General features: G+C 45.1%; 1 protein-coding gene across 4 annotated transcripts; it reads right to left on the bottom strand.

Moving 5' to 3' along the window:
- Positions 1–21,422: 21,422 nt before the first annotated feature.
- LOC135377640 (obscurin-like) lies at positions 21,423–120,975 on the bottom strand. Of its 4 annotated transcripts, none has more exons than XM_064610209.1 (89): positions 120,727–120,975; positions 105,760–105,821; positions 104,528–105,129; positions 71,458–71,576; positions 71,238–71,378; positions 68,572–68,742; positions 68,398–68,467; positions 68,211–68,303; positions 68,025–68,117; positions 66,711–66,866; positions 66,052–66,127; positions 65,672–65,881; positions 65,189–65,305; positions 64,763–64,999; positions 64,391–64,556; positions 64,100–64,275; positions 61,587–61,677; positions 61,210–61,388; positions 59,320–59,449; positions 58,951–59,126; positions 58,450–58,555; positions 58,182–58,357; positions 57,930–58,035; positions 57,049–57,227; positions 56,865–56,973; positions 56,628–56,806; positions 56,346–56,451; positions 56,109–56,287; positions 55,107–55,212; positions 54,861–55,033; positions 54,690–54,795; positions 54,065–54,237; positions 53,859–53,964; positions 53,594–53,766; positions 53,404–53,524; positions 53,172–53,344; positions 52,967–53,075; positions 52,703–52,881; positions 52,415–52,523; positions 52,157–52,329; positions 51,978–52,089; positions 50,533–50,702; positions 50,324–50,468; positions 49,939–50,108; positions 48,547–48,691; positions 47,603–47,772; positions 47,412–47,538; positions 47,059–47,228; positions 46,786–46,930; positions 46,126–46,295; positions 45,911–46,043; positions 45,640–45,815; positions 44,674–44,791; positions 44,408–44,583; positions 44,225–44,330; positions 43,945–44,123; positions 43,644–43,837; positions 43,406–43,558; positions 43,058–43,296; positions 42,821–42,946; positions 42,542–42,717; positions 37,517–37,579; positions 34,217–36,478; positions 33,831–34,037; positions 33,391–33,521; positions 33,082–33,238; positions 32,647–32,928; positions 31,897–32,002; positions 31,601–31,801; positions 31,196–31,334; positions 30,915–31,087; positions 30,698–30,724; positions 30,421–30,573; positions 29,477–29,522; positions 29,155–29,235; positions 28,819–29,036; positions 28,558–28,702; positions 28,200–28,431; positions 27,969–28,120; positions 27,776–27,908; positions 27,529–27,660; positions 27,097–27,261; positions 26,822–27,008; positions 26,466–26,748; positions 24,630–24,810; positions 24,428–24,503; positions 24,085–24,234; positions 23,687–23,878; positions 21,423–22,394 (listed from the first exon to the last, which is right to left on the bottom strand). In XM_064610209.1, exons 2-89 carry the CDS (start codon positions 105,803–105,805, stop codon positions 22,355–22,357), a joined length of 15,504 nt encoding a protein of 5,167 aa, XP_064466279.1. In that variant the 5' UTR covers positions 105,806–105,821; positions 120,727–120,975; the 3' UTR covers positions 21,423–22,354. The 4 variants fall into 4 exon arrangements, with proteins under 4 accessions (XP_064466279.1, XP_064466280.1, XP_064466282.1 ...); XM_064610210.1 differs by having other exon boundaries at positions 65,189–65,254; positions 120,727–120,974; XM_064610212.1 differs by having other exon boundaries at positions 34,217–34,381; positions 120,727–120,974.
- Positions 120,976–121,467: the final 492 nt, after the last annotated feature.

Consider the following 121,467-nt stretch of genomic DNA (forward strand, 5'->3'; position numbering starts at 1 on the left):
TGTTCAACGGGATCGTCTCTAGCGACTCAAGGTGTGCGTTACAGACTCTGGCTTCCATGTTCACTACGGTATCTCTGGCATCAGCAGTACGGGACATCTTGCACACATAACATGCTGCAGTTTTAAAAGGTCATGACATCCAATTCTAGTGGAACCCTAGTCACTGTGGTATTGCAGGGCAACGAGGCTGCGGACGCTGCTGCACCCCGGGCTCTTCAACTCAGGGACGTCCAGCTGGTGCCCATTTACTTCACCAAGGGTGAGACGGGGCAAATGCTGAGTGAACTCAAGCAGCCGCTGTGCAGCACCTCCTGGCTAACAGGATCTGCTCGGGATTCGCTTATTTACAAAGTCGACCCAAAGTTGCGCTTTCGAGAACCACCTTCCTTCTCGTGACAAACGACGACTGTCCTACATAGGCTACGGCTCAATGCACCGTACAGCGCATGTCTTCTCTTCAAACTGGGCAAGCGTGACTCTTGCCGTGCCGTTGTAGAGGACGCAGAACGCATCCTCCTCAGGTGCCGAAAATACGTTGACAATCGAATGGCTTTAGAAGCGAACTTGTCTCGTGTGGACTCCTGAGCCTTCGACATCGCGAAGCTTTTAGGTCCTCAGTCGTCTGACAAGGCGCTGAGGCACTTAACGTTTTTCTATACGTACAACTGGGCTAATGGACATTTCATGATTTCCTATGTGTGTGCTTTGTGTTCCCCTAGTGATTCCTCTCCTTGTTCGACATTTTACACTCACTCGTTTGAAACTTTTGAACTACACGTTGCACTCCATCACTTTAACTCGTTCACTGTATGTACACCTGTTTGTATTCACAGTGTGTAGGCGTCCTGGGGTAGCCAGTTCGTCTTTGTCGCGACAAACATTTTTTATTACAAAACAACGATGACAAACTTTTTTTTTATCACATCATCTATGCGGTGGGTCGTGTTGATCGTGTCACGTGGCGACGCTGTCTAAATTACCAAAAAAAGCATGTCATGCCAATGATACAGGACGTTTGACCGCCTTAGGCGGTCCCGTGGAGAGTGTGCTACTGCCAGGACATGTAAAACGGACACAGCATCTATACATTCTAAAAACAGAACTTCATCACATATCACGCTCTGCGCAAATCATTGTGGAGAGAGCGGGGCGTACGGCGGTTTCGTTGCAATTAAAATATATCCAGATTCTCACAAAGAGGCGTACGTGTTCCATCTTGAACAAATCAAGAAAGGGGAGGTACTTTCTAAAAGCAGAGTTTCATCACATAGCACGCTCCATGCTTCTTCCTGCTCGCAATCCGAGACTCCTCGCCATCCAGCTTGAAGCTATCACGAGCAACTTACGAGATGCACGAAATGTCTAACGTAATAGAATAGGCGTTATCTGGCTGACATCAAATATTAGCATTGCATATTTTGCTTGACAACTCTGCATTTGACTCATAAAAGAAAAACGTTCCCATACATCTGACACGCAGTAAATATGTTATGTGGTAAGCGTGCGATGTGATGTGTTGACACCTCACTGTGTGTCTTAGAGAGCGTCGACCACGTTGACAATTCATAGGTGTTTCGCTGCCGCTGAACCCCAGTGGTGGCCATCATAAAGCGGCCATGTCGACAAAACCTTCCGTGTAAAATCCGAGCATGGTCCTTAATTTTCTGAGTCGATCCTTTCAAAAGTCGGCCGTTGCAAAATCTGTTACCTGTGCAGACACGCTTCTCGGGGACAATCTCGATGCAGTCTGTGTGGTGATATGTACCAGAAGTTACCTTGTGAGGTCTCCATAAGGAAAGACTCTTTACTTGGCGACGATCGCCATACAGACTCGACGGGGTGTACATCCTGCGAGGAGAAACTGATGATACATGGGGTAACCGATCGACGGCGCTGGTCAGGGTACGCGGCAAGTTTTATTCCGATAATTACCGACACGTGCTGCGAATACTGAACACGGCACTAGAAGATTTCCGCAGCACAAGCCTTGGAAAACTTTCCCTCCCAGTTTAATGATGATACCAAAGCGATATTACTATCGCACTGACGGCCAACTGTGCGCTACTTTATTCGTAATGAGCAACCCAGGACAACGCGACTGGCAATGACGCCACTCCTTCACATGTAGCCCTCGACGTTCCAATGTCTCCCGTGGTACTGGTTAAAGCTACTCCTTATGAGCAACCACAGCACTCCTCCTCTGTTGTCCATTGCACTGAACATATCAAAGTGCCCCTCCATGGCGCATAGTGCTGACCCTAAAGAAAATATGATTGGCATCAAATCAACGACAGCGACACCGCAGCGACATAGCTGTTTATGTGCCCGTAGCGTCTCCGTCGAAGTGAAGCCACATTCTTCTTCGCTTCATCTCGCTGGATTTTCGGCGATGCGACGTACAGGACAGGATGTTCACGAAACTGTGCCCTTTACAGCTTGGATGAAGCCATGTTTTTCTCAACTTACTAGAGCACGGGGTCTGTGTCTTGCTCCTTGATATAGGTTCTGTTCTGGGTGTTTCTCCAATTGTAGCGTCAACAAAACGTCAGCAAAAGTCACTAAGAGCTGCTTGCTGAAAATCCCAACACCTTCCGTTATCGTCTACATTTTTTTTTCATGCGGCCGCTGTTACATATCCTCCTCTTGGTGTCACACCCTCTCTCACTCTGGTGACAGAGCTCTTCCTCAGTGTGTCGTTCGCTGTAAAACAAAAGTGGTGTTATCCCCGCCAAGAAAGTGACATCCTCAGCTATCGTGAATGAATAATGTGCGAGATCCCCAGCAGAACTGTTATTTAACCCCCTCCGCTCGACCAGGGACCTACATTAGCTCAAATTCAGTGGATATGTACCTGTGAGGGGGTGCTGAAACGTTCTCGACACAACAAGGAAGAACATGGCCTAGAGTCATAAACCTTTATAACAATTCGGCATATTCACCTCGAAGTTCAACGCACTTGGCACATCGTTCCTGAAGCTTGTTTAACCCTTGAAAACAGAAATCCGGCGTTTGCGCCCCGAAATATGCTTCAACTGCACCTCCGAGTCCTCCTAGAGTATCTTTCCTTATATATATATATATATATATATATATATATATATATATAGACTACAAGTAATGAAGAGACTTGGGAGGCCGTATAAGGGTTAAAAACACTTGCTACTTTTATTACATTACTAATTAAGGGGGCGCTAGGAATATATTTACAGTTAGGGGTCGACGTTTCGGCAGTCAGCGCTGCCTTCAACAGAACTAAACTTGGAAATAGGTGACAAGGGCTTATATACAAGGGAAAGGGGGAAAATGAGAGGGGAACAGTGTATATATATATATATATATATATATATATATATATAAAAAAGGAAATATATAGATAGGGGAGAAAAGACACCAGAGACTGAAGTAGGGAGTGGGGGAAAGTTATTTATTAAACTGTCATCTAGACTAAGGGTCTGGGGAAGTCTACGTTTCGGCGGAAGCTCCGCCTTCTCTCTCTCTCTATATATATATATGTTTGGAAACAACAAAAAAATAGTCCGATGGGGCAAGATCCGGCGAGTATGGCGGATGTTCGATGCGTTCAAATCGCAAGCCCTTCAAAACCTGCATTCCCTTGCCTGCTTTGTGAGCCTTTGCATTGTCCTATACGAAAGAAGAACGTCTTTCCGTAGCTTGCCCAACTGAGAATCCTTTAACGTGCGCTGAATTTCAGCACACGACACACCGTATTTGAAGTCTCTCACCGGAGACGACCGGTCTGAGCAGCTTGTACCGTGGACTAAGTTGCTGGCGTCCTCTGCCGGTCAGTTACCTGTTACACATTACCACAGAGGGCTGTCAGCAGTGTTAGGCTTACGTGACGAAAGATCACACAACCATGTCCTTGCAACAAAATATCCTGTGATAGAAGTCAGTAGCTGTGATATGAAGGGCTCACTCGCCTTCTGTTTGCCGGTTCGGTGATCACTGGCTATACACTTTCCTCTTTGTGAAGAAGCACCGGGCAATGCTGCATGGCTTAAAGGTACCGCTTTGGTTGCAGAACTTGTTGTCGGACTTCCTAACCGTGGTATATCAGCATATCAGTGATCTCTCGAAGATACCCAATTTCGCACTTTGTCTGTCACCTCCTTCTGTAGGCGTATGTGTGTGTGTGCCTCATCCATCAGCTCGCGTGGCCCAGCGTAGGTCATTCGTAGGTAGTAGGTAGAACTTCGCAACCTTTTAGGCTCAACATATGCGACTAATACCTCCTAAAAGGTGTAAATGCTCCACCCTTTTTTCTAAGAGTATAGGTATAGCTCTCTGGGCTTCACCTGCTGGCCACGATGCCTCCCATAGCACGTCGCACAAGCACGTCTTCGACCGATACTGCGCCTGAGGTGCACGATACTGAGGTGCGCAAATATCGCTGTCTCTCTTCTGCGTTATGGAATGCCCATCAATCTTACAAACATCATATATTCGGGCCTTTCCTAGTTATGACTGTAAAACTTGTACCATATATTTCTTAGAGCAGCTTCGTCTTTGCTAGTGAACTAGTCATTCTAGCGTTAGTTGCATATATGCATCCTTAGCTACGTAGTTAGTCCCTGGGAATCGCACTCTTAAACACAGTTACATGCTCCTGCCCAACTGTCGCTTACCACCCAAGTGAGACATAGCTGGAAGTTTGTTTGAATATAGACCGTTAGCAATTTACATTAAAACTCTAAGGGAAGGAGATAGTTACACAATTCTAGGAGTACAATAAATGTGCACAAATAAGGTATACACAACGACCATTGTGCATATCTACACGTACAGCCAGCTCGCGTGACTGAGCAGTTAGGATAATAGCCTTACGCGCCGAGCCTGGGAGGTGACCCGGCTTCGAATCCTGACACCAGGTGTGCTTACTTGGTGCTGGTCCCGGGATTTCCTCGGGCGTTCGAACGCAAATGTTTGCACATTTCCCTATAAAGTCGGCCTAGGAGGCACATATCCCCATCACCACCGCCGCCACTATGTCTACGCACGAGTGAGCACATCAGAACAGAACTTCACCGCATAGCACGTTGTTCGCCATCCATTGCCACAAATGATAGGGTTACCGCTTCTGATTCCAAGAGTGAGCGGGCGTACGCCTTTTGTAGCAATTTGGATATATGATAATTGCTGCAAAAAAATCGTACGCTCCTCTCTCTCTTCAAATCAGAAGCGATAACCCTACACTCTAAAAACTGAACTTCGCCGCATAGCACGCTCTGCGCCAACCACCATCTCGAATGATATCGTTATCTGCCGTGATTTGTTGAAAACGGGAGGCGTACGCCTTTTCTGTGACACTTATGCTGTTCATAATTGTCACAAAAAGGCGTACGCCTCCCGTTTTCAACAAATCAGGGCAGATAACGGTATCATTAGAGATTATGGTTGGCTAGGCGCGTGCTATGCGGTGAAGTTCATTTCTAAGAGTGCATCGCTACGAATGATAGGATTATCACTTCTGATTCGAAGAGAGAGTGGGCGTACGCCTTTTTGTGTCAATGTGGATACATGATAATTGACGCAAAAAGGCGTACGCCTCCATCTCTCTTCGAATCAGAAGCGACAACACTATCATTCGTGGCAGTGGTTGGCGCATAACGTCCTATGCGGTGAAGCTCTGTTTTTAGAGTGTATAGGGTTATCGCTTCTGATTTGAAGAGAGAGAGGGGCGTACGCTGTTTTGTAGCAATTATCATATATCCAAATTTCTACAAAAAGGCGTACGCCCCTCGCTCTTGGAATAGAGTGTATCATTCGTGGCAGTGGTTGGCGTACAACGTGCTATGCGGTGAAGCTCTGTTCGGAGCGTGCACACATACAATGCAAACGCACGTATATGTGGAAAATAGGGAATACATTCATTTCATCTTTCCTTATTACCAGATCATAATCATAATACACTTATGTGCACAAAACACGGGTCAAAAAGTCAACAGCTCACAGCACGTAGTCAGACACATGTTAAAAGCGGCTCTATTATGCCTCCAAAGAGAGCAAGAGTCATAAGAGATGACTCTGGTCCTACGCCTTTAGTTGTGCCTTTAGTTTCTACACCGAACTGCTTAGAGATTGCACGGGATAAATATAATGAGCCCATATGCTTTGCACTCTGCGCTTCAGCACGTACAAATGGCACTGCCGAAGTTGATTCATAAAACATGCATCAGAATGTTATCGAGACATCCCCAGTGTCCGAGGACAGACAATTTCTTAGATTATGCAGTTCATGGCTCTGACAAGATTTTCTGCGAAATCTCTTTGGGTTCTCGGGAAAAGGCGGAAGACCTGAAGACACGAAAATATGGCAGACATGCTGCGTTACAAGTTGGTTTGGTGCATGTCTCGATGGCAGTTCGCCTTGGAAAAGGAAAGCACAGGGTGCGTGATGTGATGTGATGTGATAAATAAATATAAATAAAAAATGGTGAGTTACGACGAAGTCGAACTGGCTACCCCAGTACGCTTACACACACAAAGTACAAACAGATGAGCGAGTTGAAATGCTGGAGTTCAACATGTGGTTCAACAGGGTGCGTAATCTACAGTATTCTTATTTGTTCAGCGTCACTTAATACACTACAGAAGCTGCCTATGAAGTAACTAGAACAAAAGCGAGAATGCGAACAGCAATTTAACACTAGAGACAGAAGCAGGCGCAGGAAAAAGAAACATATAGGCACCGTTCAACTCTCAGTTTGCACCGTTATTCTTGCGAGAAGTATGGCTCCCGTTCGTTCGCGAGAGCTCGTCAATCTCTTGCTAGTTGACATTTCGGAGCGCTTCCGTCAACCACATATGGCGCACTCGCAAAACTCCAGTGAGTGGACCACTACGGCGTAGCCAATTAGGAGGCAGTATACCTTGGACTAGTGTCCAACGACCCTTGTACAAACTGACAGTTATTTCTACGTCCTCCATCTGTATGTATTTCCGCCCAGAGAGAAAAAAAAAGGTGGTAGGTGTCGAAGCTCCACGCATTCTTAGCGCTTTCGTCCCGAGTGATAAGAATCAAGTCAACCCCGGAGTCCCCCGAGGGCAATCAGACGTCAGATGCCTATCGTTCCCAGGAGCAGCCGCATGCAGTTAATTAGTGAGCACAGCACGGACGGTTTCACTTTTTTGTCGTTCACTTTTCCTTGTTTTTTCTTCGTGCGTGTTCGTTGCCCATACGCTTTAGATCAGATTTCTGATAGACGATACAGCAGTTTCCGAACGTCTCGCGAAGCACGCACAAGTATTAAAAGTGTCGCTGTCACTAATCGGTTGGCGCTGTGTACTTAACACGGGATACAGATTGGTGTCCGGTTCCTTCTTTACGTTCAGGTTGAATGGTTTTAAAACGGGGTGACGAGCTGCGAGACTTCCAGACGGGGGTTGGTTGCTTTGGATGTAAAGGTGTTGGACGGCCCTGTCAATGCCGCAGAACTCTGTCGCCGTCGGTGACGCGTCCTCAATCGCTGAGGCTACAGAACTACACATGGAAGCCAAAGATGCCTTTGATGCATCGCATTTTTCTTTTTTTTTTTTTTATTGTAGAGCGATGAGAGCAGCATAGATATCGTTTTTGCAGTTGAGTTATGCGACCAAGCGGGCATCCTCTCGAAGAGAGTATGTAATTACTAGACTAAAGGCCTAGAATTTATTAATTAACTCATTTAGGGGAGTTGGGGGCAAAAGTGAGATAGCGGAATAATTAGCAAACATCGTTGAAAGCCATTCTGTTTATTAAAAGTCCTGACACGAGCACGTACGTTGAAATATCCATAGCTGAATTTTGCAATGCAAAGGGGCCGAAACGGAAACCGTGCGCCTCAGGAGCGCGGGGAGCACAGCGCTCATTTCACATCAGAGGGTCACGTGCTTTGGAGCGATGGAGATGACTGGAGTAGGTGCTGATCTGCTTGCCAGATCAACCGCTTTGTGGCTGGATAAGCCGACGATGATGAAGGTCATACGCTCCTCACACGTGCGGTTTTGGTATCGGCTCATTTGCGTAGCAATATTCTGCGATGGACATTCCAACGCACATGCTCGTTTTAGGATTAAAAAAAAAAACGAATGGCTTTCAACCAGGATTGTCTCCCATTCTGCATATCACCACGGCCCCTTGATCGCCCGAAAGCTATCAAGGGACCGTGATATCACTTTTGCACAAAAGTGTTTAATCAAAGAGTAAAGTAATTAATTTTAGGTAATTACTCATCTAGTAATTACATACTCTCTTCGAGAGGACGTCCGCCTTGTCCTATAACTCAACTGCAAAAACGGTATCTATGCTGTTTTTCACGTAGCTTTTTATATAAAAAAACCTGGTGCAGCTAAAAAAATACCCTGTACTATACGTCTTATCTCTGTATTCTGCAGCTCATGTATCACTGCGTTAGCGGAAGAGCCTAGCGCAGTACCCGGGAGAAAGGACAAACTGTAGCCGGATTTAAAAGACAACTTCATCAAGGACCTTCTGTTTCTGAATTTAAAGCTCTCAAGACCATATGACTTATCAGGGCCCTTTATGAAGCCAGGAAGTGACATTTAGCATTGCTCGAAACCCTGCTTCGTGACACAGGTTCGAATCCTGTCACCGGCTGTGCTGTCTGAGGTTTTCCCCGGTGTTTTCCGAACTTTCCAGACGAATGTCGGCACAGTTCCCCCTGAAGTCGGCCCAGGACGCATACTAACCCCCCTATCCCCCACTCCTTCCTGCTGTCCTCTCTCAATCTGTCCACGTCTTACGTCGCTCATAGCCACAGTTGCTTCGCGGCGCTTACACGAAAAAAAAAACTGCTTCATTCGCAAAGCAGTCAATCGGGATTCGGGAGCCGCCTTGCACAATACTTTCGCTCGACGCTGTCTCGTCAATGCGTAATTAAATTTACAAAACGCCCTGAAAAAACAACCATGTGCGGTGCTGTGCGGCGCGACCTCGGAGGCCCGGCACGACCTCCTGGGATGACGCAGACAGGTCCGTGTGACGCAGCATCATCGTAGCGAGCAGCCGCGAGGTCTCATTTCCCACTCAAAATTCGTCTGCTACTTATGGGGCGAGGCGCTACTTGCAGTGTGCTCTCCACGTCACGGAGTGAGTCCATTATTACTTTCACTTACGGCCCTCTGAAGGAGGAGACTCTAGATGGTACGCGGATGAAAGAGCTCTCTCTCGCGCTACAGGTCAGCTACGATCATCGTTCTTGCGCAAGAACGCATGTTACTTGTTGCACAATACGCCGTAGCCGAAAGCGAAAACTTTATGGAGAGCTTACATACTCTTGCTTGCACAGGCCTTTCGCACTGCTCCTTTAACTGGCAGAACCATAGCAGTAAAATAGAATTTTTCATTTAATTACTTTATAGCGTAATACCGTACAACTTCCTGATGTGCGCCGTATTTCAGCACTATCTTCCATACCGGGCAGCACGAGTCAGCAGTCCTGCCGACCTTAACTTAAGGCAGACTTGTACGTATCTTGAGTAGGTACTCAAAATATAGTGTTTTAAATACTTTTCCGGTATTTTGGTACGCTACTCAATACTTTTGGCGACAAGTATTTTTAACGTATTTAAAATACTTTTTTTCGGTATTTGCTACTCAGTACTCGAAATACTTTCCTTCCTCGTCAAGCACACTTCCCGCTGTTTTCCATATTTCAGCTCACTCGTACTTAAACCTCTTTTTTTCTTTTTTCGGGAATTCGGGAATCTGTCATTTATCCTCCTGTACAATAGGGCTGTTGCAGTGAAGTTTGCACAGCGCCATTTCGGGCCCAAACGGCCACAGATCCCAACAGTAGGTCGCTTCATCAGCGTGTTTTGCATGGTGTTTCAAACGGTATGGTGCCAAGGAAGCTACAAAACCTGTAGGAAATCCACAGAAAAAGCGGTGCTTCTTGAAAAGTGCGAACAACTCGAGACTGTGTATTTGAAAGTGCCGCGTCGTCTGCTAAACGACCGCGTGTTGCACAATTTGGGGCGCTGACGTTGCTGCTCACTCGCGCCACCTGCCCAGAGAAACAGGTCTATAGGCTTGGCCTTGTTGTCAATAGCCAACCTCGTCAGAAAACTGTTCCTATTCATATTGCCAGGTGAATACTCATGGGATTAGGTACAAGAGAATCCCGGCATTTATTTCCTTGGTCACCAAAGCAATAAACACGCGCCAGAGGTTGAATGACCCGAGCTGACACCCACCAGGGATTACGAAGTTTCGGGTCAGAAAATATCAAAAAAGCTTACTTGGATACACAAAAGTTTACCAAACATTACTTGACACGAAGACCTCGCAAATGAAAGACATGCTTAAGCATGGCAGGTGAAGTTTATTCCAAACCGGCCAAGTTCAGAATACGCCTTTCATTTACTGCAAATACTAAAATACTAAAGTACTTTAAAGGGTATCTTCAATACTTCTTAAAGTATTTAGTACTCTACTGAAATTACTTTCTGTTTTGAGTATTTTGTACTCCATTTTAAATACTTTTTACGTGAAGTATCTTATTTTAAATACTTTTGCGCAGTATTTTGTACAAGTCTGATTTAAGGTCCGGCGGCTTAGACATCTTGCGAAAAAGGCTTGCTCAAGGAAGCGCTGGCCGTTCAGTCATCTGGTTATCGTATTAATGAGGCATCGATGACAGCTCACCCTTCTTTGGAGCGCCTCTTTGTCTCGAGTTTGTATCTTCTTTTGCCTTCTTTGTGTATCTGGCGTCTTTTGTTTTTTTTAGTTCTCCGTTTCCCACTGAGCTCTTTCATATAATATTTTTTGTTTAGTAAGCTTATCTGCTGGTTTGAGCTCTCTTTGTGTCGTTTTTCACCTACGCACAATCTGCTCCTCACGGAGCCCAGGCAACTGTCTGGCAACTCAGCTCAATCGGGACTGGAATCTAACGAGTGCCTTCTATTCATGGACTCCGTCGGTATAGAACTGTCTGTATTTCGTTCACCCTCTCTTAACATGTTATTTCTGTTTTATTTAATTCCTCAAAGAGTATACTTTATGCATCCACGTGAACTACTTCATCGGTAACAGTTTCGTCTTCGTAGCACTTCAAGCGCATTTTAAAACTCGGCGAGTTATGCGCGCAGCAGCTCGTTTATTTAGAACGCGAGAACCTAAAAAACAAAGGAACGCAGAAACTGCTAGTAGACAGCGTTGCAACCAGAAATTAGCTTTCCTGAGGTTTCTTTGTAGATCCTGAGAAATTCCTGACAAGCGAGTGCTTAAAGCCAGCATATTTCGGGAGACTGCTCGCTGTCTACACTTCATTCATAGCAGCTATGATCCTCATTAGTTCGCTCTTTGCAGGTCAGGCGCCACTGAGTGGGACATAACAGCATGGGAGGCAAGCGCTTGTCAGACGAGCGACATGTTTAAAGGAGGCGCCGTTTATTTTGGGACCCCACCCCGAGTGACACGTAGCCGCCGACGAAGAGACAGCGGTGTCAACTCGTCAGATCGTTTCGTTAAGTCATTAGAATGGTCACTAACTGTGACTCCACACACAGAAATACTGACGAGATCAAGCCACTCAGATAATGGGGTACTCCCAATGCGGAACGCTCCCCCAATATACCACCGCCGCTGGTTCTTCCACTTTGTTCCTTCGCCGATTGAAGCAATTGCTGGCAACAACGGTTTCAGAACGTGCACTCTTTTGCTGTCACACTGCTGACTTCATTTGGTGGGATCACTAACTTCGTAACGGAAAAACCGCGGAACGGAAAGTATGGAAAATCGTTAACCTCAATGTTTTGAATAAGTTTCTCGAGTCAAAATTAAAGGGATGATGATGAACGGGGTTTGAAATTAAAGGGGTCGTGGCACTTTGATATGTGTGATTGGATTACATTATGCACACATTGTACTGCTCTCTATAGAATATCGAGGAAAAAGAATTATATTGCTACGTGTCGTAAAGTAAACAACAGCAACTTTATTTTTATTATGATGAATTGATGATTGAGGGATTTCATCGGTTGAGGGGATATTCTACCCCCATTGCTCCCAGTAATACGTGGCGAGATAGAAACTCTGACGAGATACAAAGGCTGATATCAGAGGACGGAGAGCTATGACCATTCCCATCGGTAGTCGTAAGTATACGTGACCTCTCCCGCGCTGCCTCACTGGCAGAGAGGTCTGCAGTGACGTCTGAGCCTGATGAGTTTCGGTATTCACTATGCCAATTTTCTACGCATCTATTACTCCCTTTGCTGTAAAACTTGAAATGCAGGCTCATATCGATACAGATAATTGTCGTTCACATTCATTTTAACTTGGGACAAAGTGTCGCAACCCCTTTACCGTCGTTGTTCTTAAAAAGCGGCGCAATACTAGATGAAAACACGTGGGCTAAAAAGAACGAAAACCGACGAGCGGAAGGGGGGCCTTTAACCATGCCAAGAAGTCACCGTGGACATGGTGTGTGGGTATTGGCAATCGTACCACATGATTGTCTACAGTGCGCGCACTTGCTGTCTTCCTCAGAAAAAATAAATAAATAAATAACACATTGCTCGTTAATATTCGGTAAAGGGTACCACGTTGTTTTTGACATGTACTTTGCCAATAAGGCGACAACACAGGATATCGACAACACACACACACACATAAATGGGATGATGATATGGTGGGTCATTCACCGGCGTTATATGGCGGTACACATCGACAAGTTAATAACTAGACCCCGGATTTCTAGGCAAATGCCCATTCTTTTCTTTTCTTCTTCTTTTTTTTTTTTTGTGTGTGTGTAGTCCTAATAGTGCCCTTTTAGTGGAAGAAGTTTAGTACAAGTAGTTTTGGGGTGTTGGGAAACCCAGCAGTATTGATTTTATTGTGCTTATAAATGCCTATTTCGCTGTTAGTGCCTATTTTGGGGCATGTGCCTAAAGCGCCGTTTTCGCTCCGAAAATTGCGTAAAATTGAATTTTAGTAGGAGAGCAGACTATGGAACGCCTTTGGTATGCCTTTGGAACGGATAAAGTCATACCCTATAGGTGTGATTCCATTTCATAGAACATGGTGCCGAGAGGCTATATGCCTTTTGAGCTTGTAAGTCCAGATGTCGAAACAGAGTATTAGCTGCTGATCAAGCACTATAGCGAATGATCCTCACTCTATTGCATATTGCACCTCACAACGCTGCACAATAAGCACTGGCGAATCCATAGGAATCGTTAAAGCTGTCATGATCGACTCCAGCACCACTCGTTATGTTGTGAATCGACATCTTTTTCCGTCCACCATTAATTTTCATTAGAATTAGGATGTTGCCTTATCTCATCACAGCTACAATGATTGCGCTGTCTACAAGTGTGATGTGAACAAGCTATAGAAACACCGGCACGACAGATGCTATAGTACCTATTGAAAATGGGCATTGTTTGTCGCCTGCAAAACCTCTTTATTTTTGCACATACACATCTTGATTTACGAGGGACACGTCGGCACGAATTATTCAACTGAAGTAACACGACAAATGGTTGGTTGGTTGGTTGGTTGGTTGGTTGGTTGGTTGGTTGGAGGCGTGTGACCGCTTTTGTTTTTTCTTACGTCAGAACCGTTCTCGACACGTTTGGGTACTTAAATCAATGTTCTTCACTGATGTGCGCGATTTGTTCATCCATAAGTGTCCCCAGAATGTCAGCAGGTGTTCGTACCTGGATAGAGAAACTATCATTACCTTACGATTACTTTAGATTGAAAATTTCAGTCCGAAAATCGGTGGTCAAGATCACCCGATTCTTGAAGATGATTCTGCGTGAGTTACTTTTTTCCTCGATACTACTTTTGCATCGAGTGGTCGACTGTCAGCTACGAAAGTAATATTGGCCTTGAACTTCGTCGACTTACAGATACAGTGTCATCATGTTGCCCCCCCCCCCCCCCCTCCACCCACCCACCCCAAAAAAGAAAAAAGAAAAACAGAGACAGTGCACTCGCACTTTCAGTGCATTGTGCTGCTTGGGTTGTTGCCATCCTGCTGTGCCCTGCCTGGTTGTTGTTTCGCAACCAAATCTTCTGTGGCTTCTTTTATTTATTTATTTATTTATTTTCATGGTGACATCACGAACCGGACGCACTTCACAGACTAATACGTATGGATAATGTTTGTGGCTCGCGTATTCAAAGTAATTCAGTACAAACTTGGGCTGCAGGGTTAGGTAGTTTTGAAAGGTGAGTTATGTGCTTCATGGTTTTCTACTGTACTGTGCGTTACCTGCATCGACTAGATGTTTAGTTAGACTTATCTGGACGTCTTGCTTGATTTAAAGAAAAATTAAGCAAATCTTACCCGGAAGGTGCAGGCTTGGCCTGCTGGATTTTCAAATCCGCGCGCACTCTGTATTCTCTGATCGCAAACTGAACTGTACCGCGCAATTCGAAGATCATAACAAAGGTATACCTCGAAAGCTGTAAATAATGATGCCTACTTTAGAAGGGAGACAGTGAGGGGCGAGTGCATTGCCACCTGTCAGTTTCCATCAACAGCACACGAAGCCATGTCTACGACTGAACGGTTTTCACTAGCAGCCCTTATGGGGGTCGGAACATCAACAACACCAGTCGGAAACGCATGTTGTCCTCTGCAGTTACACTTAACTGATGTGCATCATTTTGAGGACGTTTGAGAGCTAGACATCATGTTGGGGTCTAGAAGAACGGTTGCAGAGCAAGATAAAATTATTTGTTTAATGTGCTTAAACCGTATGGAAGACCATGCATAAATGAAATCCTTGCTTTCTTGCTCGCTTCCTTGCTTCCTTCCGTGCTCTATTCTCCAGACTCCAACATCTCCGAAATTGTATAACAATGACGCTCAACTAACATACTCACAGTCAATGGCTATCTTCAGGACTTTTGGCAATGGGCCTTTCTTTCAAATGGAGCCAAAGCTGTATATCAATTTTTGTCGGTATGTAGTGGAGCACCTACATGTGAAATAACAAAATGCTTCCTCTTTGGTGACTGTATGAAATTTGTACTTTGTAGCGAATGTTTTAAAATAATGTTTAATTCGACGCGGACGAAAACTAGGTCGACATAAGTTCGGGTCATGTCCTGAGTGTTTTTGCAAGCTTCGGCACCTCTCCAAGGACGAATTCTCATCGGACGATGCAGAACGTGAAGCCATTTCTAGCTTTCAGAAGCTGAAGTTTTGCAGCATCTTGAATGACAATTCCTTTTATCACGATCCCCTCAAAGCCAAATAGACCTTCTAACAAAAGCGATACATCTATTTCCAAAATAGGGCTGGGAAAAAAAGTCTCCCCTCCCTTCAGCGAGCATGCACCTTAATTGCCTCTCTTGCATGGCGTGCCATCCGTCAATGTCAATTTCATGCTACCTAGGAAACGGATTTGAATCCATGTATGGGAACCAACTGCCATTATCACGCTGTTTCCAGATTGTTCTGTAATGCCGTGCTCACAACTTGCTGGTTCATTCTGACGACATCTCTATTGGAGGCGATTATAGGCAAACCGTAGTCTTTGTTATCATGAAAAGGCGTGCTGTCTTCTTTTTACAGCTGCCACAGTTAATTATGATGTACAATTTTCTGTGAAAGCCTTCATTTCACGCTTTGCGTTTCTTTTGTCGAGGGTTGATGTCGAGGTATTCTTCAAGAAGGATCATTAGCCACCGAGTTCACTCATGTGAATTAGGAGATTCATTGGGAGAACGGCCTCGAAATTGTGGAAGCCGCCAGCTGCGTCTGGTGTCTGTTCTGCACAACGTAGCAGCTCTTGTTCTCGCTCGCATTCAGGGGCAAGGAAGAAAGCGCGTTTCTGGCGGAGCGACAAAAATTACCTTCAAATTTGCGCGGGGGCCATCTTGCTCGCGCTACAAAGGTCGTTCAGCGTTGACCGCGAGAAATATCGATGAATAATTGTAGCACGAGGAAACTTCAAATTTCTTGAGAAGAAGAACGTCAAAGCAACTGAGATTTTGAGAAGGTTGCAAGCACAGCATGGGGAAGAAACGATGCAGGGTCAAGAGTGTACGAATGGTGTCAACAGTTTGGCGAAGGGCGTCAGCTAGTGACAGTGAATCGCATGTACACACTTCGTCCGACTGCAGTCACGCCAATGAACATCGCAAGTGTTCAGCAAGCCATCCTTGATAACCAGAGAGTAACAGTGCGGGGCATTGCTGCCGAGGTGAATATCGGTGTCGGCAGTGTTGAGGCAATCATTCACGATCGCTTACTGTTCCGCGAAGTCTGTGCAAGATGGGTTCCTTGACAGCCGACATGTGACCAGAAATGGACACGCATGACGATATGAGAACAGCTCCTGAATTGGCTTCGACCCGAAGGTGATGACTTTTTGCAATCAGTCATCACGTGTGATGAATCATGGATGCACCATTTCACCCCAGAGACCAATAGAAGCAGCATGGAGTGGCGGCATAAGGTTTCCCAATCGCCCATGAAAAGCAAAACGCAGCCGTCTGCCGGTAACACCATGGAAACTGTCTTCTGGGACATGCAAGGTGTTATCCGTGTGGATTGTTTTTTTTTTTCTTTTTAAGAATGGGGCCACAATTAATGCCCACTATTACTGCACATTGACGCAGGCCATTCGCAAGAAAAGACCTGGGATGTTGTCTGGAGATATAATTCTTCTCCCTGGCCCCACACCGCCAATTTGACAGTTAGCAACCCTGACCGAAATGCGCTGGGAAAATTCGCCCCATGCTCCTTAGTCCTTAGAGACCGGACTTAGCCCCCAGTGATTATCACCTGTTCGGGAGCCATCTGGGAGGGAAGAAATTCAAGACAGATGAAGCTCTGTACAAAGATGTTCTGCAGATCCTTTTCCTGAGAACCGCAACGACGTCAGTGTACCAAAAGGAACACATGTCACTGCGCTGAACTTCTATTCGTAATTAAAGAGTTCACTAGTCAAAATTAATGAGGAGAACGCCTCAAAGGTTGTTAATGCGGCCATAACGTGGCCCACTTGACTTAGAATATAACGCCATTTATTGCAATTGAGAAAAAAAATGTATGTTTTCTAAAATTCTGTCTTGGTTGATGCGTATACCCTCTGTCGTTTAAGCATCTGTCATTTAGTGTATGCTGGGCATTTCCACAGAGCAAAGAGCCCCGTTCAAGCAGTTCGAGTAACTTTCTCCACGGCGACAAAATGTACTGTGATAACTACTTCAACCCAATGCTCAACCGCTCACTCCAGCGCGTCAGCATGTGTACTACGTGAGATCGTTTACACTCGTATACATAAGAGTGCATACGCTCTCAGGTATACGGGGTACGTAAGAAAGTATGTGTATGTAAGTACACATACCTACACAGAAGGCAAGCAATGTCTTTGTACCAACTGTAAATATTTTCCAATACCAACAGTGCTCCTCCTCCCTTGGGGAGGTACCTGGGGTGTACTAAAGAAATATTGTGTAGTTGCAGGAGATGTCGTCCATACACGCGTACTGAGTCACGATTAACCCCTCCAGATCCCCTACGAACGCCGTCTTCAAGCTATTTCAGCGAGTCACGGCGTTGATACCACATTCAGGTCCGGGGCTCACACAAACAGCCCCGCGAGAGACAGCCAGAGACAGCCAGAGAAATATTTAGTTTGATTGGTAACCTCTAGTTGAAGAGCGGTTATTGACGGAATATTCTGCTCCGAATGTTCCGCCGCCCCGGGCGACGGAATTGCTTCAGTACAACATGCGTTTCAGCCATGTCAATTTTCTCTTGAGACTGATTTTGAGAGAAAAAGACACAAATCTTTGTCAGCGAGCAATAAGTTCTTGTCTGTCTGACCAAGAGTTGACTTGGAATGCACAGACTCTTATTCCAACTAAATGTGTTATGGTGGCTAAACGTAGAAGCCGAGACAAGGAAACCTGTTTCCTTGTCTCGGGATCTACGTTTAGTTACTATGTACCAGCTCGCCTGTGCTTTAGCCCTTCGTCCCTTGGTGTTTTGATGAGTCGCCCGTAGAATGCACGGTCGTAATCAAGTAGAATGAAGGTGCTGAAACATCGTGGTCTTGTTTTCGAAGCTCTGCACGTCCGCATTCATCTTGTCGAGTTGATACAAATGTTGATACAAAGATACACCGTGGCTTACCGTCTTGGAACTCGTCATTACCAGTTGCACTCACAATACTGAAAAAGTGGTCAGTCTGACTCTTCCACGTGCATGTATGTTATCTTCTCTAAGAATACGTCATCTTATGGGTCACGTCCCATTACGCCTATTCTCATTTCGCAAATGCGATTTTCAGGATTAAGTGTGCGAGAGGTGTGGCCGTCATTAGGGGAAATGGGACTGTCAACAAGTGAGCGTTAATATCACTGACTGACGTCAGCAGGGAATGGCTTCGCCCCTTTGTGCAGTCTGGACGCCTTACAAAGTTCTAATCAAGTGTATTACAAAGTTATAATTAAGCGAAAAAAGCAGGGTGTCCAGGGGGACTGAGTGATGCGGTTCTGTACCAGGGTGGGACCGCGGTGCCTGTAGCCTGTATTTTCCGAGTCAGTACTTCAAATTAATATGTCGAATATGTCGAAATGTCACTTGCCTTCCTATAGTGGAGCCAACCTCTGGATAGCCTTTTCGCGCAACTTGGCGGAGGTTATAAATTTTAAGTGGTCTGTAAGTTGGGGGGGGGGGGGGGGTTGCCCCTCCTGGACCCCGGACAATTGCTCACTGGACATTTGGTCACTCCCCCAAAAGTCTCAATGGGGACAGATTATCACAAGCCCTGTCATTCAACTGTTATGTTGTCACTATATTTCTCATACTTCGTGGCATATATAGCACCGCAATTATTTTCATATATTCCGTTATTGCAAATGAACTCAACTTAAAAAACCTAAGTGCATCTGATGAGGAGCTTGATTCTTGAAGTGTCATCTTTTATTGTTTCACATATGCATACTGATGATTTTTGTTTGTTTCAATGCATATCATGCATACTTCAGTAATGGACGGTGAGAAGCATATTTGCGTAGCCTTACGCGATGATTTCATAGCTTATTTATAGGGGAAGTGGAAATGCCCTTGGAGCTTGAATCTGAGAAAGGCCGTTTTGGGGTTCATGTCTCCAGGACATCAATGAATGAGAGAAAATTTTTTCACAACGCGGCGAGGATGGAAGCAACTTGAAGTCGGCGAACGAAGGCTGACCTCATACGTAGATGCTGTCGGACATTTAAAACATTTCGTTGAACTATGCTCGTTACCCTTTAAAAATATGTTTGGCTCCTTCGGGCTTGGTGTATGCCTATGTATACGAAGAGCTTCGCGAATGAAAACTTTGAAGGTAAAATACAACCGCCTTGTTAAACACGGGGAATCTGTTTTGGTGTTTATTTGTGGGTGAGGCATTTTGCTTATAATGCGATATTCAATAATGATCAAGCACAGGCTGCAACGGAAAAAGGAGGACCGCCTTCTTCCTTCACGCGACACGCCTCAGTAGGCGAAATGGGACCCCGCGCATTTCCGGGTGAGGGAACATTGCGGATAGGGAGATAATCTGATAAAAAGCATTAGGCGAAATGTGAATAGGCGCAGTGGGGAGACACGATCCTATGTCGCGTCCGTTGCAGCTGTTTAAGCATTCCATCTACTCTTTCAATTTTCTATTGTGTTCCCAGGGCATGTCATGTTATAACCTCGCGCCGCCTTTTACAAGAAAGTAAGATATATCATCTGACATCTAAGAAATACAAAATTTGGCAAACCAGGCACAAATCAAAGTCATGATAACCAGAACACTTGCAAACTCCCGGATCAGGTTCATAATCTACACTTCTTAGCCTGTGGTCCTTAAAACCACTACTGCGAGAGTAAAGGGATGCGTGGCCTGCACCCGGCCATTTTTGTAACCATTCTCGAGTGGTCGCTTGTGGCAAAATCACCATCTTGTCCTGGTCACACGTCATAGGTAACATTATTTTGGGGTCCTGTTTACATCCTGTTTTGGCCTTTGCCTACTTTCCTTACCAGCGCAAAACGATTAGATGAGCTGCGGTAAATTATATGGTGCTTTTTACTCGACATAGTAGCGCTTGATATGCATGTACACTGCATATGGGTGATTCCGTTTCAACTCAAGCATGGTCTTCCGGACATCATCACCGATTTTTGTTTAAAAAAAATATATACAGGGTGTTTATTTTTATCCTTTACATATTTTTTATAAAAAGCTATGAGAGCAGCCATCTTGTAGCTATACATACTCTCTCCCAGAGGATGTCCGCCTGGCCTTGTAACTGAAATGCAAAAATGACATCTATGCTGCTCGCATAGCTTTTTTTATAAAAATTATGTAAAGATAAAAATAAGCACCACGTATGTTGTAGCCTATCACCGACAGAGAATGGAAGGCAAATATTTTGCCTGTGGCTGCCGTAGTACTCGAGAGAGAGACAGAGAGAAAAAAAGCACATGAGGTAGAATGACTCCGCCTTCGAGAGGCGCCGAATTTTCCAACACTGCGATTTTAAGCTTTTATTTCTCGTTAGCGTTAGGTTGCGTGCAGCGCTCTGACTTTTTGAATATGTCACCTATAGTGGCTTTAGAGTAGACACACAGAAGCGTGGAATGTATTTTCATTGCTTATTTAAGAATTTGCAAAGTTAGGGGTGCCAGGCACCGTCCCATCGTTGTCCATGAAGTGCAAAGATCGATCAGAAACTGACATCGGAAAGAGCATAACCAACGCGCATGTATATAGTGTTACAAAGTCACACGCTTCCAAAGACCTGACAGCCTATAGTACCCGTACTGCGCTCCCACGTATTTGCACTCTGATTTGTGTTGTGCATGAGCAACAAAAAAACGTGGACGCATATACAGATGAAGACCCTAACTGTGGCCACATAGCAACCAAATAGAAACAAAATCGAAGGTGGGCTGGCTTTTCTAGTACAAGAGTTTAAGACACGCGGTTTTGTATACATTGTGCATATTTGACGCCTCTATGACAGACGTACATTTACGGATATACAGGCTCGGTACCCGGTAGTGTAGAACTCTCCGTTCTCTACACGTTGATACCGTTCTCGTTCTCCTAGCTTGTACAGGAAACCCACAGTGGAGAGCGGAATGCGCACGAATTCCGTCGTGGACGCCAAGTTTTCAAATTTTAAAATAAACTACGAAAATACATTCCAAGCTTCTGTGCTTTCCACTTTAGAAATCACCATATAGTTGACATCTTGGAGAATGATTTTCATGAGGTTGCTCGCACCTGCTGACGAAAAACGAAAGCTTAAGACCTGCGTGTCGGAAAACTCAACGGTCAAAACTAAAGCATGCATGATGGCGCAGTTTTTATGCGGTCAATACTGTTTACATTAAAGTCTATGCTTCCACGCTCTGGTATCGTACTGAAGTGAAGAGACATAGGCCACATCCAAATATATCTTTATTGGATCAACGAAAAAAAAAACATGCTGCAGGTAGAAAAGGGAACCTGCAGGAGTCACTCTGCCATTAAAAATGTAACGTTTGTCTAGCATATTGGCTAACGCTCCCATGAAGTCAGGCTGCGATTCGGTGGCCGTCTCCCTCAGTTCATAACGTATATACGTGTCGACGAGGCAGACCAGCTTCGTTCAATGGGTTTAATGAGTCAACAGACACAGCGCAATATTAATTCATGAGTTGCCTTCTATTTTGATTTTCTGAAGTATACGTTATGTTGAAACATGTAGCGAGGTAGTTATATACTCCACTGGAAAGCAACTGCCAAAGAAACGTCAGCAGAGAGGGAGCTTCTGCCAAAGAGATAGACAGTAAAAAGAAAGACACAAGAATGAAATGCATTCGTTGTTTTGTCTTCTTCCTTGCACTCGCTAAACCACAAAACAAATCCATAGATCACAAACTTGTAACGTTCCGGGGTAGTATATACGAGTAATTGCCACCGAAAGTAGTGTAAAAACTCCACAGTGTGCGTTTCATTCTGCTGCAAATGCGTTACGTTGTAAGCAAGCTATTAAATGCAAAGTATGTCACAGAGTGTGCTTTTACGGCATCGGCGAATAAAATAAACGTATACCGCTGACCTGAGAGCTATACAGAGCACAGATCAGCCGTCATGCTGCAAACTATAAACGTCATTACGAAATGTTAAGGCTAAACAAATTTGACGTGAAACAATGTCATAGTAGATGAAGAAGAAGAAGAAAAAGGAAGAGATCGTACGCCTCTATGAGTCTGCGAAACGCCGAGTCCAACCTGTGTAGGACAATCTATAACATGAACAAGTGACGTGTCCTACAGCCAAGGTCTAACTCAGATGGAGTTATTTCTTCCTTTGGCCCTTCTTCTGCCTGCAGCATTTAGTATTCTTCTATTACATCCGTATCCAAGGACACCGATCTGGAAATAAAAAAAAAGACACGTTCTGAAACACTCCAAGAAATGGAAGAAGTTGAGAGAAACCAAAACATTTGCTATGAGTATTCACAAGCCGGCAAGTTTGCTGGTGCACTTTGATATCGAGTGTAGGCATTAGAATCCATAGTTGAATAAAAAGAACACGAAAAGGAGAAACAAACAACACAACACGTGTCCATGACCGTTTTTGCTTTGATGCTCTTTTTGTTTATCTATTGGCTCCAACCGACTTGCCCCGTCCTTCCACACTTTGTAGGCAGTAGAATTTCAGGATTAATGATCCTTTCTACTTCGTACAAGTCTATATTGTACAATTAGACAGGCAGCGTGTTCAAGTAGACTGTTAACGCACGCTGTGGCACTCATTTCTGCCTCTTTGGTTATAAACATAAATGCAGCACTTATGCAAGTGAGCCTCGCTCCTGCAGAATTTACGGGGCAAGTTTTCGTGGATGTGCTGTAGCACGGCTGATAGGAAGGGGGCGCCAAGCGAACTCGACATTAACGGTGAAACCAGTGATTTCCCCAGAAATTCATTGCTGGGGGGGTGCCGAGCTTTCAATGGGGGGGGGGGGGGGGTATGCTTGGTCAAGGTTCCGCTTACGGAATTTTTCTTAGACACGGAAAGAATCGTGGCACAATGGTGACATCTGCACAGCTTTCCCGTTTTATTTGTACATGTTAGAACACAGTACATTAGAATACAGATTCACGACCGACAAAGAAAAAAGACTAGCACCTTGTCTCACGAAGCTCAATGAATACCTAGCAACCAACGGTGAAAACCTTAGACGAAAAAAGCAGTATACCTCGCTTGATTGAGTTGGGCGCAAATGGTTCTTCATGATCCACATTGAGTTTGCGGGCCTGCACGCATTTTTGCTCGTATATGCGCGCAATATATGCATATTGAACAGTCACTTTCAAATGATTTTAGAGAAATGCATGCTACGATCATCTGCATGGCTGTGGTCCTACAGCCCAAGTTTGACAGTACATGATGCAATTCGCTGCGCCGGACTCACTACCAGCTAGAACGTGCTGGTGGCCGAGTTGGTTGGGGTCACCTGAGAAATTTCAGGGGGGGGGGGTGTTGCAAAAATGCAGGGAGGGTGTACACCCCCCCTGAGGGGAGTGTAGGGAAATCCCTGGGCGTAACTGTATTCCTAATGCTATTCATTCAGACAGCTCAAAGGTCGCCGTCATTTCTCACAAATCAGTCATTAGCTAAAACCGTCAGTGCGAATTGCAATAGTGGAACTTCCGACATTTACCTCGAGAACGACGTTCCTAGCAACTTGACTAGTTTTTCCCTCGTGTCGGCTTTCGTTTTCTTCGAATGGAATTCTGCTGCGAATTCCTGAAGGCGGCTTGACGTAAACACGGAGTGTTCCCGTTTCCTCAGCATGAATTCACTAGGCAGTAGCCACTTGTTTTCGAGGCACTCAGCAACCGTGGGACGTTTCCTGAAACACGAAAGTATGGACATCCTTTCTGTTGAGCGGGGTCGTACGCTGCAAAATTGTTGAATACATAAAGGAATCTTGCAATATTCACGTTACCAACAAAACCCGTCACGCTTTCAAAACATACTTCGGTTATGCGGAACTGTTGGAGATGAGGTTCACAGGGGCATAATAACAGTGTAAAAGATTTGTTAAACGTTGCATACTCAGGCCTCCTCTTGAAGAGCATCATCAAGAACCTCGTCACCTCCGTGGATGCTTCTTTGTACAGCTTGTCGAAATGATAACGAACGTATAGAATGTTGTTTCTCGTGTCTTCGTCATCCGCTCCAAGGAACGGTGAGCAGCCACTGACTCTATGGGTAGCGAGACAAGATTGTTAAAACCGGAAAGCAAAATAAAAAAGCAACGTTCTGGCATATAGTATATCTCCACGTGCTAATCTAAAAGAATTCCATGTCTAACAGTGCTATTTAGCTACAGGGTTCTTAACAAAATATAACTCTCTCCTCACTAAAATGGCTCGACCCATAATGCTGGTTTACTTACAGAATGTACAAGAGAACTCCTACGCCCCAAATGTCTGTAGCCGGAGAGAGTTCCTGGTCTTTCAAAACCTCGGGGGCTACACGAAAAGGGAATATGTATATATATTAATAATATTATATAGGTCGCACTCATCTGGAATGCCCTGGAACGTATTCACTTATTACACTCCGTATTGCGGTTGCAAATACACGATGCCACTTACGTAGGTACTCCAGGCTTCCAGCTTGCGGTCGTTCGCAGACGGGTCTTGAAATGAATTGGGCGGACCCGAAATCGACGAGTTTGACGTTGCATGTGTGTTCATCCGTCATTACAACGTTGTCGGGCTGGAGTTCGACGTAACACATGCCACGGAAATGCAGGTATTCCACGGCATCAAGGACCTGGAACAAAGTTGTACGTCTTCAGCAGATCACAGCGTTGTTGCAACGAGTGCAGTCCAGATCATGCACTAAAAGATGTGATGAAATAGCATAAATGCAGGCAAGCTGGGGGATGAGATCAAGTGTATAGAAAAAGCCTGAACTTGGGCAAGGGAGCGAACAGAAAGGACGACACTGCTTGTGTCGTGTCGTCCTTTCTGTCCGTTCCCTTGCCAAAGCTCAGGCTTTTTCTATACAATAAAAGATGTGAAGCAGACAGTGTTTACTGGATCCTTTCAGGTCTAAGTTGAGGTAGAATCGGCGAGCCTCTCGAAACCAGTGTTGTACCCGTTACCGAATTATGGTATCGCGATACCGATACTCGTTACTTGAGTAAAAATATCGAAATACCGATATCGATACTTCTTTTTTGAAGTAATTGAGTACCGCTACCGTTACCAAAAAAAAGTAACGCGATACTTTGCCCGGTATTTTTGTTGGAAATAAGAAGTAGATGCAACATTGAAATCTCGCTTACGCGAACACCCCATTTGTATAATAGCAAATTCGGAAAGGCAGGTTTGCAGTGAAAAGACAGCATATTTATTATGTAGCTCGGACACTTTGCTTGACTTTCATCAGTAGCTGGTTCTCAAAGTCGTCTTCTGCCATCCTAGCAGGCCGTGGTCTCTCCGTCAGCTGACAGACGCCAATATGACAATTATGTTAGTGTCGCACCCACACATACCGTGGAGTCCAATGATCAAGGAAACCTATCCGAAGTTACACTACCACAGTATAGCGTGACTCAGTGTGACACGGCAGCTTAGCAGTGGAATCCAGAGCGACCTCTGGCCTCTTGACCTCTGTTCGTTGACCTCTATTCTGTTGTTGAGTGCAGCGTGGTTATCTCATCCAGGTTCGAAGAAAAAAAAAAGTGAACATGTGTTTGGTATAATTCCCGTTGTCGAGCGCTATAGGCGAACCAGTGACAATGAATAAGAGTAAGAAATATGGTCGGTGAAGAAAGGGTGAGGCACTAAAAAAGTATCGATAACGGTAAAGTAACGGAGAGCGCGTTACCGTAAATTTGTAACGGAAATACTTTTCCGATACCGATTTAAAAAGGTATCGCGATCCGCACTCCGATACCGAAAAAAGTATCGATTACTGTAATGGCGTTACGTACAACACTGCTCGAAACCCAATCCCTCTCACGTTGCACTCTAAAAACAGCTTCACAACACGAAGGTAGAGTAAACAAGCTTGCTGGTGTGAAGTCTCCATAGCGAATAGTCCTTAACACTGAGGAGTGAAGTTGGACGACACATAACACGAATCAGAACCAGCCGTCATTCAGAATGATTCATTATCTTTCCTGATTTGTTGAAAATGGGAAGCGTACACCTTTTTGTGGCATTTTGGATATGTGTTAGTTGCCACAAAAGGCCCCTTGTAGCAAGAAAACAAGACATGAAATAGAAGTGCACGTAAAATGCTGCTACAAGCAACGTAAATTGCAGAGGCTGACGCCTTCTAGTTCAGGCCACTACAAGCGTTGACGACCGACGCTGTGCCTTGAAAGTAACATGAGGGAGGATCACAAGACTACATACTCGACTAGGAGGATCACTAGCACAAACACTTTCTGAGCTATTGCACTGTAGCATCCTTACCTGCTTGATTATGCGTGCCACAGTATCTTCATTGTACTGATGACGGAGGGTGAGGTATGTCAAGATATCAACTCCTGGGAGTCTCTCCAAGCCCAATATGACGAGGCCGTCGTGGAAGCTGGCCGTCATCAAGGACACGACGCGCTCGTGGGATAGAGATTTTAAGATTTCATACTCCCTCTTCGCAGATGATTCGATGTCGGAGCTGGCGATAACAGCCTTTAGAGATGCTGAGCATTTTTGTTCCTTCGCCCATCCGTTTACTACGCCGCCATAGCGTCCACTGGGAATGTTGAAGAATTAGCAGAATGAGCACCACAGCGTAGGCTGGAAAACGCATACGCATATGTACTTACACGTAGACTTCAGAAACAAAATTGTAAAGCTCCTGCACGCCGCCTGTAGCAAGTTGCACAGGGTTATCTTCTCGGCTGTAATCTATCGCCGTGCCGTTTTCTGCGCCTACACCGGCTTCCTGCCCTCTTTCAGCCATGTCTTGCTGGAATTTGTGTGCTCTAGAAATTTTGATCTTTTGAGTAGAACCTATGGAATAGGTCAGTGAAACCCACACATGTTGAGAACGATTTCATAGAGAGTACTACTTCGATAATAACATAAAATTCAGACGTACCTTCGGGTTCGGTCGTGCAGGGATCGGACGGTATGCTAACCTCACTCCAGCCGAATTGATTCTTGGCGCTTACACGAAATTCGTACGACGTCGATGGCTTCAAATCATGCACGACCCAGAATTCGTGAGTAATGTTCTCCGACACCTTGGTCCACTCTGTTGCACCTGATGACGTAAAATTGCAAAGAATAAATTGGAAATTCTAGACGTATTCGGGAGTGGGGGAGGGTATGTTTAATGGTTGAAAAAAAAAAACAAAGGGAAAGGTTAGTCATACTAGGGGTCCAGATTAACTCCAGTGATTTACGCACTTAGGAAGCCAGGATAGTCAAGCATCCCATGTCCTAAAACTCACTGCGTATCCACGAACCCGAACCCACAGCCCAAAAGAAACCTTACTTTCATCAGAGCTTAATTGAAAGTAGCACTTACCCGTCTCTCTCATTTCGAGACAGAAATAAAGGGTTCTTGAATTTCCTTCGTATTTTGGATTACACCAGTGAACATAGATTTGATTCGAAGAGCACTGTTCGCAGACAGGGTGCTCTGGACGACCAGGCCGACCTATGGTAAAATGTGCGTATAGTTGAAATGTACCCAATAGCACACCTCGTTGTAACCCAGAATATCAAAGATGCAAAATGGTGGTGATTTCTATTTTGTTCTCGCTGTGGCTTACCCCCAACTCTCAATCTTGCATGACATACTGTAGTACCGCGAGCATTTCTGGCAACGCACTTAAAGACCCCTACATCGTACGCTTTGCCGGGATTGAGGTGGAGTTCAATTCTGCCATCTGGGCTCTTCTTAAACTGGAATATGAGAGCATTCCTTCAGAACTGATCACCGTTCTTCAACTTGTTAGACTGTACCTGTATCCTGCTGCTTTCTATGAGTAGGCCATCATTCCTGAACCAACTGTACTGTGGGGGTGGATTACCGACAGCGAAACACTTGAACACTGCCTCATCGTTTTCTCGAATGACGCAGTCTTGTATCTTTTCCCGGAAGTAAGGTGCCGTTTCTGACGAGAAACGTCATGAGTAGTCATGGGTACTGCGCTTGTTTGAGGGAGTACTATTGAAGACGGACAGGCAAGTTACCTGTTGTCATTTCAACTGGCCGCTTGCCCTTCATCGCCTCTTGCTTGAGATGTTCGAGTTGTTGATGCGTGTATCCCAAGCTCCCCACTTCTCGCTGAAGCCTTAAGGGCATAGTTCGAGTGGACAATCCCTTCTTCTCGTCGTCAATTTCTTCGTCCATGACATCGACGAACTTCCTGCGCTCCCGCACAACTACCTGTGGGTAGGTGTTCCTCTCCGAGTGTTCAAACGCCTGAAAAGTTGATATAGAGAGGAAAGCGAGTTCATTACGGGCACCGTACATTATTACTCGCACTTTTGCTCAAAAGTTTTAATCTTTTTTTTCTCTCTCTCTCTAATTTAACGGCTCCGGTCGTACCTGGAAACCACCCCAGTGCTTTTCACGCAGATTTGCAGCCAAGCTAGGACTACGCTTGGCTCCAACCCTCAGATATTCGCGAAGTCGAAGTGGGAAGTCCACATCGCGGAGCTGTAGCAGATAGGTGTCTGGACCGCCTTGGTAGCTGTAGTACAGAAATTAGTGCATGTCGAAATGCCTTCGTCTGCATCGCAGGTGTCAAATCCGGGTTTGGTCCCGGTACGGAGAACTGCAGTAAGCTGCGCTAGTGCGCGTACTTACTTGCTTTCAGAGCGAATGTCAATTGGCTCTCGGGTGACTTTCTCGGCATAAGTCTCGTCGAACTGCGAAGGCTTCACCTTGGTGCGACCTATCTCACGTGCAGGGCTTTCTGGTGGAGTGTACACCTCATCTGGCGGGTAGATCATCCTGCTTGGATGTGTAAAGCAGGATTCAAGCGGTCGACGTCTGTAGCAGCGACGACAGGAGGCGTTGGCATACTAAACGACATAAGTAGCGAAAATATTGCTCGTGTATCCTCTACCACCCCTTACAGAAGGCAAATGGAGCAATGTATGATTCCAAGCCATAATGCGACGACTTGCACGATGAACTCACCCAACTCTTCCACTTCTTGTGGTAGTCTCTAAGCCTGTCAATATTTGACAAACTGTCTCCCTTATCAGGAACTTCAGCGATCTGACAAAAATGAAGAAAGAAAGAAAGCTTATTTTAACTTTTCTCTCTCTACGTGTTCAGTCATGGTCAAGGGATGAACCTTCAAGGAAAAGAGGAAGGAAACCGTTGACAGGAAAAGGTAAATATTATTTTGTTTCTGTGATTCCTCAGTGATTTCCACATATTCCCGGCGCTGGTATCCCTTCTTACTTATTTCCTCCTTCCTTGGCAGATGGCATTATGCTCCAAACGAAAAGATTACCTTTAGCCAGGGATGGTCGAGGGCGGCCTTGACATTAAGTCTTTCACTGAAAGGGAGAACGAAGCTTCACGGTTTAGAGGGGTCGGATGAATATTAAAAGAAAAACATGGATAAACTCATGGATAGAGAACACGCATTAACAGAATCATTCCCATATACGATTCAAGAGCATGCATTTCATTACAAATTTTAAATACGTCTAATACCTCCCCCCCCCCCCCCCCACACACACACACGGCAAATTGAATGTCATTCCCAGCAAATGACATTCGCTCCGTGTCACACGGTGAAACCAAATTGCAGTACATGCGAATGAGTTCGGGGAACTCATTCGCTTTTCCCTCTCGCCCCGACTGCGTATCCCCGCAGTAGAGATGCAACAAAAACAACAACAATAAACCGTTTGAAGAATTCAAACACGAATGAAAAGTTGTAATCCAATATTTTATCACGAATTTAATAACTTTTCACGAATTTAATAACTTTTCACACGAAGGAAGGATTTTTCGATGAACTACCCTCGTTCCCAGTCGCCATGTTGCCAAGTGTGATGCAGATAGGCTTCACTTGTCTTTGCTTGTGATACTTAGCCAACGGAGCGTCGCCCAAAACATAAAAATTTTGTGAAATAATCTAATGCTTCGCTAAAAAGAAGTAAAAATAGAACTAATGTACCTGTATAATATGCGTCATATGTTCGGCCCTGATGTCCTAATTATGGACGGCATTATTTGCGAATGACATTCGGTTCCTTCGTGTAGCTCGATGCAATACAAAGGAATGACATTCGGTGCGACTGTCATTCGCTGGGAATGCCATTCAGTTTGCCGTGTAACAGGGGTACAACTTTGTCCACCAACAGAAGGAAATTGGTCGGCTCGCTGCACTTGCGTTTACACATCCTGGTATGTAACTAAAGTGGCTTGTATTGCACATGATCTTACCTAGGCTCGAACACGAGTAACTTCCCAATAAAGTCGCGGGCATCGTCCGAAACTTCAGCGAAACTGTCATCTAGGAAATTGATTTTTCCATTCTGTACGTTCTTGAGCGTTTCTCGGTCATTCTGACCGAGGAATGGGGAAATGCCACTGAGCCTGTGGATAAAGAAGAAATAAATACATACACCCGGTGTCGCAGTTCTTAGCGTGCACTTCAGTTTCCTGCTGGTTTTCATGTCACTCGGTTTGCAGCGACATTCAAGGATAGGTTAACACTTACAAGATGTACGTCATCACGCCGACGCTCCTGTAAAGAAAAATACTGGCTTGTAAAAGTTCTGTAACATGTAAGGAAGTTGAATTTACTGAGACATCGGCAGTTCCATATTCATAACAGCTTCGCAAAAGAGAGGGAGAGGTCTTATTGCGTTTGTCCAGCATTAAGCCACCAAATTACAAAGTACACAAAACATTTAAAGCGAAATACAAATACATACCACATATCAGATGACAAAGTCGCTGGGCGCTTGTGGGCGATCTCAGGCGCCACAAATTCAGGATGACCGTACTCTTGAATGAAATCCTTGTTTTTATGTAGACGAGTTGCAAGCGAGAAGTCTCCAATCTTGATAGTATCGCCGTTGATGTGCGTTACCAAAACATCTCCAAGCTGCATAGTAAGAGTTATCATGAAATAGGCACATTGTGTATGGTGGATGAAAAGAGCGATCACTACGCGCCCTATAGTAAACGTACACACCGGATTAAATATACATACCGTAAGTCCAAGATGAGCAATATTCTGGGAATGCATGTGGTTCAATCCTTCGAGAACCTGACGAATGTAGTTTGCTATTTCATGTTCAGAGAGCTTATCGCGACTGGTGATGTTGTCCAGGAGTTCTCCACCACCGCATCTGTTTATCAGAATGTCAAAGGTTTGCGTATGATAGTTGAAGCATGGCTCAGTTGGGCGGAACCCATTTAGAGTTTCATCGGATGTTAGCATCAGTGACTACGAAATATGCTAACACAGAGGCACACTGTTCCTCCGATAAATGCTACACTTAGAACCGCTCCTTGGTTCACTGAAAGAGGTTGTGTAAAGCCGACACTTGTGGACTGCCTATACCCTGGCAAGCGTGAAATGATATCACTCTTAGTGTTTTATCTCCAAGGATACAAATCTGTAATGAGGGACATGGACTGCTTCGTTTCGAAGGCATCCCAGAGGCGAAGCAATTTTGGGTGGCACAGTTGTCCCATCATGTCGAGCTCGTGCCGCATCCAATCTTTGAATCGTCCTGTGCCGTGCATTGCTTTGACCCCATAACTCTTGCCGCTTTCACGTTCCACGGCATGGTACGTGATACCCTGCGTTCCCCTGAAAAGAGTTATCGCAGCCAGTTATACTTCTTCAAAATTAGTGCCGATGTATACTTGAGTAAAGTGACTGCGAAAAGGAATCCCAAGGCATACCTGCCAAGCTCGTCGCCAATATCGTAGTACTCTTCGAAAAGTTTGGAACGGGGTTTCACCACTCGCGGCTGCCGGTAAGTCTTGAATGCAAACTCATCCTCTGATTCTGCAAAAGAGGAAGCACAGTTGCCGTATGCTCGACTTGCATGACTAACACTTTAACAGCAGTGTGCAAAATGTCCGTTTCAAGTTTATTGGCGTACTTTTGTGCGTTTTCCGAAGGGCTTTGCCAGTGCTAGGTGAGGACAATATTTTTGCTGCCCTCATTCAAACACCGAATCGTCTGAGATAACATGCCATCGGACTTGCAATAAATAAATTCTCAAAATTCCCACTCAACCAGCACGCTAAAAATACCACAGTGAAACAGACTCTGTGGAGTCGGACACGTCCGCTGATATTGTGTTATACAGAGTTTTAGTATACCGTTACCGGGAGCCTGGTCGGCTATACCGCGTCTACCGCACCCAATCAACAGATACGATTCTGAGTCACGCACGCTGTCATTGGTCACGGTATAGGTACGGTAACTTGACGGTGACGTTACCAACGGTGTACTAAAACTCGCTATTAGGACCCCTGTTATTGCGTACCTACTTCGCAACTGTAATGAACAGTTTAAACAGCTCCAAAACCGTAGCTAATTCTAATTTTTCAACACCTGTCACCTTTCTTGTACGAAAATAGAGATTCTCGAAAAACAGGTATAGCAAACTGGTCTATCCGTCAGATGAGAATACGCGTACATACCTTCGATTGTGAGAGTAGCGGAGCAAGAGGCTGTGCCAGCAATGTTACTGGCTGAACAGGAATACAAGCCAGCGTCACGACTGATCGACTCATTCAGGGTCATTGTGCACACATCGGGTGCTTCCCAAATGATGTTGGTTCTGCTGGAATCGGCGATGGGGTGCCAGTCTTTGTACCACTTGATCTTGGGGTACGGTTTACCAATGACGCGGCACTGGAGCTGACCCCCACGGTGAACCATAATGGTAGTTGGCTCAAGGCGTTTTGTGAACACAGGTTCCTCTGGAGAAAAAAAAAGACGGGATGGTAAAACATTGTTAAGAGCTGTTATATTGAGATAGAGCGTTATACACACTAAAGAACTGAACTTTACCGCATAACACGCTGTGCAGTAAAGTTCTGTTTTTCGAGTGTGCACTATCGGATGTCACCTACCGGCTAGGTCCAGATAAATACTCTTCATTGCCTCTCCGTGCTCATTGACAGCGCAGCAGGTGTAACTGCCGACGTTTTCCTCAGTCATGCGAGTGATAAACAGCGTCACTTGACCGTTGCGATCTTGCAAGGAATCGTATCGACCTCCTTTCTCCAGCTGAAATTTATACAGATTACTTTGATTGCCTCAGTTGGTGTAAAACAAAAGTTGCTACGGGAAGTTAGTGAAGCAATCAATCTTGAACCCAAGGATTGAGAGGGCTGTCCTAACCTAAGCATCACTTAATATATATTTTTAAAGGAGCTCACTTTTGTATCTTTAAAATGCCACGTGACATCTGGTTGAGGGTGTCCATAGACCCAGAATTCAATGCTGACCGGGTGGCCACGAATGCCATATATGACATCTTCCTCACGGCGCAAGAATCGTGGAGGAGAACCTGCGATGCATATTTTGAAGCAAATGTATTGTTAAAAAAAAAAACAGGGCGGCTACAAAGTAAGAAAACAAATAAATAAACGAGCTGCTGATAATAAATGGGAAGAAAGATTTTAAAAAAAATTACGACAATTTTTGTTATCTGTATTCGACTCATGGCCTTATGTATACCATCAAAAATAGGTGTACCATACATGGCACTCCGAAACATAATAACAGAAGAAACAGATCCTCCTGTTTGGTGCTCTATGCTTCTCGTGATGGCAAATGTAATGGGCTGAAACGAGAAACTGGAAACTGGGGTACTAACCGTGCTTGTCAAGCGGCGGGTGTTCAATCTCGTAGTCCTTTGGTTTGAAATCTTTGGGCACAGGTGGTTCGCCTCTGAGTTGACTACGGTGGGCGACTACATGAGGAGATGGAGCACTCACGCCGTGCTTGTTGGCTACCTTCACACGGAAGCGATAGTCCTTGAAAGGCTCCAGACCCCTGACATCGAGCTGCGTGTCCTTGATGCCTGTGCCAAGCGTCATAATTCAAGGATCAAGTGTTCACTGAGGGTATACTTGCACTGTACAAAGAACCTTATCGTGATTGCTCAAAACTACAACACATTTGTTCTTAAACATAACGTTGAGTTTACAGGGAGTGCCCTTACAAGCTGAACTGGTCTTAAAAGACAAAGGAGGCACTTACCCGTTTGGTATGGATGCCATTCACCGTCTGGATGGGAAGCCATTTCCAGTATGTACGTGACAGGTACTCGCGGCGCACGTGGTATGGAAGGCGTCCATCCAATGGTCACATGGCGATCACTCATGCGACGTATATGTGGAGTATCCGAGAGGGGAGAGGGTACACCTGTATAATACGGCTCATATTCACAGATATGGCGTGGCCTTTCATAGGTCGGCGGTTCAAATTCACTAATGGGAGGGTGTCCACGGTACGGCATAGAGACATCAGGGCGGTCAAATGGCTTGAAGGTTGGTAATGGGGTATAGTCGCCGCCATGAACGGGGGGTATATCTGAGTGCATGTGAGGTACCGGACGATGGTACCTGTCATGGTCAGACGGTCTATCAGCAGGCTGGTAATCGTTTGCATAGTCGTGGGGCCTGTCACGAGGTTCGTATAGGTCTCTATGATCCTCGGGTCTGTCGAAAGGTTTGTACGACGGGATATCTGTTGGTTCTCTGTCATAGGGACGATCATATGGTTTGTGCGGTGGGCGTTTATATCTATCATCGCGGTGTGGAGTGGGCTGTGGGACCCAGCCTTGACCTTCGGGTTTTTCGTACGGCCTGCCTACGTCCGGGAATGTGCGATAGTCGTAGGGTTCAGTTTCACGAGCATAAGGTTCGGATCCTGGAATACCGTTACGTTCGTCGTGTCGGTCATCGGGTTTGCGATCGTCAGGTCTGCGGTCAAGGTGCGGTCCGCCTACATCCGTCTTTTCGTACTGCGGGCGCGATGGAGCCTCGTAAGCATCGGGACGATCGTATGGCTTTCTAGACGGGGCTTCTGATGGAACAGTTTTGTGGTGATCCACATCTGGTCTGCTGGAAGGTACGTCCGATGGACGCTCATAACGATCGCGTTGGTCGTCTGGCGCCTCATAAGGCGAGCGAGAAGGTTCCGATATACCATCACGGTCTCCTGGTCGCCCGTAAGGTTTACTAGTGTAAGGTTCGCGATCAGTTTTGTCAGGTCGCTCATACTGCGGTACGCGAGAAGCATCAGGAGCACCCTTTGCGCGTTCTTCTGGCTTATCATAAGGGGTACGAGATGGAACATTTGTGACACGATCTGTATCACCTGGTGTGCGGTAAGGCCTGCTTGGCGAGGGTTCTTTCCTACTAAGTTCAACAGGCTTGTCATATGGTTTTCCTGTAGCGAACTCCGGAACTGCATCACGCTCGCGGGGTTTCTCATATGGGGACCGGGGTGCTTCTTTACTACCTTCATAGGGTTCCTCGTACCTAGGACGAGGTCCTTGATCTCCGCGCTCAGAAGGTCTGTCGTAAGGTGTCCGCGGTGGTTGCTCGGCATCGCGATCGCGTGGTTTCTCGTATGGGGACCGAGGTGCTTCTTCATCACGCTCATAAGGTTTCTCGTACCCAAGGCGAGGTCCTTGATCTCCGCGCTCAGACGGCCTGTCGTAAGGGGTCCGCGGTGGCTGGTCGGATAAAACATCGCGATCGCGTGGTTTCTCGTATGGGGACCGAGGTGCTTCTTCATCACGCTCATAGGGTTTCTCGTACCCAGGACGAGGTCCTTGATCTCCGCGCTCAGAAGGTCTGTCGTAAGGTGTCCGCGGTGGTTGCTCGGCATCGCGATCGCGTGGTTTCTCGTATGGGGACCGAGGTGCTTCTTCATCACGCTCATAGGGTTTCTCGTACCCAAGGTGAGGTCTTTGATCTCCGCGCTCAGAAGGTCTGTCGTAAGGTGCCCGCGGTGGCTGCTCGGCATCGCGATCGCGTGGTTTCTCGTATTGGGACCGAGGTGCTTCTTCATCACGCTCATAGGGTTTGTCGTAGACAGGACGAGTTGCTTGGTCATCACGACCATATGGTTTCTCGTGAGGAGCACGCGGTGCTTCCTCACGTTCATATGGTTCATCGTAAGGTGAGCTTGGCGCTTTTGCATCAAGGCTCCTGGGTCTTTCGCGTATTAAGTGTGCCGGTGGATAGTCTCGATCACGAGGTCTTTCATCGGGCTTCTGCGGGTATAACTCGGGAAGATCACCACGATCATGGGGTTCTACAGGTTTGTAGGCCGAGGGTTGAGTTACATCACCAGGCTCATGCATCCTCTCTACGGGCTCATACGGCGAGGGTTGAGGAAGGTCACGACGATCATGGGGGCTACTGGGAGGTTCATGCGTGTAACGACCTCCTGGATAGGGTTCATAACCATTCAGCTCAGGTGGCTTTGACTCTAAAGGACTACTGGGTTCTGCAAAAAGAAGTAAATAATTCACATATATTACTAACTATATATTAACAGAATGACACTGCACCTCAGCAGACAAGCAGTGCGAGCATTGAAATATGCATTCATGTTGACTATGCTACAACCACACTATTTTCTATATTAGTTACTTTGTGTGAAACTACACTGAACTGTGCAGCATGTCATATATTCACCAGAGATCTGTTGCCGTTAGATACTGCCGAGATAAACAATGGACTTTTTTCACAACGGCCTATGCGCGTGCGCATGACCTTGAGGCGCCGGAGAGGGATATTTCTGTCTTCACTAGATGGCGCAGTATGGGGACGACAGAAGTGGGGACCAGTGGGGAGACCGCACAAAAGGCGCCAGCTCGTCGGTCTACCTCCGGACCGGTTTTGGTCCTTTGTGCTACCCACGTGGATTTGTTTTGACGCGTTCCGAGCGTGGTTCGCTGGAGAGCCGCTAGGATACCACGCGTATGTGAAAAAGGTCCATTGAGATGTGAGGACATGCACACGAGGGAAATACTGGACACCGTTGAATGGATAAACACAGCACCTAACTACCAATACGGGGTAAAGAATGGATGTACATCGACTTTGCAGATCTCTGGGACATTTTTTTTTCTTTTTTTACATGTGCATGCATAAGTCTTCTCATTCAAGTGCTTTAAACGGTCTAGTCTAATCTACATGACATCTAGGAAACATGCAGATTGGAGTGAACAAACAGGGGTGGTACATTTCCCAAACAGAACCTGGACGTGATCTGCTGTCCAAAGGCGGTTGTTTCTCACGGATGGAGCAGTTGCGCTTGGAAAATGACGCATAAGACTACGGTATGCGAACTTCCATGACCGGCGCTCGTGCGGCACGCATAGACCTCGAGTTTGCACTGAATCCAGCGTGGAAAATGCATCGTAGGTATTTAACGTGATATTTAAACATGCTCTGCAAACGGCAACCGGAAGCAAGGTAATCCCTCGATAAGCTTTGAAAGCGTAATGCATAAAGGTTGCGCTGGGACAGAGCATCTCACCTGGTTTTTCGTAACTTGGGTACCTGTCTGCCGTAGGACGTTGTTTCCTTCTGCCAACAGGAACTGCAAAAGTATAAGATTCTGCATTCGAACTATCTATCGAGTGCCTCTCTTTAATTGACTACAGAAAGATAAATGCGGAAGTCTCAGTAGGCAGACGTCCTTATAGGCCACTAATGGAAAACAGAGTACTATGAGATGGGAGCAGTATCAAGACGCAATCGAATGCTTATTCCCGCTTAGAAAGCTTGCGTCTCTCGTGCCTCTTATGATTTGCATGACGTGCTATTGCGCACGGCGCAAGTTAGCACCAGATATGGAAAGTTGATTTCCGCGCGCGTCCCCAAGCAGCCCAATGTACTGAAAGTCGAGTGCAATGGGGGTGGCCTGTATGTGTCTTATCAATGTTCTTTAGTTTCACGAGTTCGTTCAAGGCCTTCCACCTACCCGTCCACCCCTATTGCACTCGACTTTCAGTACATTGTGCTGCTTGGGTCTTGTTGACGATTGATAGATACTCGACAGAGCGATAGATAGATAGATAAATGCTGGGTCAAAGTGCTAAGAGCCATTGCCGCTCGGGATGTCACTGAAATAAGAATTTCGGAAGCATGTTTACCACTCGTTACAGCATTTTTAGTCCGAAAGATTATCAAAGCATGGGAGGCCGCATCATTTCAGGGTTCAAGGAAATATTGCACGATGTAACCCTTTTACACTATTGTAGGGTGCCGACGGGTCGGAAGAAGAGGAAGAAGAAGAAGCGAAGAATAAGTTAGTCCGAACTCGGGCAAGGGCCTTGAATAAAACTAAGGTTCTTGTGTTGGGCATATTACAACTATAGTTGGCATATAGGGCATATTACAACTTTGAAAAGTAACAGGCACAAAATCGTCTTTCCGCATTTCGAGAAAAAAGAAATGTGAACGTACGATTTTATGTGAACTTAGTGCAGTTTCTCGATCGCTCGGCAGATCGCGTAACGTGAAACGGCGTGGACGCAAAGCTGCGTATAAACTTTTGAAATCCTGTTATTGGTTTTACACAGTTATGTTACTTTACAAATGTTTGTTGCGAACAAGTTTTAAAAACGGACGTAAGTAAAACTGGACATTCACTATAAGTTGGAATTGAACAGCTGTTCCAGTTCGCCCCGTTGTGGCGTTATCCAGTCCATGTTCCATTCAAGGCATTGTTCGCTTCAACTGATGACATCCTGCTTTATGCATGTGCCTCTGCAAGGCAAACTTTCGTCTGCGTTCTGTTGCAGTTGCAGCTACTGTTTTCTGCATTATGTAGAATATCCGAAGCATTTCGGGTATCCCCGCATTTCTCTTAAGACACGAACGAGACTATACGAAGCAAAAGTGTTTCGCCTGTCTGATGGCGGGATTGCCAGGAACCTCTGAGCTCTGGACGTACGACATACACGCGCAAAAACGAAAAATTCCCAACATTCCTGGTCATTTGCCGAATCGTATTTTGTACCGAGCAATTTTCACAAGCTGTACCCCTTTTTTAGATTCTTGCTCACTGTCGCCAATGACCACGGGTGAAGAAAAATGTAGGACGACCACCGTCAGCACCCGAGACTCTTTTACGTGGCCATGACATCAAACCGGCAACATATTCTGTTGAATTAGCACGTTGACGAAAAAAGTCCTCAGTATTATTCTCAGTATATATATATATATATATATAGTTCTCAGTATTATCGGTGTGTAGAAATACAGGTGATAACATCTTCCTCGACACACAAATTACAAATGTAGGACAGCTTTAGCGTGCTAAAGCTGTCCTAGTCTCAGTCCTAGCTGTGTCACTCATGTCAGTATGGCCATGCGTCTGACATCGATGTTTAAGCACCATCGTCGCCACGCAATATGAGACTCGTCATTAGTCGATGCCGCAACAGTGACCGACCGAAAGGAACTTTTCCGGGGGTTGTTTCCTGAATTTGCGTTTCCTGAATGTACCCAGTGTGGCATTTCGTACGTGATATCAGAGAAAATCGCTCAAGAATTTCTAGTTCAGCTCTGAACAACAATAGACATAGACAACACAACCACGTAGACATACAGTGATGTGCTCGTCGTCACAGTACACTTCCTCCCCAAACATAGGCATGCCCAGCTCGACTATTTAAACTGTTAATTCATACTATTCTTTGTAGATTTGATGAGCTATTAATATGGATATCTTTTCGAATGTGTCTGCACGTAAGCTTGAGACGAATGACGCGCTTCGGTGGCGGTCCATTTCTAGTGGGTGAGAGTTTTAAGGATTTGGTGCTGAGAGTTCCCATTGCCCAATGAAAGAGTGATTAAGTGAATAAGCCACAAACAAGCATTCGTATGGTATGTCAACTTTAATGGCAGCAAGTACTGAAAAATGTACATTCTAGAATAAAATCGCGGTTGTTGCGTGTCTACATGCAAAAGCACACACGGTGGCATTACTAGTGGCTGCCTCTTGAGCATGGCGATATTTTCCTTCATTGTTGTGTATATAATTCTACGTGTCCATATTGAGAATTTCTAGGGGGGTTCTGGTCGTGAACTCTCAGTCTAGTCGTGCCCGTACTGCTGATGCAAACCCAACCTTATTTTACGTAAAGACTTTCTGCGGCACTAAGTGGGAATTGTAGGGACCACAAGCTAATAAAATGTAAACCCAAACGAATTTGAGAAGAAATCCTCTTCGGGAATCACAATCATCATAGGCACCATACTAAAACACGATTTGTCCTGCGAATTTTAAGCCTAAAGCAAATTTATTTCGCACTGAAACCTTGCAAGTGAGATGCCGCAGAACATTTACCTATTGAGCTTCTTAATTTTCTCATTTCATGGCTTAACACTTTGTGCCCATAGCCCTTCAAATGGTGTCTATTTCTCTCTCTTTCGGTATCTTTTGAGAAACATTTCAATTTCAATCGGGAAGAGTTCGTTTTTTCATCACCTAAAATATTTTATCGAAAGAGATCACTTTTGATTGTTCTTAATTAGTACGTCCCTTTGCGTTAGATAACTACGAAGAATATTACACATCTATCGATGGCGTTTCCTATAAAGATATATCAGTAAGACTCCTCCTGGGGCTTTTACATGTCATTGGAATTTGGCTTGAAAATATTTGTTCGCAGTTCTCGTCATGACTACATGAATCATTTTGGATACCAATAGCTACGTAGGGTTACGACACGAATTTTTATTACCAGTGTATATTCGATTTTAGGCACAATTGCTCGCGATCATTCTAGATATTCTATGATCATATTCATAATTATGAAACTATCAAAAGTGGTTCATACTACATGACGGCCACAGCATAAATTTATGACACCATTGTTCACCATTTCTTGTTCTTCTTTGGTTCAGTTGTGTTGGACAGCTGCCATTTGAAAGCATAGTGTTCAAGGAAAATATCGGACACATTTTTACGGAGAAAAATATGGTAATATCGAAAATATAGAAATGGAAAGTATAGAGGACCTGGTTAGTTTCTATGACTTCTGTAGCCTTTTCGGCGTTCGCAGCGAAAGTTCCGTGAGCTGTGCGTTTGAATGAAACTACAGTATAATAGATCCCGTGGCATGTTGTTTCGAAGTTTTGGAATGAAAATGACGTTGTTATGATTAGCAGAACGACGGTTCCGGTTACGGATCTCAAAAACTGTCTCCTCTCTGTTCTTGAATGCGGTGCTGTTAATTTATACAGCAGAAAATAAATATTACCTGAGCGCTGGTTTTCTTAGTATTCTCGTGTACTCAGTGCGGTATGATGTATCGTAATGAAAGTTGTCATGCAACAGTAACTTGTACGAAAGCCATTCCCCGCTGTCCTGTTATGCCAAATAAATTTATGCCTGCTCGTGTATCGCCACCATGCGCGCAACCATACATACGCTGATGACAGAACACACTATTTACACATGCGCGTAGTTTATCGGTGCCTAAATCATCGCACAAAAGATATGAACTTTACAATCCTATCCAACGATGCATTTCTTTAGCACAATATATTTCTACAGAGGGCATTCCCGCAGGACGATAACAGCGGGTGAAAAACCAGCTATAGAGTTCTACGGCGACGTTCACTGTCGCACTTCATTGTCACACTCGCATGGTACGATAAAGAGCTGACTTTTTACGACATTTTGAGGCATATCCTGGTAGATCTATGCAGCATGGTAACAACTGGTTATTTGTAACGTACGTTTCAAATCCGTTATACTTTATGCACGTCATACACGCTATACAGGTATTTACACCTTCTATATACATATTAATTTATGATCTACCAGCGTCATTTGAACATTTGTGAAGTCCTCCCAATTATTTTAACATCTGATATATTCAAATGCGACTAATTGCTCCCGTACACAGTAACATTCTGAATTTGAAACGAAATATGTTGTGCACACGAATGATTCAGTATAGATGCTCTGGATAATGTCATTAGTCAGAACGATACTCACTATGAGCGAATATGTAACAGTAAAATCGTACTTGAATAAAAGTGAAACATGCTGGAAACATAGCTTATAAGCTATGCCGTTGCTATATATTGCTATACATTGCTATACATATATATATTGCTATATATTCTATACATTGCTATACATATATATATTGCTATATATTCTATACATTGCTTATAAGCTATCCCACTTGAAGTGGCATATACTCAGTGGAGGCTAACGGCACTAAGCGGACCAACGCTGAAACTCGTACAGCATTTTCTTGCGCAATATGAATGGGAGGAATGCTATAGCGTGGAATCGACTATGCGGGATAGAACATCAAATACTTTGATAACTAAGCTTACATGTCGCATGTTCTTTTGAAACAAGTGAACACGAACTGCTCCAAGTTGTCAAATACGGGAGGACTCTCGCAAGACGTATCAACCTTCCCTTGAGAAAGTAAAGTCAGAAGCATGGCCATGACTAGACTGAGAGCTACTACACATCCTGCGACGGGATGCAGCGGAAGCGGTGAATGCCGTAAAAGGGGTTCCTTACTCTCGAGACGCAGGCTGCCGATTGAAGAGTCGCTTCCATGAGGATTGTAGATGGAAGCTCGGTACTCGCCCGCGTCTTCTGGACGTACATCACGAATGATCAGTCTCAGAAGTCCGTTGGGCTCCACCTCCACGCGATGTCGGTTGGTTAGCGGCAGTTCTTCGCCATCTTTAAACCTGCGGAAGCACGCAACAAATAGGATTGCGTTCGCGTACCAAGTCATGTGTGATGTGACGACGTTGACAGGACAGGAGGTAAAGTGGCGACGTCCGAACTCACCATTTTACTTCAGGGAACGGCGTTCCCGCAATACAGGCTGTGAACTTCGCCGTGCTGCCTTCAGGTGTATCCAGGTTGTTAAGCCGCTTCACGAAGGATGGAGGCTCACCTCTCTCAGCTTTGTCCCTGTAAAGAAGGGAGAGATAATTGAGTATATGATCTTACGTCTAGAAGCAAGATTCAGCACTAACTGACAGACACTGAGGGCATTGTTCAAATCAGCTTTCGTTAACGCACCTTACAGAAACCTTGGCATCGCACCAATCTTCCCCAAGAGGGTTTTTTGCCCGGCACTTGTATACACCACTATCCTTGTCACGAGGCCAAGGAATGGTCAATCCGCAAAGGTCGCCGTCTCTGGTCATACTGTACTTCAAGCCAGGTTCGATTGGTTTTTCGTTATAATACCAGGTAACCTCGGGTTCAGGATGACCAGTAACTCGGCACTGCAGCTGAAGAGGTTGATTGTGCGGCGCCTGCGAAATGTTTCGTCCATGATTAACTAATGGAAACGAGAATGTGCTCTAGAGCATTGGGATGAAAGCGAGCTCTCAATTCCTAGAACGTTCCCCTAGTAGTAGTTACCTCCATGTCAGACAGTCGTTTGGTAAACTTTGGCTTGGACATTCCAGTAACGGATGCTGTTCCGCAAGAAGATGCTTTACCAACAGGATTCATTGCCCTACATTCAAACACGCCAGCGTGGCTCGGATGAGACTTCTTGACAGACAGTCGAGCCTACGGGTAATCCAGGGAGTCACGTAGGTAGATTTCATTTGCACTACTTGTTTTGTCACTTGTAACAGAAAAGAACGTGACCTACCTTCCGACCGTCGAAGGTGGCGTGTATGTTGTCTGACGGTAAGACAGGCTGGTCGTCTAGGTACCATTTGACTTCTGGCAGGGGAGTGCCTGTGACTTTGGATTCAAATGCGAAAGGTTCACCCTCCAAGACGTTAACATCGTCCAGAGGAGACACTTTGGGCTTTTCTTCGGGTTGTCCGGTCGTATCAGCTCCTATAATGATTTACCTCGCCATTCAGAACGACATCGCAACGACATCGCAACGACATCGCAACAATGCACGGCTCCTATCTGTGCATTTGATAACGAATTCAACCTACCTACAACCTTAAGTGGCGCTTTTGTTTCTGTATCTCCGAAAGGATTCTTCGCCTTGCAGGAATATGTTCCAGAATCTTCCGGTCGAGCCTTTGGAATAACAAGGGCAACATCTCCCTCGGGTGTTTTTGTTTCGACAACCTTGTCACCATCAGGGATTAAAGGCTCTCCGTCTTTCTTCCTAACAAAGAGAAAATAAATAAAAGGCAAAAGCAAGAAATTATTTACTATAATACTATCGGCAGTCGCGTGAATAGTGAAGAACAAGACCCTGTGCGTTACCATTCAGTATCTGGTACAGGCTCTCCCGTCAACTTCGTGTCTAACCTGGCAGGATAACCTTCCACCACTTCAACGGGCTCCAGTGGTTTTTTAAAGATTGGTGGCTCTGGAAATAAACCGGTTACATTTGTAAACGAATTTGATATCAGTACGCTAGAAGAAAAGGTAGAGCTTCATACTTACGGTTCACAACGACCGGAGCTGTGGTTCTGCATTCTCCCTGGTCATTGGCAGCAACAAGAGAGTACTTTCCAGCATCATCAGGCTTAACAGGGTCAATAGAGAGTACCACGTCTCCACCCGGCGATGTTGTTGAGCGGATACGGCCGTCATCTGGCAGTTCGTGGCCGTCTTTAATCCTGAAAGCAGAAGGTATGGCAAAAATGATCAAAACAAGAAAGAACATTAGCCCCATGTACATAGGATGCCGGACACTACCACGTGCTCACCATTTGACATCGGGGAGTGGTTCGCCTGTAACCTTAGCTTCTAGTTTTCCTGGTTCACCTTCTTTGAATGCTGCGGGTTTCAACTCGTCTACTATCTCCGGTTTGCTCTTGGGCAGTTCTAGGATGTACAGCAAAGAGAAATGTCAATTCCAGTAGTCGGCCAAAATTAGGGTGGGGGGATGTGTTTATTATATAAAAAAGGAGGGAATTATGTTTTCCTTATGAGGTTCTGTGGTTTCGTGACTTTAGTCTCGCTGAGACAAATTCGACGGCAAAAGGTCGCGACCAGCTCCTCTAATCTTTCTGGCTGGTAGTACGTGATACACGCGTCACTCAAGAGCATTACGCGAAGTTACAGGAGAACGAAATGAGGGCTTTATACTGGTGCGTTATCTCCAGTGAAATCAGATACCAGGAAGCTTGCTTGGAGACCAAGAGAAGCAGAGCATCTTTGTATTTCAAAACCATCAACGGTGTTGCCACGGAACATTCATGCGGTTGAATCTTCTTCAAAGGGTCTGCGGTGCGCTTTCTTTGACAGGTGGTGCATTTTACGTGCTCGTAATGCATTACCGTGTCGATGACTCCATTGCACTATAGCGATTTCTCTATTGCAAGGAATGCGATCGGTTCATCAGTTCGTCAACGTGCTAGGGACCTTGTGATCCTATCTATTGAGGTCAGACCATGTCAAAATGTTGCGCTATGTCGGTATGAGATGATCTGCAAGTGCTCATGCGTTGAAACCGTATCAGAACAACCATTTCTTCATTACCTACCGCTCGAGGCTTGCTCGAGTCATCGATAAATAAGACCGCTTCATGTTCTTTACCGAATCGTGCAAATGCACTCATCAACAGGAATTTCCTGGGATATTCTTCCCGGGGAACAACTATATACGAGCTGCAGTAGCAGAGTCCCTTTGTAAGCGGTACATGTGAATTTGAAGAAATGTCTTGTACGCACCCGCAACTTCTACCACTCCGGCGGACCTTGTCCTTCCTTCGGGGTTAGTGGCAACACAGACGTACTTTCCAGAGTCATCTGGATGAACATGCTCTATTGAGAGAACGACTGTTCCGTCCGGTTCTTGGGTCACGCTAATCCTGTCGGAAGGAGTAAGCTCTTCGCCGTCTTTTAGCCTGTGAAATCGAATCGTTTGTACATTTGAAAAAAAAAAAAAGAAGAAAGAAACGCTTTGATATTCGATTAAAATCGAGAGCAAAAATTGGCTAACCATTTCACTGTAAACGGTGTGTCACTCTTAACCTTGCCGACAAGGTTCAGAGGCTGGCCTTCCAGAAGATTAGCGCCCTTCACTTCTAAAGTGAACTCTGGCTTCATTCCGGAGAGGCTCACGGCGGGAGTCACTAAAGGGTTTGGACCAGACAGAACATTTGTACGTATAGCCAGCAATTCATATTCCAGTAGTCGGTTTGTACAGTGTCTTACCAAGAGCCTTTCCTTCTGTGTTTGCCTCTCCCGCCTCATTTGTAGCCAGCGCGGCGTACCTGCCTGCGTCAGACGGCACGGCATTATCTATGATCAAAGCAGACGTTCCATCAGGACCTGCTTCGATCTTGATATGCTGGCTGGGTTCGACTGGAATACCGTCCTTTGTCCTGAAATGTATAACTGCCGTTCTAATATTCGTCGTGGTATAGGGCAAAAAGAAAAAAAGTTCAGTAGAAACGGACGAACGGGACGAAACCTCTCATAAGTCCTTGTTCCGTACTCCATATTCCATAACATTCTCAAAGTGTTGCTTTTCTACTGTGACAATTGTATGTGTGTGCCATTCACAAGCAGAAATCATTGGGGCCCGATGTGGACCAGACAGGGCCTCCTGGACAATCTCGTAAGACCATCCCGCGCCATCCCCTGCGTTACTAATGGCGCCCGTGCCCACGACAGGATGATCGGATCTACCCCCATATCGCCGGCCGTGGTTGATGGGATACGCACGAAAAAATCGTACTTGTTTCGCCCAGACACCACAAGCTGATAAGAAGATTGCAACTTGAAAATTGTGCTGGTTTTCTCCGCTACTAACGCAACATGGGACGTACAGAGGGTGAGAGTGGTAAAGGTTTGTCAGTCGAAGTAACGTACCACTGGATATTGATCGGTTGGCTGCCGATACATTCAACCTGCAGCTTGGCTGGTTTCCCTTCTGTGAACATCGTAGGTGAAATGCCTTGAGTGAACTTGGGCTTCACTAAGCCTGGCTTGGGCTTGGATAGTTCCTCGGGGTGAACTATGACAGGAAAATGTTCCGTGCTAAATGAAATGTTCCCACGGCACGAATGCGCAAAAGCACAAGCTGCTGTACCAAAACACATCCAGATGGTGTTTCAATAGTCTCTTTCGGGTTTAATTCCGTACCTGCTACATCTCCACCTGTAGCTGTTTCGCCATCTTCGTTGGCAACCACAAGCTGGTATGAACCGGCGTCTTCAGGCTTGGCATCTTCGATGACGAGAATCACTGTTCCATCCGGAGTTTGTTCACATCTTGTACGACCGTCTGGAGTAATGGGTTTGCCGTTCTTGAGCCTATTACAAATATGTGATAGAACGCAGTCAACATGGCACAGTCAGGCAATGCCCTCGAGCAGTATTTGCCGAGTGTGATGGTGTGGCCCCATTTAGAATAAGTTATGTTAATGCACCAGTAAAAAAGAAAATGAGCCCCAATAAAGTAACACAGTACAATTTGCCTCTCCTCTGGGTACGAACCACTTAGGTGTGAATGGAGTGTCACTCTGAACTTTGGCAGCCAAGCGCAGGGGCTCTCCTTCCTTCACATCGGTATCTTGCAGACCAGACAGGAACTTAGGTCCCTCTTTTGCAGGTGCTGGGGCAGCTTTTGGAGCGAAAGGACACAAATGAGCTATTCCAATTATTAAGAGTTGTCGCTGAGCGTTTACCCTTCACATCCCCTTCTGTTTTGGCGTCTCCAGCGTCATTCTTGGCAACAGCAGCGTACTTTCCAACATCGGACGGCCTTGCGTCATCAACGCGCAAGACGGATGTTCCGTCCGGACCCTTTTGAATCTTCACGTGCTCATCCGGAGTAACAGGTACGCCGTCCTTCAACCTAAAAAATCGTTTTAGACCTAATCAACAGCGTATTCAATCTACAGACTTTAATAATAATTGGGGGTTTACGTCGCGAGACAACTGAGATCATGAGCGACTACAGCACGGCGCAGCAGATAAGCGCGGGGTACAGACTTTGAACTGGTGAAAGTTCCCACCCGCTTCTACTGACCGGGTGTGCTAAACATGTACTGGAAGAAATACTACTGGGAAATGTACAAAGCAAGAGTACTGGAGATACTCTTCACCTGTTTTTGGATGCACTCTTCGCATTGTTAGCAACCTTGGACCTGAGCCATTAGCAATATGATCTAAGTAATATCTTTGGATCCGAGTAATAACCATGCAGAAATGCACATTCACGTATGAAGGAACTTGCTCTGCGATGACACGGAAGTGTATGCTCTGCCAAAACACGAGTTTCGTCGTGCGGCTCAAAGATGTCGTCACTGCAAAATGCATCGCGACCCTCGAAACGGTGGCGGGATGTTTTAGCGGTTACTCTGGTATGCAGAACAATGCGCACATTGCGCCACTAAAATGTGAGCCCTCGCACTGTACCTACCCCTTCCCCTACGCCTATAACCATTCACAGTACACCATATAAAACAACTGATAGAATAGGGGGCTCAAAAACTACAGGAAAATAAAAGAAAAACGTGAACATATAACACGTCAAGCACGTAAAACTAGCAGCCTTCATAATAATAATAATAAAGAGACTAGGCGGTTTACCGGCAGGTCTGCAATAAACACTTGGAATTGCACGTACCATTCGATTTCTAGCGGTTCATCTCCCGTGGCCTTGACTGCCAGCTTGAATGGTTTTCCTTCCTCAATCACAGTAGGTTTCACACCTTCAGTAAAGCTTGGTTTTACCGGTGCTGCTTTCTGCTTAGCAGCTTCTTCTGGAATTACTGCAAGTGGCAATGACACCCTGAATGTCTGTCCTCATAAGATGCAAGCCAATAAATATGATATGGCTAAGTGCAAAGTGGGAATCGCTCTTCTTTTTCGAAATTTATGATGATGAGATGATACCGTTACGAAAGGGAGCTCTCCGGTTTTGTAATTCTGGTTTTAGCGAATGCCAGTTTAGAAATAATATGAGCGATCTTCTCTGTGCAAAATCATTCGCTTTTAAACGACTTGCCTGCAACATTATCTGGATTACATTTATTTCAAAATACTAAGCATTAAATCACTGGTTGAATGTAACTCGCGCGAGAAGGCCTTGTTGCGATACTGAAGGTGCAGTACTTATTATTGAATTCTTGAATGACACTAATGGTCTCACCCATAACATCTGCATTCTCGTGAAGATGTTGTAAGCGGAGTTACACACGAAAAATCACAGCTGATTGTGGTGGTGCTGGGAGGGGATATGACGTTTGCTGTATGGCCGGGGGCGGTTGTTCGGCGAGGTTCGGCATAAGGCTTTTGAACAGGCCTTGATGTCTCAGTTTGTTTCCACAAGAACAGCGTTCCACTTTAATAAACATGGGCCTCACAATGATCAACTAATCGTAGATACTTTGCAGGATCAACGCTGAGCAGCAGTGTTATACTATTGTACGTATGTACACAATGCTAATACCACGGAATACCTAAGATGAGCCATGCATAAATACACATATGGCACCATGCGGCGCGTACAATCACCACGCTCATAATACGTGTACTGACATTACTCTTTCAAGTCCTCTCTAAATTTCAGCCTGCTTCACGCCTTCTTTCACTCAAAATTTCACGACACGCTGTACTATGCACGTGCCAACAGACTAGCACGAAATCTTGAATAACCATCTCTTGCTTGGCCCTATACACTCTAAAAACAGGGCTTCACCGCATATCCCGTAGCCTCCATTTTCAACAAACCAGGAAAGAGAACGATATTATTCTGAATGACAGTTGGTTTTGAGTGTGTTATGCAGTGAAGTTCTGTCTTTATAGCGTATAGATATGAGAGCCGCCGCGCAGGTGATAGCAGACATTTGCGTCTCCACAAAACACGCACTTCATATTCGCGTCTGAGTAACAAAACTGCGTTTGCATCCATTCTTAATCCTATGAAACGAATGGTTCAGGTTTCGCTTGGCCACTAGTTTTCTTCAACCGTTTCTCACTCTTTGTTTTTATTGTTTTCAATCGCTGAGTTTCTCACCTTTCACGTCTCCATCTGTTGTGGCGTCTCCAGCGTCATTCTTCGCTACTGCTTCGTATTTTCCAGCATCAGATGGCCTTGCTTCATCAACGGACAGGACAGACTTCCCGTCAGGACACTTCTGAATCTTTACGTGCTCATCCGGTGTAACGGGTAAGCCATCCTTCAACCTGGGGGGGAAATCACAGCTGCAGTGTCTTCAACGCTGGGAAACGACACTTACGTCTTCTATTGATTGGCTTTAAAAATGCATAGCAAATAAAACAATATAAACGTATCCTTCTTGTGACTCCAGAAAAGTAGAAAAGATTTACACGAGCAGAACGGCATATATAGTTTACTGACAGGTTACCATTTGCGCGCGGCTGCAACAAATATTACGCACCATTCAATTTCCAATGGTTCGTCACCAGCAGCTTTGACTTCTAGCTTGAAAGGTTTTCCTTCCTCAACTTTAGCGGGTGTTATGCCTTCGGCAAAGCTGGGTTTCACTGGGGCTGCTCTTGGTGTGATGGCTTCTTCAGGAGTTACTGGAAGTGCAATTATTCAATGATGAGCTGTAAATTTGACACTTGAAAGTAAAATTTAAGGTACCTGCGACATCTGAGGCAGAACCTGCATCGCCCTTCTCATTGGTTGCGACGAGACTGTATTTGCCCGCATCCTCGGGTTTAGCGTTCTCAATCATTAGTGCGACATTTCCATCTGGGCTCTGTTCTAATTTGATGTGTTCGTCGGGTACTACTGGCTTTCCGTCCTTGAGCCTGTAGAACAAACGTATCACATGCTGTATTTATCATAATATTACCACACTGACGAGGGCAATACATACATGTACCCCCATGTTTAAGGAATAGACACGATCAAAGAAACGAAAACTACACGAAACGGAAGACTATATAGTCCAGCCCTTGTACTGTTCGTTTCTTCCTTCTGTCTTATTGTACGTTCTCCAAACTCAGTGATATGCTGCCCTCATCCACCTCAACATCAGTTCAAACATCCTCTGTTCAATGATCGGCTACATATTTACATTATGATATTGACTGTACGGCTCGCGTCAAAGTTATCTTGAACACCGCTCCAGCCTGCGAAGCGGGAAGACAAACATCCTGGCAGAGCCTAGCAGAAAACAACGTCTTTATAACGAGAGTCACCTCTCTAACTGTAAACAGATGACCAAAACAGCCTCCGCCGTTATTTCTACTAAGCACCACGAGGTTCCGCAGGCCTTGTTAATAATAGGAGGTCCTGAGACTAGTTTTTAACTATAGGACCTCCATCTGTACATTAAATGTATGCATATTACTTGGTCAACAATAACCTCTATTTGATTGATAGAGATACTTTGCATAGATACGTAATACGCACAGATACGTAAAGATGGCGTTCAAGTTAAATCTGATGCTAGCTGTACATCAGTTTCATCGTACATGTTAATACGGTGTGGATTCCGTTGTTAAGTTCTGCACTTAGATAGTTCGCATGTCATACTGCTAAAACGCATAGACAAGAGAAAGTCGTGTAGGGACTTGCGCCACCTCTTCATTACACCTATTCATTATATTGGTATACATAGGTCGTGGTAGTACGACTGCTGTTCGACCAGCATTGGGCAGCCGTCTGTTTACGAGTGCGCTTTGCCCTGGACTCACCCTCCTTCGTGCGCACTGGCGTGCACTATGCAGTATTCTCCTTCGTAAAAAAGAAAAAAGAAATCCGTTAACAAATATTGTTGCGCTAGCATCCCATCTTCCAGATCTTCGAGTGCTAGATGTAAAACCGTTTTCTTTTAGGGGATGACGCTCAAAGGCGCATAATATGGAGTAACTTGGACCCTTTCATGTTAGGAATGTCCCAGGGGAAGTGTAGTAATGCGCAGAGCAGTGAAATATCAACAGAATGGAACATTTGAAGCATATATTGGAGCTGGTTCGTAAGATAGCATGTAGAAGCGACCAGAAGCAATAAGAGAAACACAAAGGAAGTCGCAGGAGCATATTTCAGATCCCTTATTGTCCCAAACTGGGCGTACTTACCACTTGACGTCAGGGAGTGGTTCACCGCCGACCTTAGACTCGAGCTTCAGAGGTTCACCCTCCGTCACGTCCACGTGACTTGGGAGTTCCTTTTGAATCACTGGCGAGGTTACTGGAGATACAGCTCAATTAACTACGTAAAATGACTATACTATCTTGTCGTTGTTCGCGGAATATACCTTCCAGCGATAGAGTTGCCTCTGATGATGCCTGCCCAGCAGAATTCTTTGCCTTGCAGATCACGGTGCCAACGGTTGATGCATCCACGCCACGGATCTTCAGGGTGTATAGTTCTCCCTTGCAAGCGATTTCCACATTCTCGGAGTCCACAATTTCTTTTTCATTAAGTATCCTGCCATGCGAGATGAAACATGGTGCAAGCAGCCATTTGTGCCACATACCACTAAGCAGGCTAGTTTTATTCGCAATTTACTTACCATGTCGCAGTTGGTGTCGGGTATCCTTTGATACGCGCTGAAAATGTGGCGTCGTCACCCTTACTGACCTTAGCGTCAGTCAGTTCCTTTACGAATGTGGGGGCTTCACCTTCAGATGAGAAGAGTATGCATCTTCAGGCAAACGGACGTAGGCAGTTCGCTTACAAAGGAATTCAGGGAACGCTACAGCAGTGCAAAACTGCTGGTATCAGCTAAACTTGCCTCGGTGACATTGTAGACACGAAAATGCCTGGTATTGTCACCAGTTCTTTCTGTATCTTTGCTTACCCTTCATATTCAGTTGAGCATCTGCCTCAGCGGATCCGGCGCTGTTTGTTGCGCGGCACGTGTATTTCCCAAAATCGTCCTCCCCAGTTCGGCGAATGACAAGAGTGTGCGAACCACTCTCGGTGTCCGACGACAAGACAACGTTGTCGGAACCTTTAACTTTCACACCGTCTTTCAACCTGTAGGAGTACGTTGAAACAGAGCAATTTTTTAAACATACACTTTTTGAGTCGCTTTTTTAACGCAAGAGAGGATGGTGCCTACCATTCGACTTCAGGAGCGGGAAGGCCCGTGACAATCGCCTCAAACTTGGCCACCAATCCAATGCTAACGGTTTCATCTGAGAGGCCGTCGATAGATGGAGCAACGGGTTCTGCAGTAAATGACGTCGAAATAGTTCTAATATGCTAGCAATTACCGCGCGAAATTAAAACCCTGCTGGTATGCGAGACATATAGATATCTCTTACCTTTTACGGTTAGGGCTGCACTGTCTTCAGCCTCACCCTTCTCGTTGACGGCTGTGCACGAATACTTGGCCTCATCCTCGGCCACAACGTCGTCTAACGTGATGCTGTGAGTGTCGTCGTCCTCTCTAATTTTGATGCGCCTGCTTTCAGTAACTTCTTCGCCATCTTTATACCTAGAGTTGAAGAAAGGTCGTTCATCGGCATATCGGCAAAACGATATGGAGACTTGTACCATGTGACCGTAGGCTTTGGCTTCCCAGCTACTCTTACTTCCAAGCGTGCCTTGTCTCCAATAACTGCCAGAGTATCCGTCATACGGCGAATGAACGTTGGCGCTTCTGAGTCTTCGGCACCTACAAAGGAAACGGTGTGTTCTACGTACACGAGTCCGTATTAATGTATCAAGGAATAGCACCACTTACACTTGACTTTGAGATCGGCCTGACACGACGCTGAGCCAACGTCATTTTTGGCTGTGCAAGTGTACGTCGAAGCGTCGCTAAGCTTGCATCCTTTAACGACAAGTCGGTAGACGTCCTTATGAGAAGTTGCCTTCACGCGGTCGTCGTAAGAAATCGGTTGTCCGTCCTTCAGCCTACGAAATCGACGTGTATTTCAGGTACATCTTCTACGTGCTTCCATTCTGTGCAAGAACGCGAACAGTCTATTGCATTTCTGAAGTCTTACCACTGGACGTCGGGTGTTGGCACTCCGGAGACAACTGCTTCAAACACACACTCTTCCCCAGTGTACACCACGGTGTCTTCCGGTCGCTTTTCAAACTTAGGCTTGTCTGCAATACATACGTGACGATGTGTTCAGTTTCGTTACAAGCTCATCCGGTGTTGTAGTTATTCGTATACCACGGACAGCCAGTCACGCCTGCTACTCACATTTCACAGTTAACTTTCCTGCAGTTGATGCTTCGCCGTAAATGTTGGTGGCCACGCATTCGTAATCGCCGGCGAGGGTTATAGTAAGACCATCAAAAGCCAACGTGTACGCTGGTGCGTCCTCGGTAATTTTTACTGTAGCATCCACTGTCACTTCTTCCCCATTATGATTCCTGAGAAAATATACCTCGCAGTCATCTGGAAGTGCCAGTAAGATCCTGCACTCGCAGCGCTTAGTGTACACAAGGTAATCCAAAAGAATGAGACTCGAACACCGAGTACAAAATTAGGAGACCCGCTTGAACCGTTGAACGCCCCGTGAACTATTTATACGAAACAAAAATTATTCTCCGGGATAAAGTGTCTCGCTGAGCGCACGGCTGGGAAGTACTATCTTGACTTCATTTAGAAAGACATCAGCTTTCATAACCAGCCAAAATTCGTCAGATTCTTGTTTATTTTTTGTACATATAAGTAATTCACACGACAAATGTTTATGTTTTATAATGGCTTATCACGATGCACGCTGTTCTACGTATCGGATCGCACTCGCAACCGTATAGCCCCCATCTTCCTGCACAAACGGAGCTACACAGTGATATATACGTCCCGCTTAATGCCTTACCAAACAACCTCAGGTGCTGGAGAGCCAGATACTTTTACTGTAAACGAAACGGTTTCGCCGACTTCGCCTTCGATATCCTTCATGCCCTCGATAATCTCTGGTTTGCCTGGAAGTGAAAGGTTTCCGTAAGTTAGGGCAATTCTCGTTATTGAAGGATGATGTCCGCCTTACAATGAACAGCCAACTTTGCAGAGCTAGACTCTTTCCCACACTTGTTTTCTGCTACGCAAGTATATTCTCCGGCAAGACTTCTCTGGGGGTTCTTGACCTTGAGCATATAGTTCTCCTCATCGATAAACATCTCGTAATATTCATTTTCGTGTATTTCTTTCCCCTTGTGAAGCCTACGTCATCAGAAATGACACGATAATTAATTTTCCAATAAAAAAAAAGACGCGTGAAGATGTATCCGTTTACCATTTAACTGTTGGTGTAGGAGAGCCCACCACCTCAGCTGAGAACGTAGCAACTTGCTCTTCCGAAACTTCTTCGTCGACGAGAGTCTCTAAAAATTTCGGCTTGCCTATAGAAATGAGTTGAATGAGCTACATAACCAAAGACCACGTCTCCCTACGCTGATCACAATTTACTTATTTTCCCGCACCTAAAGATGTGACGGTGTATTAAAACTGTGTCACAGAACGTACGAATAGAGATACCAACACCTACCACCTAACATGCTCAAGACCAACTACTGTACGAAATGATACCATTATCGCTTCTGTTTTGAGGCTTCATGCCTGTATGCTAACCGCATAGCTTGCACTATAGTCTGTGACCAATGTTGTACCGCTTTTGTCTACGGCCAGTGGAGTCTCCATTCAAATACCCGTGTATGCCGAATTATTTCATCGTGTTTTATTGTATAGCTCATTTCTTACAGCTTTTTTTAAATTTCATTTCAGTTTCATTAAAGCTCAATTCTAACGCTGTTCGCGCGCACGGCATGGTTAATCACGCCGTTCCTGGTCGCGCACATGAACTTCTCCGATTGACCGCCAACTTCTCCGATTGAGCACGCACGCCTGCTGTTGTATTGTTCTCCTCACTGTTGTGGTTAGCCACTGAAGCGGCAGTTTTTAACACTTCTGTCTCAGCAGCTACACGGGAAACTGGCGAGCCGTCGCCGATTTGCTGCCGAAAGAGCGCTTCATGCGGTTGGCTTTATAACAAAATGTCTTCCACAGTACAAACAATACTACGCAGAATTAGTACTATAGTTATCGACGCCGATATTGCTGTTCCTGAGCATTTCTTGTTTACAAGCACATAAGTTGGAACAAAGTACAACTACCGGGGCACGCGAACACATTCACAGATTCTCCAACTTCATGTATGCCAGTCGTGTAAGGTGCGATTTGATCAACAACAACGCCTGTGTTTGCGTATCAATATTTTGGAGCCCCTTCGCAAACTCACTCATTGTGCCCAAGCGTCCAGTGCTGCTATCTTCTCCATATTTGTTCTTTGCGACACAGCCATATTTTCCCGCGTCTTCTGGTCTGACGTCTTTGATGCGCAGGGTAAATGAAGCATCAGCCTCGCTTTTTACGTAGAGATGGTCGCCGTCAATGGTGAGCTCATCGCCGTCTTTTAACCTGGGAACAGCCCACATGAAATCCCATACAGGTGACATCCGAGGAGGCACAAACTTACCAGCTAACATTAACATCCTTTGCGTCAGCGAGTTTAACAGAGAACGTGGCATCTTGACCAACCTCAACATCCACGTCTTCCAAGCCCTTTATGATTTTCGGTTTTGCTACAAGTTTAGTAACAGAAACATTAGAACATTAAGAAGACATAAAGCTTGCCCAATGGATGCTATCTGTCCCACCTGTTGGTATTCAATATTATATATTATTGTGCGTAATATATGTATACGTGTGTATTGTATTCTGTTACATAATATTTTGTGAAAAACGATTATGAGCTCACATTTGACAGAAACGCTGCCACTGCATGCATCTTTCCCAGAGGGATTTTTTGCTTCGCACGTAACTTTTCCAGCTAGTTCCGGTTTTGCCTTTTTAATGACCAACGTGTGCTCGCCGCTCTCCTCTACGGACTGGAAACTGTAGTCCTTATTTTCGCTTATCTCTTCGTCATTGAACAACCTGCAATGCAAATTAATGCGTCCCTTTCGGAAGTCGAGACTATGTACAGTAACGCTACCATTTGATTTTTGGAGCAGGTGCACCCTCAACAACAACAGTCAGCTTGATGTTGAGGTCACCGTCCTCGCACTCGACGTCAGACAGCTTCTTCGTGAACTTAGGCTTCTCTGCAAAGGACAAAGTAGGGGAATCAGTTTTCGGGTACACACAACGACCTCCCGATTAACGGCACTCAAACTCACGTATAATGGTTAATGAGGCGCTGTCTTCAACTGTCCCGTAGTCATTCGCAATCCGCACGGTGTACTCTCCGACATCTTCCTTTTGCGTATCCTCTATCACCAGGGTACAGACGTTGGCTTCTTCTTCCTGTACTTTGTGCTTTCTCCCATCCACAGTCACCTTTTCGCCATCTTTGAGCCTGTTCGAAATAATCGCAGACGTCTCTCTAAATTGTCCGACTTTAGTTGTACCAAAGCAGCACACGAGCGTATACTGCCAGTCGTCACTATAGCAGCCGCAGTACGACCACAGATACGCGCCTACTTCGGGAAGAAGCGGACGGAGGTTCGAACTGTAGCTCGATTTTTTTTCCCGATATATCGTGCATCCTATAGATACGCATGGAGCACATTTGGACGGGAGTAGGAAGATACGATTAGGGTAAGTAAGGTGTTAATAAATTAATAAAGTTAATTGAGGGAATAATTTTATGCTAATTACGATACTGTACAATCAATAAAGGTTTGAAATGTTGTATATAGTATTCGGCTCATATTTCCTTGTGCAAAAAGTTATTTAAATATGTAACGGCAATAAAGATACATTATAAAGCCTTACCTCAGTACCAGATATACCGTTCTTATGTTGATTGATTGATTGATTGATTGGTAAAAGAAAAAGAAAGGTTGAACACGACTATAATACATTCATTTCTGCGCAGCGCATAGTGGGCATTCAGTGTGTCATAGATCTATGAGACCGTTGTCTAACTTGATCCCTTTTTCAGATACCCGTAAAACTAAAAAGAACTGTTCTGCATATTTCTCACTATTCCGTTGCACCATTGAAGTGGTTACGACTGAGGAGAATAAAGGTTTATATGGGCTATCGCTTAACTCACCAACAAACATCAGGCTTTGGGTTGCCAGAGAACTTCGTTGTAAATGAAACTGTTTCCGTTTGACATGCCTCGTAGTTTTCGAGTTTCTTGAGTATCTTGGGTGCAGCTGAGGTTAAAGGAACGCAACATTTTCATTTCCACTTATTTAAAACGATGATTACAGCTACAAGCAATAACAATAATAGAAGAAATGGGCATAACATAAGAGTAAAGTGTCAGAGATACGTTTCTCTGCTCAACAGTACCACTAACCATTCACAGAGACCGCTGAAAATCCTGTTTGCGTGCCAGTGGAGTTCTTAATGACGCACGAATAATTGCCAGAGTCTTCTGCTTGGGCACGATCAATGACTAATTCGTGTTTATCTTCAGTCGGGTGCAATATTTTTACCCTTCCATTGTCAGATAGGGCTTGGCCATCCTTGTACCTATGAGTTGGACAACGACAGGAGTTTCATAAAGTACAAATACGAGAAAAGCAGACCCTTATGAAACAGGAAGATTAACGCTTCAGGCCTACCATTTGACATCTGGGGACGGAGTGCCTTGAACTTCGACGTCCAGTTTTAAGGGCTGATCAGTCATAACTGAGACGTCCTTTAGCTCTTTCTTGAAGGCAGCAGGTGCTAAAATGTAAATTATCCCCCAATGTCATTCGGCGCAGAAAAAGAAAGAAAAGGAAACTAAGGCTGGTTTCCAGTACTGTAGCTGACGTGAATGACAGTGCTGTTGGCGTTCAGATAATATGATAATGGAGGCATGCTACATTTCACCGTGTAAAATCTATCTCGATATAGTTATCCTAGCTATCTGCCTGCCAGACGGTGTCTTTCGTGCGGAGCGTTATAGAATATAGGCGGAATTCGTTTATTAGCTCTCTTACTGTTGTACATTCGGATATATACGGAATTATGCGGTTGGAACCACTGTCGTTATGTGTTATCCTCTATTGGAACTATTTTCAACCCAAGTACGAGGGCGATGAAGCTGTAAGCACGTACACGTCACGTTACGCACTTACAGTGAACAATCAACTTGCACTTGGTGTCGGCGCTTCCCAACTCGTTCTTGGCAGTGACGCTGTATGTTCCGGCGTCACTCTTCTGAACGTTTTTGATCACAAGAGTTATGGTCTCCTCATCTTCGTACAAGAAACGGTACCTTCCACCTGCTTCAATTACCTCCCCGTCATGCTTCCTGAAACGAAAATTACAGCCACGTCAATTATTGTATACTGCAAATCGTGTGTACCATTATATCGTGCATCAGGCGAATTTTCGGGAGAGCTTTAGGTTGCTAGAGGCTGTTTTCATTGAAAGTTACCGTAACAACTAGCTCACCTAGCGTCGTCACTTGTACTAACCAGATACATCGAGTAAAATGGACTTACCAAAGGATCTCAGGCTTTGGATAGCCCGCAACCTTCAGTTCCAGCATCGCGGATGACCCCTCATTGGCTTCAACATCGGTGAGAGTAGCGGTAATGGTAGGAGCCTCAGGTGCCTTTTTAATTATGGAGCCTGTCGAGATTTATGACATCTCAGAGACATAGCGTCCACTGACACTTTCGCGTCTTTGGCTACGTTCATTACAGTATGGTAAATGTGCAACGTTTGTACACACTGTTATAATCGTCATTCTACCTACTTCTTCTTGCTTCTTTGTTGTTGTTGTTTTTCTTTTTTTGCTTTTTTTGCTTTTTCAATGCTAGGTACACATTGGCTCTGAATGCCATTTCTGTAGTCATTCCAATTACGCCGTTAACTAAACTGAAAGCTGAAAAGCCGTTCAATTAAACTGAGTTAAGCTAAACTAATCAAGAACTCAAGTATACGAGTCCCTAGCATTGTGAGATTCCGCTCTTCTATATCCAAGGAAATGTCTAGCATTGTGTAAACTGTTGTGGCACCTGAGGTACACGAGGCCCACCTGATTCTGATGGTTCTATAGCACTTCACTAACACATATTATTGCGGCCCAGCCGACGACACTAGCTTTAAGATCATTCAGCGGCCACAAATATTGCTGCTGGTACCATAACTTAATACCAGTGATTTTTCTGCAGGTATAGATCACAACACTTCCACATACTGCATCATGATGACAAAGTTACAAATCGCAAATATGATAATGGCCAGTTTCTTTAATGCTGGGTGCAGCATATCTTAAAGTATAACTGCTGTAGCAACGTGTAAAAAATAGGGCAAAAGCCATTATTAGTCTATTTAGCAAGGCGTACTCCTTTCTATCTGCCATCCTTTTGTTTTTTGGGGCTTTTAAAAAGCATCTTATTAATATTGTTTTCTTTCATTTGACAAAACTCTTGGGTATAATGTGATTTTGAGATTGATCAGACGAACGTATTGTTCGCCTATGTGCGTCATCTTCACTGCAGGCATTGCACAGAAGGCAGGAGCACAGACTAAAAACATTACTACGCAAAGCTATTATACACAACGGATAAAAGTTTAACGAACTAAAAATGCTGTCCGTCTCTCTAAACCATGCGGCCATCCTGCTTATTTTCTCGTTTTCGTTGTGCACCTGGAAGAGACGGCACATTATCTTCAATGGAGGATAGATGTTTAGACCCAATGGTGAGCAAGTCATCCCTCCTGTAATGTTGACGATGTGGTATAGATGCTGTGTTCCTGCGCATGGCTTTCTAATATATTGCTTGTGTGTGTGCTGCATTAGAATGAAGACACACTTGCGTTAAAAGCAGTCTGCGCTGCACATGCCAAGAAACCACGAGCCCCAAAAACAAGTGCTCGAGGTTGCCATACCACCATCAGCGCGATTCCCAAAATTGCAATCCACTGCAATTCTCAAGCCATGCACGCGCCATGCTAGAGCATTATGGCGACAAGCTTGGCATTCACAAGCGCAGCAGTCTTCGCAGAAGCATTAGGAGTTATTTTCGTATTGTGGAGTAAAAGGTCCTGCAAAGGAATTGTTGGGGGAATTTGCAAGGCCGTGTGCGAATTGCACTTCAGTGCTGTACACTTGTTCCCTGAGCTAAGAATCAGCACATTCATTATATAAGCATAATAATAGTTTCCGCAAGTACCGCAAGTAGTTTACCGTGTGTAATTAAAAAGGTACAATGGTACAGTGCTGAAGCGCAAGGCATGATCCCTTCTTCCAGCAAGTTTGACGGTTCTCACCTTTCGGGATATATGACACACCGCAAGATTTGTAACCCTTTGCAATTCTCAGCCGGAAGTGAGAAAATTACACCGTATACAGAAGGCGCCAGAAAGTTGAAAAAATATCAAACCTTGCACGGTCAGCTCAGCACTACAGGAAATTTTGCCACTTGATGTGCTAGCCACACAAGTGTAAAGTCCTGCATCTTCGGGAGTGACGTGCTGGAAAACCAGGGATAAGGTGTCCTCAGCGTCATCGAACGCCACTTGGAACCTTTCGCTGGCTTCAAATTCGTGACCATCCTTGAACCTAAAGAAGTGTAAAAACCATGCTTCAGTTGCATTGTTCATAGTTGTACAAGTCTTGGTGGACGGATTTCAGTTCCAGTTTTGGTCTACGCATTGGTCTGACGTTATTTCGCATTCACGGTGCCGTTTCCTGTATCATGACTTGTCCAACGCTTTCTGTGTTAGTCGTAACTATAAGAAGGTTATGTATAAAGCTTACCAACGGAAAGCCGGAGATTTCGGCGGTGGTGACATTGCCGATAGTTCTTCCAGCTCATCATCACCGAGGCCTTGAAATAATATCTTGTCTTCTGTAGAGGTTAAAAGGCGCATCAACGCATGCAAAAGCAGTTCCGGTGCATTCACGACTCAAGTCGAGGGCGTAACCGCCTCCAAAACTTTGCATGCGATCTGATGGGAAAGAGCAAATATTTCATTTCCACAACGACTGAAATTGTTATGGTTTGGAGATAATAATTTGTTACTTGCTTCCATTCCGTGGCATTCTAGCATCAATGACACAGGTAGAATGAATCTTATTTTGCAAGTAAAGGCTTTCGCGTTTCGTCACAGAATATTCATATACATATTTGTTTGAATGTATGTTAATATCCCCTCGAAATCTGATCGGCGTCCTGTTCTATCATGCCTTATCTTTGTCCATACTTGAGACTGGAAGGGATGGCGATTGAGTTCGGATGTTACTACTTTCTCTTCGTGATACATACCTTATTTTTTGCGAAAAGAGACTGCGCACGTCTTGTGTTCAGCGCCTTGGACCTCGTGCTAGCTCTGACAGCGCATTGCGTACTCGCACGATGCTCTGGGTGTCGAACCCGACTGAATCCGAAAGCCGTAAAAAGAAGCAACAGTTTGTTGCCGCGTGTGACATATTTAAAAATCGGCTCTAGATTCACTCGTCGCGAGATATTTTTCTTCGAAGAAAGGTGCGCACTTGTCACAATCTTCTTCTGAGAACCTTGGTTGTGACATCGTCCAAATCCTTATCCGTAGCATGCACTTGCCTTTCTACTATTAGGCAGTTTTAAGATAATTAAGGTACCCAACCGCTTTATGGCCCCAAGGAAATAAGGGGTCGTCTCTGCGCATGCCAAGAGCCAAAAAAATATTTTGCGCAATGCGCAGAGACTACTTCTTCAGCAATTTTAAAATGGGGTACCCAAGAACTTTGGGGCCCCGAAATAAATATGGTAACGTCACTGCGCATTGCGCAAAACATTGTGTGGGCTCATGGCATGCGCTCTAATGCCCTTTATTCCTTTGGGGGGGGGGGGGGGGCAAAAGCCCTTGGGTACCCTCGTCTAGAACTGCCTCTTTCATCACCATCAGTGTTTGTCTCCAATAGCTTGATGACATCCTATTGCTCAGCTCAGTTGTCTAGCACTGATTCCTTCGCCCCGAAGCCCAAATTTTAGTATTTTTGTTTCACACAGTTGGTGAAAAGCTCTCAACTTTGCTGCCCTAATATTTTGAGCTTTGATGAATATAAACGTATAATCCTCCTTTGGCAATTTTGCATTATTTTTAAACATACGAGGTTTGAACAGATTCGAACCGGAATTATCCGCCATTCTTCTACTTGTGGAAATAAAGTCTTCGTTCGACACCCTTGGACAGACGTTAGTTTAAAATCCCACAGCACACAGATGTTACTATTTCTCAGGTCTCCATGCAAGCATACCCTGTGTTGAACGAAAACGGGGAACGAGTGCTTCAATGCGGTATAGTTCAAAAGTAGTCTTTCTCGGCAATAACACGCCACCAACCAACCAACCATCGTGCTTATTGTTGGTGACGACGATAAAGCGTGCACTGATTATCTACACTCTTAAGACAGAGCTTCACCGCGTAACACGGTCCTTGTCGGCCATCATCTCGAATGATATCGTTCTCTCCTCTGATTCGTTCAAAATGAGAGGCGTACCCGTATTTGTGACTCTTATGCAATTTTGTTAATTGTCACAAAGCGGCGCACTCCTAGTGATGTCCGGAAGTCAGGTGTGATAATGGTATCATTCTGTGCAACGCATTCTAAAAACAGAACTTCACCGCATAGCACGCTCTGCGCCAACCATTGCCACGAATGATAGGGTTATCGCTTCCGATTCGAGGAGAGAGGGAGGCGTACGCCTTTTTGTGTCAATTATCATATATCCAAATTGACATAAAAAGGCGTACGCCCCCCCCCCTCTCTCTTTCTCTCTCTCTCTCTTCGAATCAGAAGCGATTACCCTATCATTCGTGGCAATGGTTGGCGCAGAGCGTGCTATGCGGTGAAGTTCAGTGTTTAGAGTGCGGTTGGCCTTTATCGTGTTAAATAGTAAAATCCTGTCTTAAGAGTGTATGATGCAGTGTGCGTGTCATGTATAATGTTTCCTTTTTTTTTCTTTTTTTTATGGTATCGGTCCGATGTGGAGTACCTTTCATCTTATATTTATTGGCATATCTGCAGTGTCTTCGAAGAAATCTGTAGAAGAAATTTCGAGATTCATGGCGACTTTCCTGAGTGGAACTTATGGAACTTCACTGACGTCAGCACCATTTGCGCACGCGCGAACGCGCACGGTGCATAACTGCTTCCTAAGGAAGGCGAACTTCCATCGTCAGCCAACTGACTACTTATGAATTTCTTTCGCGCAGCTATAACAAAGTGGCTCATTTAGAGTGAAATGGCACACATTAATAATACCATCATCGTAAAATAATCCTCACTTGTAACCGTAATGCGACCGGTCGTCTCATCTCTGCCTTCACTGTTGACGGCGACGCAAGAGTATTCGCCAGCATCCTGGAAGTCAATGTGGTCGATGACGATTTCGAACACTTCTTTGTTCTCGAAGACGACTTTGACCCGATCGTCATCCTTCAAAATTTTGCCATTTTTGTAGCTGAAGAACAAGCCAGAGAAATGCTGCTGTTAACGTTATTCCGTCATATTTTGTTAGCTATTTCTCGTGCGTTGCAATAACAGCGATCTTATCCTCGGGGGTCCATTCTACTTACACTGTCACCTCTGGCTCCGGGCAACCTCGCACGACGAGTTCGAATCGCACCGACGTTCCCTGCAGTAACTCGGTGTCTTTTAGCTTTACCTTGAAGACAGGGGCATGAGGAAGCACGGTGCCACCAGGACTGGTGGGCCTCGAGTCGCCCTTAGAAACGGTGAGACCTAAAAGATATAAACGGCGAACACATGTATTGGGAAATCAGGAATGGCAACAAAAATTCATTTAGTTAATCATGAAAGCTAACATGAATCGCATTGTACAGCCCCTTGCTCATCAATGTTGATCCAAGGGACACGAAATGATCAATGTTTCGTTGCACTGCCGTTTAAACCAGGTACTTAATCTACGAAGATGGTTGAAAACATACCTGTCTTGACGTAAACTGGAGCACTGCATGATGCTGTCCCTGTAGAGTTGGACGCTAGAACAGTATACATTCCAGAGTCCTCCACGGTGATGCCATTTATCACGAGAGAATATTTTCCGCCATCACTTTTCTGCTGTATATGTGGACTGTCCGCAAGATTCGTGTTGTCTTTCAGCCACGTCACTTTTGGAGTCTCTGTCGATGCTATTTCACACTCGAGCGTTACGTCGTCTCTCTCTGTTTTTTTCGAAAACAAGCACCAATGAGCACTCTGTCTCATACATAAAAGTCTCATGCAAATTATCCATGCAAGCCTTGTGAGGAATGGCCAGGGATAACTTAACAAATGTACCATTTGGACGACTTGCACTCTTAATACTTCATTTTCATGGGTGAGTGTGTTACCGCGAATGGTGAACAACTGACCTGCACACGTAAGGCCGCGAACTGACTTGAGGAACTTGGGCTTCTCTGAGCTATCCTTCGCAGACGCTGTTAAATAAACAGATTCGTCTTCAGGAATAGAACTCAGTGACATTATTTCTGAAAAGCACCAGAACATTACGATCTTGTTTAAGTACCAATTGACTTTATTAGTAGTGACGACATTAGTTCTACTCTAATTCTCGAAGCTGCTACTCTATAGTAATATATTGTGAGCATCCAAAGGCAATATGATAAGGCCATTTTTTCGCTAAAGAGTCGCCTTATCCGGAACGTCTGTAAGAAAGGTAACACGGTTCTTCAAACATTGGCTTTTTCTGTTTCGTGCTTGCATCGTCATGCCTTGCGCGTCTTTTTACGATGCCAATTATTCCCGCTTTATGGATTCAGCGGTGAAAAGAAAACATACGCATTTTCATCTACTGACGTGCATGGTTATTGCTTCGTCTGGGATGTCATTCTCACCATCAAGGGACGTCATGGATGTTGAACGAAGACTGTCAGCAATAGCACTGGTCGCGGTTGTGGCCTCTTGGTAAGCTTCAAACCCTTCAACGATGTCCACCTTCGCCGTTGTTTCGCTGCTCTTAGAAGATTCAGCGGATTTGCTTTCAGTGCGTTCATGGCGGACTTCTTTCGTCGAAGATGCCTCAGCAACTGTAGTTTCTTCAATGCCTGGTTTAGATAAGTCCGTAAGTGCAATTGTATTTAATGAATCTTCCTTTCTTTGTTTTTCTGTACAGCAGTTTCTAGTACTATTCTTTCTCTCTCTGGCTTTTTTTTTGTGTGTGTTTTTTGGATTTCAGGCTCGATACAAAAATAATTTTACTCTCGTGTTAACTTACAGCTGCTCACGGCTTTGGATGTTTTCAGTTCTTCAGACAGCGATTCCTTTTGTTCACGTATTTCCATCTCGCCAGTCTGAAATCAATAATCAGAGGTCTTAATCTAAATGGACACCAAGTTATAACATAACGGACATGTATGGAATACGGGTCTCCACTGTTTCTTCAACCCTATTCTCGTCAAGTGGCGGTATTTTGCAATGACTGACTTGTCTCAAGGAATTCGTAATATTTTAATATTTCGAGGTAGAATTCATTAAATTTTTAGCGCCTGAAAGAAAATTTAACACAAAATATCTAATCTCTAATTTCAATCTAATTATTTAATTTCAACTATCTAATTTCTATCTAATTTCAACTTTCACACAATTTTTTACACGCGTTGTAGAACATTTACAAAATTTCGCGAAATGTCTGCGTGGGCTTTTTGTAATAGAGAGTGCCAGCCTTTATATTTATATCTGGCTGTCTGGGTCTATGTGAACTTTGGAGCGCTTTAGAATAAACGCTTACTAGATTACCGTAATATTTTGTAATTAACTTAGATTTAACTCCATCGTGCGGCTTCTTTCCTGGGAATTCACTTGGGAGCTCACACTGAATGTGAGCGCTCACCAAGTTCGAGGAAAGCCATATTTATTCCGATAAGCTATGCTTACATCTTTCAAAACTCTGCTCCACTTAGGAGTGCTGGGCTCCTGTGCCAGAGTCTGCTGCAGGTCGTGCGCTCTTTGTGGAATCGCCTGCATGAAATCTAATGCTCTCTGCAAATCTGAAGCGTCCTCCTTTAAGCGCTGTGTGTATTTGATGAGTTCCTAAAAGAAAGAATGGCATGTGAGTGGCTAATCCTCACGCTGTACGACCCATAATGAGTATAGCGCCAGAATAGACACAGTCTCGATCCAAATATTTGATTCAAATCAGTGTAGAAAGTGAAAGCCGTTTGCTCGTGACTGCTGAAATCAATAGTGCTTATCACGAACATCAATAACCTTGAAGATAAGAAGAGGAGGTAAGCAAGGTGGTGTATACGATTGAACGGTAACATCTCCTTGAGTCTGAGGAACAACGTGGGGACGAAAACAGGATGAGCACAGGACGGGACAAGAACCGACGGCGACGACGACTCAAACTGACTTGAGCCGTCGTCGTCGTCGGTTCTTGTCCCGTCCTATGCTGTTTTCGTCGCCACGTTGCTCCTCAGACACAAGGAGGTGTTACCGTTCAATCAATAACCTATAAAAGAAAACAGTTACCATTCACTAAATTCCAGAATTCACCAGCGAGGTTATTAAATTATGACGGCTAGATAACAACTATGAACTAGTAAAGTTAACGAAGAACAAAAATTTGTTGTTATATTCACTTCTGCGAAGGATGTCCAGCTCCTATTCGGCGCGTACACCCCACTGCGGGTGACCGCATATCAAGCGTGCCCGTCGAACGCCTTCTAAACTAGATGGGGCCTCATCGCTACTAAACGTGACGTAATCCTTAGGAGTCCCTCCAATTACAATCCCGTTTCTAGCGACCCTGCCCATAGAAACGAGCCACTTCGAGTCACAGCCACTTGTAGCCACAGGCTTTCCGTGTTCGAAACCGTCTGCGGCGATTGGCTGACACCGTGACTTTGCATCTCTCTACGGCAAGCTCTTCACACCATCACCAACGTAGGACTTTGGTGATCACAGTGAGGCTTATAAGCTAAATTACCGCGAGCAGCGGCGTGGAGTATCGTCTCTGGCGATGAAACACCCCAATAATCATCGCCAAACTAAAGTAGTAGTTGTTCACACCATCACCACGTCCTACATATGCCTACGTAGCGAAGCAAGGTGAGGAGGCCTTTTGGTCACGGGCTTCTAATCTCTTTCTTTTTTTCTTTTTCTTTTTTTTTAGCGAACTGTTTAGGACGGTACGTATAATCTAGGCAAATTAATCAGCCACACATATGTACAGAAGAGCACGAATACCTTTAGTAAAAGCTGGTAGTCGTTAATCCTTTGAATGGGAAGCTTGAGATGATCGGACAAGGATTTGTCGTCACTCACACGCTTGCTAAACTCCTGTAAGAGAAATGCACATTTCCGTTTAAGAAGAGGCAGCGAACAGATAAAAACGGATAGATCACAGTAGCACTGTATTGCGGAACAACTTACGTCGAAATATTCTTTCAGAGGGCCACTTGCCAAGAGATCCTGTGCGCGTGGAGCTTCGGCACAATATTTTACGTGTTTGTCAAAGTCTCTTTCCTATTAGAATAAAAAAAATCAATTATAAAAGTAGCGCACGAGGATAACGCTCGATCATTTACTGAAGTTGTAGTATTTCGATAAACGCAATTACCAAGCGCAAGAACGTGACACCCAGCTTTGCAGGCTCGCTTGCATTGTACTGTACGCCCTTTATTAATTCTCTGAAATGCAATGAATACGGAGTAAAACATTAGCTTTCTAAAATTTGAGGCCACTTCACGTCGCGTGAATACCATGCACCAGTTTAGGAACGGTAGGATCTCACGTGTTGTGGAAATCCGATATGTCTTTGAAGTTGCTGAAAAGGACGTCTTTTTGCTCCTTAAGTTCCTTGGGCATGCTGGGGTTCTCCATTTCTTTCAGATAGTTATTCACAACGTACTGCATATCTCTCGAGAAGTCTTCCTCTGTCTCTACGAGTTCTTTCACCACGGCTCTATCAAAAAGACATTTCAATGTTACTTGAACAATAGCTATAAAGTTTTTTGTTTTTGTTTTTGCATCAACTATGCGGAACCGCATACGGAACTGCATATAAGTAAAGCACTTATGTTACCGGTACTTTATACCCTAGCAAACTTAATGCATTAAACGGAATGACATTTACTTCACCTCCTAACCAACCCACGACCTACTTAATAAGAGAGCGACCAGGTCACTTTCCCAAATCCCTATGGAGCGGCTGTCCGCGGAACCTCCTCGCAATTTCCTCCTCTCACAGGTGAAACGCCCGCTTGGCGCGCTGCCCACATTCCCTAAACAGGGGGACTCCGCATGGGACATGTGACGAGATGGTGTTCGTATTGACTCGTGTACATCTTTTCGACGTCCATATTGATTTGTAGTTTACAACATCGACTCCTGTGCTCGTTTTATCGAGGTATACTTTACATGGACGCCGTTTATTTTGTTTTCTTGTGCGATGACATATTGGTACACAGCACAAGGTACTTCATTTGATACCACGCCGTCCTTGAAAAGCAAGTTCCCCCATATCTGGGAGAACTTGGGAGGTACCCGGGTTCGAGTCCCGGAGCTGGATGTGCAGTGTGAATTTTTTCGTGGGTTTTCATCAGACACTTTTAGACATATCTCCGCACAATTCCCTTGAAGTTGCCCCAGGACGCGTTTTCCTCCAGGGCTTTAGTCGTGACGTTGTCCACATCTGTGAGGCAGACAACAGTGAGCCCTTTCACCACCCCCACCCCCATATCGCTGTAAAAAAAAACTATCAACTCATTGGCGATCCAGCAGTGGAGACAATCATGCTCTGGCACGTGGAAGTGCGCGCAGGGACTGAAACCGGGGCGAAACCGAAGACGACTTGGAACCCAAATTTCTTCCATATCCACATCTGCAATCCACCATTCGCAACTAACCAAAGCTGCAACCTGAACCGAATTATGTGATTTCGGTTACCGGTTCATAAGAATATGCTCACGCGTGAACGCGATCAGCTTGGGATGCGATATATATTTCTTTACAACTCTGATTAGTGGCGTTGAACGTGCTTCTGCGACATCCACGCAGCCAGCAGATACATCCTAGAGAAAACCGAAAAAGTACCGGTTCAACTGCTTGGTTACCGGTAACCACAAGCATTAAAACGGCGAGCCTCCTACCTGTTACCGCTTTCAGAGTTCTGACACTGAACCGTAACCAAACGGATATCCGCTTCGGTTCCAGTCCTTCAGTGATAGACTAAGTCCCGGTTTCACCATCACCAATTAGCATTTGAACCGAGAACAACTTTCCCTTAACTTGGATTTAACGCTTAACTGTGCTACACTAAAGGAAGTTACTGTCACTGGAATATTCATCAGATCACGCAACGCTGGATCTTAGTCCAAAGTTAACCACTGTTGGTAAAAAAGGGCCATAGGTTAAGAGCAGTTCCTGCTGCTCTTCCTGTGGCGATACGCTCCTGTATGCCGTTATTTAAATTTAAGATTAGTTTAAAGTTGGTGCCATCACGCACTGAACGTCTGTATGTACACACTCGGTATCTCCAAAGTGAATTGTTGTAGGAAATCTCTTCTACATGCTCAAAAAGAAAAGGAAGAAATGTTAGTAATATGTTAAGGGGCAAAGTAAAAGTGACCGCAGCTGAATTGCAAGGTTTTGGAGAAATATCTCAGATGGATGACAGCACACTTTTTCGCTTTTCACGCGAGGAAGCATCTTGCCTTGCAAAAAGGCTCTACGGAATAAACCATGCTCATGTGAACTGAGGTCTTCGTGGCGGTTTGGTGCGTAAAGATTACGATATGTTTGGCAAAAAAAAAAAAAGAAGACACAAATATCTGACGCGGATGCGAAGAAGTCCGTAGAAAGCTACCGCATAAGCACTACAACACCCATTGAAGTAGGGAATGTCGGCAGCGCCACCAATGCTCCTGCGGCAAACATGTGAAACAAAAAAGCCGGCGCTGGAAGGGGGGTCAAGTGAACTGGTCGTTCTCTTATTAAGTAGGTCGTGAACCAACCATCATCTCGAATGACATCTTTCTCTCCCCAGGGGGCTTAATCGCTTCATCGTTGTTATTGTCGTTACGAGCTAACGAGTAGAGCCTTTTTTGTGACAATTATGCGGAACATAATTGCAACAGAAAAGCCATACGCCACCTGTTTTCAACAAATCAGGGGAGAGAACGATGTCATTCGAGATGAAGGAGGTGAAGTAAATGCCATTCCGTTTAACGCATTAAGTTTGCCGTGTGGCTAGGGTATTAGATTGAGTAGAAATTTGTGTGATGCAAAAGTGTTAGTATGGGTCTTTTCTACCTGGGAGATGGGTTGAAACGTATCCTAAATTAGATGCAACTTTACTTACATAAGGAGTCACACTCAAGTCTTAATGAGCTTTGAGCAATCTTATGGACACAGTGTTCGATCATTGCCTAATATATTGTATTTTCTGACGTTACTCACTCCCTCTTAGCCAACGACTCCTTGTCTTTGGGGCTGAGTGCTTGCTCAACAGTAGCGCCTTCTTTTTTCTCGAGGTAGCAGGAGGGAACACAGCCTTCCACAGTCACCCCTGTATGGGTGGACTTCGTTCGTATTCGCCATCTGAGGGATAACGTAAATGATGTCCAGATCCATTCAGAGCCTGTCGTGTCCAGGATTCTACCCCCACAATAGTTCTTACTTTCTTGGCATCGACGTGTCGAGTACTTCAACTTCTTGCCCTTCCTTCAGAGGCACGCCTTCTTCGTCCCCCGATAATGGCTTGTAAGCCATGATGGCTTCGTAGACTTCGCCAACAGCCTAAAGGAAAAGAGCACATTGAGTTTGGGTCGGCGTTAGATATATGCATACAAGTGAGAAATGCTGAGATGTTTCACATATCTACCAAAAGACACAGCACTATGTGTATTCATCCTCGTAGAAGATGCACACAAAGGACGTTAAGCTTTATATAACCTAATCATATACGTACGTGCATAACTGATCAAAGAACGAGAAATGCGATTGACCCCCATCCCCATCAGTTACGACGCACCCGCGTGTGTGATATTTCATTTGCGTGTGTCATGTATCCGTGCGAGTGTGTATGTCTCATCTTTTTCATCCTCATCCCACTCATATATTAACCCACATACACTGAGGTATCGTATCGCAGTTGTTGCAGTGAATCAACTCATCCCATCGTCATTCATGTAGTTGTTGTTGCGATTGATATTCTTGTTATTTATTTATTTTTATTTTATTTTTTTGCAAGTGCTTTTTTCACTAGTATGGGCTTAGGAGTGCGTTTGATAGTGCGTTCTTTTCAGCGTAAATGGTGCTGCCCCATTTTACACTTTTTACCAAGGGTGCAACAGGAGTGACGAAAAGGTGCCTGATTGGCGCAGCCACCCGTCGGCCTGAAAAGAATGTGAGAGTGCAGATGGTGGACGCGGTCTGCCGTGTCGTCTGCATTGGGCCCGGTTGAATTTCAGTTCATCGTTTTTTATTTTATTATTGATTATTTTTCCTTTTTTTGTGTGTGTGTGGTCCCTATGACGTCATGTGCCACAGTTGTCATGCTATCGCTCTCTAATTTCGATTGAGAAGATGCAACGTTGTCTATCGTTGAAGAAGCAACAGCAGTTACACTTACAGCACATTGTGCACGGATGCGGCACCGAAGTCACGATCGGTGCCATCCGTTTCGTTTGCCATCTTGCCTCATGAACCAATTTTCAACGATGTCTGAGCATGCATAAAACCGCCGCCAAGCACTTTGTGCAATTAGGAACTGCACCAACTACGAACCACGCGAGGGAGATCGATTAGCTAAAAAGGATTTCATTTGAAATGCCCCAGGCACCTTGAGGCTTGGGTTTTTGTTTGACCCTTTGTATGGCCTCAGAACAATTACTTTCCATCAGGCTTTCATTGCTTTGCGACACGATACATACACGTTGTAAGACATCTTCGTCATTCTCGACAACACCCCAAATATGCGTACGTTTCCGACAGCCATGATGCTATGTCTCTCGTCTGCTTGTCTTGCCTTGTACCCTTGCACCTATTAAATCGACAGTGCGACTGTTTCTCAGTTTGGTGTAGAAATGGAGCAAGTAACACAAAGGGATGCGAAGGTGCAGGGGTGCCGATTGCACCCTCCGAAAAGAATGCAAAGGTGCTTCCCTCTTGACTCTGGGTGCAAGGAGTGCAGGCGAAAAGAACGCAGCCAGTGTCACCATTGTAGACCGCCATTGCGGCTGTGAATGGTCCATCGCATAGGTGGGGAGTAACGCGTTACAAAGTAGTGCGTTACCGGTAACGCGTTGCATTCGAGTAGTGAAATATGGTAACGCGTTACATTTGGGAGAAAAGTAACGAGTAACGTAACGTCACTACATTTTTGCTAACTAACGGCGTTATGCGTTACTGCGTGTTCGGGAACATTGGTTCATCGTCTAAACTTGAAAGCTTGAGCGAGGATATAGTGCCTGCAAAATACGGGAAAATCCCCGATTTTTTCTATTCATCTTCAACAATGAGAAGAAGGTCACACCGGCACCCACGAAGAACGCAAAAGAAAGGCTATTGACCTACACTGCTTGAGATGTCACCTTTTTTTTATCAACTCTGTTTTGTTTTGTTCACCTATGTTTACCACACTCCCTCTGGTATTTTTCGGACGAATGGGGCAAAAGCGACAGAAAAATAGCCACTGCCCTCTGAACAAGTAACAAAGTACCAAGGAATTGGCTATTTCGATTTTTACTATGGGAGATAAAAGGTCACCATCTCTATCAACCTTCACAAGGAGCACCACTGTTCATTAGGCGTCCTCTCAGACAAACGGGCGAAGCTCTATTTTGAACATCAACTACTTCTGCGTTGCAATAAATCGGACATGTAAGTTGTGTTCATGCGTGACTTTTGGTTGTGCGCAACATTTCTTGTATTGGTTTGCGGAATGCACTTATGTAACTCAACCAAAATGGTACTTATTATAACGACAACTGGTGAAGTAATGCAAAAGTAACGGCATTACTTATTAGAAGTAACGGCGTTAGTAACGTGTTAACTACTATCGCAACAGTAACGAATAACGTAACGCGTTACTTTTTGAAAATGTAGTGAGTAACGGTAGTGCACTACAAAATAAAAGTAACTTCCCCACCTATGGTCCATCGCCTCATCATCCTCCCACGAGGGCGTGCTGAAAAGTTATCGGCCCAACCCACCTCCAGGTATGCGAGTGCGATCCCGTCATTTGACGGTCATAGTATATAGACTATAGACACAAAGGGCGAGACGAAGACGAAGCGAAATTGTTGGTTCTGTATAACGCGAAGCGTTCCTTCATGCTCGGGCTATCAGCAGAGCCATGTCTACTACAAGCGTGAAATTTTCAAAGGATGAACTTCGGGCTATCACGAAGTTCCTATTCATGCAAAAGAGAACTCCAATGGAAATCTATGAGTGCATGATGCAAACATTAAGTGACGAGTGTCCATCATACTCAACCGTGAAGAAGTTGTATGCCAACTTTCAGCGTTGGGATTTTGGCACCGAAGACGCCGGAAGGACACGGAGACATGGAACGGTGTCAACACTCGAAGTTGTTGGTTGTGTCCATGACCTCATTTTGGCAGATAAGCGAATGTCGGCTTTGAAAAATTGCCGAGATCTTAGGCACATCCAGAGAACGCATTGGGTTTGCAATACACCACTTCAGAAAACCCCAGAGTGCTTAGCGCCACTTTGAGCTGTGGGAAATTGTGTTATCGGAAAGGAGCAGAAGGTCCCCAAATTGTTTCGATTTCTCCTCTCTCATCCCATTGTCCATGACGTGTCAAGGTCAGTGAAAACGAAACGTGAAGGGTCATTCTCTCTTCCTTCATGACAGTAAGCGCCCAGGATGCAACGCGTGCGCAAGGAACGTTGGGATCTCCTGAAATTGTCTATTCACGAAGAGATGGGTATGCGGAAGCTGCCAGCCAAGTGGGTGCCCAGAGTGTTTGAATGCCGATGAGAACGCAGAATGGATGCCTCCAAGTTGATTTTGCAGCAATTTGAGCATTCTGGTGACACTTTTCCTGAGCGACCTGTTACATATACATACACAGGGTTATCGCTTCTGATTCGAAGAGAGAGGGGGGCGTACGCCTTTTTGTGCCAATTTGGATATATGATAATTGACACAAAAAGGCGTATGCCTCCCTCTCTCCACGAATCAGAAGCGACAACTCTATCATTCGTGGCAATGGTTGGCGCAGAGCGTGCTATGCGGTGAAGTTCTGTTTTTAGAGTGTAAGACAAAATAACACTCAATGAAATGAAGGCACTCGGGTTCTCCGATGCCGAAGAAATTCAAGACTCATCGATCAGCGGGAAAGATCATGGTCACGGTTTTCTGAGACAAGGAATGTGTTTCGATGACTGACTATCCCCAGAAAGGTGAAACAGTTAATACAGCACACTACTGTAGCTTGCTCTGTGGGTTAAAGGAGGCTTTGAAAGAAAAACGGCGCAGGGAGCTACGAGAAGGCGTTCTCGTTTTGCAGGACAATGCACCGGCTCACAAGGCAGGCAAGACAATGCAAGTTCTGACTTCTAAAGGACTTGTGATTTGAATGCATTGAACATCCGCCGTACTCGCGGGATCTTTCCCTCATCGGACTATATTTTATTTCCAAATCGGAAGACAAAAGTTTGAAAGGAAAGAGACTCTCGGACATGCCCAAGAATTAGGGACAAAACGTAAAGCAGGCTTCACCTAAAACGGCTCCCATAGAGCCTGTGTATTCTGGAACGAAAAGCGCGTGCTACATATTCTGCTGGCAGCGCTTTGCATTCGTTCTCTAATGGCATTTTGCCTCTGCCAAGACGAAACTTTTGAGAATTTTTTTTGGCATCAATAGTGGCATCTTCAAGGTTCCATTCGAGTTCCAAATTTTGAACATGTAAAGGAGCCTTCAATCGCCGCAAGAACGCGTAGCGGCGAAGCCTACGTTCAGGGCCACGCGCAACCACAGGTTTGGGAAATGGCTCGCCGCAGAAGAGACTACAACAGATAAAGAAGACAAACAAGAAATAACAATAGGAGGAGCAAAGATTTGTGTGTTACTTCACGTCGTAAGGGTATAGGATATAAAAAGCTAAAAACTTGACAGCTGTTAGGAGAACTAACATCGTTGTGTGTACATTATGGCTGTTACGAAGTCTGTTGGTATCTGCTAAACTGTGAGAAATCAAACAAAACATAAAATAAAGGTGTGGTCGGAGTGAACGGCACAACAAAAACAACAATAAATGATGACAATGAGATGGAGTGTTTCACCGCGGAGGTGCGCACCCTACCCCACTACACGTGGAGCATTATGTGAACATGATGAAGGAAGGATGAAAACACAAGAAAGAACTAAAATGGACAGCAGAAAATGGACCAACGACAGCTTAAGACGACATGTACTACTTTGCACAGGAAAATGTGATATCTGAGGTTCTACAATGTGCTAGGGTTGTCAAACCAAGTTTATCGAGGATAGGTTCATAATTATAGACACCAATGTGTCGGTCATAGAGAATGTCAATGACTCCAAGGGATTCAATGTTGTCATTCGGTCAATCTCTTATCTTTGAAAATTAGTGAAGCTAATTAAGTATACCATTTTAGTTAGCCATCGAACACTGATGAGACGGGCTAGGAAAGGTATCCGAGAAGCCAGGCATGTTAGGCGCCCAAACGGCACGTCCGGGGCTCTCATAAATTTTTAATAACAACTGTGGCACCTAACAAAGGACAACCTGTATATCCTCATGTGTTTCCATACTGACTCCCGGAAGAATTCGAGGCTCCTCCGAGTAGACCGAATGTACAATCGTATTTATGATATAGCGCACAAAAAAAGGAAACTAAAAAATGACATGGTTGCAAAATTTGAGACATACACAACTAAAACATCTGACTAAAATTCACTAACTAACCAACATTCAGTTTGATTGTAGAAACAAGGTATTCTTAGGCACGATAGGTCTATAGGTTGAGTGAATGTTGGCGTGGATATGTCGCGGTGACGTAGATGGTGTCGTCTAGACGAAAAAATGCTGGAGGCTTGAAGGCTCGGCAGTGCAGAGAACCTACGGATACGCATGTAAGATGAGGGAAGTAGGACAACCATGCACGCACACGCATGACGCTGAACTATAAAACCGATCTATATATTCCGAAACTCCGTGTGGCTGAACACACCGTTTGTATAGACTGCCGGTTTCGTTTCTTCTTTCTCGCTCTCTCCTTTTCCCCTTTTCTTTTCTTTTTTTTTGTGTGTGGGGAGGGGGGGGGGGGCTTATTAATACCTGAAGACAATTTATGATACAGCTATAGGATGTCAGGCTTCCTCGCGAACGCAGGAGCCTCTCTCTAGGGAGGAAAGCGCAATTGTAAAAGGCGGTCACGTGTTCCGTTTGTATTATAACACATTACTCTGCTCTCTTTTGATCACAATAATGCTCGTTGCCTTGTGAATGTCATCTGCATTTTTTAGATACTGGAGATATGTCGTTCACCTCGAAACTGCAAAAAAAGTTTAGAAGTCACGACTTCTGTTGTTTGAGTTTCATTTGCGATTTTGTTGCGAGTTTCTGTTCTATCTATCAAAGTATGTCAAAATAAGCACAATTTCAGACAGCGAAAAAAAAAATAGCAAAGTAAAGAAAATATATCGTTCTGCTTTCCTGCCTTTTATTTTCCATACTTAATACAGCCAAACCCGTAGTGGCTCAAATGTATCCCTACTGCAGCCTAATGCCGCGTGCTTTTCGACAGCCGTACTCCTTGCTTTTCTTTTCGTCAGTGGAGAGGGTTCTAGATGTCTTATCAGCGTAGTTCTTCTGAAGATTTACAATCTTGATCCAGACGTACATGCTCGCGCTTTCAGCAGACTGCTTGGGACTCTGTTGTTCGCTATCGCGTCTTTTTTCATTCGATCTTCCTTGTTTCTGTAGGTGTGAAGAAAAGTTTATTGACCGGTTGATAAGCAACTGCGTGCACCACGTAAAAGTCAGTTGTGTAGCATCGATTGCTTGTACGTATGAGTTGAATAAATATGAATGAAGCACGCTGAACATTTGATTTACACATAAGAGTTAGTGACGTCTTCATGTTGGGAAAAACTTCGCATGGTTGCATATGCGATCACAATGTCCTCCTTTTAACGTTGAAGCCGAAATAATCGGGGGCACTTCAAACCACGTTACTCAAGCTGTGACGCAACATTTGCCTCAGCTTGCCGTCGTCTGGATCTTTGGACGTCGTTCCCGATTTCCGTTCTTAGCTCACCTCGCGTCATAGAGTCCACATCTAACATGCGTGACACGCGCTGGTTGGGTTCGACACATAAACCTGGCCTCTTTCCTCTTGGGTGCCACCTTCTTCTCAGTACGTGACGTCACGTTTCTGATATCTCCTAGCCTGTAGCGCAGACTAATTTTCTTCCAACTTTAACATATTTTAGCCCATCCCATGCTGCGTCCCATTTGTTTGTTCGCCGATGATGTAGGTTCTCTAAGACACAATTTACCATTTCTAGTCCTTGGCTAGAAGGCCATCCTAGTCAGCGCTGCTGCACGTGGTTCATGGCGGCGTGATGCGAAAAAACATGTATATACGGGGTCACGCTCTACTGTCCGTACCACTTGCATTTGTTTCCCAGATCTAGAAACATAGTTAGGACGTTTAACGTCTCCTGACGCAGCTCTTTCCCTGCAGTATCTTGCTCAATTCTTTTACCACACCTCTGAAAAGACCCCATAACTGTGTTAGTTCACCTCTGGTGTCCGAGGGCAGGGCTGGGGTCGCAAGGCGTGGTAGACTCTCAAGAAGTAAATCGTCATTCTTCCCTGTTAATGATGTGAATTTAGCAACTTCCGTTTTGCTGTCAATGAGCAGTCTGACGTTCGCATCAGATCCCTTTATAATCTCTGCCAGCTTTCTCACGGACGTGTAATATATTCCTTGTATATTCCCATACAGATTATCGAATACCCTTTTAGCAATTATTCGTTCTATGGCGTACAGGCAGTCTGAAGACATATAGGAAGGCCCATCTGTTCGTACTCCCGTCGCAGACTCCCAGAATTCTCAGCCGCAGAAAATAGGGGCACAAAAGCTCTTGCATACAGGAACAATAGCAAGAACGCGCGCAGAGCGAATAAGCTTTGGCAACGTCCTAGCATACTTCCTACTCAAGACAAGACCGCAGTGCTATCAGGTCCAGTAGATATCTTGATGAACAAGGAATGATTTCACTAGATGAAGTATGGAAGGGGAAAAAAAGTAACTAAAATCAAAGAAAACAATAAGTCGGTCGTTACTTTTGTGCACGGGTTTCGTTGATAGCTGCTGTAATCGCCCTCGCCTTTCTGTCTGTCGTGTGGTTAATGCAGAAGTCGTGATGAAGCGGGCAACTCAACAAAATACAGATAAAATAATAATTCCGCGCTTGATGCCCCGGTACGAGTACATCATGAGCCGTGCAGCAGTGGCCGGTCTGCAGCCGCTGTAAGAAAAAAAGAAAATAAAAAAAAACGAAGAGAGAGAGAGAAACTTCAGTAGTCGAGTGGCAGCGGCGAGTCCCGCAAAAGAAGCTGATTATCGCTCTTATCTCTTATCGCTCTCAAAGCATGTACGCGGAAGGTGGACGGTTGTATTGCTGTGAGACCTACAGACTCATGTATTTATTTCCCCTGTTGGCCATGGAGGCAATACAAACGGGAGGTTAGCATTTCGTAGCATAATGTTAACATAGCAGCATACAACCACATGAAAAAAATGTGCAGATACGTGGAGGTAAATAAACAACATGAAACATTTTGGTCAACCGGAGCAAACAATGACAACACGTACAAAATGGAAATTGAAAAACGGCAATGCAGCGCAATGGTCATGTCAGCCAGACGCGTGAGCCTTCCTCCTTCATCTCCCCCTCTTCATCCCTTCCCCCAGCAAAGTGCCGCCAGTGTAGGCATGCAGATCGCTCCAATTTCCACGTCACCCCTCCGCCCGCAATGGTCGCATAAGCATTTCTTAAATTGTTTGGCATCGGTAATGGAATGCATATAAGCTCTTGAATTAACGATCCTCTTAGGTATTATTATGATAATCAATTTTGTGAAACAAACACTCACAAGTTATTATTCGGCCAGTGGAAAGCAGACGCAGATGTACGGCAACATGAAAAACTCAGTGCGGCACCCCCCATTGTTCTCTATAGAACCCCGCTTCATTGTCTCTGATGTTTTGCACATGAAGATACGAATAGTCGAGCAGCTTCTTGAAAACCTACTCTGGAAATGCAGGACGTAGACACTGCTAATAGAGTGCGCGATCCAGAAGGAAAAGACACGTCCGTGAGAAAGCTGGCAGAGATTATAAAGGGATCTGGTGCGAACGTCAGACTGCTCACACAACACGGAAGTTGCTAAATTCACATCATTAACAGGAAAGGATGTCGATTTACTTCTTGATAATCTAGCACGCCTTGTGACTCCAGTTCTTTCCTCAGACACCAGAGATGAACTAGTACACTTATGTGATCTTTTTAGACGTGTGGTAAGAGAATTCGAGCAAGATACTGCAGGGAAAGATCTGCGTCAGGGGACGTTAAACGTCCTAATCATGTTTCCAGATCTGGGAAACAAATGCAAGGGGTACGGACAGTAGAGCGTGACCCCGTATATACATGTTTTTTCGCGTCACGCCGCGATGAGCCACATGCAGCAGCGCTGACTAGGATGGCCTTCTAGCCAAGGACTAAAAAAGAAAAATTGTGTCCTAGAGAACCTACATCATCGGCGAACAAACAAATTGGACGCAGCATGGGATGGGCTAAAATATGTTAAAGTATAGAAGAAAATTCGTCTGCGCTACAGGCTAGGAGATATCAGAAACGTGACGTCATGTACTGGGAAGAAGATGACATCCAAGAGGAAAGAGGCCACGTATAAGTGTCGAACTCAACCAGCGCGTGTCACGCATGTTAGATGTGGACTCTATGACGCGAGGTGAGGTAAGAACGGAAATCGGGAACGACGTCCAAAGATCCAGACGAGCTGAGGCAAATGTTGCGTCACAGCTTGAGTAACGTGGCTTGGAGTGTCCCCGATTATTTTGGATTCAACGTTAAAAGGATGACATTGTGATCGCATATGCAGCCATGCGAAGTTTTTCCCAACATGAAGACGTCACTAACTCTTATGTGTAAATCAAGTGTTCGTCGTGCTTCATTCGTATTTGTTCAACTCATATGTATTAGCAATCGATGCCACACAACTGACTTTTACGTGGTGCACGCAGTTGCTTATCAACCGGTCAATAAACTTTTCTTCACACCTACAGAAACAAGGAAGATCGAATGAAAAAAGACGCGATAGCGAACAACAGAGTCCCAAGCAGTCTGCTGAAAGCGCGAGCATGTACGTCTGGATCAAGATTGTAAATCTTCAGAAGAACTACGCTGATAAGACATCTAGAACCCTCTCCACTGACGAAAAGAAAAGCAAGGAGTACGGCTGTCGAAAAGCACGCGGCATTAGGCTGCAGTAGGGATACATTTGAGCCACTACGGGTTTGGCTGTATTAAGTATGGAAAATAAAAGGCAGGAAAGCAGAACGATATATTTTCTTTACGTTTCTATTTTTTTTTTCGTTGTCTGAAATTGTGCTTATTTTGAGAGATTTTCAGTTCAGAGATGACGACAACAGAAAGTCGCCAGATAATCGCAAATCAAACAAAAACAGCAGAAAGTCGTGATTTCTTAACTTTTTTGTAGTTTCGAGGTGAACGACATATCTACAGTGCCTAAAAAATGCAGATGACATTGACAAGGCAACTAGCAATATTGTGGTCAAAAGAGAGCAGAGTAATGTGTTGTAACACAAACCGACCACGTGACCGCCTTTGCGCTTTCCTCGCTAGAGAGGCTCCTGCGTTAGCGAGCACCCTGACATCCTATAGCTGTATCATAAATTGTCTTCAGGCATTAATAAGCCCCCCCCCCCAAAAAAAAAAGAAAATAAAAAGTAAAAAGGAGAGAGCGAGAAAGAAGAAACCAAACCGGCAGTCTATACAAACGGTGTGTTCAGCCACTCGGAGTTTCGGAATATATAGATCGGTTTTATAGTTCAGCGTCATGCGTGTGCGTGCATGGTTGTCCTACTTCCCTCATCTTACATGCGTATCTGTAGGTTCTCTGCACTGCCGAGCCTTCAGCCTTCAGCATTTTTTTCGTCTAGACGACACCATCTACGTCACCGCGACATATCCACGCCAACATTCACTCAACTTATAGATCTATCGTGCCTCAGAATACCTTGTTTCTACAATCAAACTGAATGTTGGTTAGTTAGTCAATTTTAGTCAGATGTTTTATTTGTGTATGTCTCAAATTTTGCAACCATGTCATTTTTTTAGTTTCCTTTTTTTGTGCGCTATATCATAAATACGATTGTACATTCGGTCTACTCGGAGGAGCCTCGAATTCTTCCGGGAGTCAGTATGGAAACACATGAGGATATACAGGTTGTCCTTTGTTAGGTGCCACAGTTGTTATTAAAAATTTATGAGAGCCCCGGACGTGCCGTTTGGGCGCCTAACATGCCTGGCCTCTCGGATACCTTTCCTAGCCCGTCTCATCAGTGTTCGATGGCTAACTAAAATGGTATACTTAATTAGCTTCACTAATTTTCAAAGATAAGAGATTGACCGAATGACAACATTGAATCCCTTGGAGTCATTGACATTCTCTATGACCGACACATTGGTGTCTATAATTATGAACCTATCCTCGATAAACTTGGTTTGACAACCCTAGCACATTGTAGAACCTCAGATATCACATTTTCCTGTGCAAAGTAGTACATGTCGTCTTAAGCTGTCGTTGGTCCATTTTCTGCTGTCCATTTTAGTTCTTTCTTGTGTTTTCATCCTTCCTTCATCATGTTCACATAATGCTCCACGTGTAGTGGGGTAGGGTGCGCACCTCCGCGGTGAAACACTCCATCTCATTGTCATCATTTATTGTTGTTTTTGTTGTGCCGTTCACTCCGACCACACCTTTATTTTATGTTTTGTTTGATTTCTCACAGTTTAGCAGATACCAACAGACTTCGTAACAGCCATTATGTACACACGTTTGCTCAACGATGTTAGTTCTCCTAACAGCTGTCAAGTTTTCAGCTTTTTATACCCATTACCTTTACCACGTGAAGTAACACACAAATCTTTGTTCCTCGTACTGTTATTTCTTGTTTGTCTTCTTTATCTGTTGTAGTCTCTTCTGCGGCGAGCCATTTCCCAAACCTGTGGTTGCGCGTGGCCTTGAACGTAGGCTTCGCCGCTACGCGTTCGTGCGGCGATTGAAGGCTCCTTTACATGTTCAAAATTTGGAACCCGAATGGAACCTTGAAGATGCCACTATTCATGCCCAAAAAATGCTCAAAAGTTTTGTCTTGGCAGAGGCAACATGCCATTAGAGAACGAATGCAAAGCGCTGCCAGCAGAATATGTAGCACGCGCTTTTCGTTCCAAAATACACAGGCTCTATGGGAGGCGTTTTAGGTGAAGCCTGCTTTACGTTTTGTCCCTAATTCTTGGGCATGGAGGACTTGGGGGGTGAGCATTTCGGAGAGCAGACGTTGGATTTCTTTTTTTCGAGGGTTAAAGAAGCTTCAGGAACGCTGTGCCAAGTGCGTTGAACTTCGAGGTGAATATGTCAAATTGTAATAAAGGTTTATGATTCTAGGCCACATTCTTCCTTGTCGGGCCGAGAGCTTTTCAAGACCGCCTTGTATATGTGTGTTTCACCGTTGCTACCATAGATGGAAGCGAATTGGCTAGACAACTAACGTCGTTTAGGAACTTTCTAATTCACTTCTAGACAAGCTGTAGAGCATAGGCGGGGAGTAACGCGTTACAAAGTAGTGCGTTACCGGTAACGCGTTACATTGGAGCAGTGAAATATAGTAACGCATTACACACTCTTAAAAATGAGTTTCACCGCATAGCACGCTCCTAGCCAACCATCATCTCGAATGATATTGTTATCGGCCCTGATTTGTTGAAAACGGGAGGCGTACGCCTTTTTTGTGACACTTATGCTGGTCATAATTGTCACAAAAAAGGCGTACGCCCCCCGTTTTCAGCGAATCAGGTCAGATAACGAAATCATTCGAGATAATGGTTGGCTAGGAGCGTGCTATGCGGTGAAGTTCATTTTTAAGAGTGCATTTGGGAGAAAAGTAATGAGTAACGTAACGTCATTACATTTTTAGCAACTAACGCGTAACGGCGTTATGCGTTACTGCGTGTTCGGGAACTTGAAAGCTTGAGCGAGGACCGTGCCTGCAGAATCCGGGAAAATCCCCGATTTTTTCTATTCATCTTCAACAATGACAAGAAGGTCACATCGACACCCACGAAGACCGCAAAAGAAGGGTTGTTGACCTACCCTGGTTGAGGTGTCACCTTTGTTTACCACCTCTGTTTTTCACTCCCTCTGGTATTTTTCGGACGAATGGGGCAAAAGCGGCAGAAAAATAGCCTCTACCCTCTGAACAAGTAACAAAGTACCAAGGAATTGGCTGTTTGGATTTGTACTGTATGAGATAAAAGGTCACAGTCTCTATCAACCTTGACAAGGAGCACTCACTGGTCATTAGGCGTCCTCTCAGCCCAACGAGCGATGCTCACCGATGAAAATTTTGAACATCACCGGCTTCTGCGTTGCAATAAATCGTACATGTAAGTTGCGTTCATGCGTGACCCTTGTTTGTGCCCAATATTGCTTGTATTGGTTTGCGGAATGCACTTATGTGACTCAACCAAAAATGGTACATATTATAAGGAAAACTGGTGAAATAATGCAAAAGTAACGGCATTACTTATCAGAAGTAACGGCGTTAGTAACGCGTTACCTACTACCGCAACAGTAACGAATAACGTAACGCGTTACTTTTCGAAAAAGTAGTGAGTAACGGTAGTGCACTACAAAATAAAAGTAACTTCCCCACCTATGCTGTAGAGGCAGACGTGCATCGTCACACTGAACTTTCATTAACGGATGAATTTCAAAGGAGTTAACGCCTTCATTATTCAAAAGTGAATGACAAAACACTATTTACGTGCATGTTGCAATGAGGGCCGCCATTTTCACACTACTTTTGCGCCGTAACATTGCGTTCCTGCACTCACTGCCACCTGTAGGCACCTCTTCATTCCACGTGCATTCATCCAGTTAGATCCAGTTAATATAGGACAGTCGACCGTGTTTTCGAGTTTTTATTGCACGTTTAAAGTTTTTATTAGGCTCTCCTTCGTAGTAGTTACGAAATTGTCTCCCCTGGCGCCTATAGTGAAGGTAAATGCAAGGTCCTTAACTTGAGGACACCTACTGACCTCTTTGTACTTGGCACAGGCTTGAGTAGGGCGTACCTTCTTAGAAAGAAACGGGCAAACACAAATTAGGCGCATCATTTTCTAATTTCTTTCCATTGAAACACTATTTGCTCGCTAATATGTGCAACTCTTCGTCGCCGCTGCTATAGTGTGCTTGGAAGGACGTCAGATACACTGGTTTGCTTACGAACAGCTCTGTTTGCAATGTTTCATTTTAAATGCAATACACGTTAACTAAGAGCGAAGAGAAGATACGGGCGTCACTGCGCATCGTTTATTGAAAGAGCACCATGTCTACACACAAGGAGAATCACACAACAGCAGTACACAGCGCTGCTCGCCGTGTTGGAGCGAATAAGTCATAGTACACCCATGTCCAAAAGGGCAACCAATAACACACAAGAGCGAAAGAAAAAAATTTTTGCTTTGATATGAAGATATTCTTGTAGTGTTTTGAGACCACAGAGTGTTTCTCAATTTTGGTAACATGAATATCCACGTTATTTCACACCTGGTCCCTTGAACATCGTTCAATCGTGATTCCACTTCTGGTATGGAGCTTAGATTAGATACAAGCCCTGTTCCTGCTTATGCAAATCGCTCTCTCTCTCTTCACATGAGGGAGTGGCCACTTTGGGTAGACGAGCGGTCGGCCTACCTAGACTGACGGCAAGTGCACGTTGCTAAGGGAGAGAAACGACAGAGGGGAAAGGGGAAAGGCCCGTTAACTCATTTGCTTATTAACAGCACGGTCTCATAGTCGCCCCGTATGGTCGACGGCCTCCAAGAAGCTCATCAGAGCTCTCTGGACGAGCTTCTGACGGTGGTAGTTGCCCCAGTGATATGGACTATCTCCTCGAGTAGGGGTTCGGACGCGCCGGTAGGCTGCACTTGAAGAGAATTGAAAACACAAGAAAGGATACGAGAGAAGGCGCTATTCGAAGTCCTATAACACTGACGGCAGTATTCTTAAGCGGCCCTCGACTCAACACCAGAGAATGGAGGAAAGAAGCGCTCTTCCAATTGAGAAGCCATTGGGCTCCAAGGAAACTCGAGGAAGGCGCGAAGGATTTCCTCCGCTCGGTGGGGTTTCGAATCAAGGTCGATTTTTGAGATACAAAACCTGTCTCGAGGAGCAGCTCGAGTGGAGGGTCGAGTCAAGGATCGTTGAAGAATAAGACCCTGAGTATCTACACTCTAAAAACAGAACTTCACCCCATAGCACGCTCTGCACCAACCATTGCCACGAATGATAGGGTTATCGCTTCTGATTCGAAAGAGAGGCTGGGGCGCACGCCTTTTTGTGTCAATTTGGATATATGATAATGATATAGAGGCGTACGCCTCCCTGTCTCTTCGAATCAGAAGCGATAACCCTATCATTCGTAGCAATAGTTGGCGCAGAGCGTGCTATGGGGTGAAGTTCTGAAGTGTACGGTTGTCTCCTATTGTGTCGATATTATCTCCTGCAGATCGAGAGCCCATTGGAGTTAAGACTCACAATATCACTCGGTCGGTCAGACAGATTCATCTTCGCTCTGCACATTTGAAGTCCAACTCCTTTCTGTGAAGCTTATCTGTCTACACACAACAACAACTACGGCCTCTACCCAAAACTAACACCTTCGTTTAGTATGCTAGTTTTACTTTTCTTCTTCTAGATTTATGAGGAATGTAAGCTTTGAACAGCTATAAGCTATCGGTCACATGGAAATCCGTTTGCTGGCATCCATCCATCAGCAGCATGCAGCATCAATGAGTCATCTGGAATCTCACGACCGGCCAAGTGATGCTATCGAGACATGCTGTGCCACGAAATCAGTAGCTATTTTTAGAGGATCAGTTCAGGAACCTTAATTGGTTCACGTGCATGCTTGCTCTCTAGAATCGCTGAGACGTTCACTTCATATAAATGGCGTAGAACAAATACACGATCAAAAAGTTCAAAGTTAGTCCCGTATAAATATTCTTACTTCCATTTTGGAAGACTTTAACGTGTCAAGAAACAGCAGTTTGCAAGCACTACCACCTGATTGTCTTATGCGCTCTACAAACAAATTTACAACGTCTTACTCGGGATGATAGGGCACACAGAAAATGCATCACGGTGCAACAATTAAAATGACCTCTTTGTGGAATCAAAACAAGTCACTTAATACAGCGTTTGAGGTATTAGGACAGAGGCTGTATACTTAGTCATGTTTTGAAGTTGTCGATTTCCTTACGTTCACTTTTTGACTTCATGTAGTATTATCGATAAGCTTTGTTGGCTTTCGTATCCATCCCTTGCCACACTCACGCCTGTTGTCAGAGTAGTGTCCGAAATAAATCACATTCTTTCTCCGCCAGCTTGCTGGAAGGTTAGTCTCTGGGCTTGACAAGCGCTGGCATGTCCCCTTCTGGCGATGCTGGCACATCGAATACGTCGCCATTTGGCACCTCGCAGAGCAAAACAGCATTCGATGGAGCACCTGCTTCGCTGGCCTTTCTCGAAGATGCCTCGCTGCCACTTTCGGGGGTATGTGCACTGGCCGTCGTTTCCCACTCGTTCCAGTCGAATGGTTCGTCGTCTTTAAACTCCCTCCAGTCGGCCATATCAATGAAACGGTTCTTTCTGTATCTTACTTGGTCGTAGTAAGCAGCCATGTCGAATTCCGGCACCGGAGTGAACAAAATGCCGAATGATTCCATCTTCTCTAAAATCTCTTCTTCGCTCTCTGTGATACCCAGGAGGTCCCGGATGCGTTTCACGTTAGGAATTTCGAGGCCTTGGATGAATTGCTGAATAACGTGGTCGCTGGTCGTCGATTCTGCATCCAGTTCCGGAGCCGCGAAGTTTGAGTTCATCTGCCGAGCTTGAAGTTTTTGTTCGAGCTGCCGAATTTCTTTGTTAATTATCGTTTTGAGAGCTCCGGGAAACACATCTCCTTTCTTTCCAATCACAAACAGTCCCATTCTTTTGGAGTTGGTGCGAATTGTATCGATGCCACCAGGGATCATCATTTCGACTTCAGGCAGCAGTAAGACATTGAGAAATTTCTTGTCGCTTCGATCCAATTCGCAAAGTTCGTCCTTTTCCACTTTTATATCGGTGCCAAGCACGGGATACAGGTACATGTCTCCTAAGAGAGCCTTGTACTTACGGGCCATTTTCTGGTGAAAGTCGTATTCCGTAAGTAGAATTGTAGATCCATCCTTGTCAATGTAAGGGTAGATGTGCTTGTAATCTGAGAAAGGTGCGTTGCTAGCAGTGATTCTGCATGCGCTCCCGGTCGACACTTTCCGCTTGGGGATGAACGGCACATAGTGGTGAGAGGACAAGTCAACTCCAGAGACCTTCCTCTGAGCGCCGCTCAGTTTTCGCTTTATGCCGTCCTCTGGAGGGTTTTCTGTAGACATCACGACTTGCAGCTATATGCAGTTTCCAGGATGCACAGGCAGAAGAGCCAAGGAAACCGAAGACGTAAAGGTCCGCAAATGCTGATCACCGATGACAGTCTTCAATATGAACCGCAAAGTTGCTCATACACGTGTGAGGCACAAACGGGTATTCATGTGCAAAACGCCAACAACTCAGAGTCCTATCGAGGATTTACGGTGGGCTAGGGAAAGCAGACTCATATAGAGCGCGAGCCCCGGCAAAAGCTGTAGTGACGTGGAGCTGAACAGCCAACCAGAGCACAGGGACCCCTATGGTAAGGGAGAACACTCTCCTGTAGGGCCACGACGGAATGTTGGCTGGAAGTCCCTAGCATCCCTCTCCCTAGGGTACATCTTATTTGGTGCAACAAGTTGCCTCGCTGTATTGGCGCTTGGGGGCCAGATTAAATTTAGCATCGGCGTCGCCGCGCTGGCAGAATAACAACGACAAATTGGCGCTTACAGCTTAGTCACCGGGGGACAAACACAGTCGGATCACAAGGCAAATCTCATTCCTCCAAATTTAACTGTCCTCCAAGGTGCGCCTTTCGCAGCGATGTCTGGCACGCGTACTCCGAGGCCGTTTGTAATCGTCACCACATCAGCCTTGAAAGGTTGCTAGAGGCATTCCACGGGTTATTCGCTGCTGTGAGAATATCTAGAAATAACTGACCGACGCCTTGCTGCCTCAACTCAACTTACAAATATACGGTGCGCTAATTTGACAGATACAAACATCATGCACTACACATGCGCTGCCACCCCCCGCATAAAGAGTCATATATGAGATTCCAGACTGCCCTTTTTATGTCACCCACCCATGATTCTTAAACTTGCGTTATATTGGAAATCTTCATGTGCATTCTACGCAGATATTACCGACAGCAATGAAGTACTTAATATCGCGCCCGGCGTTGAAACTCCCTTATCATCATCATTAAATTAAACTTGTTGCTCTATGCAGACAGTGCAAGATCGAGATTACACTTTCATCATCCAGTGGATCGCAGGACAGTGCGGAATGTCCGTTAACGACGAGGTTGTGGCTGCGGCTGCTCATCAGCAGCACACCTCTGTCCCGATCTTTACTTTCGAGAGGAGACAGGAGATCATTTCTCCGCCGCTCAACAGCGGAGACGTGACATCCCAACCCAGTCGGTCCTGCATTCTGCGAGCCCGACGCTATTGTATAGATCCTGCCCACAAATCTCCCTCGCACTGTGAAGTCCGATACACAGGCTACGAGTTAGTGTCTGCCGGCGAAGCACCCGTGAGCACTCACGTTTACATCTTTCTGATGTAACACACAATGCAGTTTACATGATGATAGCAATGTACACAACTGCATTGCTCACCACGCAACACGTTGAAGACCAACCATTGCACAGAATGATGCTATTTTATACTTTACGGTAACGATTACGTTATTTGTGGAAAGCGTGTGGCCTTCTTCTTACAAACATGACTGCATAAGTGTCACACATCCCATTTTCAGCAAATCAGGAAAGAGAACGACATCAATCTGAATGACGGGTTGGTTCTGAGCATGTTATGCAGCGAAATTATGTTTTTAAAATGTATCACGGTACACAGCGCGGTGCAGAGCAGTGCATGTGTGCAAAAAGAAGCTGCACACTAAGATCCGCGAAATCATAGCCTGTCTTAGAAAATAGTGCTGGTGGTTGCCATTATGCAAGATATTAAAATGAGAGGGACTGGCAGTAATTGACTTCTTGTACACCTGTTGCATCGCCCAACATGGGTGCCGCCGCACCATTGTTTTCTCGCACGCTGTGCAGCGACCCTGAGTAGGCATACGACCTCCTCGGGTTAGCAACTTGGTACAGTTAAACCAAGTCGTAGTGGAGGCCAAGCTTGCGCAATGACTATCATTAGCACCACACTCCTAAAACTGAACTTCACCGCATAACGCGCTCCAAGCAAACCATCATCCCGAATGACATCGTTCTCTCTCCTGATTCGTTGAAAACGTGAGGCTTTTTTGTGACACCTGTGCTGTTATAGTAAAAAGGTACACGCCCCGCGCCTTCTACAAATCAGTAGCTATAACGGTATCATTCTACGCATTGGTAGGCCTTGAGCGTGTTATGTGGTGAAGTTCTGTTTGTAGAGTGCATGCCAGTGGTCGTTTAGAATAGTTGTTTCCCAACAAAGGGAGGCAGTAGATCTCATGTGCTTCCGTCAAGCGATGGTTGTGGAGTCTTACATTTATAATATTGTCTTTAATTATTATTAATCAGCTGGAAACGTGCACTCTTAAAGCAAAGCTTCACCACATAGCACGCTGAAGGCCAACCATTGTACAAAGTGATATCTCTATCACTCTTGAATGATTTGTGATCGTGATGATTCACGATTACTGGTGACTTCACCAATACGTCATGATTTGTGGAAAGCGTGGGGCGTACGCCTTTTTGTGACAATTAACATTTCTGCACAAGTGTCACAAAAAGGCGTACGCCTCCCGTTTTCAACAAATCAGGGGAGAGAACGATGTCACTCAGGATTATGGTTGGCTAGGAGCGTGCTATGGGGTGAAGTTCATTTTTAAGATTGCGTATGAACATACTTTTCCCAAAACGTACACTCTTAAACCCGAACTTCACCGCATAGCACGCTCCTGGCCAACCGTTATCCTGAATGACATCGTTCTCTCCCCCTGATTTGGTGAAAACGAGGGGCGTACGCCTTTTTGTGACACTTATGCAGTTATGATAATTGTCAAAAAAAGCGTACGCCCTGTGCTTTCCAGGAATCAGGAGTGATAACATTATCATCCTGCGCAGTGATTGGCCTTGAGCGTGCTATGCGGTGAAGTTTTGTTTTGAGAGTGTAGAGCATGACGAAACGCAGTTAGGTATTTTGCTCTTTAAAAACAGAACTTCCCGCGTAGCACGCTGTGCGCCAACCATTGCCACGAATGATAGGGTCATCGCTTCTAATTCGAAGAGAGAGGGGGCGTACGCCCTTTTCTGACAATTGGGATATATGATAAATGCCTCAAAGAAGGCGTACGGCCCCATCTCTCTTCTAATCAGAAGCGATTACCCTATCATTCGTAGCAATGGTTGGCGCAGGGCGTGCAGAGCCGAAGTTCTGCCATTACCACTCTTCCCCCCCCCCCCTCCCACCTCTGTTTTTAGAGTGTACACTCTTAAAATTGAACTTCACCGCATAGAACGCTCCTATCCAACCATCATCTCGAATGATATCGTTATTTGCCCTGATTTGTTTGCGGTCACACACACACGCAAAAAAAAAAAATGAACAGAACACCCTCAAGCCCAATCACCGCACAGAAAAATACCGTTATCAGTTTGATCTGAATTGAAGAGACAGCGGAACGTACGACTGTGTATCACCATAAACATCAATGCAAAGCGTCCCAAACAGGCGCCCACCTCCCATTGTAGGAGCGTGTTATGTGTTGAAGCTGCTTTTAGAGTGTATAGTATATAACGTACGCGTCAGCTCGTCGCGAGTGCAATATTATCGTGATTTGTAAGTGTTGTCATGCCAATAATACCATTATTATTTAATAAGCGAAAATCATAGTTAATTATATTTCCACCAAGCAACGATAACAACAACAAATACACTGATGGTGACGAATGGACGTATGTGTGTTGTTTCTGAAGCTGTAACACAGGAACATGTCGCGTATATGAGAGGACTATCCTAAAAGTGCGCAGTTGGAATTATTTTTGTGACAGGTATCTAAATGAATACCTTCTAGTCGTATTTAAAGGCTAGAGCAGATGTCAGGAGTTCAGCGGTCCGGGAGATATCAAAATACAAATCCGTCGACTTGGTGACATGCCAGGACGGAATGTTCCTAGCAGTGGACTCCCTAACAGCACCGTGCATGGTAGCATGCATAATTCAAGACCTTCAGCACATGGAACGCTGTTGAAGCTATAGGTTCAAAATTCCGTGTTTTTTATATATTTATTTATTTCTGAAGCGCAACATTGCAACCCGTTGTTGCTAACCGATAGGCGTCTTCATGTCCCCTGCACCGTTGCCAAAGGTGTCGCAGCACCTCTAGGACGCGTAAACAACTCGCAGCACGCCTTAACGTGCGACACCAATATCTTTTTCTGACCAAGGTCCCCCGAATATTCCTCATGTTTACGCCGTCTCATATATTTAGAATATACATGAAAGCTGCAGTGTCATTTGCGGCTCCAACTCGACGGGTAAAATGCGGCGTTAGTGCCAGACCGGAGGTTCCATATTTGCCAGTTGCATCATCACGATAAGTACTTCTGGTTCATTGCTGTAGGACCAGCAGAGTGAAGCGAACAGATGGTAGCGAAGCGAAGATTAATTAACCGTCTGCCCTTCGTGACCGCGCGAAACCTTGGCAATGAACAACTTGGACCCCAATCTGCACGTGAGCCAAGTTCAACACAAAAAGCGACGCGAATGTAGCTGGCCTGCGAAACAAATAAATTCGCTTCAGACGAGCTCATGATGAGGTAATTTGGACCAGCACCTGTCGCGCATGTGTCTTCACTTGTCCGAGTCCGTCGACGCAAATGCCTCTGTGTTCCAAGTTCTTTTGTGTTTCGTCCTTCATTCTGGTACTCTTCACGTGTATTTAAATGCGTGTGACGTCATCTGGGAGACGGCAGAAAACGCTTGACATGCCGATTACAGCACAGCCTAAAGAGACGCTTGCGTGTATCATCAGCGCTTCACAAGACTTCGACTGGAACTTGCAGAGTTCGCGCTATGTGCGCGATCTATAGTTCAAATGAGTGGTTAGATTATTCTTATATGCGAGATACCCCAGTGAATTTTATGGTTGGCACTATTATCGTTGTCCGTGTTTGCGTTTCCGTTCAGTAACCGTTATGTGCCAGATGTCACCAGTACAGTGAAATAGGAATTAAATACGATTGATAGCGTCTCCGTCGAACTACCGGGTCTTTCAGCTTAACATCTTTTTGGTGCTCATGAAAGCTCGTTATCATCCGCCCTGTTGTGGTGATATCGGTGTTGGAGTGCGCAGGGGGAGAGATCTATTTATTTTGACAGAAAAAGTCAAGAAAGACAGAGATGCGAAGGGTGTAGGAGCGAGAGCTGCGTTTGATATTTTCTTCCTGTGACCTATCTGCTGATCGTATTTATTTAACTAGACTACGACTATCGAAGTGGCCATACGTGAACGCGTTGGGACAAATGTCTCAATGCTACAGGAGGAACTTTGCACTCTGAAGCCGCCTCTGATAACGCCTCGTGCAGAGCGCTTCTCGCGCCGCCCTGCGTCAAGCACGGAAAGTTTTTCCGGGGCTCCGTCCGTAGCGCGCAGCGTCCAGCATGTTGATATTGTGTGTTTGCTGCACGTCGTATTGCGCTGAAGAAGTCGAAAAACAATTGTTGCGTGGTGAATTGTGCATTAACCTATAGAAGTGCACCGCCTGGAACGAAATTTTATTCGTTTCTTGGGAAGCCTCGTGAAAAGGAGAGAAGTGCATCGCAGTGAAACGTGTTCGCTTTGAGTGGTGTTATCCACTGTCGGGAAGCTAAGCGAACTTCGTTCATTGTTTCTTTTAGTAAAGATAGCTCGCCGTGGATGTCCACCAACAACACTGTAATATGTAATCACAATTTTGCGGACGGTGCTAAGTCAAATGATCCAAGTACGATCTTTTCGTTGTTCCGTCTATTTTTCTTTCCGTTTACAAGGGAAGTCCGCTCCTTCAAGCTCAAGCTCCTTGCAAAAGCCAATAATTAAGACCAACCATTCTCACTCTACACTTACTCACTAAGAACAAAACACCGTGTGGGCGAGGTCTCAGAAGTTGACATAAGCTGTCTTACATTACCAACATAAGCATGCTCTTCATTTGATGTACCATCAGGGTTGCGTGATTTGTATCATACTGATTTTAATCGCGATTTAAACCACTAGTGCTAATCGTGATTTAAATAATTTTATTGCCTTGTACCAAATAACTTTCATTGGAAAGAAAATTGCTTTGTGAGATTGAAGAGAACTCCACAATGTATAGCGTAAAATCTCAGCTTGTATTTCAACGTCGTTCCAAAAACACTAAGGCCAATAGTTGCATGGGCCAAGCCCCGTTGTTTACCTCATGACAGTATACATCATTACGGAAACCAACGTGTCATGGGGTATAAATTTAATGCTATGAATCACTACGAATTATTAAGACATTGTCGTACTTCACGATTATGAGGAAAATGGTCAGTTAAGAGGGAGTTGATTAAATCAAATGAATCCGATTTATATGATTTTTTAAATCGCGATTTTTTGCAACCCTGTGTACCATGGAGTCATATTACACTCTTGAATAAAGTTAGGAACCTTGCATCAGATTTTTTAATTCCTACAATATAAAATAAGTACTAAACACGTAATTATTAACTCCAAAACTGTTGGAACGGAAGTTCCATGGTCTTCAGATCATTACATTGTGTCACAAAGCAAACTTGCACCGTGTATATAAAATGCAACAAGCACTTTTAAAAACACAGCATAGTCTTAGTTACATAGCGGCTTTGCTAAGGATGTGTACAAAGCGCGTGATATAAAACTCTTCAATCAATCAATCAATCTTCAAATCGGGGAACAGCTTCACAAAGAGACCTGTCATCTCGCAAGACTTCAATACAGCCTTGTTGTTTTGTCTAATACACATAAATACAGCATTTCTCGAGCCCAAGCACATATACTGAAAGCTGCACCTGCGTGAAGTGCAGTACTCCTTTAACATTGCATTTTGGGCCCCGGCAAAAGCTAGGTAAGGAATATATAATGCCCTTCTATTGTCGTCAACGATGTCCATTCTTGCACGTGAGTGTGGACACTCCAGCTCTACATGTAGAAGTCGTACCTCATTGTCTTTCACGATAACACCATCTGGCGTGTAACACAGCCATGGCTGGTGCAGTAATATTATACACGTGCTACATCTCTGCGCTCTGCGGTCGTAGTTTTTCTCGAACTGGATAGCTTACTGCTTTTGTGTTCGGAATATCGAGGTGCTTACGGTAAACATGATGCAGCAGGCCGTATAGCGGCAACACCGCGGAGTGTGCTGCGAGCCCCGGGAAAAGTGTCCGCTCCTCCCGCTAGGGGATTCGCTTGTGGCGCCCCTACAGGCGCTGCACGGGGCGTCTCACCACACACTCTTGGAACGGAAATTCATCACGTAACACGCTCAAGACCAAATAGTTATAGCAAATGACAGTTCTGGATGCCGGCTGTTTAATATGTCATGTCACAACTATTAATTTTGATACAAAAGCTAAAATGATCACTACGTTGCTTTCTCTTGCTTCCGCATGGTCCCACCCGAACAGCGCACGCAACAAGTGGGGCTTCGGAAGCCTGGCAAGTGTCCAGGTGATCCGTGTGATAAGCACGCGGTAAAATAAGAATGAAGACGAACAGGTCATACCTCCCCACTTTGCTGGTGTTCACGAAAAGAGGTGCTTTGTTGTCTGGCAACCTGTTGGGCGCTCTACTTAGAGACGACATGGCGCCACCATGACACCGAGTGTCTACCCGAACGCCGTCAACCATGGTAACTTCTTTACAGCTACTCCTCAGCCAACGCGGGACACTAAAAATCTCCGTTTTACATCCCACTTGGTAAGCACCTTTGGAACAGGCAAGCGCACATGCATTTGTTCCTTGTTCTTGATACTTGCATAGCGTGCGGAAGATAGACGATATTTAGCACGGAGCCATACACTCTAAAAACAGAACTTCACCTCATAAAACGCTCTCAGCCAACCATCGCGCCGAGTGAAACAGTTATCGCTTGTGATTTGAGGAGAGAGCAGTGCGTACGCCTTTTTGCGGCTATCCAAATTGCCGCAAAAAAGGCGTACGCCCTTCGTCACGTCGCGTAGCGTGTACACTGATGACTACACTCTTAAAAATGAACTTGACCGCATAGCACGCTCCCAGCCAACCATCATCTCGAATGATATCGTTATCTGCCCTGATTTGTTGAAAACGGGAGGCGTACGCCTTTTCTGTGACAATTATGAACAGCATAAGTGTCACAAAAAAGGCGTACGCCTCCCGTTTTCAACAAATCACGGCAGATAACGATATCATTCGAGATTATGGTTGGCTAGGAGCGTGCTATGCGGTGACGTTCACTTCTAAGAGTGTACGGCAAGAGGAGGAAGTGTTCCCGCCCTTATTTTACCTTTCTTCCCCCGCGTTGACCTTGATGCTGGTGACAACCGTCTTATCACAAGGAAGGCAAAACAAATGAAGGCGGGGACACTTCCTCCTCTAGACATACATTTCGCGCGCGCCTCTTTGCGAAAATCAAGCAGGCGGGGCTAAAGCGTAATTTTTACCAATTTTTGTTTACTATTTCTGTTGCGATACTGTGCATAGTTTTTGTTGGGTCTACGCTTATCCGTGGAGGACTTCATATTTCTGTAAAAAATATAAAAAAATGAGGTTCGCTTGACAATTTTCGAAGTTCAATTGAAAAATAAATTTCCCGCAATTAAAAATTGTTCAAAGCCTTCCTCAATGGTGGCAAAAGTTTCCAGAAGATAATTGCCGAAAGTCCCACAATCCTCCGGCGAGTACGTCACCAGTTACAATTTTTTATCACTTTAGGTGAAACACCCTGTATATTCTTCCTTCGTATTCTTATAAAGGCGTAGTCCCACGTTATAAATCGTGTTAAATATATTTCCGTTGTAGATAAATATGATTAACTAACATATATGTATACTTCAGGTAGTTGATACATAACTGAACAGTGCTGAAACGCCAGTTACTGTTACGCACTTCCAACGTGATGAAGTTATCTAATTAATGTAATGATGAAAGTAATGAATGTCAGTGGGCGTAGATAGAGCCAGAGCTGATGAAAGTGTTTTAGTCGGGCAACGGCTCGAAGTATTTACCGACGTCCACGCCGCGGCGTTCTTTTAAAAATATTCGGCTCGCGCCATGTGACGTAGCGCAGGAGCGCAGGCGGAGCTAATAGTCGTCAACGTTGTCTACGTCCGGAGTCTGCTGCTACAGGAGACGCTCTTGCGAATGCGACAGGGCAGGAGGAGACTCGGTCGAAGAAGGGTCCATGTGGGGTAGACCAGTGTCTTGGGTGTCAACAGAGGAAACCGAGGTTCCCACAAACGCAGGTTTCAACTCGTCACTGCTGACACTGTCCTTGATGGTAATGCAAAAGATTTTCCGAGACCGCTGGAGGACGGGATGTGGGCCAGGGTAGGGGGCACAGTGGCTTCCTGACGGCGTCCGTGCGCAGGAAGACGTGGGAGGCCGTGCTGAGGCCCTGGGGAACATGCGGGTGGCGGCTCGGACATGGAGGTACGCTCAATTATGGAAGACTTGAGACGGGCGTAAGGATCTTCCGCAAGAGGAGATTGAAGAACATCAGACACCTCCATAGCGATGTCTGGCGGAAGAGCTGCAACTATGTTGCGGTACATGGTCAGCTAAGATGAGATGCCGGCCAGCTGGAATTGCGTCTCCACTTGAATGAGCAATGAGAAATTATGTTTGGGCTCCGAGGCCAAAAGTGAGGGACGGATGGCGACATGGCCCATGGAGTACTGCGGTTCATGCGGTGGCAGGGAGTGAGAAGGTAGTCCTGCCTGTCGCCGATCATCTTGGACTTCCCAAGGTTCGGGTCGCCAATGTGGCGTAGACACAGCCAGAGCTGAGGAAAGTGTTTTAATTGGGCAACGCCTCGAAGTATCTATACCGACGTCCAATCGCGACGTTCGTTTAAAAACATTACGCTCGCGTCTTGTGACGAAACGCATGGGCGCAGGTAGAGCTAATAGTCGTCAACGTCGTCGACGTCCGGAGTCTGCTGCTACAAATGTTACAATTACTGTCACCAGGGGCGGATTTAGGGGGGGGGGGGGAGTCCGGCGACCTGAACCCCCTCAACTTCAGTCATTACATAGAGTATCAATTGACCTTGGTAGCATAATAGCATGCTTTCCAAGGCAGGACCCCCCCCCCCCCCTCCCCTTCCAGAAAAATCCTGGATCCGCCCCGTACTGTCCCACACTATTAAAGCAGAACTATACCGACGTACTCATCGGAGGATTGTAGGACTTTCGGGAATTACTTTCTGGACACTTTTGCCGCCATTTAGGAAGGCTTTGGACAATTTTTAATTGAGGAAAATTAATTTTTCCAATCGAACTTTGAAAATTGCCAAGCGAACCTCACTTTTTTTACAGAAGTATGAAGTTCCCCACGGATAAGCGCAGACACAACGAAAACTATGCACAGTATAGCAACAAAAATAGTCGAAAAAAATAGTAAAAGTGCTGCTATAGCCCCGCCTGCTTGATTGTCGCAAAAATGCGCGCGCGGAAGGTGCGGCAAGAGGAGGAAGTGTTCCCCCTCTTGTTTACCTTTTACCTTTTGTTTACCTTTCTTTCCCCCGGTTTGACCTTAATGATGGTGACGACCGTCTTATCACAAAGAAAGGAAAACAAATGAAGGCGGGGACACTTTCTCCTCTAGTCGCGCATGTCGCGCGTGCATTTTTGCGACAATAAAGCAGGCGGGGCTATAGCAGCACTTTTACTAGTTTTGTTCGACTGTTGCTATAGTGTGCATAATTTTTGTTGGGTCTGCGGTTATGCGTGGAGCACTTCATATTTCTGTAAAAAAGTGAGGTTCGCTTGGCAATTTTAAAGTTCGGTTGAAAAAATAAATTTTCCTCAATTAAAAATTGTCCAAAGCCTTCCTAAATGGCGGCAAAAGATGCCAGAAGATAACTGCCGAACGCCCCACAATCCTGCGGCGAATACACTCTTAAAAATGAACTTCACCACATAGCACGTTCCTAGCCAACTATCATCTCGAATGATGTCGTTTTCAGCAAATCAGTGCAGAAAACGATATCATCCGAGATTATGGTTGGCTAGGAACGTGCTATGCGGTTAAGTTCATTTTTAAGAGTGTACGCCGCCAGTTCGAATTTTTTATCACTTTAGGTGAAACACTCTGTATTCTCGCAATGCGTGTGCTTATACCACACTCTTAAAAATGAACTTCACCACATAGCACGCTCCTAGCCAACCATCATGCCGAGTGATTGAAAACGGGGGCGTACGCCATTCTTGTGGTATTATGCGGTTAATAATTGCCACAAAAATGGCGTGCGCCCCTCGTTTTCATCAAATCAAAGGGGACAACGTTATTATTCAGGATGATGGTTGACTAGGAGCGTGCTACGCGGTGAAGCTCGGTTTTTAGAGTGACATCCACACCGTGTAAACAATGATCCAAACACACATTTTATGTAAGTTCTACCGAAAGCATTCATAATTTATTTGCTGGAGATCTCAAAACGCTACATCACTCACCGGTTTGTTGTCGGCTATCGAGAAAAGACGTTGAGACACTTCCTTCATGCACGCTGTAGAGCCTTGGGTCGATCTCGCACTATCGTACGTCCAGCGAAGGGCCACAACCGCAAGCGCATCAAACCCAGTGAAAGCCGCGTTTTCCACAGTGCCCATCTCACCGGTGTGTGAGAAACTTGTATCGTTTTTTTCTTTCCTTTCTTTTTTTTTTTTTTTTTTTTTTTTTGTCGTGGCGTTACTATTCGACACCGCCAGCCACGCCGAAGTTTGGGACGACTGCCACGCACACCTTATATTCATTGGAGACATAAGGAAGTAAAAAGCAAACTGGGGATCAGTTTGAGTATAAGTGGCACTACAGAAAACTGGCGGCTCGTCGTCTGCGGAATAGATACCAGCGGCGTGGCTAAGTTGATACCTTGGTAGTACTAGTACCTTGGAAGTACCACGTTGGTGGTACCTCCATGGTCATGCGAAAGCCTGGAAGGATCGAATCGGGCTGTAGTGTTTCAGGTTTTCCCTGAGTTTTTCTTTCTCTGGACTATCCACACTTTTAAAACAGAACTTCATCACACAGCACGCTGAAGGCCACCAACCATTGCACAGAATGATACCGCTATCACACCTGATTTGTGGAAAGCGCGGAACGTACCCTTTGGTGACAACTGTCATCACTTCATAAAGGCTGATTCACACTGCTGCGTTAACGGTTGCACTTGCGTGTTACGTTAGTAATGTTAGCAATGTGAATCAACCGTAAAGGCTGATTCACATTACTGCGTTTACGGCTGCGTACACCATCTTACGCGTACCTTCGTTCCATCCGGAAGGACGTTCCGTTGCAATGAGTTGCTGTCAGCGGACGTAACACGCAAGCGCAACCGTTAACGCCGCAGTGTGAATCAGCCTTAAGTGTCACAAAAAGGCGTACGCCTCTCGTTTTCAACAAATCAGGGGATACTAGGGGACGATGTCATTCGGTATAACGGTTGGTTAGGAGCGTGCTATGCGATGAAGTTCTGTTTTAAGAGTGCAAAAGGACGTTGGCACAGTTCTCCCGAAGTCGGTCCAGGACGCATAGCAGCCCTATCCCTAACTTGCGTTCTTATGCTGTCCTCTCTCCATTCGTCCACACCTGTACACCGCTCACGGCTACAGTTCCTTCGCGGTGCTAAAGAACCAAAATAAGATAGAAAGTTCATGTTTGCAGAACCCTAGCCGTACTTCGCATGTTTCGATTACACCGGTCGAACCTTGCATTTTTTTTTTTTTTTCTTTCCCATAAGAAAGGCCTTCAACCTTCCTCTCCTCGCACTAATAAAAAGCCGAGACGTGATTTTTGAGGTCGCTCCTCAGCTGTACAGACGAAAGCAATCCTTTCTGCAGACTGCATGTAAACGTAAGAGCATTATGCTATAGTGACACGTAGTGAGCTGTGACGCGCTACTTCTGTCTGCAAGAAAAATGTACCCTCGTCTTGACCCCCTTGACTTTCGTCTAACTGTCTATCGCTCAACTAATTTGACTAGCGGCATGGCCGAGTGGATCCTTGGAAGTCATTGGAAGTCACTTGGGCAATTTTGGAAGTCATTGGTGAGGCGTGTTAGCTTAGTTCAGTTGGTAGAGCCCTGGACCGGCAATCCAGAAGATGTGGGTTCGAGTCTTGCAGCTGGCTAACCTTTTCAGTGACTTCCTTCTTTGTTCATCAGTTGTTCTTAGGCACTTGAGGCTTGTGTGTTTGTCCTTTCTTCTGTGTTCCATCCTCAGAACATCAATTTCCATCGGGATAAAAGCGTCCGCTCCTCGGTGGTAGCCATGCGAGGTCGTGCTGAAGACTGGGAGGTGGCGGGTTAGAATCGTACCATCGGTTGTGCTGTCTGAGGTTTTCCTTGGGTTTTCCGACAGACTTTGCAGACGAATGTCGGTACAGTTCCCCCTGAAGTGGGCCCAGGACGCACACTAACCTCCTATCCCCCACTCCTTCCTCCTGTCCTCTGTCCATCTGTCCACGTCTGTACGCCGCTCATTGCCACAGTTGCTTCGCGGCGCTAACAGGGAATCAAAAAATAATAATTCTATTCGTAAGGATAACCCAGAGGAAATTCACGTTGCACCGAACGCAGCTCATATGTGAGCAGGTGAAGTTTCGTCTTCTTGCTCATAAGAAGTATGTAACATGTGGATGCGGTTAAGATGATCGCTTTCCACGCCGAGACTGGGAGGTGACACGGGTTCGAATCCTGTCACCGGCTGTGCTGTCTGAGGTTTTCCCTGGGTTTTCCGAAGACTTTCCAGACGAATGTCGGCACAGTTCCCCTTGAAGTTGGCCCAGGACGCACACTAACCCCCCTGTCCCCCACTCCTTCCTACTGTTCTCTCTCCATCTGTCCACGTCTGTACGCCGCTCATAGCCACAGTTGCTTCGCGGCGCTAACACGAAATTAAAAAAAAAAAAAACATGTGGATGCTTCTCCTGTGCCGCGCACGTGCTGCAGGCAAAGCACGCTTCACAGGAACCGGTCGCGTTCAACCGTTTTGTGACGACTAAAAGGATACAACGAAAGAGTGACTCGATTGACGTATGGGAGCACGCAATGTCTCCATAATCATTGAAGTTGGTCTTCATTGGATACCACATACACCAAAGGTTTTCAGTCGTGTTCTTTCGCGGATATGCGAAAAATAGGCTTTTGGTACGTAAAAGTTTTGGTACAGCCGACCAAGTTCATTTGTAATAAAAGTGAATTAATGTAATGTAATGTAAGCGACAACGATGAAGTAATTTTTGGGATGAAATCCAGACCGAGCAGCTTTCCATTAAAATAACATGTCAGTCGCGTATTAGACACGCGTTTACGTTACGGCTGCCCATGATAACAAATTGTTGACGCTCCGCGCTAGTGACTTTTCAACGACAAAATTGCTTCCCATGCCCTCATATTATTCACACCGTACCCTCACACATTCACACATTACCCTCATATTGTTCACACATTATGAGGGTAATTCGCAGATAACACTTGTTCGATTTACGGAACGTGGGGAACGGAACCAATAAGCCCCCCTTCCCCCCCCCCCCCCCCAGAAGTAAGTAGCAGCTCATGATCAGTTATCACTTATCAGTATCGAGAAGCATCACATCAAAACTGAGGTACGGGGTCAATCGTCAAACTTTTAAAAAAAAATAAAAATAAAAGAAACGTCAAAATGAGAATCTAGAAGTAGGTCAGCTACGTAACAGAGTGAACTTCTTGGAGGGATAGGATCAACAGCTGGACGGAGGCCAACAAACCTCCATTAGTGCCAAAGAGAGCGGAGCCCCACCTGCCAACGCCAGAAGCAACCAAATGTCTGTGCGTGGCCATGACCATGAAAGCATGCCAGGACTCGCTCAACAGATGGCGCTACGGAGCACAGAGTTGCCCCAACTCGCGAGAAGAGAACTGATGTCCTGTCAATAGCAATGCTCCAGGAACATTCATGTAGAAAATGACAAATTGGGCACGACGATTTTCATCTTGTTGCTGAAACACTTTATTGGTGTCAACCATTATGTGATGTTAAGAAGCCACTAGGGCTGCCATTTCCGAAATTCTTCGCGCAGTGTCCCCATAGACTTAACCCATAGCACAGTGTTCCCGTACCTCTGCACTCTCTATAACAAACAAAAATAAGCGTATTTCATGTTGCAGTGAACCATACGACGATCACTCAGCTGCAAAAGCTGAACGAAGGTCCATGTAAGGGGCGGTCATTTGTGGACTACTTGGCAGTCCGTCTGTACCTCGGGCAGACCTCTCCTCCTGAGTTGCTCCGGGGAACACTACGCCAGTTCTCCCAACCCATAGTTTGGGAACCACAGAACCCGCGTAACGAGTCAAGGGTACACACTAAAAACAGAACTTTAATACATAGCACTCAAGGCCAACCATCGGACAAATTGATACCGTTATCTCTTTTCATGTGATCGGAGTTCACCCATTTCTGTAACCATTACCGCAAATGTAACGAAAAGTCATATGCCTCCCATTTTCAGATAATTACATTGTTATATGTTGCATTATACTTTTAAATGTATTCGTTTCGTCCTTTAGTAGAGGGAATCTGTGTGACAGATCACATGATTAGCAGCACGCCCACCTATGGTGATATTAATGAATAAGAAGGATCAAAGCGACGTAGTGGGGATACATTACAAGATGCGCGAATGCTCTTATAACGAAATTAGTGTAGCTCTTCCAAAACAACTGCAACACATTAGCGTCCGAGCACCCCTCAGATACCTCCATCGGGAGATCTCACTGTAGCACGATGATCGCAAAGAAACTTTGTGAAGATTGCGTGCCTTTTCTTTTTTTCTCTTGTACTTACGTGGTATGATGGCCTTTTGTGTGTGTGTGCTCCCGAAATACATTATCGCTGAATTTCCGCGTTTCTATGTTCCTGTTTTCCGTAGTGTACTCCTGGCTTTTAAAAATATTTATTCCCGCAAGAAAAATAAGCAATCCTACTCACGGACACTTCGGGCCTGGTTTCCGACGCACCAGAATCGCTGTACGTAAACTTTGACGCTTTGAGATAGGAGCTCGATCCAAGCTCGCTGGATTCCATGGAACCAGATATTCTCCTGCTCGAGTACGACATGGTAGAGTGAGAGCCACTGATGTCGCTCGAAGACGTCCTCGACGAGAGTTTGGACCTCTTGCTTGTGTACTCTTCAGCGTCTTCATCTTTGAGCCTTCGGAGAGCCCTCGAAGACGAAGTGTCATGGGACGATTCAGTCAAGGACGAGATTGAGGACTTTCGCGTATCACTCGTCCCAGTGTAAGAGCGACGGCTGATAGAAGACGTGATACCGAGGTCGTCATCGTCTCGAGAAAGCAATCTCGCTGTGCGCCCGCTGCGCACGCTCGTGCCGAAGTCATCGTCATCGAATGTGGACGATCCAAGTCGTGAGCTACGACGGACAGTGGTCGTGGGGTAAGAAGAATCATCGGTTCCGTATGAGGTGGTGCGTGCCGCGCGGCGGGAAGCTGACATGCTGCTGCTGAATTCCGAGTCCAAACTACTGGCCGTTCTTCCCGATGACCTTGTGTAAGAGGAGTCATCCGACAGTCCTACAAAATATGATCATGATGAGTTGGTGTTTAATGGCGCATAAACAACTATGGACAGTCCTACAAAAGTGCAGCACCGAATTTCACTGTCAGCTAATGTATTACAATCCATATGCATCTTAACTAACGAAGTGTAATGCCCCTTGGCCCCTTAAGGTGTAAATAAATGAGTATATCGATCAAAAGCCTTTGTGTGACATCCTTGCGTGAACGCTGCAAAATCCAATACCTTAACGTATATTTTTGCCTAACTGATGGTCATTTCGTACAAAACTGACTATTATTCAAAAATTGCACGTGACTACCCGCCCGTGCGCTTGGATTGTAGCGCTTTTAAGCGTGCTCTGAAGGAACGAATTCCACGCCTTCATTCCACCTCTATAGGGTCACCGAGCAAGGCTAGGAGCGGACTCTGTTTGTTTAGAGCGCCACAATCCAGGCGCGCGCCGGTAACTTCTGCCGGATGTCTGCGGATGTAACTGGGACACAGCAGAAGCCAGCACAAGGTGTAGAACCTGGCCGGAACACATTCAAATTTAGGTACACTACTTTGCGCGTTTGTTTATGACGCACTTGTTTCCAGTTTCATTTTACTCACAGATTATGTTAATCGAGCAAAGTTTTGCTCACCTTCACTGTACCGGCTGGACCGGTACGTAGATCTCAAGTAGGACATATTGGACCGCTAATCTCTGCAACGAAATGGAAGAAATGACCACTTGTCACATACATGGAAGTTGTGCAGCAAGAGAACCGGCGCGTACATCTGACGCTCCCCATAGTTTGTTTCCCTTTGTTATCCATTTGCAGATTTCTACTAGAATCTCCCAATGGCTCTTAGAAACTCCTTAACGGAACAATACGCGTGCTTTCTCTTGTAATGAAGATGATTGGAAGGAGATTTCCATAGTTAAAGGTACTGCAAAGCAGCAGACAGACAGATTTGCGTTGACGGCGTAGAAAAACAGCTTGTTGCTTGTAAACCCAGCACAACAAGTTATACATGTGGCAGAGAACACCTAATATTTTTAATGTGCTATCAAAACTGCGGTAAAACAGCTCGGTGCGACGCCTGGTGGGAAATAATGCCCGATTCGTCAAGCAACACTTGTGACTATGGCTGCGTTCCAATACCTCGCGCCCGCGAAACCGCCTGACTAGGCAGCTGAGTAGACCCCTTTGCGTGTCACTATTGGAACAGGCTTGCCTAGCCGAGGCGCCTGTGGCGCCATCTCGTTGCTCACGCAAGAAATGCGTACGGCGCAAGCGCAGCAGGTACTAGCGTTTCCCGCTGTCAGCCATCCCGGCTGTCAGATGGTCAGGCGTATAACTAGACTGCATCGATGCGCACTAGGCGGTAGCCGACTGAATAGCGGACTTGGCGAGATTTGGAACGAGACTTAACATGGCGGCACTTCCGGTTAGACCGCTAGGCAGTCGACTAACCGGGGTATTGGAACGCAGCGTATGTTTCTGACTGATTTGCTGCTCCCGATGGCTACGTAGCCAACTTACTTTGTTTTAGACCCAGTGTTGCCCGCATGCAATGTCGTACTTGACGAGCAATGCGCAGTTGTGTCCACTTCGACACAGTATTGCCCGTAATTTTCAATTTTAATTTTCTCAAAAACTATAAGCGCGATTGGGCACGAAAATTGTGAGGAGTACTGAGGGCTCAGGCTGTCCAATAGATAAGGTATTCCGAATAGATAGGTATTCCGAGATTGCACCTCTTCTACTTTACAGTACCTTTAAAGTTCGTGGAGTATGAGACACCTTTCTGTGAGTCGTGTTATGGTATTCCGTGCTGTCGCCAATATTTCGGAAGTTAGCAAAATATTACGGAGATCGATGCCCCGCACCTCCACCAAATGTTCAGTATGAAATAATTGGAGTAAGAGAGGTTGCGAGATGTGTTCTATGGCTTCGAGAGTGGGGACAGCGAAATCACCCTTATCAGGAGATCGAATGCGTGCGACCTGAGCATGATGATGATGATTCGCTCTCACAATACCTTTATTAAAGGGCAATATTCGCGCCTTTTTTTCTTTTCTTTTCTTTTCTTTTTTGGGGACACATTTTTCGGTAAGGACTATACAGGTTGTTCATTTTTATCCATTACAAATTTTTTTAGATAAAAAGCTATGAAAGCTACACATGTGCCGTTTTCGCAGGTGGGTTCTACGGCCATGCGGACACTTCTTGTGAGACTTCGTGCAACTGCAAGACGATTAATTAGCTAAAAACAGTTAATTAACTTTTTAATTATATACTTATTCAGAAAATTAAAATTGCAGATTTTGAGCCAGTTGCAATTGAAAGTCAACTCATGCAACAGAATGGGGCTGAAATAAACACATGTGTGGAATTACCAGGGGCCAAAATTCGCGGTGACGGTACCGAAACTCAGATGAAAGTGGCATGAAAGAGCGCAGGAAGTGCAGCCTCCCTTTACGCCAGAAGGTCACGTCCGATGACGACATTTGCGTCATGATTGGATAATCACGTGCCGAATCAGCCTACTGCCGTGTGGCGTTGCACTACTTCCCTCTGGCCAGATAAGCAGACACTACTGCCACCGTACTTCTATTGCACTGTTCTTCCTTTTGATATTCTTTTTATTTATGTTTCGTGCATCCGAGCGCTGCGCGCCTTCTGTTCACTGTTGTACTGCACAGCTTTGCGGCGGCGGCCTAGCCAAGAGTGGTTGTGGCATGCGCTGAAGCAAACGGGAACTCCAGGAATGCGATTTCTTATCAGTTATTTTCTAGGCATATTTCAGTAGGATCCGCTGTATACTGTTTTGTGTATTGTGCAGTGTTTTCTGCAAATTACCCTACCACACGCTGCCGAGAGCGAGACTTGTTTAATATGCCAAAAAAGAAATGGAAAGCCTTGCGATCTTGCAAAGTTGTAAATAGATAATAACACACGTTAGACAATTCAAAGGAATTGTGTAATGTGCTGTCCTTGCATCGCCACGCACATCGCCTCTGTGTTGAAACACTATTCTCTTGATCACGTCAGGGCTGACGCCATTACCATTTAGCTGTGATTCTTCTCTTTAAGTCAGCGACATCAACTGGCTCAGCCGCGTAAACTTCCGCCTTGATGTGGCCCCAGAGGAAAAAATCAAGCGGCGTCAGACCGGGCGACCTCGGAGGCCGGGAGAGAGGACCTCCACCTCCCATCCGCCGACCTGAGAAGTTACGGTCCAGCCATGACCTAGCACTTGATGAAAAGTTCGGCGGTGCCCCGTCATGCTGAGACCATGTTTCACGAATGGTTTCTACCGGCAGGTTGCTCGCGAAGTCGTCAATTTGCACGGTGTAGCGCGTGCCAGCAAGGTTAAAAAAAGTACGACCCAACAATTATGTCGTTCAGTATCCCGTACCATATACGTTCAATGAGGGTTCTGGTACGACCAGTAGTGTGCGTTGTGCAAGTTCACGCTACCGTCCCGGTAGGACTTTGCTTTGTCGGTCCAGAGCACCTTGCGAAAAAACTCTCCATCTTCATCACTTTAATAAGCGCCCAATTGCTAAACTTTAGCCGCCTTTCGAAGTCCACGGTCGATAAGTCTTGGTGGAGGCGCACGTGATAAGGATGGAGGTTGTGCTTCCCTAGTACCACGGTAGTACGTTCCAAACTGAGCCTACAGCTCTTCCAGTGTCTCTTGCGATATGACGAACGCAAAATTCGAGGTTGGCTCGGACGTAGGTGAGGACGTTAATTTCGAAAGTCTATATTGATGACCGCACGCTTCGGTTGCCTTCGCCTGTGCACGGACCCAGTTCTCCTGAGCTGCTCAAACACTCTGGCAAAGTCAGTGTGACTGAATACGGGGTGACCTGGTGGAAGGACGGGTATGTCTGTGCGCCCAGTCGGGAGTTGCCGTTTGCTTCGGCGCATGCCACAACCATCTCGACTTTTTCTGCCACGGTGTATCTTGGCTCGACCGCCATCGCAAAGCTGTGCTGTATAGCAGTGAACAGAAGGCGCGCAACGCTCGGATGTACGAAACATAAACACCTACAAAGAATATCACCTGGAAGAACAGTGCAAAACAAAAGTGCGGCGGGAAGATGTTTATCTGGCCAGAGGGAAGTAGCGCAACGCTAACGGTAGTAACATCCAATAATGACGCAAATGTCGCACGTGACCCTCTGACGTAAAGAGGGGTTGCGCTTCCTGCGCTCTTTCAGACCACTTTCATCTCAGTTCCGGCACCGGCATCGCGAATTTTGGCATCCGGTAATTCCACACATGTGCTTGTTCCAGTCCCATTCCTTTGTAGGAGTTGGCTTTCAATTGAAATTGGTTCAAAATCTGCTATTTTAGTTTTCTCGATAAGTTTATAATTAAAAGTTAATTAACAGGTTTTACCTGATTAGAAATGTAACAGTTGCACAATGTCTCCCAAAAAGTGTCCGCCTGGCCGTAGAACCCACCTGCAAAAACGGCATCGGTGTAGCTTTCATATCTTTTTTTTAATAAAAATCTGTAACGGATAAAAAAATGAACACCCTGTTTATTATATCGTTGTTGACTGATGTGGTATATTTTGCCGCATTAACGCGGTGCATTAAGCATGTAGTGCCTGCGACACACTTGTCTGAAATCTTCTTTCAAATGTACAGCAGCCCGTATTGGCTTTGGCCGCACCCGAGGGAGCTGTCCCATTATTGTGTTTTATGGTAGGCAGTATGCCGTACGAGTGTCGGAAGAAACAATCTTGCAACTCCTGGAGATTTAAGCGAGGATAAACTACGACTGTGGATTTCAGACAAGTACGTCGCAGCGTTACTCTCGTTGAACTCCTTCATCCAGGCCGTTATTTTTATTCTTTACAAATTTTTTAATAAAAAATCTGGTAGCAGCATAGTTTTCTGGGGGTGGGGGGTGGGGGGGTGAGTTATACGGCCAGGCCGACGTCCTCTTGAAGAGAGCATGTAACAACAAGATGACTAATTACCTGAAATTTATTAATTCACTCTTTAATTAGGTAATTTCCTGCAAAAGCGAGATAGCAGAATGGGAGACACTCCTCGTTGAAAGCCATTCTATCTTTTCAAAATCCGGAATCGAGCGCGTGCCGTTGAATATCCATCGCCGACTTTCGCTACATATAAATGATCCGAAACCAAAACAGCGCACCTTAATGGTGCAGTGATGTTACACGTAAGGTTTGTCTGCCTATAGACGGCCTGCGCCCCTACGTCATTGATTACGTAACGCCACCGCGCAAAGCATGCTAGTGGGCACTATCGGCTTTATCAGCCTATCAGCCGACGAGTTTTTCCTGCTTCTTGCCTACCACAGCAAAATATAACCTCGAACAGGTCTTCTCGTGACGTCACATGTTTGTAAACAGAGGGTCGTCTATACAGCGCGCCTTAGGAGCGCATCACCTGTCCAGCCAGGTAAGCACCTACTCCAATCATCTCCATCGCTCCAAAGCACGCGGTCCTCTGACGTGAAATGAGCGTTCTGCTCCCTGCGCTCCCGACTGGTGCAGTTTCGGTTTCGGCTCATTGCATAGCAAAATTCGGCGATGGATATTTCAACGCACGTGCGCGTTTCACGGCAATACAAAGTTGGAATGGCTTTCAACGAGGATTGTCTCCCATTCTGCTATCTCGTTTCTGCCCTAACTAAATAGTTGTTTAATAAATTTTGAAGTAAGTAGTCATCTTGTAGTTACATACTCTCTTCGAGAGGACGTCCGCCTGGCCGTAGAACCCACATGCAAAAACGACATCTATGCTTCTCTGATAGCTTTTTTACAAAGAATCTGTAAAGGATAACAAAACGTCCTGTAGGTATACAGAATCAACTCGCGGAATGGAAGGGGAGGAATTTGTCGTTCCTGGTCCAAGTGTACAGCGTTTGTGACAAACATGTTCTAGTAGTGGCAGACAGCCATCACAACAAGACAAAGGAATCGCGATACTTATATGCTCGGTTTAATTTTCGCCAGAACGGTTGAAATATCGCAGAAAAGTGAAATATAACGATGCGTGGCTCCCTACATATGATAACGAATAGTCGGGTCTACGTATACTCCACCGAAGTTTTCATCCACAATGTCTTTCGTTCGAACGTTTTTCTATTATTGTTATCAATGGGGTTAAGCTAAGATCAGGTGAATCATCAGGTGAAAGATCAGTTTTTTTTTTATCTTCAAGTGTTTTGGAGTAGCCGGCTTCTGTCTTTTGTAGGAGCCACCACCTCCATATTTTTCTTTTTATTCCAACTCCAACTCCAACGTTCTGGCAGAAAATACGAATAGCTGGCTCGCTGATGTGGCGCTTTCTTTTGCATTTTTTTTTTTTACAAGTGTGATTTTGACCTGTTCAAGATAAAGAAGTGCGTAAGATATTTTGTGGTACGAGTGGTGCTGGGCGGTTAATTCTTTTAATTAAGTGCTGAAAAGTGACATTGATAAAGTGTCGGTATAGGTTGCCGTATGTCGAGTAGCTGCAACAAGGAGATTGAAAAGGAAACATCTGAGAGACTTTACCTGTGGGAAAACGCTAACGTAAGCGCTAGCGCGAAAGAAACACCGATAGAGAGCGGCAGGCGCAAAATACTTATTCATTGGCTGTTTTATATCGCATCTATTTCGTGTGGACCCTGCCTAACAATTTTGATAAGGTATACCCTTATTGGCAGAAGCGAACACGAATGTACCACGTGTAAGATTTTGTTATTCTACCAATAATATTTAAGAGCACTGTAGAGGTTACACTTGAGAACTCGCTGAAGTCTAGATTAGCACAGAGTACGCCAAGAAAAACATCGCAGTCTAAACAGCCGTAAGCGAAGATGGATTACGCGGGCCACGGATGTGTACTTTGGCAAAGATACGCAATTTGCTGATCGGAACCGCATTCCCAGCCACAATATTACGACGTTAAACTGCTACATACTATAAAAGCACCCGTTTTCTTGCACGGCCCTGAAAGCAGCACATTTGCGTCGTTCAGTTCGATAGTTCGCGGATTGCAATGACGGACGATTAAAATGTACCAGAAATCGTCTGGAAAACGTAATGCACCGGGAAGAAAGACTTTCCAGACTGATGTCGGCAGAATTTCCCCTGAAGTTGGCCCAGGACGCAAACTAACGCCTCTCCCTCCCGCTCCTTCCTGCTGTCCTCTCTCATTCTCTCCTCTCTCATTCTCTCCACGCCTGTACGCCGCTCATATCCACAGTCCTTTGAGGTATGACAGAATCGAAAATTGAATTGCCCTGCACGACGAACACGTGACTCAGGGTGCACGAGGAATACGGAGCGAAGCGTGGTGGCGTGACTATCTGATATATACTAATAGTCTGAGAAAGTGCACACCGAACCATAGAAGAGGCTAGACCTCCATGTATTACACCAGGCCTGAAAGCTCCCAAGAAAAAGCTGTGCCACACTTGATTCGCTTACCTGCCACATTAGCGCTCCCTGCATGGCCCAAAAGGCCGTTAAGCAGAGCGCGATCCGCTACGGGGAATAGTTATGGTGTGCCTCCTTCCACCCTTCCATATTGCATGCTGCAGCTTCTCCTCCAAGTGGTTTAAAGCATTGTGCGCACCCCTCATGTGTAATTTGTTTCCACTGTGTCTTGGAATATACGAAATCGAATAACATAAATCTACTGAAATTTGAGGTAGAATGCTAATTCGAAGTAATTTAAATGCTAGCCGTCGGTCGCAACGTCCCGCCACAGCGGACGATCATAGCACACGACGCTAACCGTCGTCATCACACGTTTTCTGGTATATGCTCGTATGAACATTCATGTATGTTCCAGTTATTGCTAGAATTCTTGAAAAAGTGCGCTATAAACCGCAATTTTATTACACTTAGATATATTATCCCATTTTACAATGCACCGTCATCACCGAGTGCGGTATTGTTATTACCGTTATGGCTCGCAAGCTATTTAATTTATCAAATTATTTCTCTGATTTTAATGAAATAAGTAAGGAGGTAACATGGAGGAAAGTTTCACGTTTGTACATTTCGTTTTTACGTGATGAAATCTTTTCGTTCCTTGCGCAGGCACGTTTTGCTACATGTTCGTTATCCTGACAACTTTGGGGTCGTCTCCCGAATTATTTCACTTATCAAAATGCACTCTGGGATTATTATACTAAAGAAAGGTATTGAAGTACAAACCCCCAAAGTTATTTGTTCGTGCCGAAATATCTGCTGATAAGTTGATAAGTGAATATCTGTTGGTTCCTGGTAGGAGCGCATTTACTTCAATTTCCCCATATGGGTACATGTATTGCAATAGTCCCCCCATGGAACCAAAGGAGCTGTTCACGTAATGTTCTAATTTGGTGAAATTGTTTATTTTGTCGCCTATTCCGCAATTCCCTGAGTGCATGTCAATTACTTGGACAGAAATGAAAATATTCGTAAAAATGTGTTCCAAATACATGGTGCCTATGGGCAGGGTAAGGGTAGGCTTCACCCAATGGCTTAGTGTATTAGGTGAAGCCTGCTTTACACTTGGGCGCAGGTTCTTGGGAGTGATGTAGAGTTGAGCCAACCCCTCCATATTTTTCTTATCCTTCAAACCAAACCAAGGCCACATCGCAACAGGATAGTGTGAATTGTGTGAAATCAGATTTAGCTTGTGCTGCGGATAAGCATTAGTTTGAAATCTAGTTTCCTATAAATGAAAAACTAATAGTGGTGTGAGCTTTAGATGACCAAAGAGTCATCATAAACATATTTTTAAAAAAGTGCGGATGCAAGAAGAAATATTTGCCGAGCTGTGGAAGAAGGCCTCGTAGTGACAGCACCGTCGAAAAGCTCTTGCTTGACAATTTTCAAGTAATATCACTCAATGCTCTGTAGTTCTGAAGGAAAAGAGCTGCATCGAAAATCCGAATATCAGCCTTTCGAACAGATAGAGTATTAGAGATGATTTAGCGAAACACCAACGGCATAAGCACTTTGTTTCAAATTACGTCACTAGAAATGCCTAGCACACGGGATGCTCTATGAAACACGACTTTTCAGCCAAGCCGGCTCCCCTCAAAGTATGGAGACAGACAACTTGTACAGGTCTAGAGATAGCGAAAGCACACACAGCCACAATTCCATCTTGGCCGTCATCTCTTTTTCTTCTTTAAGGTGCCACTACGAACTAAGTCACGTGTGTTCTCCTAGCCAGTGTATGCCATGGCGATCCACTGTATTCTCCCTTCACTCTCTCTCGCTCTGTAAAATTAATTTCTAGTTTTCCGAAGTAATACGTCATAGTGTGCGCAATCTGCCACCTGTCTGGCAACGTTGTTCTTCCGAGGTTGATTCAAGGGAAGGTGCTCGCGCTGTTGCTAGGAGACGGACGTCAGAGCACCCGATGATGTCACCTGCTCTTTGAGAATCCGAAACTTAAGCAGCTTCATTGGAAAATTCCCGGGAGCGCGTGGTGTTCACTGAGCGAGGTACATTTATAGTACGATATACAATAAGTGTCGTTTTTAGTTCGTAGTGGCAGTTATAAAGTGTCGCTTCAGGGACTCTATACACCGTTCCTCGGGTTTCGTATACCCATGCTTCGCTTTTCCTCTTATACAAGCGATTAGGAGTAGCCTGCTGGTTGCAGAAGCCAGTATATTTTTCAGACTACACCGAACCTAAGAGAGAAGATTGGATAGAAGACAAATATTGGCAACTTCCTCTACGTTCTTTTGGACCTCGTGTTGCACAGATAGCTGCTTGATCAACATTTCAATAGACAGCAAAGGAGCCGTACGCTGTGCCAGGCACAGGCCAACTCGGGTTGTGCCTGGCACATTAGCTATTCCAAATCAATTAGGAGAAATGTACCCGTATATTCCTACTGGGAATTCGACAGCAGACCACACAGCCTCCAAATCGATTACAGGAGGGAAAAAACGAGAAAATTATGAAAGCCACATAGAACATTTGCGATGCACGAAACAACAAGAGTAACCTCAGGTGTAAAGCAAGCCCAGAGTGAGTACATGCTATCACCACATACAAGCCACCTACTCATACAGCTACCGCAGCGAACAAAACGCTCAGCTGTTACTAGACAGTGGGAAATCAACGCAGATTCATTACGATGTAGTTATTCCAGGCTATAGGCTGTAAACGTATTTGTAGGTCATTTTGACACGACTCACGGGCGACGGAGGCAAATGATCGATACTATTCAAGTTCCCGAGACGAAAATTTAGCTTAATTAAGCACTAGAAATCACTGAAAATCTGAAAACTCATCGCGGCGCTATACGACTTAAAGAATGCATGGGGAATCCTGTAAAAGCTGGAGGATGCCCAAGCATGTTTGAGGCCGTTTGCACACTACGAATAGCGGTCGCAACAACACCGTCCAGTAATGCTCACGTGTCGCGACGTCGCCAGTGCTGTCTCGGTACCACTACACCGCCGCCGCCCGATGCGATAATAGGGAGTTTTAGTGTATCATACACTATCGCCTTTGCGTACGTAAGGGATAGCGTTGATGGTTCTACGCACGCCCATAACAGAGAGAGAGCTTCGCGCAGTGAGCAGAACCACCAACGCTATCCCTTACGTACGCAAAGGCGATAGCGTACGATGCACTAAAATTCGCATACAGTACGCTACCGCCTTTGCGTACGTAAGGGGTAGCGTTGGTGGTTCTGCGCACGCGCAAGACACAAGCAGGGCTTTGCGCATTGCGCAGAACCACCACGCTATCCCATACGTACGCAAAGGCGACAGCGTACGTATTACTAAAACTCACTATTAGTGAGTTTTAGTATAACGTACGCTATTGGCTTTGGGTACGTAAAGAATAGCGTGGTGGTTCCGCGCAATGCGCGGAGCTCTCTTTTTGTTTTGCGCGTACGCAGAACAACCAACGCTATCCCTTACGTACGCAAAGGCGACAGCGGACGATGCACTAAAACTCTCTATTAGAGAGTTTTAGCAGACCGTTGATAACGGTGACTTGTGTCGAACCGTATCAACCGGAACCAATCAGTGGATAAGATTCTGAGTCACGCACAACTGCGATTGGTTCCGATAGGCGCGATAACCTTACCAGCGGTATACTAAACCTCACTATTGACCGTAACCGTAACGGTAATATTGTAATCAGAACTTGCGCAAAGTTTCAACTAACCACACGTAGCATTATATATTCTCATGCCAGTAAGTTTCTTTGACTAGGTTAACTCAGTTTTTTTTATTGTACAAGGTGTTTCAACTAAAATAACGAAAATGTTATTTGAAAAGCTGTCTGAAAAACGAGACGTCACTGCTGCTCATCTTTAGGCACCCTTTGTCACGTATTAAAAGTAATTTTAGAAAATCTGAACCGCGAGAAACGAAATTAACTAGAGATTAACTGAAATTAATTAGAATTTCGCGCTGTTGGATTTACCCCGATCTACCATAAAATACGCTCCCTAGCAGCACAATGTAGCCAAAGTTCAGGCGCATGGTGGCGGATGCCAATTGTCTCATCGGTGTTGTGCTTCATTTCGGAGAGAATTAAGCACCAGAAAATAACCTTGATCTACCTGTCCATTACCACCAATGCACTAGCACTTTAGGTGCATTGTGCTGCTTGAGTGCACGAAGCAGCCCGAGAAGGACAAGGACTTGCCTCTTTTGGTTCCTGCTCACTGCTTCTAGTGATAATGGCAGCGGAGATACATGACTGCCGCTACCTGTATAGCAGCAGTGAGTAAGAAATGGCAGGGGCATGCTTTGTTAAAAGCCTACAAACAGAAGATACACATGCATAGTGTGGTAATGTAATGAAGCAGTTCATAAACAGTTTAAGGGTTACCAGCCTTTGAGGCATAGGGATAAGGTTTGAGGAAAACAAGGTGATCGCGAAAAGTGTTACCCTTTCACGCAGTTGATGATACTGTTTCTCTCCCATCTCCCCCCATGTTATCACCACGAAGCAACACTGACTAAGTATTGTTGGCACATTTTAAGGGGAACCGGACTGTATTGTTCGATGATGGCAATGTGGGGTTGTCGGTTTCGCCTGTATTTCCATCATAGCTCGGCATTTCGGGCCTTCGAAACTCACGATCTCAATCATCTGATAAGGCGTGAGTTCGAGCCCTGCTACGAAATCACGTGAAGGTCGACATGGCGTATCAGTGAGCTCGATCATGCCGCATATTAGTGAACTCACCGGATAACATCACACTTGTAAACAGAGAAGATGTGATGTTATCTGATGAGTGCGCTAATATGCGGCATGATCGAACTCACCGATACGATATGCCGACCATCACGTGAGTTCGTAGCAAGTCCCGAACTCACACCTTATCAGATGATTGTGATCGCTAATTTCGAGACCCGAAATGCCGAGCTATGATTTCCATAGCAAAATATTGTGATGGATATCTCAACGTACGTGCTCGTTTCGAGATTTTTAAGAAAAGAGGATGGCCTTAACTAATGACTATTATGCCATATGACTTATTCTCAAATAATGGTGGTCAATTCTGCTATCTCACATTTCACCGAAAACGTCTAATTAAAAAGTTAATTAATGATTCTTATGTAATTAGTCATCTAGTAGTTACAGAATATTTAACGGAATGTCCGTCTGACCGTAACTCACTTGCGAAAACGGCATCTATTTAAAAAAATCACCCTGTACATAAAGTGGCAATTTACTTTATCAGTGTCTGGCATTGGATATAAAGTGGGGTTTCCTACATGATTGAGCAGCCAACATCCGGAAGGAACCTCGCGAGTCACTGTCGGCGTCTATTACACATTACATAACGTTCTTACGGGATGCGCTTTGCTCATCGCACTCTTCATTGGAGCGCCGCTCCCGCCTGCACAAGGACACCTATTTCAGTCCCCCCAGCGTTAGGACGCCGCAAAGTCAGATGCGCGCTTCTGCCGGTCGCTTTTGGGTACATCCGATGCGAACCATAGCTTGTTTACATGAATGCCACCGTATCCCTCAGACACCAATGTGGTATCTGGGACACTTGTGTTTGGTTTATGGTACCTTTGTGTGACCACTCCAACTACGTACTTATGTCGACAATCTTACCGCCGGCTGTGCTGTCTGAGGTTTTCCCTGGGTTTTTCGAAGACTTTCCGGACGAATATCGGCACAGTTCCCCCTGAAGTCGGCCCAGGACGCACACTAATCCCCCTGTCCCCCACTCCTCCTTGCTGTCCTCTCTCCGTCTGTCAACATCTGTACGCCGCTCATAGCCACAGTTGCTTCGCGGCGCTAACATGCAGTCAAAAAAAAAAAAAGAAAACTTATGTCGACGCTTTGCATTCGTCAACATTGGCACTCGTCTACAGGGCTTCAAACAATGTGTTTGATAGCTTACCATACTGCGTAACAGCAGAGATCGTAGCTGCCTCGCGACGTAAAGCCACGCATTATTATTGTTACACTACGCGGAACTAGAACTGGAAATTTTAATTGCTAATAAAGGAACAAATTATCTATCGCTGGAGACTAGATGAGAGATAAGGCTAGATACTCAGGCCGCCGTGATTGTTCAATAAAATTGACCTGCACTGAACCATTGTGGCCCTTGGGACGCGAAATATCCTGTGGATGTTACGTTATAAGCAAGTCATCGCTACTGTGGGGAGACCGAGTGGAAGGGGACGCAATAAACATTTGTGGTACTTGACGCTCTCGAGTTCGGAGGCCCTCTACATTTTCTTTCGTCGTCGCTTTCTACTCTACGTCCACACAGTAGACAAGCAGCAAATGTACTGAAAGTGGGAGTGCATAGGCGTAAACGGGTAGGTCAAAGTCTTTCCTTTTTTTTCTTTTTTTTTTGTGAGCAGAAACAATGAACATCGACGAAATGAAGCACCGCACTGATAGGACACGTGCCAGCCACTCTCGTATGCTTGAACTTCAGTATATTATGCTGTTTGAGTAGCGATAACCCGCTTACTTAACAGATGTCACATAAAGCGACGTGTCATTCACAAAAACCGAATCATACAAATGGCGGATGAATATGCAGAAGGTGGGTATCATATGTGGGGTCAATTCAATGCACAGAGTTTCATCTGAGCTACACGTATATGAAACAGCAGGACAGAAATCGCGGTTTGTTGCGCTCTCTGAGACATTTTCTCTTAACCCCTTCGCGTTATGCTTTCACTAGATTACACTCCCCAAAAACTCATTCTGGATTAAAACAGCCACCATCGTCCACGCTTCGTTACAGGAAGCCTAACCCTACAACGTACAACTTAGCCCTATTACAACGTAACCCCAGCTGCAATACAGTCTGTTAATGTTCTGAACTCTGAGTCCAGTTTAGCGAGTACATTACTTACATTATCCGGCTTTCTCAATGTCAAGTCAGTAGATTAAAAGAAGTAGATAAATGAAAGCCACATTTGCACGTGTGCCAAAGCAGGACAGACATTACTGGTGCGCCGGGATGCCTAGCGACCAACATTATTCACGGCCTTGCTGGGCTCTCAACTGTAACTTCGGAAGGAGTTATTTTAGTATTTAAGCGCAGTACTCTGCACAACTATTCGTGCTTTCGTTACTTTCTAATTCTCGAATTTGAAATTATTTTATTTCAAGTTCTTGACATCTAGTCTAAATTGGGGGGTGGGGCAGGTCGTGATGAATGTCCCACATTTCACACAGCACTTTCTTTCTTCTTTTTTTTTTTACATTGCAGAAGTATTTTTCAGTCAAGGAGTGGACACGTTTCCCTCTACATTTGTGACCCCGTGAACGTTTATGAACGGACGTCGGGTATTCCGGTGTAAACTATGGTAACGCGGACCCTAAGGCGGTGGCCACCTCCCTTGCGCCAGGTCCCAAATTTAGTTTGGAACAACTGCAGTCTCAGCTAAATATAGTTTAGAACAACTCCTAACGGATATAAAAATAATGCAAAAAAAAATCTCGAAATACCCATAAGGAAAAAAAGACATGTATCTTCAGCCCAGTTCTAACCCAGTTCGCAAGCATGGAGGGAAAAGTTATTCGTGTTTTCTCCATTGTTGCATTGGTGCTTTCCCAGCAGATATTGGCTATACTGACATGAAAGAAATACTCTAACAAAATATCCCCCCCCTCGTGCATGGTGTGACATACAAGCGACACGATGTCAGTGAATAAAGTAAAATGGATAAAGTAAAAAAAGCTTTTGCGCGAGTAAGAATGCCTGCATTCGGGATGGCCACAGCTACAGAGAAGTGGAATTCGCACTGACGTTACATGATCATCCAAGAAATATAAATACTTTACGAAAATGTGACAGTGGGTCGCAATGGCAGAGCTTAAAAACAAACAAAAAGCGTGTTGACATCTGAACTGTCAATAAGCTTTTTGTACGTGCATTTCCAGGATGCCTACAGTACAACCAACAGACGTCATATCACATTCTGAGGAGGCGAACTGTACATGCACACAACAATAACTGCGCAAAGTCTCCCGCAGGTGGAGTTATATGGTGACTTACGAAAAACACAATGTAGATGATGGGTTTGCACGTCCCATAGAATCTCAAAAGTGCAGTGAATGACAGGGAAGCGTATAGGGAGATTTGGGGATCTCCAGGAGGACAGATGACCACTTACCTGGTGGCGCCTCAAGCAATAAATTCCGTAACGACCATTTATAAGGTAGGTGGAAACAGTGGTGAAAAACACAGCGAGCAACGGTGCCCAGAGCAAGAAGTGTAACCGTCCGATCCCTTTGGCAAGGGCGGCTGTGTTATTAGGCCTAGGAAGGACACCCACTTCAGCTTCCCGTGCCTCCTCCCCACTTTGACGCCAGATTTGGGACTCGGAACCTCTCTCAAGGCGAAGGCACGGCGTAGATTTAGGCAGCGCTAGAATGCAGAGGGGGCGGCAACGACGAAGACAAAGAATCAGCAAAACAGCGATAGGTTATTTCTAACGTCCTGACATCAGCCGGGGAGACCGAATCCGGGCAGCCTATTTTAGGTGGTGCGAGGACCAGGCTTGCATTTCAGAGCACGCTTATTTTCAGCCCGCCAGCACATATCCCTCTCGGCCTGTAGTCAGCGCTCCTGACTCTCGCATCAAAGATACAAAAAACAAAATCGTGTTAGAACAGTGGCCCCACCTGGAGAGTTTAAACAATTGCGCTGCACTGCCTATACGGCGCACAATGTGCATTGTGCAAGTCTGGACACGACTGCCTGCTAACAAAACGGCTGTGTTTTCAAAACGCCCGCTACATATTGTGGAGACCCTTCACACGACGTTCTTTGGCCGAAGTACAGTGCTGGACAAAAGTTTACCGGACACGCTCCGACGCATTCCTTCCTCAGTGTGACACGCTAGCAACGAATG

The sequence above is a fragment of the Ornithodoros turicata genome, chromosome 1 (genome assembly GCF_037126465.1).
Source record: "Ornithodoros turicata isolate Travis chromosome 1, ASM3712646v1, whole genome shotgun sequence".
In the NCBI taxonomy this organism is placed as follows: Eukaryota; Metazoa; Arthropoda; class Arachnida; order Ixodida; family Argasidae; genus Ornithodoros; species Ornithodoros turicata.

Coding starts and splice junctions, on each gene's coding strand:
- LOC135377640 (XM_064610209.1), bottom strand. CDS start 105,805: ATGTCCTACTTGAGATCTACGTACCGGTCCAGCCGGTACAGTGAAG. Junction 58,358..58,449: donor CCGTCCCCAGATGTCAAATG/GTAGGCCTGAAG, acceptor TCCAACTCATAG/GTACAAGGATGGCCAAGCCC. Junction 57,228..57,929: donor CCAAAGCCTGATGTTTGTTG/GTGAGTTAAGCG, acceptor TATTTCGAACAG/GCTCAAAGATGGCGAAAAGG.